The 144,179-nt window shown below is 47.0% G+C and overlaps 1 protein-coding gene and 1 long non-coding RNA gene across 2 annotated transcripts in view; one reads left to right on the forward strand and one right to left on the reverse strand.

Moving 5' to 3' along the window:
• Positions 1 to 40,381: 40,381 nt before the first annotated feature.
• LOC119397422 (uncharacterized) lies at positions 40,382 to 82,347 on the reverse strand. The gene is made up of 8 exons (XM_049416558.1): positions 82,266 to 82,347; positions 80,181 to 80,455; positions 77,716 to 77,948; positions 72,672 to 72,739; positions 60,018 to 60,110; positions 44,211 to 44,242; positions 43,252 to 43,383; positions 40,382 to 42,211 (listed from the first exon to the last, which is right to left on the reverse strand). The coding sequence occupies exons 1-8, from the start codon at positions 82,345 to 82,347 to the stop codon at positions 40,880 to 40,882; spliced, it is 2,247 nt and encodes a 748-aa protein (XP_049272515.1). The 3' UTR covers positions 40,382 to 40,879.
• A 52,833-nt stretch (positions 82,348 to 135,180) lies between these two features.
• The window catches only part of LOC119397973 (uncharacterized), a 12,787-nt gene continuing 3,788 nt past the window's right edge, over positions 135,181 to 144,179 (forward strand). Inside the window, exons 1-2 of the long non-coding RNA XR_005184705.2 lie at positions 135,181 to 135,275; positions 138,316 to 138,360. This is a non-coding gene — a long non-coding RNA (uncharacterized LOC119397973). The remainder of the gene's footprint in view (positions 135,276 to 138,315; positions 138,361 to 144,179) is intronic.

Consider the following 144,179-nt stretch of genomic DNA (forward strand, 5'->3'; position numbering starts at 1 on the left):
CGGCCCGCTTTGTGGTAGCCACTCGCTTCGAACACTCGATGGTGCTTTCGTCGCAGTTGAACACTCGCAAACTGCCGCTGCTCCCGACCGCTAGCAGCGCCGGGAACGTCGTGGTGCAAGCTTCCCTCGCCTCGACCTTCGTTTGACGGCGATTCGGGAGCCAGGGCGCGGTGCTTACGAAGGCTGTAGCGACTCTCACAGGACGCCCACTCTCCCCCGCTCTCGTAACTGAGGCTAGACGGGAAAGACGCGCCGGCCAATGGGGCTTCGTCCATTGTTGCACACTTCGGACGCTGTATATGATGCGGCAGTCTTCAGTTAGGCCTCTGGAATCTGCCGGCGTCTTCAATGGCACCTCTTGAAAGTCTCGCGCCCGCACGCGCGTACGATTGCACGAGGGAAGAGAACGAAGAGCGACAAATGATGATTATGAATGATGCGGCTCAAGGTTACGAGGAGAAAAATTTTGTTGTTGTTCACCTATCAAGTGTGGCTCACACTTTCTTTTTTGCGTTTCATAGGGTTTACATATCCCTATGTAATTGTAAGTGTGGCCCATCCCCCTTGTGGGTATGAGCCAGTCTCCTTTAGGCGACAAACAAACAAACAAACAAACAAACAAACAAACAAACAAACAAACAAACAAACAAACAAACAAACAAACAAACAAACAAACAAACAAACAAACAAACAAACAAACAAACAAACAAACACACACACACACACACACACACACACACAAACAAACAAACCCACATTTGGGGGATTGGCCAACAATCGAATGGTTTTATAAAACGTTATAAAATTTTACAATAAGGCAGTTTACAAAATAGAAACGTTACAAAGTATATAGTCCTGAAATGTTGGTGCTCGATCAAATGTACAAGAAACAGGCTTCTTTTTCATATTAGTAATCGATAATAAAATAAATCGGTACCCTCATTTCCTTCATATATAATATTTACATGTGTGTGTGTTTGCGCGTGTGTGTGTTCACAGAAGAATGAGAATACTGTTTAACTAGTTAACCGATTGGTTTCTTTAAGGTAATTCCGCACAGCCGCGCATACCTTCGCATTGGAGAATCCCAGAAATGGAGGCTCGAAAAGACAAAATGACAGGCACAGATAAATCCATTCCAGTAGCACGTAAAGGTGTCTCTAACAGGTTTTTTTTTGTGTGTGCTGTAGTAAATCGCCTGCAAGTATAAAGAAATTATTTGTCGTTTCTAGCTCACCATAGTATGCGCTTCCACAGGACGCTTGCAGTTTACGAGTTCGACAAAGTGATCTCCGCCAGGGATATAATAGGTGCCGATATTCGGTGGGGATTTCAGTGCTGTGTCTGCAAATACTTCCATAATGGTACCCCTGCGAAATCTAGCAGCCGGCTCATAAGCGGATGATGGAAAGTACGGTAAAATCGGTCCTCTTATTGACTTCGCTGGAGAAACGGAAATATCATTGAGAAACTACGCTGTGTCCACACACCAAAAGTAGTCGAACTTTTCTCAAATACGCGAGTACTAGTGCAAGAAACGCCTTTACTACGTGGATGTCAGCACCAGCAGAAAGTGCAGCAGAGAGAGATAGAGAGTCTGTGGCTGTAACAGCAGATGTAATTGTCGTGTTTAACTTGCGTAAGGCGAGCACTACTGCCAGAAATTGAGCCACAAAAACAGGTATGAAATTGGGGAGTCGAAGGGAAAAAATCCGTCATTTTTATCCCTACTTCTTTGCTTTTCGTAACCTTGCGCCATGTCTTTCAAGTAGCTATGCACCAACTAGCGCAACACAGCGCGATGACGATTTCATGTATCACACGACACGCACTCACAGTGCTGGTTGGACCGCAAATAGGGCTGTTGCATTGTGAATTGGTGTCTTGAAACGGGCGGCAACACTTTCAAAATTTATATATAATAAAAAAAAAGCGGTTGAATGGCGATTTTGTTGCTTTTATTGTGTTTTCAATTATCGTGATTTCAAGTTTTCACTTGCGATTTCTAGGCTTTCTTTTCTTGGTAATGATGAAGACGACATTTCTACAACTATGGCAAGGAGTCACAATGGAGGACTGAGGATGGGTTAATAGCTGAAGTTTCAGCTAATATCATGGAACATTGCTTTCCTTCCCACTTGCATGCTTCCTTGCTTGATCTTTTATTTTGGCTCTTACCCACTACGGGGGATTGGCCATGAACTGGCTGTTAATGTAAGGGGGGAAATTTAGAACTTAGACCAAGGAAAATGAATTAATCGGTGGCCTAGGGTATATAGAAAAATTGCAGAATGATTAGCTTATGTTCCCATAAAAATAAGAATACAACAATATTATGGAATGTAATCAATTAGCGACAAGAAGTCGGAAGTACCAAATTTTGAGGTAGAATAAATGAACAAGGAATTCTTCTTCTGTCACGAAGAAATTCGCAGAAGGCTATGCAGACGTTCCTGTTGCTGTGGCCCAGAGAAGACGCCTCATTGTATAATAGATACACTTCATCCTCTTCAGTACGTAAACATTTGTTATGTTTCCTTTTTATGCGGTTGACAAACCCTAAAAAAATGCTGATATGTTTCTCTTATCTACGCAACTCTAAGAGGCGTGGCCCATAGGTTTCAAAAGTAGTGAGCACTGGAACGGAATATTTTTACAGTGTAAACGCTTTTATTTGCTGATTGCTAAATCCATGAAAGCGACTCATCACGCGGCGAACAGGGGGCGCCTGACACACGTCAGCCATAAAATGTTTCCGGCTCCCAAAATTGAATCCGCGCTGCCAGTACACAAAAGCACAGCCCCTGTGAGTTACGGCTGGTAGCAATGGATAACCGCCACTGGGGCCGAGAATTTGGGCACCACATATTTTCTGGAATGGGCAGATGCCACTGTTGCTATGTGCACAGTCATAATCATCGTCATCGTCATAATCATCGTAATAACATTCACAATCATCACCACCACTCCAACACTACATTTATGATCATGAACATAACTGTCATCTTATTTTAACGATAACGGTCAATTTTGATTGAAATACTTTAAATCGTTTTCGTGTTGTTCAAAACTACCTGGTGGTTCTCGGTCAAACCCTAAGTGTAAGTACGTGTCACTAGTCACTAGCTTCTAGGCTTTTTATCCACGGCTCAGAAGTGCGATGACGACGAACAAGAAGTTTTCCTGTCCAGGGTTGTCATGTCGTTCCCAGCCGCCACCCAGAAAAAACCGAGTCGCAAGCTTCAGTTCTGCGACAGCACGACCTACACCATGAGTTCGAGGCAGCCATCGAAACTCGATCAGCTCCAAGGTCACGCGGAACAAGAGAAGGCTCCCCAAAGCGTGGCTGGCCCGGTGACGAACTGCCGGCAACCAGCAATCGTAACAGAGCGTCCAGCAGCGCGGGAACCTGTGCTTGGCGAAACTCATGGAGCCGTGGAACCGGCGAGAAGTACGCAGAAGGTTCCGAGTGCTGCGCCACCGCGTTCAGGTAATAACAGGCACTGCAGCCAGTTACATAGAGCGTGGCCTCCGCGATCAGCTCTGGCAGCGCGCCGTTGCTCTCTGTCGGAGCCGATCGTGGAGGCCACGCTTAGACGAATCGTCGCAATGATGTCGTGGTATTGAGCACTTTTTCTCAAACGCGATACTATGAATATATAGAAGCAATTGTAATGAAGCCATGAAGTCATGTCGTATTAATTCCACCTGCTCATACTTGCCGTAGTATGTTGGCGGCTAAGTTGTTGCTATGCTAAGCTAGAGGACACATGCGCGATCCCCAGTTGGGCAGCCCCATTTCATTGGGGAGAACGCAAAAACAAGGCACGCTTTTATTTAGGTGCAGGTTGAAGAACGTCTGGCGGCCAAATAACGCCGCATGGTCCGACGATATTGTTGTTCCTAGGGCTAAAATATTCCGGGTAAAAAAAAATTGATACTTCAAGAACAACACCGTCACGTCGCCGAACAATGACTCATCATAATCAAAATAACTTCATTATATTGCATAAATATTCTTCAAAGCACTTCCTATTTCTCGCCAATTAAATGTACAGGTCAATATGCCGAAAATACCGCGGTCCTTTACAACGCTGGCGCCCCAAGCACTTCGTCTTCGTCCTCATATACGGAGATGTCTTGGTCGACAAGCACGCTGAGCAGCGAGTCGACGAGCACCTTCGAGCCGTCGTCCAGCCTCAGGACGAGAAAGGAGATGCACACCACTCTGCAGTGTCACGTTTCAACCGAGGTTGGCGATAGCTTAGACCCGATCGTCGAGCCCACGCTCGCCACCAGCGAGTCTGTCGCTCCACAGGAGGAGTCCCAGGAGGAGCCACCACCGTAAGCTGACTTTATGGCAGCAGAGTACACCAACTCTTAGTTGTAGGTGACTCATGTCATCAGCATTCCGACGACGATGAGGATGACTGTTATGGGCATGCCCTTTAAAACAGTTGGCAACCAGTAGCCACTTAGCCCCTTTCTTCATTAATTATAGTGTTGTCTCGTCTATTGCATTCCAGCGTAGGATCCGTTAATATTTTTTTCTTTCGTGCTAGAAGGTTTTGTTCATATCTTGCTATAGGCGAAACAACTCCTCCAGTTCAAGGTTTTCCCTCCTTTTTTCCAGGCACATTCCAAATGTATTTTGCCTATATCAGCCGATGACCAGTTAATGCTTATATCCACTCTGAAAAGTAGAGCCCCTAAAGGAATGACGCCTTCCACGGGTTATGATGAGCGAATAGCCTGACGTTCCATTACAAAGCATTGAGCAATAGTTTCCGGAGTTCACTTGCCGCGGACACCTGCCTCATCCAGTTATGAGTACTTTCTCTGGCATGTTTCTTTTCCTCTGGAAGCCAGCTCGGGCTTCAAATAGGAAAACTGCCCATCGTGTTGCCATGCAGATTCTCTCTCCCAATTTTATTACTGCCTCTTTTATCAGTCTGAATGGTAATCTTCGTTGTGAATTTGCCCTATGTGCTTTGATAACTTTCTCTTTTGTCGAGACAGGCGCACGCTGCGTATCTCTAGGTGGTGGCAGCTGCACCCGCAGTAAATGAATTGGAAAGAGGCGAAAAAAAAAATCATGCGTGGAGAAGTCAATAAGCTATAGAAACTGACTCGTTATAAGTCACAGACATGTACGGTAACACTCTGGTGAAATTGCATGATTGTACCACAAAGCGTGTAGGTTTCCCAGGACACTCTAACAGTTGACAGGACCGCGCAGAAGCGTCTCAGTAGCGGTATTGTAAGACATTCGAATGTGCCAAGAGCCTTGTGCAGCTTGTGGTGCGCTAGAATGATTCTACCACGATGTTCCGGTGGGCATGCAGCATGGCCCCTTGTCCCTCTACAGGGACAGTGGTTCCGAGGTTTTGAATGAAAGCTGGGTTTCCTTGGCGATAGGATATGGTGTCGTGTCGGAGGACAAGTACAGTGGAACCATCTCTGAGTAACATAACATATAGCGATCTTTAGCTTTGTTGGGAAGGGAACGTGCCCATATTTCGCACCATTGGATTTAACGCGGGACATTGTCATCAGGCTTGAGGAGGGTATATTTCCGCGAGTGAATTCTATCAACTACTTTTGTTCGTTGGATATGACTTTTTTTCTTGAACGTTTTTCGCGGTGGCAGCGCGGCTGCTGTCGATAGATAGCGGAACACGAACTTCTCTCAAAATCCTGATTATGAGAGTGACTTCATAGGTCGTCCAGCACAATGGTACAGTGACAAGTGATTTGTTCTTCGAGCTTTAATTTACAAGATCGCACTTGCAATTCATGCCAGTTATAAACCGTGCATTTGCGTAGGATGCCTCGCTCAGATAAAATTTGATGCACCATAAAGAAGTACACGACGCCCATGCGAAAATGCTCGTAAGCTATGGAAGCATCATTGCGCTGATTTATACGCTTCCGTCATGCTTCTATGTCTACTCGACAGTGATAACTGCGCTGGGTTGCGATACTAAAGAACGAACGTTCTGGTGTACTGAGTAACTCAGTGACAAGTTATTAAGTTGTTACTACTTACTCTGTATAAGTACTGATTAAGTGGCTGCTATAATATGTATAAAACTGTCTATAAAACGCGCCGCGGCCCGTTTGTTACAATGCTAGGAATTTTGAAGATTTTAGTGGCGCAACAATCTGGAAGGTAACGCAGGGGTTCGTGACAAAATGGTACGCTGGAGTCCAAGAGAAGACGGTAGCTTAATATTATCCAGTCTAAGTTAATTAAGATGTATGGTCCATGCCTATGAAGCGCGAAAAACACGGACCCGAAGCTGAAATACACAGAAGACATGCGCTTACCTGTGTGTATAAGCGCTTGCCCTTCGTGTATCTCTGCTTCGTGCCCGTGTCTTTCGCGCTTCATAAGCGTGAATCAATACCAACTAGGCCAGACAGCTGCGTTGCGACAGTGTCATATCGCCTCTTGATCGTCGATCGGGCCTGATCCGGATGGAAATTGGTGATCGTTATTGTCTCCTTTACGGAAGCCGCCAAGGCAGCCAATACGGGTTCAGAAATTTGATCCTGATTGGGCTTATTGCACCGTACGACACCGGTGTATGTTTTGTTCGGCACTGCGTAGCTCCCTGTCACCACAAATTTCGCTTCCGGATAAACGATGCATAAGTTGCTGCTGCACTTGCAGAAACTGGATACCGGTGGTCGGAGCGGTTCTGCTGAGCGCGATTCTGGTGGCGCTGACTGTGACTGCGGCCGACAGGGTGAACAGGAATCGTGCTGGCGTCGTTGGTGACCGAACCTGTTCAGGCGACGCCTCATCTTGCCTTCCCGATTGAGGACGTTGGCGCTGGTCTCGTTGTCACAGATCCGGTGCAAATATTAGGGAAAGAAGGCGTAAGTGCGCATTACCGGGCTGAGATGACGCAGGTTATACGGAGAGAGGGACCCAAAGGAAAGAGAAGTCCTTATGATTCAAAAGACAGTTTTCGTCCGTAGGCCAAGTTAAGTTGTTGTCCCCACCTTTTGCTTGTGCCGTATACTGTACATTACAATGATTTAGGTTACCGTTACGGCAGTAATCCAGTTCAGTATACCTGTATTATAACATTCAGTTATAAGGACACCTACCTTTCAAAGGACCCCAATAGTGCACAGTGCCGTGCTTCGTCAGCTTGTTTTATTTTAAGTTTGTTTATGTCCATTCTCTCTGTAGTGAACTTGTGTAACCTTGCGCTTGGCCACATGCTGTCGCACTCAACTTGTAGATGGAGTCCCAGGTGCTTTCATTCTGCTTCACTGCAGCTTTTCGCCTGCCATGGCATCCCCCTTCTTTAGAATATAGAATAAGGTTTCATTACTTCGTTCATTGCGACTGCACTACCTGATGTGGCATTTAGTACGCCTTATCTGCACAATGCATAGGCATATCTTTTTTTTTTAAATGCATTCTTCTTCTTCTTCTTCTTCTTCTTCTTCTTATTATTATTATTATTATTATTATTATTATTATTGTTGTTGTTGTTGTTATTATTATTCTCGCCGCCATAGGCCGGTAAAAAATGTGGAGCCCGCTCAGACTCACTCATAAGGTATATTTTGGCCTTAGGGCTCACTCGGACTCAAACTCAGCGTAATATTACACACTGGGACTCTCTCAGATTTTGGCTCTCGGCTCGATCTCAGTCAGAATGAGTCTGACTGAGTCCACTGATTAGTCCATTAGCGTATGATTAGCTTTGTCGACCATGGGTGCCAATGCTCTTTAACAACAACATCTCACACAATCGATGCTCTACTTGGCACCTTTTGATCTCGTACCTTTAAACAGTGGTTGCATTCTAGTAAAATGTCCTTACGGCGTCGCCATTGGCGTCGCTTTCGTGTTCCGTTTAAAGTCCACATCGATAACATTCCCTTGCGCATCGGATATTTAACCAGCGGATAAAAGCGCGCAAGCGGTGGCGACTAACGCGGCTGAAGGAAGAGATGAAACTAGCCGGTCCATCTCCGTCGCTCGAAGGGCGCATGCGATAACATCACTCCGTGTACGAGGCCTGCCGCCGAATGCTGCCTAAGCAGAGAGAAAACGCCCCGCCCGTCTCGAAGGAGCATCAAAGGACGCGGGGGGAAGGGGGGTTTCATTCGAGCAGCAGCTGTGAACACTTTGAACAAAAGGGCGTGGTCGAGATCGCTGGCGCGCGCGCTATCTCGGCAGGTATTAGCGGACGACTCGTATACCCTTCTACGTGGTGCGCTCTCCACTGTGCGAAATCCGCTTCTCTCCCTGGAGCGGCCGTATACTGTTACACCAGCGTTTTGTAGAGTTACGCTATACTGGACCTAAAAGAGTTAGCTGCCAGCCTTACTACGTATAACATTGCAATTGGTTGCTATCGCATTCATTGTTTCGCCCTTGCGGTGAAACTGTGATTTTTATTGATCTCTGATCAATAGATATTGAGCTGGCGTATAAACGATAGTGCGTGGAAGTATGTGTGAGTAGACGTGAGTATACACGCGAACCAGTATAAGGCTGATAGTAATGCTGAAGTTGAGTAGTTATCATCATAGGTCGGCACAAAAAATGTGGAGCTCACTCAGACTAACTTCAAGAAATATATTTTGCCCTTAGGGCTCAGTCGGGCTCAGGCTCTTCAAAATTTTCCTCAAGTGGATTCACTCGGACTCATTCATACGCACTATACAAAATTTTTTCTCAACAGTACTTCCTCGGATACAAATTCACCATTGTATTAATCACTCGGACTCACTCAGATTCAGGCTTACGGCTGGATCTGACTCCGAGTGAGTCTATTCATGAATGAGCTCGCCGACCTATGGTTGTAGCCGCTTGCATGGTATACGCTTGCAATGGAACTACCATTTAAGTGGGACCTGCGCGAAAACTAAAGCCTGTAACCTGCAGTCATAAATTAGTTTGTGATTTTGTATTGACGCTAGCGTTAGCTATGCTAATTCGTGCGTGTTGTGAAATTCTCTGAATAACGAAGTGCGTCGTACAGGCTGCGTGCTTGATTACCGCATATGAAACGATGTGGTTATGCCGCAAGAGCGAACAGCTGATAACGCTTGTAAAGTAGTAGACTTTTTTAATTGTTGAGGTTCTTACGGCCTGAAACCGCGATATTATTATGAGACGCCGTAGTGGAGGACTCCGGAAATTTGAACCATCTGGTGTTCTTTAACGTGCACCTAAATCTAACGTGCACCTAAATCTATGTACACGGGCCTCTAGCATTCGCCTCCATCGAAATGCGGCCACCGCGGCCGAAAGTACTAGATAATTGCATTAAATATGCTTCGTGTTTATTCAGGCCTACATCATTTACCCTATGATTGTCAATCCTAATTCATAGAGCTTAAGCACTCTGTCACAAGAGCTGCGCGATATGAAGCGGTGGGAGTGCTGCAATAAACATATTGTTGACGTTGTTTCGTGTTTCGCTCTCGTTAGGCGTTAACGCAACAATGACTCACAATAATGAAATAATTCCTGTTACCTGAAGTGATCATACATTCGCTATTACATTTTCCTTATTGCTTTTTGTATGTCAAAAGAAAGGTCACAGTTTCGCCGCAAGGGCGATAGCAATGAATGCGATAGCAAGAAAAGCGGCCCGTAACGGACGCGCTGCTACGCTGCATAAACATCTGCCTCCCGGCAGTAACTATGCTCACGGACAACTTTTTTTGGCAATGAAGCGAAGGCTACAGAGCCACAATGCACGTATCCTACCGCTAATGAATTTAGTTCCACAATTGCGTCCGTATTTTCTGCGTGAGATATATAAAATACTCCTTCATTTGCTACATGTAGCTTTTTGAGACGGAACGCAGCACACGCAAGAGTGATATTTGCATTTCTTTTACTTTATACGTTGTCACTTTGCCTTTTTGCGTGCGTGAAAAAGTCGCGCCTTTTACCCGTACCTTAGACGCTAAGCAGCGTTTGCGTCGAAATGCAACGCTAGCCATCACTTTCCACGGCGTTACGAGACGCGCGCCAAACCGGACTACTTCGCGTAGCAGTACATGTGCAGACGCTCCGCCCCCGTAGCTTTCCCTTCATTGCCAAGAAAAGTTGTCCGCGAGTATACCGCGCGAGCAGACAGCGGAAGGGCAAGGTTCTCCCTGCGCAAATATTAGAAGAAGCGAGCGAGCTGGCCGACGACTTTTAAATGCGCTCGTTTAGGGAGCCTTTATGTGCGCGCCTCCGTGCCTCCGTCGGAGGCACGGAGGCGCGCACATGAAGGCTCTCCGCGCCCGTTGCGCTCCTCGCGCCATCTTGCTGGTAACGAAGAAATGCTTATAAGCGCCTGCCGTCTCTGAGTCCTGCCAGCGGTAAAGAGTGTGTATATAACGCTCGCCGTTAGCTACCTGAAAGGATCTGCTCTTTGTGGCGTAATGGCTAGCGCCACGCGCTGCGAAGCGAGAAGTTGCTGGTTCGATTCCGCGCTTCGGAAGCATTTTTCTGAATTATTTTTCTTTTGGATATATATATATATATATATATATATATATATATATATATATATATATATATATATATATATATATATATACTTATACATATACGGTGCATGACGGTGGCGGCGGGGACGGCAAAAACCAGCCGAGACTGTCCATGTAATTGCTATCGCAATAAAACAACGCAGCGCAGTGACTCGGCTACCTTATTCATAACTGTGCATCTTCTGGAAACGTATTTAAAATGAGAAGCTTTTCTTTGCGAAGAAAATGATCCTTGACCGCTTCTATATGTAGTACATGTAGTCGCACACGTCTAGGTGCTCTTGTTGTCGCCGTTTTCATTTGGTGTCTATCAACATTGTCATACGAGGGTATGAGTGTATGGCGAACACGAATGGCGGGTCATATCATGAAGAACATGACATGCCTGTTGCGTACGTCATGAAACTTTCCCAGGGTCGAGTGTGGCTCAAATCCGCATACCAACGCCCATTGTATGCGGGTATGCACGACATGTCATTACAATCTATATCAAACCAGGACATGCGAAAATAGGCATTGAAGACTTTACAGGACACTTTGCGTGGACTAAACGAGAGAAAGACATAACATTTCTTAAGCTGGCGATTTTAACACAGCACACAAATGATTACATATGTACTTCTATGACTGACCAAGCTGTATTCTAGCGTTGCTCTCCCCGCAGGCATACGCCAATGAACGGTGCTTACACTTCCTTTCGACTAGCAGTGACGTATGTGCTATAACGTGTGGGCCTGCGTTAAGTCAGAAAATCAGCTACCCTTTAGACACTACTGTCGTCAAGTGCATTGTAATCCCACGATATGTACACACCTCAGTTTCCACAAAGACGTCGATCCACTTCGTAAGACTTGACTCAAAGTGCGGCTTAAGCAGCTCCTCACCGACTGCTTCGCATGAAATCGATTCCCATAATGAGTGGGATCTGCCAAAATTTTTCTGTTCTGTCTTAATTGAGAAGGTGTATTCCCACACATTTACAAACTTTACGGTCGTAAAAATCTGAGAACGATGCTTACTTTAATTTTTCTTTGAATCATTTGTCTTTTCAGGAACCAATTGCAAGTGATGGTTTCGACATAAACGCTGACGGCGTAGATCGCACAGGAAGTGCTACAAACAACGTCTCTCGCACCAATGGACGGGAGTTCAGAGGGACTGCAGGCGCTTACATTGCCTCAGCAACGACGCCTGTTGGTCCTGCGATTGCGGATGACGCGATCGACAAAGATGGAGCTGGTACCGAGACACTGAATGATATTTTGGCATTCCCTTTCAGACTTCCGGTGAGAAATGCAGGATCCTGTCACGCATGCATTCCTTCTTATTTTTTAGGGGGGGGGGTTGGGGGGGGGTTGGATCGTAAAACCAGACATTCACATAGAATGAGAGACACAGGGGAGCGCCCGTCATGTGTCCCTCGTTCTATGCGAATGTCTCGTTTTGCGTTCTAATGTCGCCAAAAGCTATGCACGATCTTGTCGAATTTTGAGTTTTGTTAAACGTACGCGTTTACGTCAGTTATCGCTAAACTGCGTTGAGTGGCTCGGCTATTATGTAACTAATTACTGAGTAATTTAGACTCAAGTTTACAGAGGTGCTGGGTGGAGGGTACCTTTGGGTCTACACCAGGACACTCCGCTCACCGTAGGTGGTACGCGCTCGCCTGTCAGCCATAGTGCAAATAATGATCAAGGAAATAGTAGATGAAAACTACCTGTGCATTCGGAAAATATCATATGAGCACGCAATTAGTAGTTAGAAATGGCCAGATACCGGCTTCCCTTATCACAATCGTGAACCACCGCGAGGAGTAATGCGCGCAGAGAACGCCTGTAGTGCTGCGCTCTAACATTTTAAAGGGACCCTGAAACGGCTTTTGAATTTGTGCGAGCGCTTGGGCTATGACGTCATGCGATGAGGCGCACCATAGTTTAAGGCTTTAAGTGAAACACCTCGCAGTGAAGGGAGCTACCTAAGAAACGTTACCCTCCTTCTTAGCACCTGATCAAAAGGGTACAGCCCCATCCATCCAATTGCCTATCCAGCCTGGCCCCTGATATTTTCTTCTCCAGAAAGTCAACAATCTGCAAACGCTAAGAAGTTTGCGGACCCTCTAAGGCTGGCTGCCAACGACCGTCGGTGTAATCAGTAAATGCGGGAACCACCATGGTAGAGGTAAACCCTAGGCGTGTATGACGGCCGCAAACACGTGGAACCTCTTGCTGATCGGACAGCTAGATAACGATGCTCAGCGTAGCGATACGTTGCTGCAATAAACCTGATAAATCAGCAACGAGGAGCTGTGGGAAACTGCCCTGTTCAGCTATGATCCGACCCTTCAGGACCGAGTGGTGAGACTAGCTGAGGAGGAATTTGAAGCCAACCGCGAGTTGTACACGCACGTCTAGCCGCATAATGTAGCAAATGACGCCTGCTGGGACTGGACAGAAAGAAATTAACAACCGAGTTATTTCATAACTGGCAAATGGTTCTCCGGCATTATCAGCTATGCTTCGCATAATATCGATTCATACAGTGCGTGCAACCTTGCCAGAATTATTCCCCAAACCATCAACCGCTGTCTTTTCTGTGCAGAGGGAGAATACAGTATTTGATCGCAAGTCAGCAGCCGCGTGGGCGCACTTGTAAGTGCTTTCACCACCTCTCGCAGCCACAGCGTCGCTGCAGCGGCGCGCTTTACACGACCTGCCCCAAGACTCGCCGGGAATATCGCTACAGTCGCTCGGTGAGCTCTTGTGTCGAAGCTGGCGCTGGGGACGCGGCGGCGCTGCTTCATGTATGCAACCGCAGTCCCAACCGGTTTTCCTCTGTGCAAGTGTGCAAGAAGCGGTGCGTCCTCAGCGAGAGACCCGACGATGGCTGCCTAGAGCAACCACTCTTCACAGCCTGCGGAAGGTATGTACGCTTAGGCACCAATGTAATGAAGCGGGGTGGATCAAAGGCTGTAGGGTTGTAAATTTCGGGGAGATGCGTAAAGAGAACATCGGCCGCCACGTTGAAATGTTTGCTTACCTTTCTACCTCTTTTGCGCAACGTCACAGTAACAGGACTACTGACAGCGTCTGTCACATCAGACTGAAGCATATAGGTTAGCTTACACGGGGTTTAATGCCCCAATCTGACTCAAGCTACGAAAAACGCCGCAGCAGAGGGCTCAGTGTCATTTCAACCAACTGGGGTTCTTTAACGTTTAATGTCCTCTGGGCAAATGTTTCGACAAATTGGACTTACCCTTAGAAGGCAAGCTTTCTTGATTAAGTGCTGGCTCCAGCGATAGTTCTCGTTGACCGAATTTTGAACCCTGAAAGTCTCCACCTTTCTTTGAACATATGTCGTGTTTGGAAAGTCAGATATTTTGCAATCAAATGATACGAAGATATGTGTCAGTTTTGCTGAAGTGTATATCACCGCAGCGAAAATTTCGAAGGGTGCGTCGCTGCTTCTTAGCTAGTCCCCGAATACGGCCCTGTATCCTCAAAAGTGAGGTATTGGTGAAAGAATTAAGAGCACAAACACTCTCAGTATAAAAGGCAGATGCACCCAAAGTTCAAGTACTAAGACACCACAATGTTGTGGCGTTGCGCTCGAGCTCCTGCGTTGCGTTTTAACAATCGCCGGATAAGACATGGTGTGACGGATTGGTCTTGAAGAACATAAAAGTTGGGCGAGCTTGTAGTTATCCATGAAGTTACTTGGAAGCGCAAAGTGCACAAAATACACAAGAAGAACTATAGACAAGGCGAGCGCTCGCACCAGTGACACTCCACGGTATCATACGTGTGTACTGGTTTTGCCACACTGTCCGTGAGTCGCTAGCGCTAACAATTCGAAGCGAAATGTTGTACAAAAGCTTAAATGCCTATGGATGTTGACAGGAAGGCGGCCTCCACAGTGTCAGCGTATAAATTGCCACACCCGCAAGGCCGATGGTGAGAGTTTGGTTCCCGTCATCTAAGAGTTATGATTGATTTTACATAAACGCAGCCGCTAATTTCTCCTGTGCTTCGTCTAGTTTTACTGTTATCTCTTGCTTCATCAGCCGCAAGAACAAAATACAGGCTCTCGTTGACTCCATCACTTTTCCATATATGCTTGCAAAACTCGGTTTCGAGGTCAAAGGTCGAGCGAAAGTACTACCTGTCTCGATTTCAGATAGCAGCAGCATGCACTAGCCTTCCTTAAAGAGAGAACTAGCATCACTGGAAGACGCCACGAGTCACATCCAGCGCTAAATGTAGTTGAAATCTAGTGCTAATGTCGTGCTTGTGTAGCGACTGCTGTAGTAGTTCTAAATCCTGCGCTAAATGAGCTCCACTGTGAAACGTGAGCAACTGCGTGGCACGGGCACCCAGCGACTCCCGCTGCGCTATCGTTAGTCTCTCTCTATGAATGATCTCTCGCAGGAGTTCGTGGCACTGACGCCGGAGAAGCCCCGGTGGGAGGAGCAATCTCGCGCCTCGCGAGGCGGTGGCGCCCTCTCTTGGGTGATGCGGGTGTGAGCCGCATGTTTCCGAAGCCTTTTTAGCGATTTTAATTTAATTATTCCCATTACTTCTTGGTTATTTCTGCTAATTATATTACTCTAGACCATGTTCGTTTACATTAACAAGGGTTTGAGCATTTGTAGCCTAGTTTTAGGCCTGTATTGACCACTTAAATGTGAGCCTGAGCACGCCACGTGAGATCTATGGATAGACGACAAGACTATATAAGTGCTACGCACTTAAGACATAAGTTTTATCTTCTCGCAGGCAGGACTTGAAGACAGCATGGTGGTTTTTTGATGGCCGGTCTTGCCAGCGTTGGGACTTTCCAAAGGGAGGATGCCCGGCAAACAGTGGTGCCGTCGCCATCTTCTCATCGGAGGCCGAGTGTTCTTGGCGCTGCACAAACCCGCGTTACCCTCCCTGTCGGAGACCCACTTCGGCGCCCTGCGGCGCCAAATTTTTGAAGTTCCCCGCGTTCGCCCACGTCTCAGCGTACGACGGCCGAGTTCGCTGCCTCACGACGCTGGCGTCCCAGCCGTGGGTGTCGCACTGCCTCGCTGGATCGAACCGCTACCGCTCCAAGAGAGCCTGTCAACAGTCTTGTGAAGGGAAGGCTCGGTCTAACACTACGGTGCCGGTGAACAGAATCTGGAGGGGAAAATACTCTTAGAGGGACCTTTAGTTCATTCGTAAAACGAACATCTTTGAATTTTTATCTGATACAACCTTGCATAGTGCCGGTTTTACTTGTAGCCTGAGTTTGGCGGATAACTACGAACACAGTACGGTAATTTCTTTATTTATTTATTTGGCAAAGTTGTGTATAGATTGGTTTTCGTTCCAGATATCACTAAGCCCGTATGGTTGGTTTGTTGTGTATTTAAAATACAACACCACGTCCAGGTCAAGTTGTACTCCACAGTTTTTAGCGCACCGCGCCACACCGGTTCAATCCGGCTACGTCGCGTCGGCGACCGTGACCGGGAAAAGGGATTGGACGCTCTACGCTACAACCGACAGCCGCATCGCAGAAAGCGCGCGTTTCCAAGCAGCCGTCTGGCGCATGCGCAGAGCCGCTGCAAGAAACACGTGCCGCAAACGCGGGCGAGTGAGGAATGCTGGAAAAGTTCGCCGACGCAGTCCGGCGCCTGATCACGATAATTAGAAGAGCTATTCGTTCACCGGCTACGTTGGAGCGCACCCATCGGTGCCAGATACGCCAGTTTCACAGGTTTTCGCCTTGCAGCCGTAGTACAGATGGCGGTTTCGACCGACGTAATGAATGCGCACGCCTGCGTTAAGTCGGATTATACCTTTGCCATTCGAGGTTCTGCACCGCGAAGGTTGTCACTTGGACAAAATAATGACACGCGATCAAGACATGGTTGTCCTTCTATTTGTTTTGTCCTAGTGGCACTGTACACCCTATAAAATATGTCTTAATAACATGCCCCAGTGACGACTCTGTCAACACACGTTTCAGATCGAGGCACGTGAATGGTCTTGGTTATAACGCGCTTGACTCAAACATTTACGTGCACAAATGTTTGGAGCCAGTTTATTTTTCTATTTCGCATATAGTGCCAAAGTCGTCTTGACAGACATGTACAACATCAAATATTCATCCGGTGAGCAGGGTTCATTCTTTTGGAACAAGTATAAACAACGAAGCGACATCATCATGAACAAGATATATTAGAAAACTGGGCACATGCGTATATTGATTCTACAGAAATTATGGCAAACAAGATACCCATGCGATGCTATCCTAGTTAAAGCTAACAACGTTAGGTCGTCGACGGGTAGCACGCCAGCGCATGGCTCTTCCTGCGGCCACGCGCCGCCCTTCACTGAATGTGCGGTTCTCGTGAGGTGTCCTGACAAGAGAGAGCGTGAAACTGATGAAGCGTTTACAATCAACTTTCGAACACGTGCGTCAGTGCGTCATAGATTGCACTTGTTGAAAAGCAGATAATGTACCTGGTGTGCTAGCTGACGTTGCTTTGACATGAGACAGACGTCATGTTGCGGTCTGCTCTTATCATTGTGCTGTTAAGCAGTCATGGCAATTCATTCTTCGCCTTTTCAACTTGCATATTTTGTCGTCTCAATAAGCAGCGCTCAGATGCTCGTCAGCGTTTACTCTAAGAAAAAAGTGTCTATTGACTCTTCTTTGCTACACGTCTGACTCTCCCATGTATAAATTTTTAGAGAGTCACGGTGACTCTCTTTAGGAGAGTCGTGGGACACACGACTCCCCAAAAGAAAGTTAGCGTGCCTTTTGAAAGGGAATCATACATCCGACGACTCTCCTAAAGTGAGCCAGCGTGCATCTCTAAAGAGAGTCAGCATGCCTCTTTAAAGAGCGTTATACATGGGAGAGTCACATGACGCATGCTGCTCGAGTAACTCCTGAATATCGCGAACGAAACGGGAAGCGCATGCGTCAAGCCAGACAAGACGACGTGTGTCGTGGCAAAAAAATCACACCATCTCCGCTAAAGGGGACCATGAGGCGATGCGAAGCAGCGTTTCGGCATGTCGGGCCCGCGTTTCAGAGAGGAAGTGGAGAGGAGAGGGAGAAAGTGGGAGAGGGGGAAGGGAGAGGGGGAAGTGGGAGAGGAGGTGTGTGGAGAGGGTTCGCGCATGCGCAGTAGGGGTGGTCACGCCGCACACCACCGGATTGAACTCTGCCATAAGATGCTTCGCATCAAAAAGAGGCATGCGGCTCAAATAGCAAACATTAAAGGAGCATAGCCCGAGTTCACAAGTGACTTTCTGTACTTTTCTGTACCTTTCATGAAAACTCTGTGCATTTTTGCACCTTTGATCAACATTCTCTGCCACCTCTGTGTCGTGTGCTACACAGCTTCATTAATCTTCCACCTCCAAAGCGTAGAATTGCTCATGGAATTCCTTCGAAGTTACATGTACCAAGTAGCCATTCCGCAAATCCTCTCTTTCCTCGAACGATGGATCTCCGGCAGCCTAGCCCTGGGCACAAGTAACAACCGTTGGAGAAATAAAGTTTATTGAACTCAACTCTTCCGTACATTCTTGATAGAATCTATGTTTCGTGGAAGCTCCTCTTCGTTGCGCGGGTCTCTTGCACTCAAGGAATAAAGAAACAGAACCCTTGGTGCAAACGTACAAAACGGCACTTATTGAGACTTCTGTACAGTAAGTTAGATAGCCAAATAACCTGATCAATGACCACGCCGACGTAACACTGAGCAATGTATTGGTAGGGGGGCCTTTGTCAGACAGTTGCATCTGCCTTCAGCCCCTTCATTCCAGACAATGTCTCTCTTCATTCCAGACAATGTCTCTCTCATTCAAATTCAAATTCAACACGTTGCGGAAACGAAAACGGTCGATTCATCCCCATAGGCATGCTCACGAAGGGCAGGAGCCCCCCCCCCCCCCTCTCCCATGTTACCTAACGGGGACGCCAGGTAGCCCCATGTCTTTAGTCAGATGGACCTCTCCCGACACTTTGTTGTGTAGGGTTATGGCCATGCGGGTTTTTAACGATAATGGCGGCCGAGGAAACCTGATGTCGCTTTCCAAGAACTGTTTACTGTTTGCTCCCCATTTTTATCCTCTGAAATGCAAGGAGAAAAGGCAGGCTGTTTGTTCAGCACGTCATTGCTTCAGTTTCATTTTCGCATTCATTGTGAAGCTTATTCCCGCCCGCCTCACGGAGAACCCTGCGCACACCTTTGCTAATCATGCCCTGATGTCAAGCCAGTAATTTTCACCCTTTCCAGTAACCCACGCTTGTAGTGTTGTTCGGGGATGAAGTCTTGTGAACCGTGGTGAATTCGAGGAAACGGCAAGGCGTCTGCAGACAGACCCGCGGGGTTCTCCGTCGAGCGTGCGAAGTCGCTCGTGCACAGTCGCGACCCCAACACAAAAGGGAGGAAAAAAGATAATGCCTCTTACGACCAAGCAAGCACGTGAGACAGGTTGCCAGAGGATTGAGCAGTGGGGATAAACTATTGAAACTAAGTTGGAGTTTGCTACACTGCAGGAACACTCGCGCCATCTCTTGTACTGCTGTGCCACTACGTCGACCCCGCGCCGGCGCCAATCGGTTGAAGCTGGCATCAGAGCCATGCGGGACAGATTACCTTACGGGACGCGCGGCAGGCCTGCGTCCCACTCGTAGTATATTACTGCCCTGTTTTTTTCGCGTAAGAGATGAACTACAGTTGAAACCCGCAATAACGAAATCGGAGGGGGAAAGCACAAAATTTCGCTCTTGCGAGAATTTCGTTGCTGCGGGAATGCGGCAGACAAGACATGGAATTTACAAAAAAACACATTTTATTTCCAAAAGTCAGTAAGTTTGCTTTGGCGGGCCTTACCATGCAGCAATTTCATGCCTCTCGATCGGGAATCTCGTTTGCTACGGCACAAAGTTCGCCCCATGCACTGGTCAGTGACGGCGGCACTGCGCTGTCAGCAGTACCGTCATCAAGTGCGCCTACAGGCGAACCTTCTTCCGGCTCCGCTGGTCAGCGCGGATCAGCGCAGAATCGTGGACAGCGAGCTGCACGCAAGGCGATGTCTATTTTTTTCCTGCCCTTTTCCACCTCACTGATGATTGCAGGCTTATTTTCCAGCGTGATGAACTTCCGCTTTTTCTTTGGAGACGGCATCTTCGCAGGCAGTGAAAACGGACGAAACAATCGCAGCACACAGTTCACGTTGCACCAAGCGACCAAGGAAACGCTCCAGAAATGGCTCCACACACGCGACCTTGAGCGCGCAAAGCCGACGAAGCCAAGCGCAGAGGCAAGCAAACGAACGAAACTCCATGCCGAATGCGGATTTGGCTAGGTAGTCCGCGATAACGAGCAGGTGTTTCGACAAGGCATCATCATCATCATTGTCGCCAGCTTTATGTTGTTTGTAAACAATGATGGCGGCTGCTTCTCAAGTGCGCTGTAGCGATAGTTTTGCACAATTTAAGTGTAGCATGATTGCATTTCAGCAGTTTTCGAATGTAGTTAATGTTGCGAGAGCAGATTATTTGCGCACTCGTGTTTCAAAAATTTCGTTAATGAGGGACTGCGGTATGAATATCTTTCGTAGTCGCGAGATACGAAATGCATTGACTCCTATGGGCGTTCGCCGGTGCTCCGAAAATATTTCGTTGCGGTGAGAATTTCGTTCCCTCGGGATTTCGTTATCGCGGGTTTCGACTGTACACGGTTGCTGCAGACGCGATACTGCGCCAAGTAATCTGGCAGGGCTTGACTATGCTTTCAGTTTAGTCAAGCAGGTAAGGTATCCGCTCAGCTTCCACGTGCAGTGGTTCGGGATTTGACTAAATAATGACGCGTAAAGCGAGATAATAACTTCGACGTTACAGGCAGATGTTTGTACTCTCAGTTCAGCAATTAACTTTTCGCAAACAAGACTTTAGGGCTGTCTCTGGCTTGTGCGCACTTTGCCTCCAGGCCTTCATCTTCTTGCATAACGTCAATCGCGAATGTGCCACTCGCGGGCTTCGTTCTGGAGCATGTAGACAATGAAATAACCAAGATATACTTGTGCAAAAAAAGACAGTGACATATAGAAATACGGAAGCGCGGATAATTGCGGATACGTTTAGTAAAAGGGGATGCCTTACAAAGGAGTCAGACGTGCTCGTAGGGGCCACAATGACAAGATAACTTTAGGTAAAACGGTTTATTTTCATTTTCATCTACGTCTTAGCGTTTCGGCAAGCGTCTTCGCACGCCTGCGACGTGTTGAATCGGTTGAGCCCGTCCATGCACAGGTGGCCTCGGAGTACGGACGCTGACGCACTCAAGCAACGAATGCCTTCCGGAGAACGGACCGCAAAGTACGGAAATCGTAGCTGCTCGTGCTCGCAGTCGACCGGTCGGGGTAAGGAGCACGCCGTGTACTGTGGGCTTGAACAGCGATTGGTGCAGTCGGAGGCCGTGGTGAACACCAGGCTGTCATTGGACGGGCATCGTCCAGAGGGAAAATCCCACGGAGTGCACCTCTTGCCGTCAAAGTACCACGGGGATGACTTCATGTCGTCACTGGAAAGACGAAGATGCAACGCCTTCATTTAAGTCTCAGCGGTGTGCCCAGTCGGGATTAGGAAATGTCGTTATCAATCAGTGACGTTTCTTGTTTCGCTGCTAGGCAGGCCCGTAGCCAGGGGGGGGGGGGGAGGGGGGGCCTAGGGGCCCCGGTACTCCCCCCCCCCCCGAAATTTTGGTGAAGTACGTGTTTTTACCAAAAATAAATAATAAAATAGGCGTTTTTCTCAAATAGTCAAGGTGTTCAACAAGTGCCCCCCCCCCTTCCCCCGAAAAAAATTCCTGGCTACAGGCCTGTAGCTAGACCAATTCGCCTGTCGGAATAGTCGTTTGACAACGACGGTAGTTTATCCTCGCTTGGCACTATTTTTCCACAGCTGAATTTTCTGCGCCGATGGCCCAGCGCTTGTCGATCCGCTACCGGAGGAAGGGGAACTCCCTCGGTGGTACCGCGGCCTCCGAGATTAGCTCGGGCAACGGCGCGTTGCCGGAACTAATCACAGAGGCCACCGTTGTGTACCGCTGATACCTCCATACTCTTTTCTTCCAGAGTTGCTGCAGAGCGCTGGAGCCGCACGCAACGGCTTCTACTTTTCTTTCTGAATTCGTATGAAACGTTCAGAAGTGGTCGAACCAAAGATGTCTCTAACCAACGTGTCGACAAGAGGACTTGTGCTCAGCTAGTCAAGTGCTTGATGGAAACACGCCGTCAATAATTTGCTTTGTTTTCCGTCACAGTAAATCGTAAATCTATCTCATCCACATTGGCCTAACATAATATGTCGTCTCATAGAGTAGCACCACGAAAGTCGAAATGTTCAAAAACGAGTTGGCTTAGTTTTTGTTGGCGAAGTAAAGTGGAGGGGCATGTGTGCATCCGATTCTGTCAAGTGGTAGCAAAAATAGACGGACATCTTCCCGTCCCATTGAGCAGCGGTTGTAAATAGCGATGGCATATTTAACAAAGAAAAACTAAGATGAGATACGGTCGCGAGCGCCGAAAATCAAGCAATAGAAAAATTAAACATAAAGAAGAAGTAACTCAATTGTACTAACAGACTCATTGCCTTCATGCACTACCACACAAAGCCCGCTCGGTGGCTACATCGTTGAACTCTTCCATATGAGGGCATGGGTTTGACTGTCAATCGCCGGTTGCATTTCGATAGAGACGGCATCCGAACCGCGCCCGTACCGCAAATACGACATCTTACAGTACGAGAAGGTGCAGAAGAAGAGAAGTCGGGACAGTCATGATTCTTGTTCTTCTTTGCTACACCCTTAAGGTTTTTCTTCTTACTTACTCAAGTAGCCCCAGTTTCGGTTTTAAATCGTGTACTATGCTTGGAGTGCGCAGTTGCCGAACCGAAGTGGTCAAAATTGATCCGGAACCCCACGCCACAGCGTTCCTTAAAGTCAACTTTGCAGCTTTAGAAGGTTAGACCAGCGTTATATTATAACCAAGCTATTTTCACAGCACTCGAATAAATGTACATAGAGTAGAGCTATATTTTAAAACACGTGGACATAGGACCGTATACTGGGCGATGTCTGGGCACGTTAAGGAATCCCGGGTGATCAGAATTACTCAGAGATCTCCATTACGACGTGCCTCATAACCACAGACTTGTGAGAAAAGCAATTTCGCAAAGGTGAGCAAATGCGTGCTGTCGTGTATTTTCCGAAAAAAAACAGCCATGTAGTACTTTTCCAAGTAGCACGCCGCTTCCTGCATGTGGCCCAGTTGTTATTGAGCTCTTGACAATTAAATGAATTATTTGTATTTGCCCCCAGTGAAACCGAAATTAAGGGTAGACCCTGCTTCTGAAACATGTTTCTAGTTTTTGAGCGTATCATTATGAAACTTTCACAGCTTATGTATTTTTATGTGCTGATTTCAAACATGCAATTATTATTCTAATACAATATGTAGTTTTGAAACTATTAAATAGTTTTTGTATTGTTAGGAGCAGGCTTTATTTCTAAACTGTGAGAGCTATCAAGCAAATCAGCCTATCGCAATAACCTGGAATCAATGCTGTATGCAATAAGGCGAGAATGGATGTTCTAAGCCCATTTGAACAAAAGTTATGGTATGTTGAACATTCCCAGCTTGATCCCAGTTTGACCGAGCTCGAAATCACTGACTTGCCGAGTGTTCAACGTACTATAACTTTTGTTCAATTGGGCCTAGAACATCCATTCTTGTTTTATTGCAAACAGTATTCATTTCAGCTTATTGTGATATGCTGATGTGCTTTATAACTCTTACAATTTATAAATAAATCTTGCTCCCAACCCTTACAAAAATAGATTTGGACAATCTATAGACTGTCTAAGCCCATTTTTAGACAGTCTATAGACTGTCTACGTACATTTTTGTAAGGGAACAATATACATGAAATATTTGATATTTTGAAAACAGCGTAGTGTACTAGAAAAATAATTGCATCATTGAAATCAGGACATAAAAAATACATAAGCTGCGTAAGTTTCATAAAAAATGTACTCACAAACAAAGAAATATGTCTCTGAAGCAGGGTCCCCCCTTAATGACGGCGACTAAATAGCCTTGCCTTTTGCAAACGGCGAACAGTGGCTTCTCCAGGCAGTTTAGATGGGGCCGTTCAGAGCGCACGCAGCGCATCTCGCATCGGAGTTTCGAGGAGAACTTGTTCCGGCCTCGGTTGCATAACTGGACGAGGTTTTCGGACGCGAGCATGCAGGCGTCCGCGAAACCGCTGTAGAAGTATTCCGGCTTGCCGCCCGTGCAGTAGGTGTGAGATGGCTCCTGGCAGCCGGGTAAAGTCTGGGAATGAAGAGCAAATGGTGACAGCTCGTCACAAAACCTTTAAAGGGTAACAGAACAAAAAAGAAAAATTGGGACAGCTGGCCACTAGTGGTGCGAAGACTGAGGAAAGAGCGGAACTGTTGGCGTTACCCTCCTCCTTTCTCTCCTTCTGAACCTCACTTCCCTTTGCCACCCCTTGCTACAGATTTTCTAAGTATGGCTATGCTATGTCGGTATCGCGTTTCATTAGTTTTGCATATCGATAGGTATTTATTCGTTATCGATCGGTATGAATTAGCCCGATGAAGTCTAAAGTGGCCAAGCAATGCTCATCTGGTTTCGTCGAGGTCGCAATCGGCATCGGCTAGTTATTGATCAGTAGCGATTGGTTATCGATTAGCTATCGATCAGTATTAAACGTGTGTCTAAGCTAAAGCGAGCGTTTCGTGGCATTTCCATAATTTATTGTGTATCGATTGTTATCGATGCGTATTGATTGACTATCGATTACATATCGATCGGTATCAAGTGCGTACCCAAGCTCAAACGAGCATAGCCTTGCGTTTCCCGCGCTTTTGGCGCGGCGACACAAGTAGCTAGGGGTTGCCATGGCGGCGCGCAGCGACGGCATCGCTCGGCGAAGCTTTCCAGTCCACGAATAATACCTTAAGCGCGGCTTCGACAGTTTCCCTATTAAAATTTGCGGGTGGCGTCTTGCGTCAGAACAAGAGCATAAGTGCTGAAAATGCTAAATACAAGCTGTTTTGACAAAAAAAAGAAGGAAAATGAGAAACATCTTTTTCTCTGCGATTTTCGGTTGCGCCCTGACTCCCAGCTGCCGCCAATAGAAGCTGCGAAAGTTAGCTGAGCAACGACTTTTTTTTCCGATGTAATCTCACTGAGAATTCATTTCCAGCGTTTTCGTAAAATCTTAAGATTTAGCTTCACTATCCCTTTAAGTAAAGTTAGCTTGTATTTTACGTGTGGCACAATCGCAAAAGATAATCTAGTGGGTGCGAAAAAACTAAAACGTTGCTTGCCCGGATCTATCTAGTTTTTAAAAGTATCCATAATGAATTCTTTGGCGCCATGGTTTACGCCTTTGTTGAGGCGCTTGGCTATCTCCTATTTGCATGGCCGCTGAGCGATGACAGTTACTTTTATGCCCTTATTCAAATTTTCAATACTCAGAAAATCGATAGAAAGGCGTAAGAATAATTTTTTTCGCCGATGTTTGAGTGTCATTATTTAGGACAATACAATTATGGTGTGTTGCCTTGGCGCTCGGAATAAGGGAAGTAGTATCCTCACTGTGCGTTGGTCTCGTGGGTAGGAAATGGCGTATTGACTAGTGCAGCAATGATTATCAGCCATATTAGGGCCGAAACGTTGCTGTACATAAAGGACACTGCCATATGAACTAACTCAGAAGTGACATCTCAGCACTGAAGAAGTGAACAGCGTGCTTGAATATATGTGGCCATTACACGGGCGCTGGGTGCAAACGCGGCAGTGACCATACGCACATGACACTTCGTCATACTTTAACACGGCATAGATCACTCCAATCGGTGACTGTTGCATGTGGTGAGCAATTCGTTTGATACGCGGATGAACACTGAAACAGCGTTTTCCTCGACATAAATCATCTCGACAGAAGTGAAGAAATAGTCGCGCACTCACGGTCTTAGTGTTGGACGGCGGGGATGTCACGCTCTCCGGCTTTGTTATGCTGGCCCGACGAAGATGATGGCTGCGGCGTTCACCGCGGCGTCTAGCACGAACAACACGCGGGGCTTTGCCGAAGCTCGACTGGCCTGCCCCTACATCACGGCCAGAGTCCCCTTCGAATGTGCCGTGATTGTGAGCACTTCGAAACGTTGCCCTGGGGAGGAGAGGTGGTAGCACAAATGTGCTGATGAGCAATATACATAGAAGAATGGTCTAAAACGCAGTTGTAGGGCTCGGGAGAGGGGTTAATTATTGTATTAGGCATAACGCATTGCAAAGTTCGAATGACAGAAAGCTGAGATTATTGTTAAGGATTCATCATGAAAGAAGGTAAGGTGTGCAAACACGGACACAACAGGACAAGATAACACAAAACAAACCGCGACTGTCAACTGAAATGGCGCACAGCGGCGGAAAAGAAAGAAAGCTTATATGCGCATGCTCAGGCGTGGTAGCGCCAGCTGTGAATCCGGGAGACGCGGGGTTCTGCGTGAGAGGCAGCTGTTTAAGTATTTTTCATTTCTTCTTTATGTAAAAAAATTTAATGCTGGCTCGCGCACGCGTTTACATTATTATCGATAAGTCAGGTCTCACCATTAGGCGCGTTTCTAAATACTTGTGCTTGTATAGCATTGCGCATCTATAGAAATTTGGCGTGAACTTACACTCTCGACAATGTAAAGAGAGATTAGATGTTGAAAATTTGGTTCACTTTTCATTAATCTCTGATTAACACACCGGCCTTCCTGTCATACGTAGAAGCGGCCATATGGTCACGTGTCATATGTTCCTATGTGATATATTCGTATGTTCGACGTTCATATGTCATAGCTATGATTGTGCCTTTCCAGACTCCTTAACTATTTGTTCCTTGAATTTCACTTCGTCTCGCGATGTATCTTGTGCTCTTCGATAAGGCTTTCAGATAACTATACTAACACACTACTTGAACTTTACTATCTTAACTATAACAATATTATATATCCCTATCTATCACTATACTAACTACAGCTGTACAATCAGCTATACTATCTTGAACTCTTCGGCAAGACTTTCAGATAAAAATTATACTAACGTTTCATTACGGTCTTAGATGCGACTGCTTCACAAGTGCAACTCGATACCTTACTATGGGCACCCAAGACATTAATATTCAGCCTTTCCCCTTGTCCGATTGCAGGCTGAAGTTGCTTACCTTGTTCTATTCGTTCATGCGCATCCCGAAATTCTGTATCCGCCATCCAAGACATGTATCCATATCACATCCTTCTCTGGTGGACAGTTTGTATTTGTTTAATTAGTAGTTTATTCTTATCACTGTATAATTTGGCTTTGTTTACTCACTTCTGTTAACGAAACCTTGCCTCTGAGGTTAATGCGCCGTAGTACGCGCAAACATAAGGAATGAATGTGGCCTGACTTGAGAAGCTCTAACCTGGGGCGGACGGCCGCGATCGTCGGCTGCAGAAACAACCTTCGGGGCGTCATCATCCTCTCAACCTCGCTGAGCCCGGCACCATCGTGCGTGGTGTGCGGAGTCGCCTGCGACGCGTCTGCCGGCACCGGCAGTATGTCGTTCATCCGGAGCACAGTCGTGACTGCCGTGCCCAAGAGCAGGGACGTCAGTATCATCAGTCCGACCACGGGCAGGCACGACTGCCAGGCAGAACGCGCCGGAGCTGGCGACTCCTCGGCACCGCCGTCACCGCCGTCACCGCCGTGGCTACCGCTGCGGTCCTCGCGCGTCACAGCCGTGAAACAGCCGGGGTCTTCCAGGGAGTTGGTGGACACAGATTCCGTCCACCAGGCGGGTGCCATGTACATCGAGGGGTGGCTGGCAACGTCGTTGCTGCGTTTTTTTGTGAAGGGGCCAGCTTATTTTTAGCGAAAAAAAAACGAGGTTTCGGTGGAACGATCTCGATAATTGGCACCACTTTATGAAACGGACGGTGATCACTAACCGCGTGTTCTGTTATTTACTTTAAATAAATGTCCGCTTCACATCATTGTAATTACCACTACTCATGTGCACCGGTCTGCACAGTATATAGTCAAGCATTACACGAATATGCCTACGACCGCTACTTATGAAAAGCATATCATCCCACTGCAGCGTGCACTTCACTTCAATAAATCTGACGTCTGTGCTTTAACGTTCGTCCAGACGTTACGTCGGACGATGAGCTACTCTTCAAAGGCCAATGTACTCTGCGTGCATGTACAGAACAATTTACACAAAGAGGTCGATCCATCTCGCAAAGCTTGGATCAAACAAAAAACCCCGGCATAGGCTGCTGTCTGCTTCACAAGAAACTGATTCCCACAGTGCATGGGATTTACTTTGTTGTTTTTTTTATCAAGGTTGCTTGGCCTTTTGCTTCTCAATGTTGCATATTTAAACACCTGCATTTCGCGCCATCGTATGGCGGCGGGCGCACGACCGGCCCTAGCCGATAAAAACAAGCATAAATCATATTTCTGTACAAAACATCTTTTCAAAATTGACTCACGACTATACATGTATCCTCTGTGTCCACAGGGTAAACATAATTGTGCGCGGGTGGTTTTCTCCCATTTCTGTGCAGTAGTGTTCAAAAGCCAAAGTGAAAATTGACTTTCGAGTGAACTGACGAGCCTTGTTACGTAGTGCGACCTGGGTCCACTTTTGAATGTGGTGTCACAATAGGAAAGACACTACCATCTTTGACGGGGTGCTGAACGTGCCGCATTCCAGGAGCAACAGTGCGAGTAAATTGATTCTACGGCACAATGTGTACAAACGTTGATAAGCCGCGCATTCGATTCTTTTTGCGAACAAACGTAGCTTTGTTGACGGCCGAACAAATAAATATTTAATTGGTTTGCATTTCTGATGACCCTAAAGAACATTCACGACGCGTAATCCTACCTGCTTGCGTGACCCTTCATGTAATCTCCAGTGCTTCAGGAGTAAAGTGATAATATTGACACACAGTCATTGACAGTCCATCATAACTCGTAAATGATGGGATATAAAAGATATGCACTGAACCATCCTGGTGAAATTTTAGGAGCGTGAAAATTAAGTACCTAACTTTGGGCATATTAAAATACCATCTATGAGATTCGAATTGGTGGTGCTGCAAAATATTCATAGGTCCTAGGAAGCTATATGTCATGCCGCACAATACGGAAATGTTGCCAGAATATTCTAGTTGATCTCTATTCTGTGGAAATGAGTCAAACTAGTATTTTTTGTGAGATATCAATATTTTCGCCTAGTTTACCTTCATCTAAGCTGCATGGCACCATGAGCCAAGAAATCACATTGAGCGCGCCAGTAGGTGCTGGGGGCAAACATTTCCTTAACTGTCTGAAACATGCTACGTTAACATAAATATTTTGCGTTTGGCGTGTGTGGAGATACGGTCTTCACGGAGTGAATCATATCAGTCACCTTGAACTCGGCGGCACAACAGCAAAGCCACTAAGCTAACATGAGATATATAGTGAACGGTGTTAACGGTATTGCCGGCTTGTTACGCGATGACAATCGGAAAGTAGGCTTTGGGAGGGATACTGACGTTCAAATCTCCGCTGTGACGATGCATACTTTCGCGAGTTGTATGATGCGCACATGTTTGAAAAGGAAACAATGCTGTAGTATGCACTTATACAGCATTTCTTTTGCAGACACAGAGGGTGACAACGTTTGTAAAGTCATATAGGCAGCTGCGTGTGATTTCGTTCCCCAATGGGCGGGATGATACCAGAACGGTCACGTGAGTTGATTTAGTTCGAAGTGGAAATCCGGGAAAGCAATTTGCTTCCTAAGAACCTATGCTCGACAGAGGTGACATCAAAATTGTTGCGAACAGTAATGACCCTACATAACAGATGTTTCATTAAAAATGAGAGGACCCAGTTGTGAATTAGACCCTAATTTCCCACACACATTCATTATGAGGCAAGACGACTTCGTCCACTTCATGATTGCATCCGCTACGCAATAACCCGTACTTTCAAAGTGAATGTTGTTATCAAGCCTCTGAGCTTTTACTGTTGACAATTTGTGAAGCAAACGCGAGAATTTCTGCACAACGCATAACGTCCCGCAGCTCCGGGCAACTATAAAAACAAGACGTTTACTCACAGTATATGTCTGAATTAAGTTTTCATGAGTTAACATTTCCTCCCCCCCCCCTTTTGGTATGGCGCCTTTGGGGTGAAAGAGAAACGGAAGCCAATTATGCAGGCCCTTATTAATTTGTCTTGTGTTTGTCTCAATTACTAATCCCCTCAGTTAAACGTGTGTGATGCGAAAAGCATAAAAAGTCATTGCCCGTCATGACAGTCTAGCGGCTAACGTATTGCTCTGCTAAGCTCGATGACATGGGTTAGATTCCCAGTCTCAGCAGTCGCATTTCAATGGACATTAATTTCGCATTTCAATGGACACTAATTGCGGAAACACCCTTACATATAGGTCCAACTTAAAGATACCCAAGTGGCCAAAATTATAGAAGGACGTGCATTTGGGTGAGTTGGTGATCAGTCATGTTGTGAAGAACAGCGCGGTATTCTAAACGTGAAGAAAACGAATAGGAAAAACACAGGACGAGCGTTGACTATCAACTAAAGGTTCATTGGAAAATGTCGCATCCATACATAGAGATTCGTTGCAACTGCTCATGCGCATATATGATCAAGTGTCCGTAACGCTCACATAATCCAATAAGACACTTACATGTACATATTGTTGTGTATTATGAGTTATGAAGAAACTTAAGCTCTTTACCATGAAGATATACGGCACCTTGAGTGACACATTCCTCTCCTAACATATTAATGCTGCACGCTTCTACTATTTCTAACTCGTTAGCACTCGTCCGATATTTTTCCTGTTCTTTTGTCCACGCTTACAATTCGGCGCTGTTCCTGACAACATGGTCAAAATTATTTCCGAGTACCGCACCACGGCGTGCCTAATAATCATATCGTAGGTTTCGCTTGCAAAACATCAGAACTTACATACAAAGGGTTCATGCGGCGATTAACATACTTGTACGTGGGGTTCCCGTAAGTAGTGTCGGTCATCCTGACCATCGTCGCATCCTCGCTCGAGAACTGGCTCCCCCAGTAAGAGGACGAGCTGTCGATGCACGCGTAGAAATCCTGAGAGCTCGACAGAACCCTTTGCAGTGGGAGTCCCCCTGGTCTTGTCCGCCGGGACGGGACAGGGACATCGTCTACGACTTGACGACGGGCGGGCCGGAGCACTTCCCTGGTCTCGCTGGACCTCGGATCGAAGAAGTGCTGCCGTGGCGTCAATACCGGAGGAGCGACCAGGAAGGACCGTTGGCTGTCAAGCCTGCGCTCCGGTGCCACCTCCAGCCATGATGGTTCGTTGGCGACGTTCGGTCCTTGACGAGGTGGTGATCGCTGGTGGCCGCGTCTGGGCACGACGTATGTCAAGGCGCCGAACGATGGTTTCTTACTGCCTACTCTGCGGGGCATCGTTTTCTTATAATTAGACGTCAAATCAAGCCGAGAGTTACGTGAACCAACCGATCAAGCGGCCGAGCGGGCTCAAACTTCTTTCACGTTCGCTCGTGCAGTTGATGTTGATGTGGCGGGGTGACGGCACATACCCACGGGTCGTTTTCGCCCGAGATCGAGGAACTAATTCTGAAAGGAAGCTTGAGCAGCTAGCCAACAATCCGTAAGACAAATAAATGTATGTTAAAAAGGACAAATTTACAGCGGAAGCATCGCTGATTACATGGCGTACGAAATACTTCAGTGAATTTGCGGCAGACATTGCCGAGTCTGTCTGCCGCAAGTTCACTGAAGTATTTCGTACGCCATGTAATCAGCGATGCTTCCGCTGTAAGTTTGAGCCCGCTCGGCCGCTTGATCGGTTGGTTCACGTAACTCTCGGCTTGATTTTTTGATTTTTTGAGATTACGTGCTAGTTCACGCCCCGACGGACCTAAATAAAGTTTTTCCATACCATACCATTGCCGAGAACTTCTGCCGAGTCCAGACTGAGCAGCTACAAAAAGAGGAAGAATAAATGAGGAACAATCTGCAAAAACATCAGACGAAATCGAAAACTTGTGCAAGAAAAGCAGCGTCACACTCCTACGAGCAATGCAGCTACAGCTTTTTTCGCTTGAATCACCAGACTTATTTCTATGGCAGAATGGCAGGAAAGCTGTGCTTCACTTCGCCGAAGAAAATGGAGATGCAGATAGCTACATGCGAGCAGTTACGTTTAAATGATGGCCCAAACAGAGAGATTTTTTTGCCGGGCGATAAATGTTGTAGTTGCGAAAAATAATTGCTATATGAGGTTATGAACCGGGTTTATGTTGGTCGCATAATATGCATCTTGGAGGGCCCTTGAACCTACTATTGTGGTAATGTGTTGTACAGCGGTTTACTTCCTGTTGATATGTTTACGGTGTAGAAATATTTACGTGAGTGGCGACAATATGTAGTTTTTAAACGGCGAACAGTCGGCAATGACTCATGTTACGTCAGGGGTACCTCAGGGATCAGTTCTAGGACCCCCTTCTTTCCTTACATTATATAAATGACATTAATGAAAACGCACAATCTCATATGAGGCTATTTGCAGACGACTGCATATTATACCGTAAAATTACCTCTGAAGCCGAATGCTCCGTGATCCAAAACTGCTTATGCGCGATACACGCGTGGTGTGAGCGATGGGAAATGAAACTGAACCTTAAGAAAAAGGTGTGCCTGAGGTTCTCCAGAGAAAAAACCGGCAGATCCCACGCACTGTGGGAATCGATGTAATGCGAAGCAGCCGGCAAAAAGCTGCATACATCGCCTTGTTTGTCTTTGAGCCAAATGAAATCGTTCATGCCATGGTATCTAGTTCACCATATATGGCATGTTTGCCATGCACGTATGTATGCACGGTACGGTGTATCACTGCACCTGGGAATGTCCACAACCACCGGGCTGCCGCCCTATTCCTTCACCCTCACAATCCTCCTGGGAGACTGCGCTGACTAGCTCAGAGCCGCAGGAGCAGCGTCGGCTGATCCAGCGGGCACGTGGTGTGGCGCGAGCCAATGGGGCCCTGAACTAAGGGCTCCACCCAACGAGGATAATCCTTGAGGCCTCCACAAATAAAAGTTTTTTCTCTCTCTCTCTGGTATATACCATGCTTATGAAACGTATCTTCTGGTATATACAATGCATGACCTGTCATTTATGTTCATCAAGCACTCGTGTCATGCCATGCACTTTTTTGGTATATATCCAGTTAACAAAACGGCCGGAAGCGCATCATGACAGTGTCATGTAAATCATACCATACATGACATGCATATAAAATGATTCGCATGTTAGGACCGGTCACTTATGTTCGTCATACAGTCACATCGAGCAATACCAATTTTGGTGTGTATGAAACGAGCGAAATGGCCGCGAGTGCACCATGAGTGTGGCATGTAAATCATGCCATACACGACATACATGACATGGTTTTCATGTTACCACCAGTAACTTATGTTCGTAATAAAGTCGGGTCCCGCAATACCACTTTTGGTGTATATCAAGCTAGCGAAACGGCCGCGAATGCACCATGAGCGTGGCATGTTAATCATGACATACATGACATGCATGTCATGGTTTTCATGTTACCACCTGCAATTCATGTTCTTCACGCAATCAAAGCGCGCAAGACTAATTTTGGTGTATATCAATCTAGCGAAACGGCCACGAGTGCGCCATGAGCGTGGCATGTAAATCATGTCATACATGTCATGATTTTCATGTTACCACCTCTCATTTACGTTCGTCATACAGTCGCGTCGCGCAATACCAGTTTCAGTGTATATCAAGCTAGCGAAACGGCCGTGAATGTCCCATGAGCGTGGCATGTAAATCATGACATGCATGTCATGGCTTTCATGTTACCAACTGTTGTTCATGTTCTTCATACAGTCACATCGCGCAATACCAATTTTGGTGTATATAAAACTAGCGAAAGGGGCGCGAATTCACCATGAGCGTGGCATATAAATCATGACATACATGACATGCATGTCATAGTTTTCATGTTACCACCTGTTATTCATGTTCTTCATACAGTCACATAGCGCAATACCAATTTTGGTGTATATCAATCTAGCCAAACGGCCGCGAGCGCACCGTGAGCATGGCATGTAAATCATGCCGTAAATGATCTGTATTTCATGATTTTCAAGTTACCACCTGTCAATTATATTTTTCATACAGTGACGTCGCGCAACACCAATTTTGGTGTATATTAAGCGAGCGAAACGGCCGGGAAAGCACCATGAGCGCGGCATGTAAATCATGACATACATGACATGCATGTCATGGCTTTCATGTTACCACCTCTTATTCATGCTCTTCATACAGTCACATCGCTCAATACCAATCTCGGTTTATATCAAGTTAGCGAAACGGCCGCGAATGCACTATGAGCGTGGCATGTAAATTATGACATACATGACATGCATGTCATGTTTTTCATGTTACCACCTTCTATTTATGTTCTTCATACAGTCACATCACGCAATGACAATTTTGGTGTATATCAATCTAGCGAAAAGGCCGCGAGTGCGCCATGATTGTAGCATGTAAATCATGTCGTACATGATATGAATATCATGATTTTCAAGTTACCACATGTCCGTTATGTTCGTCATACAGAAATGTCTCGTCATACCAGTTTTAGTATATATCCATTCACTTAAACGGCAGATAGCGCCCCGAGACCATGTCATGTAAATCATGCTGCACATGACAGGCCTGTCATGATTTGCACGTTAGGACCTGTCATTATGTTCGTCATGAATTCTTGTCACGCCATACCAATTTTGATATATATGAAATTGACGGAACTGCCGGAGGAGCCCCAAGGCCGTGGAATGTAAATCATGCTGTTCATGACATGCATGTCATGATTTTCATGATATGACTTGTCATTTATGTTCGTAATACGGTCATGTTATGCCATACCAATTTTGGTATACATCCTTTAACGAAACGGCCAGGAGAGTACAAAGTCGTAGGCGGATAGATAGATAGATAGATAGATAGATAGATAGATAGATAGATAGATAGATAGATAGATAGATAGATAGATAGATAGATAGATAGATAGATAGATAGATAGATAGATAGATAGATAGATAGATAGATAGATACGCTCAAAGTCGCAGAAGTTCGCTAAGAAATGGTTTACATTTAAAAAGCCCAGGTGAATTTGAATACGGAATAAACTGCTCTCCGGTAAAAATGGTATACGAATTTTACTTTTGCCCCTCTTTATCATGGAATCAGCATGTGAATTATACCGTATAGGTAAAGCTTGTCGGAGATGGGGATTTTTACGACGAAATGCACGGGCATTTCCACAGGAAACCCGGGAGTTATTATATAGATCATTAATTAGTAAAATAGGTGCTGGAATACGCGTTCTGTGTGTGGGACCCTTCAACAGCATCAAACAAGGAAATATTAGAAAATGATCAGTCCATGGCGGCAAGATATGTGCTTAGTCAACGCCTCCTCTAGAAAGATGCCTGCGGAGTCGCTGGCTATCCCATTGTAGCAGTCCTGCCTTGAGTTGTGGTCGCTTGTCGAGAGATGGCGCCACGTTCTCCCCTATTCTTTTCAATGGACCTGGTGTGGTGTGACGTCGAGGGGGGTAATGTGCGCATGCGCAAATGTGTGTTGCAAGCGGCCACCGCAAGGATCGCCAGCTACTGCCCTCATTAGAAACGGTGAAGGAGGGAAAGGGTAGGGCAGGAGGTTTGTGGCTCGCGCGGCAGGCATCTTTCTAGAGGAGGCGTTGGCTTAGTATACCCATGTATGACAGACAGTTTAGTGCAACGGAATCTAAGGCGATATTAAACTGGAAGTCTCTGCAGCATCGAAGAGCGTCATTTCGACTGAAGCTGTTACAGAGCATATAATATTTTCATACTCGAATTTCCCGTGACATATACATTAACCGGCCTCGCTACATATCAGCAAGGAAAGATCCCGACCACAAGATAAGAGAATATAAATGCGATACATCGACCTTCACCAGCTCTTTCTTTCCAAGAACTATGAGTCAGTGGAATCGACTTCCTTCCACAATTGTAAGGATTTATTCTACTGATATGTTCTTTTCTGCAATAAAAAATGATTTATTCTTTCGACAACTAAGCCTAAAAAATTGTGCGATCCCCTGGCAATCACCGTGATCTTGTACCGTATCTTATTTGTAAACTATGTTGTTTTCTTTAAGTGCTTCCTTTGTACCTTGTACTGTACTATATTGCACTGCCGCGGTTTGTTGTAATTGTCATTAACTGTTATCATTGTCATTAACATTGTCATTAGCCCTTATCATTGTGCTTTGTGCTTCTTTTTTTTTAAGCTCGTTGTCCTAACGCATATGACATTTGTGACATACCTGTGTCCGACGCAGCTGTGTATGTTTGTGTTGGCGTCGAGTAATGTACATTTTTCATTTGCACAAATTTATGTAAACCTACAGTTTCATGTTTGCGATTTTTCTGTATCCCCCCCCCCCCCATTGTAATGCCTGTATGGGCGCTGTGGGTACTACATAAAAATAAAATAAATAAGATGCTGCATTAAGGAAAAAAAGTGAGGTAATAAGTAATGCGTTGGTGCGGGGGAGGGGGGAAAGTACAGGCATTGGAAAATGTTTATGGAAAGAGATATTGTCCTATTGGCCGAAAGAGTTACGACGATGCGCAATGAATAGCGTTCATATTTGGATTTTGGGTACGGTGGCAGCGTAGCTGGTACGAAAAGACAACACCACAAAACATCAAAATGCTGTGTTGAGTACACAGTGGGCTTATGTCTTTCTGCCTCCCTGCAATCTTCTTATTATAACTGACTTATATAGCAGCAGAGCTTAAACTCTCGTCTTGCTCCCATGTAGCGCCGCGCAAAGATTTGCGGGGATAATAGTGCGTCTTGAACGCGTGTGTACATCTTGTGCCAGTCCTACTGTACGGCTGTGAATCTTGTGGGTTGCAGACATGGTATTACGACAACGTAATTATTTAACAAACGTAATTTTGAAGAAAGTTCTGAAAAAACTGAACCAAACATCACTCTTACAACACATGAAACTAGTGTTGCCTCGAAGCAGCTTGTTACAATACAAGCCACAATACCATAAAAACGATAGGTTACCGCTGTTTTCTGACAGCAATGCTCGCCCAGCTTCAGCAGTGTTGCATCAGAATATTGTAACATGATTTAACGGAAAGTATACGAGGGCCTGATTAGGCTAAACACATCTAGCATTGCCCGACTGAAAAGATGCCAAGGAAGTCATAGAACAACAGGGAAAAGGAGTACAGGGAGCTGAGTGTAGCGCAGTTTTGAATGATGAATGAAAGGTAAACGCGCCACTGATACAGCTTGTAATGTTGACGGTAAATCCTTGGGAGCCAATATTTAGCAGGCAAACCTAAAAGAAGTCAAACAGGCTAGCTTAAGATACAGGTTGCAAGTTACGTTACTTTTCTCCCGTGAAGAACACTGCCGAGGAAGTGCATTTTCCTTGTCTTTCATAGTGACCAATAAATTTCGGCATGTGTGGGGTCCGTATACCTTAGAACAACAAGAGCTTAAAGTGCCAGCCTGAATGCAGTCGCTATTCTTATAACCGGTTTGCACGCAGTTACATCGTCGTAACGGTAGAGGAATCGCAGCCATTGTTCTCACAGGAGCCCCGTCGTATAGTCTACGCTGTCCGTTTCGGGTATGGCTTAAGATACGCAGAACCATTAAACGTTTCTTTACACAGTCACTCCCTCTGCATTCCCATTGCTACCACCATACACCACTCTTGAGCCTGGTTTCTTGGAAGTTTGTTGGTATCCGTTTCTGTGCCGACACGTTTGGCGAAGAAAGAATGAGGCGTTTGTCCAATACAATGGAGAGATTTCACAGATGTGCTCGCAAGCCATTTATTTTTTTTCCACGCTCTTTGTTTCAAACTATACTAGGCGTACCGGAAGGCCCTCCCCGACCCCAGCATCGTACACTATCATTGGTTTGCTTGTAGTCGCACGTGCTAAAAGGAGCTTTTTGCGATGACACAGCCTCCAGTTGCACGAACGAAATGTTTAAATGAAAAATAAACAGGAAAGAAATTTTCCTGTATAAAAAATTACTGTTTCACAATACCAAAATAATACATCTTGCCACGAGAGTGCAGTTGACAAGCGAGAGTACATGGAAAAAAATTCACCGGTGATTACGATACTGCGTAATGCGAATTCTAAGCGTAGCTTCGTATTGGGGCAAGGCCAACCATATTTGAAGTTTCGGCTTTCCGCAAGGTATCCACTACGCCATAAATAATAATTTCGTGAAGTAGGACAGCCCCCGCTACGCCATTCGTCTTTCTACTATACGCGATGTACCCGCTGCACATTCGTAAGGTATGTCCACTCTGTTGATGCTGCATGTGGCTGATGGCGATGAAGCACTATGCAGTGGGCGGGCAGCATTAGACCACACACTCATTGGGCAATAAGCGTTGTCTGATGACTGGTTGTTATTTTGCTCTTCTGTCACGCTATATTACGTAGGTTAACGCGATTCCTTGTCCGACATGACAACTGTATAGGGTCTTCTTGCAAATGAGTTTCAAGCACCAGCCTGGCTCATGTGGTAGACTACTGGACTGCCACGCATACGGCCCGGATTAAAATCGCATTCGATCCTGGATATTTTTCTCTAATTTTATTTTTTCATGTCTATCGATTACGCCACCGGCGGCAACGGCGACGGCGACGCCGCTCAACGCAGGAACAGGCACCTATGAGCTGGGCTCTAAAACAGAGCCGAGCGAGATTTACTCGAAGGGTATTTCACCCAAGCACTCTGTACAGACGGCTAGGCAGCGACACTGAACGTGCATCCCCGTTGTATATCACTAGGTTAATCCCGACGCTTCACTAAAGTCTTTCTCAATTATTGGCTACGTCTGTCCAAAAATATTAGTCAGTCTTAGCCGGCCGCGTGTCTCGTTCTTAAATTTTAGTGGATCAGTGGTGAGTAGCGAAGCTCGCCCAAAATGTGTGGGACGCTAGGATTTTGTTGCACGCTGGAAACACATCGAAATTCGTGACGTAACGCTCAAATCAGTGTGCAGAAATGTCAGTGCAGAATTTGGAAATAAAGCTTCAGTCTTCATTTTATCTTCTATAAATGAAACTATGATGCCGAAATTAACAACAAAAGGGTTCTAAAATTTTTATGAATCTAAATTAATTGATCGTTTCACTTTTGTGTCCCTTTAAGAATGAGAAGCGATATGGTTATCCTCTCATGTGGAACAGTTCACGCAAAACCGAGTTCATTATCGGTCTTCCTCCCAGAAGCTGTTGAAACGCACTGGGAAGGTTGCTTCAAGTTTTAGCCTGAACAGGAGAGGCTGGAACTAATTGTCAGCTGTGCTTTGCAGTATCTTCCTGTTTGGAATAGAAAGGCCGTGTAGTATCTATGTGCTTATGATGTTCACACTGTTCCTCATACAGCACCGTACGCTGTCCTCACCTATACCTTAACGTGTATTTCCACAAATACATTCGATACACATGGTCGAAGGAATTTTCAGTTATACCGTCGTCATCGTGTTTTTGCGGCTCCCGTGGCTGGTCTTCTGAAAGAACTGCAAATAGCTGACCAGAAATCAACAGTGGGGCGAGCATCTAAACCATGTTATGTTTCACGCCACTGCATTCGAAGAATTCACGTTGCAGTTAACGTTCTCAAAGGAAGCATCCTTGCTTCTTGATAGCACCTATTCAGCTTATACGGTAGGATATTAGGTAGACAATATACCTGAGGGGCCGAAATAGATTCGTACACGCCGTATAGTCGAAATGTATTCATAGAACCAAACGCAATTGGAGCAGTGGAAGTCTGTTTATTGCTTATAAATATGTACACTGAGGCGCTGATGCGATGAAGACGTCAAGGTCCCACTGGCGTACACCGCTGCCGTGGCTGCGCCGTTGGCGAGAACGCATCCGCTACGTGACACTGTCTGGTTCTAGCTAAGCTGCAAAGTTGCATTGCTATAGCGACGTTTCCGAAATCGCAATGGTGATTGCAGCATTGATTGTTTTGTTGAGTTTGTCACTACCTTCTTTGTCAAAACTATGACTTGGTTCATGAAGTTGCAACGTTTCAGAGTCTTAAATGTTGAACATTGTTGGTCTGTCCATCGCAAAATTCCCTGGAGGCTGAAAATTATTCTTGTTTGGGTTGTAATTTCTGCTGTAATAAGGAGACGCGTACTCGCATTGCGTCTGTGGTGAATGACGTAGGAGCAACAAAGAAGCAACTTATATTACTAGCAGAACTTATATTATTAGCTTCTTCCTGCACGGTGCGGGACATAGTGGATGCGTTCGTCGCCCGCGAGATAATTTGACACTGATCATAGCATATTTGCCGAACGAACTTTGCGGTTGCAAGAAAGCGTTGCAGTTGATTTCTGCATATTGCGATAGCTCGCGTTCCATGAAACGTTCTAGAAATGGCCATAGTTCCTGAAAGAAATACAACAAATTCTTATTAGGCGTGAAGTTTCATCGTTAGTCGCTGGTGGGAGTGTGAGGAGCTTGAGGGGGAAGGGCATTTTGATAGCAGCCTAAAGTTCCATATAGCTCCTGAGGTTCCATGGCACAATGGCACCAGGCGTAAAATGACCAATTTAGGTTTTTACAGAGTCAAAGTGGCAACATTCAAGGGAAGGTGAAGCTACCGTGAAGTCTCGGAGTAATTCGCACCGGCACGTTCTGGTTGGCCCTTAGACGAGCGAGAGTCCAGCGAATTTCGGCATTCGTTGACAATTGCACTGAACCAGGCTCCTGATAAAAACTGCTTGGGCTACGTTTTGGGAACCACGCATAGAAAAAAAGGACGATTTAAACCAAGCATAGGAACAAACCGAAGGAGATTCGCGAGATTGTCCACGATATCATGGTTTCAAGCAAGCGCTTGAAGCAGAACAGTTCTATTTTGCGCCCTGAAGTAGCAACAAGAGCGGCTGTCATTCCCTGGTTATTGATCTTCCCTGACTTCTTCCAGCAGCGATCAAGCCTCGGTTGCCTATAGAACACATTATGTCAATGTGAACGTTCAGCACGATGTGAATGCCCTCTCAATGGGGGCAAGGTGGCGTTTTGTTGGCATCACAGTCACAATGGACGCTAATGGCACGGACAGAAACAAAGGCCTGGCGGTGCCCCTTTTCCCGTTCTGTAATCAACCTCGGACGACTGGTCTAACTTTACAGACAACAGCAGTGGCTTGATGGCATACTCCGGCTCTTTCCTCTCCACCTTGTTTAGCTTGACGGATACCAGGCGAGGCAACCTTGAGAGATCGTTCATCGGTCCGCGCATTCGGCCGAAATAGGACAGAGCGCCGTAGCCGCCGAATGGCTCGCTGGGTTGGAACCTGTAGAAAAGCCGCTTCTTGTCTTGAAGTCCCGGAAAAGCTTCCTTCTTTCCGCGCCAACCACCGTTTGCAGTTTGCCTTCTTGTAGAGGGCAAAGCCTTCGCCAAGCGTACCACATCGTCCGCAGAGGACTTCGACTTTTGGCGCTTCACCTCGGGCTGCGGGGTGGTAGAAGTACCACCTTCGGGAGCTTGCTCCTCTTGGGACCTGCCATCTTCTACCTCACCTCGGAAATCTTCAACACCGGCATCAGGTTCGCGATTGAAGTCATCGTCAAGCCAGCTGGCGGGGTCTACAACGGGTGCCGGCTGTGGCGCCGGCTGCGGTAGAGGAGGGTCGAAGCGCGGTGGGTTCGCCGAAAACGTGTGGAACTGCACCCTGGTGACAGACGGCCTTCCCGAGACGGCACCAATGCTGGTCCACTCCTGGAAGCCTCCTCCATTCTGATGGCGGTCGGCGTCTCCGCTGAACGATGACATCACGTGCTCAGGAACCTCCACCTTTGCGGTCTTGGTCCGAGTCTTGCTCTTTGGTGTCCGGGGCGCCGGTTCCTGGCCGTCCTTTATCTTAGCGAATACCCGCATCTGGGCTCTTCCTCGAGACGAGCGTTCTCGCGTCGTAGCAGCAGTCGTTGTTGTCTGTTTCGTGTGCCTACTGTCGATGTTGGCAAATGGTAGCAGAATCAATGACTCGTGTGTCTTGGGGGATGCTTTGGCTGGCGTCCTCGCAGGAGTCTTGGGCGACGGCGGTTTCGACGATGGCTTACTGTAACGTGAGGTCAAAGAAGAGGAAGGTTTTGTTCGTGCTTCCTTTTCAAGGTAGCGCTTGCTACTGGGCTGCTGCCGAGGCGGTGGCGGCGCCGGCAGCAGCACTTTCGGGGCAGCGGGAAGGGCTCCTTCGGTCGAGGCTGCTTTGGTGCCGTTCTTTTTGTTCCGAAGTAAGTTGAGGTGGTAAAAGCTGGGAGCCTTGCGGCAGTCGAACTTGTACCACCAATCGCACACGAAGTTTCGCTGGTTGAATATTGTGCCGTTGACGCAGAGGAAGCTCGAGTTACGGCCATCTGCTAGGCAGTTATGATAAACCTGAAAGTGAGAAAGACGTCACTATAACATGTGTGAATAAATACGTCAATACGTACACTTCGGAATGTTGGTACAATACAATCGAGAGATTCTTCCTTTGGTCATAAATGACATGATTTGTATGATAAGCTATGAAAAGATAAGTCCATCTGAAGTTCTAAAGCCATTGCATGCGATTGCGGAACTGCAGCAGTGTGCCGTATCAGGGGTTGCGCATCCGTTTTGAAGCTACCCAATAGCTCACGGATGTTATAGGCACTGTTCGTATTGATCTGTTTAGCTATAAGGTCAAATCAACCACTGGATTTATTTAGCTCTACCCGACTTTCAGCGAGACACACAACTACTTCAACACGTTTGAGTAAAACTACGCGTTGGGTTCCGCAGAAGCTACTTTCACTACTCAGCCTCAGGGGCGTAGCCAGAAATCTTTTTTTTGGGGGGGGGGGGGGGGTTCAACCATACTTTATGTATGTTCGTGCGTGCGTTTGTATGTGCGCGTGTACATATACGCAAGCAAAACTGAAAAATTTCGGAGGGGGGGGGGGGGTTGAACCCCCCCTTCTGGCTACGTCCCTGCTCAGCCTAGATTCTTTTCACGGGACTGCAGTGTCTATAAATCCTTGAAATTGCCAGCCTTGGCATCTGTTTCATTCCTGCGTAGATTGACCCAAACCAGTAGATGATTTTAGAAGCTTGACTTTCTAATTGGCATTCCTAATAGCAGTAACAACCTACGAACATATTTACCGAGTTAAAAAAAAAACAGATGGTAGTTCCGCTTAAAAGGGCCACATTAGGGTGTTGATAGGATGTTTACTCTTCCATAAGTGTAACTAACACCCTGGCTCTAGAATATGCAATTTTTTCTAATTTATAATCTTTCTTGTGTCCGTCTTTGCACGCCCTGTCTTTTTAGAAAGAATTATAATCTTTTGTTCGATTTTGATATTTCTGCCGTAACCTATGTGATATGCATGCTGCAACCTTCAATACACCAGTCTACAATATTACTTTTGAAATTCTGTAAGCAGTTTCACCTGGCAGTCCGTCTCTACGTCGGCAAAGTATCCCGGGAACTCTTGATTGCTGCAGCGGAATTCGGTGATGGGTATTTCAGATATGGCAGGTGCTGTGCCGATTGGTCTGATGGTGGGAAGGGCTGATTTCCCCTGCGAAAAAGTATCAGACAATATTAGACTCTCTGCAATTAGAAGCTGTTAGATGAAACACTCAATTGTTTCAACAAACAGCGATGTCCTACGAATAGGATGTCTGAAGAGTTCGCGTGGTGATGTGTCTGCAATCCTGCCTTATGTACGGGCATAGGTAGTCAGCGATTTGAAAGAAACGCTGACAGCGAGTAAAGCATGCATATGAAACATATCCCTGGTTTACATCTTGATAGGGGGCAGGCGAGTACAAGAGGCGCCATAGCTCAGAGCCCCATATGAGTTTGGCCACCTGTAGTTCTGTAGTCTACGCGAAAAGCATCTTACATGAACGTTTTCGCATTAGGCCTTCGTGGGCGTAAGCCTAGCGTCTGGTATCGAACTTCAGACCTTATAGCCAAGGGCAACATCATAGCCGAGCTACCGATATCAGTTTCTTGAAGCATGCGGTGAAAAAAAAAAAAAATCGACCAATGACCATGAAAGTGAGAATCTCACGCAGAAAGTGTGATGAGAACACTTATGACAGCTGATTGATCGAATATGTTCACAGTTAACTATACGGTCTATACCTAGGTAACGGTGCTTCTCAATATTGTTCTGTAAATAATAAACGATGAATTTCCCGACCGCACTGCCCACCCTTAATCTTGGAGGGAATTATGTGATGGCCGTTCATTTTAGGAAGGTGACAATGTTATTTTGTATTGAGGCGAACTCAATGAATTTTATATAGCGCGTTAGGATATTCATCTGAGCCTGATGGGATACCCAGAAATTACAATTACGTTTACAAACGTGTTTCTGGCCTCTACAGGGACGCTTACCTTTCTCTGGCCTGCACAGCAGGTGGAGACACCTGGAAATGATGTGAAAGAATTTGTAAGCTAGGAGAAAGGGAATTCCGGCAACATTTCTTGAAGCAGAAATATCACGCAACTTGACCACACGTTTCAATATGCAATGCAGAAGGGTGCCATTGCGAATGAATGTCCGATTTATAACTTTTATGAGCTCTGGAGCTTCAGTGTTGCCTGCCGAGCTCCAATATGATGAGTCAGAGGTTAAAGTTGCTCTGAAAACTATCGCTGCAAGATAATGGCAGCTTTAAACTTATGGAACCACACGTCAACATAGCAAACTTCAAAATGCCATTCCATGTGAAAAGTCCTCTTTATACCGTCAGGCAACTAACTTGCCCAATAATGGTTAATATGGATAAAATTTTAGCCAATATGCAGATTCTTCTTGCACGTCTATCACGCAGCCATTGAGCTTTGCCGTTGTAGCATGGTTAAAGCCATGTAACTTTTCTGCCCTATGCTTCCTGTCGTAGTTTTGTGAAGATATTGACTTTGTATGAGAATGTATGTAATTAAGGAATGCATGAGCTTCATCACAAATTGTTAAATGATCACATGTCGCGATCAAACCAAATTTCCTCGCAGTTTTAAATAACACGGTATTACATATTCGCAGTTCTTCAGCACGAGCATTAGAGTTTTGCGACGTGTGCGCATATTATTCGAGATATGTGGAAAGACATATCATGACAAGCGACTAAATGCTTCGTTCATGACCGTATTTATGGGCTTAAAATATGAAGGATTGCATGCTCTCTGTGCGCAGCATTTAGAGATAGATAAGATGAATTTCAAAAATGAAAACTAGTAATATTGTTTGAATAAAATTCGGCCATCTTGGTGCTAGCCCCAGTTATCATTAGAACATAATACTGTACTCGCCAGCTACCATTAAAAAGAAATCGGCGTAATGTTACGATTTTGAGAAAGAAACGCGCTGACTTAACGTCGCAACTTTGTCACGCTTAAGTTTACAACTAGCTAGAAGAAAGCCATTAGCGCTCGTCAAGCTAGGCGCCAGTGCTCAAGTTCAGTAGTGGTGATGGTGCGATACCTTTGCAATAATTATTGGTATAGGAGCGATCTGTGCGAAGTAGACATCGAATGCCGAGAAAGACTGCAGAGCTGAAAACTGAAGCGCGAATGAAAAATAGGCGTTCTGAAAACGGAACAATGGTGCTCTAGCCAAACAGTGGTATTTAGCGTCTCTAATGAATCAAACCGAAGCAATCACCTCCCTTTCTGTTGTATTCATAGTAATAAATATACCTATAATGAAATGTTAGCATGCGCCGTCCTTTGCACACACAAGCTTTCGAAGTTTTATGCCACAACATATAAAGCGCCGCATAAGGTCGGGAACACACCGCTTGTGAACGCTCAGTTAAACCTAAAAGTCGCCGGCTTGCTTTACGACTAAGCGGTGTGTTGTTAAAGAAAGAGATAGATTGTACCCCGGAAACACCTGTCAAGGATCTCCGTGTATCTATGCTGTACCGTTCACACACACTAGAGATAAAAGAAAGAACCTCGCATCGGCATCGCTCATCACGTCGAGGATCGCGCAGCACCAACGTGGTTTCGATCGTTCACAAAGCGGTAATCCAGGATTCGGACGGTAACGCCGTCGTCGCTCACCGAAGACGACAAGAAGGATCCATGCAGTCGGCGACAGCTCGCGAGAGCCGCATCATTTTTGCTCTCTCGAAGGGATGGAACTAGCGCGCGCTGTACGTTGGCGGCGCCCCGGGAATCGCCGGCGCGTCTCCTGTCTCGAGCTCGGGATGGACGAAGATGAGAAGAGAGAACACACCGCTGCCAGCGAAGAACTGGTCCACGCGCAAGTCTTTATAGGACGACAGCCTCTCCCGCGGTCCACCCCCTCTCTCGGACTTCATCCTCCTTGCCTCCTTCGTGGAGGCGGAGGGCAACGCGCGGAAGCGTGGCCGGACACTTCCGAGAGACCTCTTACCCCCCTATCTCCCCCCCCCCCTTTCATGGTGGTGGGGGGGGGGGGGGGGACTGACGAGCCACCACGCTGCCGTGTCCCGCGTGACCCGGTGAAAATCGGTTCGTTTGTCGCCCTCTCAAGAACGCCGCGCTTTCGCCCCGCGCACACCTTCTCAGCCTCCGTTTCCTTTCTTTTTGTTTTCTCTTCTTCTCACACTCATTACCGCTTGACCGCTGGGCACCTTCCGCCGAGGCGTTTCATCTCCGTCACTTTCACAGCGATGACGCAGGAGACAAAGATCGAGAGACGACACACACTGCGCCGGCGCACGGAATCGGTCACGCTCGTCAAACCAACCGCGTATACGGTGCAGTCGACGCATTGTAAATGTTCCGATGCCAGATTAGCCGCCTATAGCGTGTCAGTGCGAATTTGCATAAGCGACTTAGAGCAAACGCTAGGCTATAGTGCCGCTATGCATCCGGTATGCAATAACAACTGGGGTAAATTTAGACTTGATGCTTCTGGCGGGTTGCATCCCAGGAATTCTTGATAATGCTTAGTTCTGGAATTGTGAAATAACACTCCCCGTTACAATATAGACGGTTCAAAGGGAGGAGCTTGTGCCAAATGTAGTAGTCAGCGGTGTCACAGAAATCGCTATAGGGCACGCTAGCTAGCAGTCGACTGCGTTGAATTGCAGCGTGAAAGGGTATGACGCTGGGCTAGTTGGTAAAGCATCTTGCGGTGGAAAACCGCACGAAAGATCTGGATTTGGGAAAACATAACAAAAGCCTTGGCTGATAACAGCTGCTCGATTGCACGAGTTGGCTTTTTTTTTGTTCTTCCAATAAACCGCTAATTTGTCAGTGCTCCTATCGTGCTATTCCCAGCCTTCGTCTTTCGTACTATTTTCCACTACACGTACACATTGACGTAGGGATTCCGCTAGCGCTAACCACATCATGAAGAGAGGCGCGAAAAAAGAATGTTTTTGGCTAGTGTTAATAAGTGATTATAATAAACTTGCGCCTTCATAGAAGAACGTGAGATTCTGAACTCAGAAAAAAAATGAATGCATGTGAGGAGTTGTATGCCTGTTCGCTGCGGTTTACTAAAGGCCATATCTTCAACGGTTCAATCGTTTCAGCACTGCGCAGCAAACCCCATCGCGGAGAAACTTTCCTGCGTCGATATCTCCGTTTAGTATTTCAATTAAAATGGGCACCACTTCATGGGGTCGGGAATAGAAGGAACGGCGACTGTCCGAATGTACGACGTCTTGCCTATAGAACAGTAGACCATGTGATTCTGTGCAGTAGTCCTTTTTTCGTGAAACGTTACTGCTACTGATGGTTGTATGCACTCTGCAGGACATGCGAAATGCGACAGTGGCAGTTATTTAAGCCTATGGCAACACGAAATATCTCGAAGAAGATCGCGAGAATTTCATAATATCAACTTTTTTATAGAGGACAGGCTCTGCCATACAGAGCTTCATGTCATACAGGTTGTTTTTTTTTCTCCCAAAAACCCCCAAACCAAGGAATCGCCACCGCTGCAATTCAATCAATTTTTAGCCAAACCGTCAAGGATGTATGAAAAGAAAAATGAACTGAATCCAAGTCCCACAAAAACTTGCCATACTAAGCCTCAACACGCTATAACCATACACAAAGGTAGCACATGATAGTGTGACACAAAGGTAGCACAAGATACCATACACAAAGGTACCATACACATGATACCATACACAGAGGTAGCACATGATAGTGTGACAACTCCATGCATTCAAGGATGCCAAAAAGAACGCTTCATTATTGCGACGCACTCTTGAGTAGCTTACAGAATGTTCGATTTTATTACGCGTGTAATAAGCGTTGCACAACGCAGATGGCTGATTTCAATCACGTTTTTACAAGTGTGTTTTGCTGTACGATATACTAAAATAGGTAACGTTGCACATGTGCTTGAGGGGAAGAAGTCTGTACTTCCTTACAAAATGATGCAAATCGTATAAAATAGGTTACCACTGAGCGATACGTTTTACAAAATTTACCCAGAGCAAATTAAAGTGCGACTAGAAGCATTACAATGCCTTGTACGCATGTTTTGCTAGTCTGCGGCTAGAACTCAGCCTTCAACCGAGCTAATATATGAAATATGAAGACAGTTGAACGAATGTTTTGTGTGTTTGGAAAGTAAAGATTGAAGTGTAGGAACAATTGCTGTTCAAACGACTGTTGCGAATCAGTTATACCTTAGTTGTTTCAAAGCGGCGCGCGAAATAGGAACGTATCTTTTCTGTCCGTGAGGGTTGAATTCAATCAGCAAGGAATTGCATTTATATGAGATGAAGGGAAAATTATGGGGACAACGTGCGTGAAAACTACGCATTGTGCTTCCTAATTAGGTGTTAGTGAAATATTACCTGAGTCCACAGTTCCGTCTTTTTTTTTTGTTTTTAGAGGAGTCGCATAGGAAAGCTGCGCTCACCGTATATACTCGTGTTATGGCCGCACCCATGTAATAGCCGCACCCAGAGCATTGTTAAAGAATCCCCCCCAAAATATATTTAAAAGTTATTCGTGTAATAGCCGCGCCCTTAATATTTTAGAAGGTTAACGGTGTTTACCGCTGTGCGGTGCGAGAATTCCGACGCTTTTTTTTTAATTTATTCGGGGGCAAAAACAAGGATGCCGCGAGAAATTTTTGCGCCACCAGGTAGAAAAAGCACTGTTTTTGTCTAGTGAAGACTTAACGGCTGCCTCCGTGGCGTTGCCATCCACTCAACAAGAACGACGGTACGGCTGAAGCATCCCTTGTGGATGCATGCCACTGGATTTTCGAAGTGTATGGCGGGGTTTCCTTCAGGACGGTGGAGAAAAGCTTCAAGTTCACCGGGAATCTCGAACAAGTTCGATGGAACGGAGGACGACCTCATCTGGAACAGAGGCGAGTTAAAGGACCCGACGAGCAAGGAGGAGGATGATGATGAGGACGAGGAACGACATTCTTTCAACCGTGTGAAAGTGACAAAGTTCGTTTTTCGCTTCTCCCAGTACACTGGAAACATGTACGAAAGAAAAAAAGTATTCTCCTTTTATCCGTGCTATGACTGCACCCGCGATTGTCACCCCAAATCTTGAAAAAAAAAAAAAACCTGCGGGTGTTACACGAGTACATATGGTCTATCACTTCTCGCATTCTGAAGATAAATAAACGCAGCGAGAAAAGACTGTTTTAATGTAAATGAGGTATATGTTGCGTGTAATGAAGGGTGAGAATTTCAACTGCGTGGATTTTGTTAAATGCAACAATTGACTTATAGTAAAAACATCATAGAGGCGTTAAACAAGCCTTATAACAACCTTTTCTATCGTTTTGGGTAGCTGACGCAGCTAATAAAATTAGCGCTGTGTTTGGGCCGACACGAGATAAAAAAATTATTATAGTGTCTAAATTGTGAGCTGCGCAAATAAATGCTGAATTCTCGTTTATTTCTATTTTTTAATTTTATGTGTAACGCGAAGCGAATTGAATGTTTTCCCTGATGTAGTCGGTGGTTGAATGGGATCGGTATAGTTAATATTTAGAAAAAAAAAGAGATATGACTTGTTAGGTGTAACGTGAAGGTAGCGTTTAAATTATGGGGATTAATTACAGCCTTTGCACTACGCTTCTTATCAAGCGCTCGAAAAGAGTCGTACAGCTGTTTTACGTAATGCTTCCGGTGTCCAAGGTAAACAGGCCTGCCATAAATTTCGCTTCTGGTTGAAATAAACAGCTTCTTATATGTGATGCATGTGTGTACAAAGCTTAAAATTTGCACTTGAATAGCAGGCAATGCATATTTCATTCCCTCCTAAGCATCACACGAAGCGTGCACAATTTACTGACGTAGACTTTTCAGCAATGCAGTTTATACTAGTGGGAAAAGAGGCCACGTTTATGAGTGGTGAGTGCACAAACTATTTGTATGAATAATTGCTGGCCGGAAAATTCATGTGTGATTTTATTAGATGTTTTGTTCATTTTTTTTGCTTTTTAAAGCAGTTATTCTTTCTTTCATTGTACAATTATGAAAAAAAAACAATAAAAACGGCCGCGGCAGGCAGAAAGAATATTGTGCGAAAATATTTTATCCAGCGGGAATTCTGACTACTGTTTATTACCAGACAGATGTTTTTTCCCAGTTTATAAAAAAAAAATGTTGCTTTTTTGAAAAATGATGTAGTGCCGAAAAATAGCAGACATTTGATCCACACTTTATGAATACTCAGTGCTACGCTATACAGGGGGATACTTTTACACCCCGAGCGTTGTAGTCCGAGCATATTGACAAAAGGCTTACTTATCTGCGGTTATGAACGCTTTATGACACGGAGTTTTTGAATGGGCAACGCTTGCTACTGTTTCCTTGCACAACAATACGTGCTCTATACCTGCCGTCTTATTGTCCAGTGGTCATGACTGTGCGCTGCTGACTGAGGTGGCAGGCTCGATCTCTATCGCGGCAAGATCATTTGATGACATGAATGCTGGAACTTAGGTAATTGCGTGTAGCTTTGAAGGTCAAGTTAGTCTAATCTAATTCGCGGAGTAGCAGCGGAGCTGTTTAAAGCGGGAGTAATGTGTCTGCTGAATCCGATAACTATCATCATCATGAACCGGCAGGAGCGTTCTTCTTGCAGCACGGTAAGCGTTTCAGAGAAGTTCCTGAGCGCGGTAGGCGTTCCCAAAACTATAGTAAAACCTTAGCAAAACCATCGAATAACAGAAAATACATCTCCGCTGTGCCTTTAGCCTTGCAACAGCGACGCAATGCAAAGCGAGCCGCGGATCTTTTCCCCTTTAGGAACACCTGATGTCGTCATCGCGGTTTCTGAACCTAAATTTGAACATTCGGTGAATTCTCTCGTATAGAAGCTGAACGCACGTTTTCGTTTAAATTCGCCCAGGTGGTCTTTCCATTGGCGGTAATGTTTCCAACTGCGATCTTCTGTCTCAGGTCCTTGAGGAAATGGAGGGCCTAGTACAACACCTTCTGGTCATGCACATCTCGCTCCTACTATTCTGCCGCCCTTATAGTGCATGGCGAGTGCAGAAGAAGCATCATTATTTGCAACAAGGTAAAATATTTGAAGTCGATAAAAGTAAAAGAAAATGTTGTCGGTTCACGAATAAATGAAACGACAATCACGTGAGAGAGCCGATGGCCAGAACAAACAGTTTGCACGGACGGTGGCCGAAACGCCGTCGACCTCATGAACTGTCTCGACTCTCCTTTCTTCTGCCCTCCGAAGAACCAGTTTTCTCGCGCGTGCTACGCTGCGTGCTGCGTCGACAGCTGTCGAGCAGCGGCTGTCAACGGGGACACGCTGATGGATTGATTAATTAAGGCCGACTCATCGAAGGCGAACGCGCACACGACCCTTTCACTGCGGCGGTGTTGCGCGCTGTTGGTTCGGAAGTGAGATGACAACGAAGTTCATTCGTTGCGTGAGATGTCGCTGGGATGCCCTTTCGTTCCTGACAAGTACAGCGCGGCGCGTTGGTGAAGCGTCGATAGCGCGCGCTTCGTTCGACCCCCATAACCTTGCTGCAGTGAATAATTTGCCGGACCAATGCTCGACGCGCCTCAGGCGAGCAATTGATACATTCGGAAGACAATGGCCTCGGTGACCACTTGCACACACTTCCTGCAAAGGGCAATGGTGAAATTTTTGTGATTTTCATTTTTTATTGGAACCATTAAAGGGTGGAATAAGTTGTCTGAAATGCAAGTGTGCTGTAAAAATGAAGAATTGTGCATGTCACTGCTGTAACCCCCCTGCTGTAACGACTTCGGGCAATGCGGGGTAATCCTTGAATAGAGAATAAAAAATAAAGAAATGAGTGGAGAGAGCATTGTTTTCGCTCCCTTCAGTCCTTTTGTACATCAGTTGTTTTTCCGCTGCCCTAACAACCTACCGCCGCTGTACTTATTCCCCTACTGCCAACACTAGTTAATTTGGGCTTGCATTGGGTTATGTTCGCTAAAGGCTATCCTTTATTATACCAGTGACATTGTTTCCTGTTTGCACTGATCAATTAAGTTATCCATTTTTAAAGCATATAGCTTTGTCTTGGAACAAGCTGTGGTTCTATAAGGCCGTATAAACATTTCCGTGAGCCCACACAGAGTGCTTCCTGAGGCAGCGTTTAGCAATAATTTACAAGTCGTTATTTGTGGGCGTTATGCCGCAGTACGTGGTGCAGCATTACCATTAAAGGGTACCATTACCACTAAAGCATTACCATTAAAGCATTACCATTAAAGTGTGATCCGTGGCAGTATGCGGCACTGGCCCTTCCGGGTAGTACTCTCCTGGCTGCAATGCCTAATAAGGAGGTTAACCGGTGCTTGAGCGTCACTTCACCCCAGGACTAGTTATTTGTGTAGCTCCGTTGGGCGGAACTTGGCAGCACCGCAGAATAACAGTCAGTGATCGTACTATTCTCTCGAGGCAGATATAAACATTCGAAACGTTGTTGACACGCTACGCTTGTGGTCGTGGACGCTTAACGGGGTTCTGAAATAACTTCCGAAGCTTATTCCCTACTAAACGCGATAGGAGGCCAATGAAGACCCTAACCATCTGTTCTGTGTTTCGGGGGCGATAAACACCATGCTGCACACAACACCTGCAAAACTATACCATATTCTCGGCTCGAACATGAACGATTGCACCACTGCAAGCACAACACTCTGAGGCACACACTTCTTCGCACGCCTCCTCATAGTACGCGTGCAAACACTTAGGCGAGCCAGTGCACGCGTATTCAAGCGTGCAAACGCGCGTACGCAGCCATCAGCGAATCAGATGACGCGGCCTACTCCGTCACCTGAAATTTCGACACTCGCAGTGGCGAGGGATTCGCGGGTGCCTCGCAACACAATGCCTACCCTCTCGGCGTAGTACATTGCCAGCGTTTGCCGTTCATCCCGATTACGCAACGGAGGCCTCTTGACGCCAATGCCCGCATTGTCCTCAGAGGGCTACTCTTTGTCGCTGCTCGAGCAGCAGTCGACCGTGGCGGTAGCCTTATTCGGGCAACAATTACCCGACCCCGCCGACCACCCCCCGCGCTCTTTTGTTGGGCGCGTGTTCGCATAGCCGAGGTGGCGCGGTCAGATGGTCCGCAGCTGCGTTGCGTAAGAGGCGAGAACGCACTCTCGCCCGAACGTTCTCTTCCTCCTTCTCTGAGTATGCGGTGGTCCGCAATCGCTGAGTGAGTCCTCACGCCTTGCCTTACGAATATCCGTGGCAGTTTAATCTTCCAGAATTTAATACAACGTTCGATCATTTTATCTGTAATTTTCCTGGTCGCGCCGGTCGCGTTTCGATAGGCGTGAAACGCAAAAACGCCCGTGTACTTAGATTTAGGTTGACGTTACAGGTGGTCAAATGAATGAATAGATGAGTAAATAAATAAATAGTATGTAAATAAATAAAATAAAGAAATAAATATCCAAGATGCTTCACTGCCAATTATTTATTTGGCATGAAAGTGTTGTTTATTTTAAAAAAGTCCAGTTTCTAAAAGAAACCGAGGAAGGCACCTAATCTGCGACGGAACCAACACTCGCGCAGCGGCAGCGTTCATGCGTCCGTTAGTTCAGGGGCGTAGCCAAGAGGAGGGGGCGTTCAAACACCCCCCTCCCCCTAAAATTTTCAATTTTGCATGTGTATATATAGACGCACTCATACAAACGCACGCATGAGTTTACATAAAGTATGGTTGAGACCCCCCCCCCCCCCCGCCGAAAAAGTTTCTAGCTACGCCCTTCCTTAGTTCATATGGTTTCTTTGCTTGCGGCTAAACGTAAGATACCGTTTTTGATGCATAAGCATTGCAGGTGTGTGCTTCCCGTGCGAAACAGCGTGTGTTTCGTCCATAACGCAACACAGTGTGTGCCGTTCCCCGAGATGGTGCAATACTGAATGGCAAGGAGCCTGGGAACTGGTGTGCCACGAGCGATTTCATTTATAATCAGTACTTTATCGCTGGAAGAAACTTTGTCACACAGTTGGCTCAAAAAGAAAGCGGGACCGTACAGTCGGCGCATCAACTAACGTCACTATGGGGGAGAACGAAATGAACAACCTCCCCCAACGATCTTGAGAGAGCAATGAATAGCTATGTGGTTTGCTGGCGTACCGTTTGTTCTCACGAGCTACCAGCACCTGCTCTACTGTATTGACGTGAAAGGTAGCCAGGCCAGTGCAGTAGTATTCGGAATGACCATAGACTGTCGCGCCGCCAAGCGGAATTCAGGAGCGTCCTCTCGAGAAGGGTTAGTAGACGATAAAATTGCAGCACTAGGCAGTCTCTCCCTTGTTCGGCTGTGCTAACCTCAGTGTTAACGCATTGGCAAGGAAGGAACACTACGACTTTGCATGTTCCCTGCATCACTGAACAAACCCGGCCCTCTGTGACATGAGAAATCTGATTCGTTCTTGCGTGACGCGAAGCTTTCGTGAAAATACGTGGCAACTCGCGCTTTCAATGCTAGCCCACAGCGTACGCATACTATCAGCTTCGCGAGGCTTTCTGTAGCCACGTAGGTTAGTTAAATGTTATCGTCTGACATATTCAGTTGAATCTCAGCATGAATCTCATAACACTACGCGGGAGGTCGCACGGGCTCGCGATGTGCTCTTGTAAAACTCAGCGATCTCAAGTTGTCGATACATCAAAATAGGCCCTCTATCCTTTGTCAGCAAAGCGCTGTTACTAATCGTGCGAGCGACGTTTCAATCATTCGAGGACGCGTCTGCTCCACGCCTTTCGTGGAGCGAACGCTTTCCACACCGTCCTTCGCCAGTGTGTTGGTGTTGGTTTCATAGCCAGCGTTGCGCCTTTTGTTTTTATACGTTTGTTGATAGGTGGCAGCACACTGCAAGCGATCTGCTCGTTGACCGATCCGAGAGGACAATGTTCTTCGCGCCCAGACGTCTCTCTAATTGTAAACGTGGTGACGCGGAGTGGTCGCAGTCGTTCGGCGGAGGAATTTCTTCGGATTGCTTTCAGCAGTGATGTTGAAAGAAACCATCTTGACGACGAGGATTTTTCACTGGACATTGAAGACTGTGAAAGCATCGATAGTGACAGCTGTGGCAGCGACGATGAACGATCAGCTGAACTCACGAGGAGCGAGTTTCACTTCACGCCCCCTGTTCGTTAATGTTCTTTCACGCTCGTAAGTCACTTTGATTGTATTTAACGTATAATATCCTTGAGCGAGATCAGAATAAAAGCATAGTTCCTCTTATGTATTGCATGTATCACAATTATTGTGGATATTATGGAGCGCCGCATCGCCAACACGCTCGAGCTCGACCAGCGAAGCGAAATGGTTAGAGCGATGGAACGTGCAGTCACGGCCACAATCTACGCCTCTCGGCTAACTTCTTCGACGTTGCGAAAAGCATACGTGTGCATTCTTTTCGATATTCATGTTTGGATCGGGATGATCGAATCTGCAACGTGCGAGTGAAGTGAATTGCACACGGCTAGAGTCTCAGCATGGCTGTGACACAAGCGCTATTGAATGGGATGTTAAATGCTCGTGTTCCGTTGAAGACGTAATACCGCATTCCCGACTGCGCAAGTGATGACGACGGCGTATTATGTTTGCAAACCATAACCACGTTAAACGTGCGGTCCTGTGCTGCAGCGATGACGCTACTCGCTGGCGGCCTACTACTGCGGCAAATCCGTCAGGCAGGCTCGGTACGTACTACCTCGGTGTGCCGTTCAGCTCATACGTCAATTTTAGTTCAAGCAGTTTTATGTAGCACGCACAGGATTTCGCAAAGCATCGTTATGCACGGTAACGGAGCTGAAATATAACCTTTCACACCGCAGCAAATAATTAGGTGGGGGGTACTTTGCACTTTCCAGGGTTTGGGAAAGTATTTTAGTCTCATATAAAATTCAGCGCGGCTCATGACTTCATCCGGTGAAAGTGGCACGGGCCGTACGTCCGCACGTCCTATCTGTTCCTATGCTAACAAACGGGTTGACCCTCCTCCTGGCGCCATCTTGAAAAGCACGGCGCGCCACCTATAGTTCGTGGGCATTGCGAATAGCGGCAGTAATAAGGCTGAGAGTAAAACGTAAGTGCTAACAAATCAAAGCGACTAGATGTGCGTACTCTGAAGAGCTATAGGCGAGTTTCATTCAGTGTAAACCTGCACAATCATAAACAGTGTTATTTTATGGCTTCGTCTATTTGGCAACCTCCCGGATATTCATAGAAACACCTTGACAGTCTTGAGTATACAAACACCCAGTTAACTTAGTGGCCATGGCTTGGATCTGGTGAAGGTGTAATCGAGGTCGTTGGTTCAATCCAGGAGGCGTGCGCCGCATTTCGACGGCTAGTAAACGCAGTGACAATTTTGTGCAATGCACACTGATGAACCACAGGAGTTGAAATCTTTTTTTTTTATTTATTTCGGGATTGCCCATTTCTGCGTGCCTCGCTATAGTCAGGTCGTGGTCTTGGCACGTGAAACGTTACACTCTTTTCTCTGGACCTGTCTGTTCAGTTTCTGTTTCGTTTTCGAATTCTTTATGCAAGCATCTGTCACCTTGACTTCTTCAGCATGTAAAGGTTAGCGGGCGAGTTAGCCGTTCGCATTATTTGGCGTTTCCTGTGTTTCATTTTTGTACGCTACGTTTATAAAGTGCTGACCCACAGGTGTTGTTGAAGGCATACGCGCGCCATCCATTTCCTTGGTGAAACGGCTACACAAAACGAATAATGAGTTAACAAAACCGCGCGAAAACCGAAATACACGTAGTAAAAAAAAAAGAACGCACATAAACGAAGCAACTCGGAATTACAAACGAGTGCAAATCGGGCTGCAGAGCAGATTAAGTAACTCCAGCGGTGCCTCGGCGAATTGGAAGGGTGCGGACACGAGAGTGAACTTTTCAGCCGGGAACTTCGGAAACCGGAAAAAGAAGGCCACTTAGGCTCGTTTCCTTTTTCGTCTCTCTAAAATGGCGCCATCGTGAGCCGCGGTTGTAACGCTTTTCAACGCGCAGTCACGCGAGAAGCTAGCCGCCCACGTGCCGACGTTTCGCGTTCACGACGTCTACAATCTTCAGGCGGACGGTAGCGAAGAAAGCGACAGGAAGTCACACGGAAACAAGGCACCGAGCACGACCTGCGGAACTTGCGCTTTTCCCGCGGAGATATTATAAACACCGCTGCTGCTGCCTGCTAAGGAAGGACCCTTCATGGCCGAATTCGAAGGGACTATTCAGCCATGTATTTCAATGATGAAGTTGCGTAACACAATACTTCTTCTGTGAAAGGACTTTGACTAGCTGGCTGGTGCGCAGTGTTCTAATGCTGGGCTCTGCCGCTGCTGTATTGGCTGTATTGCCACACTTATACATCTGACTGAAATAACGTAACCGACCACGATTATTGCCTGAAAAAGTAATTCACCAAAATTAAATGTTACTGTCCGAAATATAATAGAAAATTACTGAAATGTGATCCATAATTTTTGCGTTACTTACCTGACAGCATTTTTCAACATTGTAAATATACAAGATTTAGAAGAGCTGGCCTGCCGATGTACTACATTCCTTACAAGACTTCGCAATCTATCAAAATTTTTGCCAATCATCTTCTCTTGTTTTTCTGAAACGTCAGCAGCAATGTTGAAAGCTCACTGGAGGTGCACGCTGGATGGAAGGGAGGTGTCGTAACAAATATATTGTCACATGCCGTTCCGGGCTTTGCAATTACAATAGTGTGGCGACAGCTGTTACCGCACTTAGACTTCTTAGAACCTACCGAGATAGGCTTTAAACTTTCCATCAACCCACAGTATCAGGCAGGGCGATATCTTGTGATGAGTATGCACATGTCGTATTTCCGTCGCAACGCATAGTATCTAAGTACACACCTAGTATCTAGTATCTAAATACTAGCAGAACATAGGCTGCGTTCACTTCTCGTTCGTCAGCAGCCGTGCCTCTACACGTCGCTCTAGTTGGGCTAGTTCTTTTGATTGATCATGCGAGGCAAAAACTCGCCTCAACAAAGCTTGTCTGTCGCACGCTCGTGCTAACGCGGGCGACCCCGTGACAACCCATATGAATACAAACATATTGTGAGCAAATTCGTGCGTTCATTGGCGCGATGGTCGCCTGTTGGTTCTATACGAAGCAGTGCTTTGCGTTGTTACGACTGGGATGCTTGAAGAAGGTATTCTATAGTAGGTTACAACCTAATAATAAGTGTGAGTTCCACCCACAGCATTCACTGTCCCAGCCAGATAGAATTTATATATATACCCTATCCAATCGCATTTGCTCATTTCCGTGACGCAAGGCACCTTGCACGTATTTCAGCTAGCTGATTTTACAATACAGACACGTGTTCGTGTCGCTGGTTTTCGGTGGAAAACTAGAACTTCCTGCCAAGTTTCAGCAGATTTCGACATCACAGATCAGCCAAACGTCACATTTTATTCATGGACCTGTTATTCTTAATAAGCGTAATATTTACGTTACCAGCGAAAACGTACACATTGTTGGAACGGAAGACGCCTAGCACGACCCCGTTGCACTGATGAACGGCAGGTGGATCGCAGTGCTCGGGTCGCAGCTTGCATGTATTGTTAGGTTATAACCGACTATAGTTAGGATCAATGATAAGAGGATGTGGCCATCGCTCTCAAACCATGGGTGTTACGGCTCGTTTAGTCGCCCGACATCCAGCTTCGTAATGACACATATGTAATAGAGAACTGAGTCTTCTTTGTTCGAACATGGGGGACTGAGAGTCTGCTTATGGCAAGACAGTCGTACTAGTTTATCTCTCGCAAAACGTAAGGCCTCAAAGTTGATTACCTTTTACGGGGAACAAATGTGACACCCCCCCCCCCCCCACACACGCGCACGCACGCACACACACACACACACACACACACACACACACACACACACACACACACACACACACACACACACACACACACACACACACACACACACACACACACACACACACACACACACACACACACACACACACACACACACGCAGAGAGAGAGGGAAAAAAAGATGCCAATGTACTGCGCTGCCAACATGACCTGCAGTAAGGATCGAGCAAATGTTAGTGCACTGGTAACCTGTTCACATACTAACCAAAGTAGTTATTCATTTGTGCGAGAAGGCGACGGTTCTACAGTCTCAACCTAGTCTTTGTTTTCTTGTTGCGCTACAGCGCAGAGAAACTGAACCTTAACACGTCCCAATAACCCCAGCGGCTCGCAATTGACCTGCGCGCTCCCTTTATGGCGGCGGTCAGCGAAAAAAAAAAAAAAAAAACACTGCGCGGCCGAATGGAATACGTAAGGCACGCCGTACGGCACGAGGCGAGTAAAAAACGTATTTCTCTTGTTACATCATTGCGGAAGTTTCAATTACAATCGTGTTTTCGCTGGTGTCAGAGGCACATCACGTGCGGGTTCTCTCTCACGTGAGCGGATACGCGCGAAGGACGCAGCGAACGACCGGCTTGTAGGCACATCTTTCTTCTCACGAGTCCTGGCAAATGCAGAGACCGCGCGAGTCGTAAAAGAAGCACGCGTTCATCGGGACTTTTCACACGCTTCTCCTGCACTTCCTACTTTCCGGAGAGGCGCGCGGAAACTCGAACAGACATTACAGTCCATTACGGAAAGGGCTTAGCTGGCCTCACGAACCTCCGCTCGCGTCTCGCCTTTCTTTTGTGTTGTACCTGCCTGGCACTGCGGTTGCTGCTGCTGCTCTCGCTGCTTAGAGGGAGCAGATTCTATGCGAGCAGGTGAAGGAGGAGGTGATAAGCTGTCATCTGTTTACAAGAATGAACAGCCGGGCGAAAGTGTACAAAAAGTAAAAAAAAAGTCTTATGATGCACGAGAGGAATACACATAAGATAGAGAAGCGAGCATCGCTCCGAACGGTAAACGGTCGGGTATGCGTGCCCCGCGCGATGGAGAACGCATGAGCGAACAGCGAATTCACGAAGGTTGCGCAACGGAAAGCGAATAAAATAGAAACGCCGAAGGAAAAAAAAAAGATACGAAAGAAACGGGGAAAACGAAAGCGTACTTGAAGAGCCATTGTTTGGCGCTGCTAATGGTATTACGCAAGCGAGGTGCGAATCCGGAGCGTGGAATGTGCGCGCGTGCCGAGTGTCGAAGCGTTAAAAAATAAGAGAAGAGTAAAGAAAGGAAGTTCCACTTTTAAACGCCGTGCACATACTGTGTGTATTTCAATTTCGGTCAGCATAGAAGGATCTCTGTTTTGGCTGTTAAAAACGCATTTCCGCGTCCGACTATATAAGAGGACGAATCGAAAGACGTCGCTGCGAATAGAAACCAGCTCGCGCAAGAACAGATGCGTTTTTTGCCATTTCTCCTGTTATGTGTGCGTGGAGAGGGGGGTGAGGTGTCAAGGTGGATTAATTATGCATTGAATGAGGTACACATGAGAAAAATCTGTCGATACCGCGATCCGATTTCGGAGGTTTGCATAATGCTCATTACATCGGTATACTACATGTCTAGAGCAAAATGCAGCCCCTAGTTAGCGCTGCGAAGGTATACGTGGCACCGCGGGCAAAGGAGACGTCCCCCCCCCCCTTCCCGGACAAATTCGGGAGTAATGGGGAAGTCCAATCTTGCCCCCACACCAGCACCAGGACATATTGTCTCTCTATATTCATGTTTAGGTTACTCAAATCTAAGTGAAAGCATAACATAACTTCCATTCGAGGCATAAGAAGGCATGACTACGTTTTTTTTTGCGTGCATGCGACCTACCCATGGTAAAACTGCTTTAGGCGCAAACAACGCATACACCACGAGAGAAGACGATGGGACAGAGCGCCTAAAGCAGTTCTCTTGTCGTGTTTGTGTTTCTGCGCCTAAAACAGCTGTAACATGGAAAGATGTCAAGTCGCCCATTAAAAAGTTGTGTTAAGCACGTGACCTACCCGTTGGGTTTCTATTTCCAAGCGCCTGCACATGCGTCATTATATTTCAACAGCAAGGTAACCTGCAGATATTCGACGCTTTCCTCGCGAAGGTGTCTGCTATATTGCCGGTTCAGAGAGCTTCGCACTTGTGGTGCCAAGCATGAAGGAACAGCGTAACTGGGCGGCGTTCTTTGTTTCCGTTTACCTTTCTCTTTCTTTCTTTCTCCCTCTTTTTTCAATATCTTTTCTTCTCTTTTTACTTCTATTTCTTTCTCTAACTATTTCTCACTCGCTCTATATATCTTTCTTTTTGTCTTTCTGCCCTATCTTTCTCTCTCTCTCTTTATCTCTTTCTATTTCTCGCTTCCTCTTTCTATCTCTCTCTTTATTTGTTTCTCTCTCTCTTTCTGTCCTCCTTCACTTTCTTTATCTCATTTCTCCGGTTCTTTCAATGATATACTTTGCTCTCTCCACTCCTTCTTTCTTTCCTCCTCATCATCACATCTCCCATCCTCCCCCTTACTTCCCTTTCCAACCCCCTTGCTATACTATACAATGTAGTGTCATTTCCTGCTAGCGTGCCTGTATAGCCGAGTGGTTACGGTGCTCGCCTTCGGATCGTGGGTATGCGGGTTCGAATCCCGCCTCGTGAAGAAATTTTTTCGCCAATAATTTCTCTCTTATCTCTTTCTCTTTCTCTCTCTCTTTATTTCTTTCTCTCTTTCTTTCTGTACTTGTTCTCTCACCCATCACAGTTGTGAGAATCAGTTATCAGTGTTCTGCGAACGAAGTAGAAGATGAAGAAGAGGACGAAAGTAGCGCGTGCTGGTTCATGATGATGATAATTTTTTTTTCGAAACAGATGGCAACCGACGGCTAGCAACAAACAGCTCCTATGTTAAAACAGTATTTAAGGCATTAGTAGACCATGATTTTCGCAATACCAAAAGCACCCCTCTTGCCGCAAGAATACGCTTGGTTGGCGAGAACGTGGCGATGCCACATTGAGGTTCCCGCACTAACTCACCGTGGCATCCTAGATTTTGGTACCATTTTGGGATCAGTAGAATCGACAGAGAAAAAAAATCACAGCATATCCACGGAGTGAATGATGATGAGTGGGCGAAGCTGCGGAGGTTCATCGGTAAACCGTGAATCTTCCGTGAATTCTGCCCAGTACATCATCACCGACGTGAGATCGGGCGCATTTATACTAAAGGCTCGATGAGCTATGACGACTTGCAGCTCACTTTAATTTTACATGTACGCTGTGAATTTTCATTGTTTAGAAAAACCATTGCTTTAGAAAACATCTGGCGTCTTTCGTTAAGCAGCTGGCGTCTTTTCGTTTTGCTTTAGTAACATCTGGCGTTCTTTCGTTTTGCTTTTAGAAAACATCTGGCGTCTTTCGTTGGCTTATTTAATCAATCAACGGCGTTTTGAACAATATTTTATTGTTTAATCACGCAAAGGAGAAATCTCACCAGGCACTACCTTGGAGGTAAACAAAGGCTGCTAATGGGAATGAGAGACAGAAGAAGTCGGCTTTTAGCTAACACTTACACTTCTACTTCTCCTAACGTTTCCTACTGGAACATGCCAATGGCTGCTAATGGGGAATGAGAGACAGAAGAATTCGGCTTTTAGTTAACGCGCACGCTGCGAATTTTTTATTGTTCAACAACGCACAGGAAAAATCTCCCACCGGCACCACCTTGGAGGTCAAAGCGTAAGACTTGTTACGGAATACGACTACTACTACTACTACTACTACTACTACTACTACTACTACTACTACTACTACTACGACGACGACGACGACTACGAGGGACGAACGGGTGCCGCCTTAAGGAGCTTCGCCCCTAAAAGACGATGGCTTTCGCATTCAAGTCGTCTCTAGCGAATGAAAAGGACCGTACGTATGACTTTTTTTGGAAGCCGGAAAGATGGTTGAGGTTCGAGTTTTCGATTAATTTGCCCCCGCATTGAAATATGTACAGCCTTCTGTTCAGCTCATGTTGTGGAGTGACCGCCCCTTGAAAGCGCTGCTCGCTAGTTTTAAATCTAGACGAAAAGAATTTTCTTCCATGCTGACGGAAAGTTTTTGTCAGCAGGGAAGATTTCTGTCTGAAATGTGCGCGCAGATTTTCTTTGTAGTTTCACGCTGCAAACACACAGATGTCAGTTTTAGCTTTCTTGAACCCAACTGTATTTTGCGGAATTTCGTGTAATTCATCAACAAAGACAAGTTGTTTCTTTTCCATCTGTTGCTACTCTATTACTAGGCTCCTTGTATTCAGAAATGTTTCATAAAATTGGGAAAATAATTTATTCTCGCTTTGTATTCGACTATGGGAAAAGGGAAGGGTGCAACACAAAGTGTAATAAGCCTGCTGATAAGTGTAAGTTGCAGGGCTCAATTGTACGCATGCACCTTTCTGTCCTAAATGAACGTTCACAGCCTTCAATCCAGGCTTCGGTTAATTAAAAATTCCAAGAGTGCCTTGATGGTTTGCTCCGATGATATTTTGTCCGGCCAATGACCTTGCTACAGCCCAGGCAGCACGCCGCCATTGGACCGATCTCGGCCCAACGTCGGCAAATGACGGCAGCAATATTGGCCCCACGTCGGCAAATCACGCTCGCGCTACTTCCACCCGCATCGGCCCGACGTCGGCTAGCCGCCTTTGGGCCGATGCGGGCTTGCCGGCTTCGGGCCGACGTGGGCTAGCCAGCGTCGGTCCGAGACGGGCCTGCCGTTATTCAGCCGATGATGGCAAGCCGTCATTGGGCCTATGTATGCTAGCCGATGCTGGCGCGGTGTCGGCCCCGCAGACGTCGGGTAGCCGCCGGCGTGACCGTTTACACCCGTTATTATGTTTTAGCAGTGGTGGCTTACCGTGCGTTAAGTACGGTAGTACTATGGTAGTACTGTACCGTCGTGGTCGGCACGTAGCTAGGTTATATGGAGACACCGGCGGTAGTTGCTCGATGCGTAAAGTAACTTGATCAGGCAGGCTGATACATGTGTTATAATGTGACATGGCTGCGTGCCGACCACGGCAGTTCGGTATTACTGCGGTTACTGTACTGTAAGTGAGCAGCGCTAAAATAGACTATTCGCGGCCCAACGACATTCATCGACTGCCATTGGTGCCATATTCGAAAAATGCTTCCTAATTAGAACGACTGCTCCACTGATGTCTTAGTGTGCGATTAAGACCCACAATTCTGTCGAACCATGCAAGGCCGAGAACGAAAGTCAATATTGTCTCAAACAAAACTAAATTGATGAAAGGCCTGCTGCACCAACTACGCATGCGTCTGAGAAATTAAGGAGCAACACATTTGCAAGGTGATAAACACAAATTTATTCACAGATATGAACACACGCCAGCAGTTCCGGAATAATTATGCCATAAAGGAATATCTAAACATCTATAGATACCGTAGCCAACATCTAAAACAACCCCACAGCCACCGTATTCCTCAAAAAAAGCAGGACAATCCTAATCGAGAATGGGATCAGGCGCAAAATCATAGGCGTGTGCAGGAATCCCCTTCAGAGGGGGTGGGGGGGGGCGAAGGTTCATCGCGGCGCCCCCCTTCCTCCCTATTAAGTCAATGTGTTTGGCAGACCTTGCGCTCACCTCTTCTTAAGTGACTACGGGGGCCGGCCGCCCCCCTGCCCCACTGTGCGCACGCCTATGCGACAATCACTTCAACGTTATGCGCGGCACATTCACTATAAATATTGAAAGAACTAGAACGGGCAAAAATAGGAATAAGGATTAACGAAGAATATCTTAGCTACTTGCGTTTTGCGGACGATATCGCGCTTTTCAGTAACGACGGTGCCGAATCACGAAAAAAATTCTGGAGGTGTAAATGAAGGCAGCATTTAAGTAGAATTAAAGACGGACCCAAAGAAAAGAAAGATAATGTTAGGCGGCTTGCCGAAAAAGAGAGATTAAGAGTGGCAACTAGACTAGAAGATTGTGTATACGCGTGAGCTAATTACGAGCAGAGGAGCACCCTCCCCCCACGTTTATTAAGTTCACCAAGGAACGGTAGGCATTCGCAACACATGACTGGCAATTGAATTAGCGTTATCCTTTAAGCGGGAATTGCAATTTTTTCAGTGATATCTTAAGGGCCAAAAAGATGGATAAACTGCTGCACGCGACGCGAGAAACATTGCGAGCGGTACCACAAGATCCCATGAACTCTACATCTAAACAAGATAGACACGCACGCATTCCTAATCTAAAGGTAAGATTGTAACAGAAAGGAATCGTGCATAAAAACCACTCACGTGTGCCCGTTGGATCGCTAAAAACACGAGCGAATAAAAAATGCAAGCGCACCATATACACAAAACACGATGGTCAATAGAGAATACGCGATAAGAAGAGAACAAAAATCTGATGACACGTAACAGCAGTGAACACGCGGCCTTATATGAGGTGAGCGAGTTCAAAATGGAAGCAGGGGGCCACTGGTTTCTCGCTGCGGTGATCTCTGCCGAAAACAATGCCGGAATCCTGCCGCGTATCCGTCTCGTGCACGATTTTGACTTTCCACCACACATGTCCACACTACGCACTTCTTGAAGAATTCTGCTGGTCGGAGTTAAAAAAACCTGCTGCCGCAGCTACGATTGTCCCTCCGTCTGGACGGCTACCCTACCCTGCCTGGTCAAGCGAGTTTCGCGACAATGACGGTGAACGAGGGGAAGGAAGGGAGGTGGGGGGGGGGCTAGAGGTTGAAGAAGACGAAAAAAAATGCGAATTCTCCCTTCTTGAAAGCATTGCTCAGCCTACCACAATGGTGTGCGATTCCCCCAGCATGTCTATGGGCATGCCGTTTGAGAAAGGCGTTCGTGGAATTTTCAATGCATCACTTGTTGCCACATGTCGCTGCATGAAAACTTTGCGTACACCACGTTGGAGCCGCATTTTTCATCGTATTTCACGTGCCATAATAATAATTTTATGCGACTGTTTCTGAAAGCACGTGGGAAGCAATCGTTGAGCGAGATTTTTACTTGAAAAAGATATGTATGTCACAAAATGGACGGCAACGAAGTGCAAATGCGAACTGACAACGACGTGGCAAACACGTGTTTGTCAGTTCGTTAAAGATGGTCAGCGGGCTAGTTGATTTGTAAAGATTCAAACGACAAAACGCGTCTTCACTTCGCCCGGCCTTTTTTGCACCATACCTATTTTTCTCAAGTAATGAACCAACTAGCTCAGCAACACGCCTTGCTGAGCTTTTACTATTTTCATAAAGTAAAATTATGTGACATCACTGAAGCAAATGCGCTTGTTACGCTTGACCCAAACACGCGCGTGAGTAAATATGTGTAAACACAGAGATCGGAAACTGTCCATGTAGTATATGAGCGCTCGCGCCACACATTCAGCGGCTGAAAGGATATAGCGCTATAAATATGATGACAGGCTCGATTTATGCACAGAATTAGTATTCACATAAAACTTCTTCCGCTAAAAGCATTCGTGCGGGAATGTTTGGGTGAATTTTGATGCTGGATACATTAGCGAAGTCGGCCGACCAGTGGCAAAAACATTTACGAAACAGAAGTACTTCGAATTTGGCCCATGAAGTTAATGGTACGTGTTACAACGTTTCAACATTTTTGATAGCGTTGAACAACTGGTCAACGAAGTGGCCATCTAATTTGAGTCAGTTATTCTTCTAAAGACCACCTTTTTTTGGTAGAAAAGTGACTGTGCTAGTGATAGTTGTTAGTCATTGTCATAGCAGAAACTAATAAGAGAATGCAAGCTATTCAGTCGGCGATACTTCGCGCCCCGAGTCGTACGTGCGGCATTAGCACGGTACAATATTTGAACTTTGTTATTTGTGCTAGTACAGCAATGTATGCAGCGGTATTCTACAGCTTAAGCTACAAATATTCAAGCGCCTAATGCTCTATTGAATTACGATTGTATGCTAGGCGGGCGAGCTGCCGGGCTTCTTCGGCGGGCTAAAGGTAGAGCGGAACGTCCAGGTTATTCTCGTCACTGACGGCCGGCAGCACGGCGTCCAGCGTCGTTGAGGGGCTTCTGTGAACTAGTTTGAACGGCGTCATATGTGCGCCGTTTCTTACACTGCCGCGTTAACTTCAGGTTATGTGCGGAAGATATTATGGCGTCCCATGTCATGTGTTCGACGTACAGTACATTGCCAGCATGTCGGCGAGGGTTTCATTTACCCTATCGGTGAGGCCATTCGCTGCGGGTGATGTCCGTCAGTGACTTGTGTGGCTCTATTGCAAGATGTTTTGCGTTAGCTCTGCCGTAAAAGCCGTACTTCTGTCGGTGACGAGGACTTTTGGAGCGCCGCGACGCAGGAGGACGTTCTCAACAGGGCATGTATAACTGTCTGAAGGGAGACAAGAAAGTTCCAACATCATCGATAAGCCATTGGCTCCGCCGATGTCAGCTGAAGCACGGCAGAATGACGGCATGCTCGGCCCAATGTTGCCGGGGAAAACCATCGGCTCGGCCGATGTCGGCGAAAGTACGGCAAAATGGCGGCTAACTCGGCCCAATGTTGCCGGTGAAGGCCATCGGCTAAGCCGATATCGGCGGTAGAACAGCAAAACGCCGGCAAACTCGGCCCAATGTTGCCGATGAAAGAAGTCGGCTAAGCCGATATCGGCGGGAAGCCGGCAGAAGGCCGGATAACTCGGCCCAATGTTGCCGGTGAAAGACCAACATCGGCTGAAAGGCGGCAAAGTCGGCCCTATTTTGCCGGCAAAAGTCAACGGCTCCGCCGATATCGGCGCCAGGCTGGCAGCGCTGGCCCGAGGTGGGGCCGCGCACAGCCGCCGTAAAACCAATATCGGCCCGACGTTGTGTGCTGCCTGGGAGGTTCTGACGAAACACCTTATGACGGCCTGGAACACCGAAATACAAATTTAGGCGCGCTGCATTAATGAACTGTGCAAAATAATTTCACCACATGAGTCCTACACGTAGTACCACTATGGCGGGTAAGGTCCATAAAATATGGCAAAGAAAGGAATTATTGGGAAAATGACGCTTTGCGAACAGATGGACTTAAGTGGTATTAACTAAGGTAGCCGGTGTAAAAGAACAACTAAGATCAAATAAACAGTCGAATAATAAAGCTCTCGGTCGAGTTTATTTCCGCAAACAAACCTGCGGAAGGAGATCTTGCTGGCAAGAGATGCATGGGCGTGGAGAGCGCGCCGCTCCCGCCTAGCCGGGCGTTCCGCGATGTTGAGCTTACAGTGACCCTGGCGCCCCCTTCTATATGAAAGAGAAGCCTCCACCCACGCTGCATGCGAAACAGTCGCGGGGGCAATTCGAGCGAGCGGCCGTCAGTCTGTCGCCAGTGCGCGTCAATCGGTGCACTCTGAAGACCGGACCTCTCACCTTGGCGACCCGGAGAAGGAAAAGCGTGCAGTCTCCGTTAGTGCGGTTTAAACATGTGCTGCGACTTCACGGTGGTCCTCTTTAAGGAATGCGGATGCGAAGGCGCCCTGAGTATACTGTGTAGGTAGGTGAGCAAAAATGAAACTGCTCTCGCGTGCTCCGTTGGTTGTTGTGTGCAACTGGCATTTCCGGGACGAAAGACCGTGACCCCCTTGTCAGAATTACCAGTTAAAGTGCACCGAGAATACTGTACGCCCGAAGCTGGGCGTTACGGTAGTTCGAATCGTGTCTTTATACATGCGCCTCTGAAGCTGAGTTACCCTCTTGAACTGCGTTCACTAAAACGAGGCCGCCTTGAAGCGTATGTAGCCTGTGTAATTTCTGGTCGTTCCGGTAAAAGAAAAAGGGGGTGACAATGTTAACGCGCGTATTCATAACACTGACACTGTAAAAAACGACATTTCATTCGGCGGAAAGTACGACGTTGTGGCTTTTAAGTTTTATCCTTTCTGGCCAATTCGTTCGGAGTTAGGCACTTAAAAAGTCCACAGTGACCTTTGATGGCACCTATTTCCTTTTGTGCAGCGGAAAGTTTAATGGTCAGAATGCGCAGTTATGGAATGGCAAGGCGGAAATTGCCTCTAAAAATTTTTTAACAGAATTTTTCTATCTGAAGCACCGACAAAACCGGATTCACGACACGTGCTGAAAACGAGGGTAGGTGAGCGCGTTAGCGATTATAGGCTTCCAAAGCAACGTCGTGCAGTGCCACTGCTCTTATCGCAACTGGGGGCATCCACGGACACAACACTGCCGCCCCCACTTACGCACACGCGCAGAGCTCTAGGGTTGCATCTGTGGTGCGTTGCAATGTAACTATTGCTGACTAGCAGTGTACCGGGCCGAATGAGGAGCGCATGCGCGCACGTGCCCTTGTCGCAGGCGCCGCTGGCAAATCCGGCGAAAAACCGCCTTCGCGGGCAGCTTCTGCCCCCAGTAACGCATAGCTCAACCGTGCGAGCGTCGCGCCCAAACTTGAGCTTGGGTTCCCTATTGACCTTTTTTTCGTGGGCGCCGCCATATTGCCTAGCGGGCGGCGCCGTCTCTAGTCTGGCAACCCACTGGCATGTGCGAAGCTCCGCGTTTGTATGGAAGGTATGTGTGCGGCTGCAGTTGCAGTCGGTTTTTTTCGTTCTGGCGCGCTGAATTTCGTATCGAGAGATGCGGTCTACGTAGGAAATGTCTCTGTGAGACGTCCTGAAAAGGTTTCATCCGTTGAGAGTCAATGACGTTAATATACGGCGGCGCGAACGTGTTGCAAGGGGTCGATGTCATATATTTTCGGCGTCGCCGGTGCATGTGACGGCCAGCTGCCGGCCGGGTCACGAAGTCGCAGACACCGCATAGTGTGGGAAAGGTGCCCGGTGAAGAACCTCCGGCGCTCGGCTAATCGTTCAGTGCATCTCGCAGAAGCCTGAATATAGCAAGGCACAAGCGACTGCCTCCTCCGAGCAGCCTGGACTGTAAATGTCATCTTCAGGTCATAAAAGCGTCAAAGTCAGCCAAGCGTGTCCAAGGCGATTGAAGAGGGAACTGCTAGCCTTGAAGGGTTCAGGACACAAGTGCAGCGTTGTCGGCGCATTTGGTGCGTTTCGGGGAACGTTGAGGTCGAAGAAAGCAGGGCTGATGCGGCCCTACCATTCTGACGATCCAGCGGCGCCGTGCCGTGAAGTCCGATCATAACAATAGAGGAATTTCCACCTCCTTAGCCTGAAACTCCTGCGTGAGATTTCTTTAGAGCACATGGCACACGTTATGGCGCAAGGGCCAGTGATAGCGAAAGAGCGCCATTGCCGTGGCGATGACTATTAGGGGCGAAACACCTTAGGGTCTCGGCGTGTCGGCGTGCATCGTGCTGCGTCGTCTGCTGTCGGGACGGTCCATCTGCTTGATCGCAAGAGAGGGCGCCACCGCCTCGGCGCTCGCCGTGGGGCGAGAGAGAGCGAACGGCGCACGTTGACAATGGAAACGCTCTTTCTGCGATGAACGCTGAACTACCAACTGGCAAGGAACGAGAACGCGCCCTCTCCCGCGAGAGACAACGCTGACGTTGTCTCTCGCGGGAGAGGGCGCGTTCACGTTACTAAAAGCGGACTGCGGGTCTCAGTGTCTTATCTCTCTTCTGTCTCTCATTGCCCATTAGCAGTAATTTTGCTGTGGGAAATACCGGCGCACACTGCATGCTTCGCCCCTCCCCAGGTTTCACATTAGTGGAGCTGAAACCCTCTTCGCTACGTGCTTCGCCCCTCCCCAATTTTTTTTTTATTGATGGGATGAAAATGACAGACTAGTGGAAAGTGGCTCTAAAGTTGCCTAAAGCAGTCGCTATAAATATTGTGAAATCAAAATATGAATATCGGAACTATTACACTGACTGATATGGATAAGCTGCGCATTGAGAATTGCGACGACGTTAAATTAAGGGGTAACATGCTAGAACTGCACAAAATGAGCACTGCTGCCTGACCAGCGCCAAATCTGAGAGAGACTGGAAGCAGGCGCTACCACAAAGTATACAATGTAGAAGCAGCAGTCTTTCACAAGAAGCCATGCTAAAATTTGTTGGTCAAATTACGTAAAGAAAAGAAGGAAATAATCGGTTTGCAGAAAGCATAACTATGAATAACAGGCAAAAGTTTTCTTGAAGTAACTTTTCAGTTCCTCTGATACCCTCAGAATCGCGCTTTCGCTAACAGAAAACAATGTAACTATTAAGCATGCTTGCGACCTTATGGCACCGGCCGCGTTCACGTCCTCAGGGAGCGATATCGCACGGAAACAGACCCTTCAGTTTTACGTCTTCAATATAAAGAATATCACCCACGGTGGTCCAGTGGTTATGGTACTCGACTGCTGACACGAAGTTCGCGGGATCGAATCCGGGCCGCGGCGGCCGCATTTTCGATGGAGGCGAAAATGCTTGAGGCCCGTGTACTCAGATTTAGGTGCACGTTAAAGAACCCCAGATGGTCAAAATTTCCGGAGCCCTCCACTTCGGCGTCCCTCATAATGATATCGTGGTTTTGGGACGTTAAACTCCAACAATTATTAATATAAAGAATACCAAACGTTATCAGGGTTTGTTATAACTGTTATAACTGGGTTCGATCGTATATGGTAAAAGTGTTATAGCCTAAATATTTTCAAACTGATTCTGTTTGTATCATACGTTTGTAGCTGTATGGAATGTGTTGAAGGCATCCGTGATCTACACCTATTACGGAGACGGCTGGAAACCAGTTCGCCTTTCTTGGACACATATTAATTAGTATTGTTCTTTTGCAACTTGCAATGCGGCCTGCCAAATAGAACTTTATTAACGCCTGTATGTGGAACGATGTCACGTAGAGTGAGCGAATTCTCGTATTATTTGTGCTTTCTTTAGCAACTTATGAGACGGCACCGTTGACATGTCCCAAGAAACCTCCCGCATCTCGAGAAAACTGCTCGACATTTGCTCACTTCTGCACCTTTGGCAGTGGCCTCGTATGCAAGAAGAAGGAATTAAATTAACATGCGGAACATTTGAGAAGGCAAATGAACTCACACAACAAAGCCCAGCGACGAAGAATAAACAAGTGAGTTCCGCTCCGGTGTTTATGTGTATTTCACGCTTTAATCTAGGCGTTACCCACGCAGGTGCTTCTGCAAGCTGCCTCCGAAAAGAACCTGTTCGATCCTATGAGGCAACGGTGCGCGAACAGCATTGACGCCGAAGAGCGGATGCATCGCAAGCGGCCCTCGCCGCCTGGTGGCTTATGGGCGAAGTAAGGGAACCGCAGCACGCTGGAATCGCACGTGGTCCCGAATTCTGGACTCCTGCAGCGCCTCTTGCGTCCGCCCTGGTCACGATCCAGAAGCCTGGCGTCTCTCAACGAACAGCTTCGCATGCATTCGCGGCGACTACGGAAAACGTCTCTGTCCGCAGGACTCGGGCACAGACCTGCGGGAAAGTTCCACGGCCGACAGTTCCGGCCGTCGAACACCCACCAGCTGGCATTAACGTGGTGCCTGTTGCGTGGAAGACAATAGTTATCATGAATTAGTTTGCGTCGAAGGCACACAATGGATTTACAGGGAAATATACGTATATGTCACTGCACGGCCAGCAATTGCCGATTGCTCAATGGTTTGCACGACTTACATCCTCGCATTACAGCGACGACAAAACAGACCACGTAAGGATTCAGACAGCATGGACTTTGAATTATTCTTCGGCGCACTCAAAGCTTCGTAGAAACAAACAAAACTGCATTGTGCTCAAATTCCGCGTCAGAGAAGTTATGGCAAGTTTTGATCACTCTTAACGAACTCTTTTCTTTTTTTTTTCTTTGTCTCCGTGTGCTTGCGCGAATTCGTTAAGATGAATATGTTCCAACTAGGCCGACTGGCAGTTTTGTTCACTCTAGTTGCTATGCCGCAACTGAGTTGTCTAAAGCAAGTTAGGTTTCCAAGATCCAATATCATCTCTTATCGTGATGGCCTAATAATGACAATAGCGAATGGGACTCCGCGCTTCAGGCCCGCAGCCAGGAATTTTTTCAGGGGGGGGGGACTTGCTGAAAACCTTGACTATTAGACAGATACACCTATTTTCATTATTTACTTTTGCTAAAAATACCTACTTCACCAAAATTCCGAGGCGGGGGGGGGGTGGGGAGGGCAAGCCCCTTTGGCTACGGGCCTGCCGGGCGTACAACAGATGGCTAGGAAGAGTGATAATATAGAGGTGCGCGCGCTCGGCGGTCTTTCACAAATGTTCGGCGAAAGGTGAAGTCGTGTGCTCTCCCTAAGAATACGCTACCGTTCGGAAGTGTCAACGGGAATTGGCGCGTGAACAGCAATGACGGAGTCGTTCTGATCCAGAAGCGCACGCATGATGGGCAAGGTGAAAATGATGAAGAATTTGATGATGTGAAATAAAGAGACTTGAAAGACTGTAACGGTTGCTAGACTTTGCCGTTGAGCTCTAGTTGATGTGCTTTGCAATAGCGGCCGAAAAGCATTGTTCGGCCAGAAAAAAAGAAACCGCTTTACCAGTTTAGTTTGTAAAATCGTTCTACTGGCATTGAAATGGCTCGGAATCCTTGTGAAGTTTCGCGAAGTTGAGCATTGTGACGGTGAATGCTTGATTTTTTTCATCAGCCTTCGCGACGTTAAGCCCATCAAACTCGGATAATTTTTTTTTGCACTTGAGCGCAGCAATCTTAGTAAAGTTCACCATGTGTCACACTTCATTTCTTTCAGCCTGTTGTGACATCCTGTCACCTTGCCTATAGAGCGGAAAACAGGATGCCCTGGAGTTGAATGAAAACATTCTCACAGCCCACATCCTGTGGTCATTAAATCAATGACGTGTAGGTTCGTGCGTTCAATTAATACGGTGGAATGTCAAGGACCTCCTGGGTATGTAGAAAAAAGTCACCGCCCAAGGACTCCGTAAAGGTAGTTAACAGGCGAAGCTGACATGTGCGGCCCCAATTTGTATCACTGGGTTAATGCCGATGGTTAACTAAAGCCTTTCTGAATTACTGGTTACTTCTGGTTAGAAATACTAATGTGTTTGCGACCCGTGTGTTCCCTTCCTCCTTTTTTATCGTGGCGCCTGGTCCAACAACAAGGCGTTGACCGTGTCTCGTTGATCAACGAAGCAGAACGGAAAGACTGGAGGTTAACTGTTACGCCTTTTCCAGCGTTTTACATCATCGTATTAATTGGCTCTTCCTTGATATGACAGGTCTATTACCAGCCTCGTTACACCATCCATCGCAACGCTGATCTCAGTGCAGAAATTGACGTCACGCCTCCACTAATCCTATATTTCGTAAACTGCAATATCGATACCGACAAACCTGAAATGAAGGCTGCGTCGCGCTCACTATTTCGCGGAAAACGAAAAAAATCCACCATCTACCGCTAAAGGGGATCATGAGGCGATGCGAAGCAGCGTTTCGGCATGTCGAGCCCGCGTTTCAGAGGGTAGTCGAGAGGGGGAGAGGGGAAGCGGAGAGGGGGAGACGAGAGAGGGAGACTAGAGAGGGGGATGGGAGAGGGTTAGTGGAGAGGGGAAGAGTGAGAGTGGATAGGGGAAAGGTACATGGGAGTGGAGAGGAGGTGTGCGGGGAGGGTTCGCGCATGCGCAGTAAGGGTGGTCACGCCGCACACCACCCCCACCCCCACCACCGGTTTGAACTACGTCATAAGATGCTTCGCATTTAAAAACGGTGGCGGTTTGTGCTCGACTAGCCTTCTATAACCACGACCAAAATTCCTTTAAATTCTTATCTCTGAAAAATCGTTTTTTTTAAAGATGTAATTATGCTTCTTTTTAGTCCTCAAGACCAATTATCTCGCGCCATGCCACGTGCGTTTGTTTACCAGCGCGAGGGCCGTTTTTCCAGTCACTTCTCTTGCTTCCTACGTCGATTGTCGCGCTGCTAACCAAAGACGCAATCTTGCGCGTTGCGTTTAACCCGTTGCCCGTTAGTCTAACCTTGCGAATTCAGACAATCCGCATTGCCAGAGTTCATGCTCTATTTGTGTCGTAATGAACTATCAATTTGAAAAACAGATTAAGATGCTTTAGTCACCAAGTAAAATGCTTTTATAAACTTATATAAGGTGTTTAAAGAAATCTGCCCGAAAATCTCCCGAAATAAGGAAAATGAGATATTGTCACGCTGCCTTCATATTTACTTTTTTCTGTGGCGGCACGTATCTTAAGCTGAGTAGAGGCATCAATTACGACAAAAAAAAATGAAATTAATTAACATTTTAATTATTGGAAACAGGTGGTTGGGCCAAACGGGAAAATTGCAGCACTTCCCGCAAAATGCCTGTTGCCGCGTTGAGATTTTCAAAAGAGCAGCGGGTGGCAATTATTATCGAGTATAAAACCTAGCAAATTTGGCCAGCGATACCGAAACCGAAACTCGGAAGAGCGCAACTGCCACACTCTTCCGAAACGTCTAGAATGAGTGAGCGTCGTTGTACCAACCACAGATTGACTTCGCTTCGTGGTTGTGCGGGTTTCGTTTGCGATTACAGCACGTATGGCGCACGTACGTTGACAAATTCAGAACATCACTGAAATCACCGTCGAGAACAGTGACGTCATTGTGGTCGTCTGCTAGCTGCGGTCATCGGAGCTTCGCTTTCGGTTTCTCCGGTGAATTTGTGGCGCGATTTTGTACGCGTTCTTAAAACGGTCGGAGGTGGTCCGTTACATCTAGCCGCACGCTAATGGCCAATGGGAAACGTGGCAGTCGTCACGGCCCTGCATTGACCAATCGCGTGCGGCTGGATGTAACGGACCGCCTCCGTTCGTTTTAACAACGCGTACAAAATCGCGCCATTGATTGAATTATAATCCTCCGCAATAATCACCAGAGGCTGATTTCTCAAACTCGCAAAGCGGCAATGTCCCTTTCGCGGAAAGGATAGCAATTCTCCAATTTGACCCGACCGCCTGTCTCCGATAATTAAAGTGCTCATTATTTTATTTTATTTAATTAACGTCGTAATTGCTGTGTGTAGTCATCTTAAGATGCCTCCCGTCACATAAAAAGCAATTATGACGGCAGCGAGCAAATATTCAACTTATTTCTCTTAATTTTGATGATTTTTGGACACATTTCTTGAAACACTCTGTATGTGTAAATATATTAAAGCGAAAGAATTCTTTGAAATCTTTCTGAGAATTGTCATGTAGTTCCTGCGCTAGTGATTGCTTTGAATAGTACCACATTATAGGCGCATGCTCGATGAGAAGTGTGAAAGCTCGTGCTAGTTTTGCAGACATCAACAAAAAACTGATTGTGGGCGGGCCAGTTAGTACATATACTGATCGTGAAAACAGCGCGCCGAGACGGGACAACAAAATTAAGCACACAGAAACAGTGCTGTCTCTGTGTGTTTCAGTTCGTTGACCCATCTTGGTGCGCTGTTTTCACGATCAGCGCAAGGTGGGATGAAAAAACAAAACAATAAGAAAACAAAAACAAGGACTGAATGCTCACTTTGTTTCCTTTTGTTACATTCTCGTTTTTCTGAAGATATTTCCTGATTGCTAGATTACTTGTTCCTGTTGGTTTGGAAGAGGCGGGCATTTTAGAGCAAGTCTAATGATCCGTGACAAGTTTTGAGTTTCTCCGGCTTGGTTTTTGCGAGACAAATTTTCGGTACCATGTGAGGAGTAGATGCTCACATAGTAGTTTGGAAGGAGACCGTTCTTGAAAAAAAAACATTCACAACTGCATAGGTGAATGACATTGCCATCTTTCCGAATAATCTTCAAAAATCCGTTGAGCAGCACCGTACCGTAGTTTTTTAAGGAGCATTGACATAGAAATATTGCACATCTTTTTTTTTTGTTTGTTTTTGCAATGGGTAGCTTATGACCCGCTTATCCCGGCAGTATACCTCGTTTGCCCGAGTGCGCAGAGATTAACCATTTAGAGACGTTTTTAGAGCGCCTAGTCGCAGTTTCGGTTTCAAAGTGCACCGAGCTAGGCAGGAGCAGTTCCGGTTTTCGGGTAAACACAGCTGGCCACGTGACCACACAAAGTCGTGACGTGCCGCCACGCGCGACAGCGCGCGCAAGTGGGCGCTGCACTGACAGTTCGTCTGCTACGCCTGCACGTGCTGTGCTATGTCGTCGCCATCGTCGAAGTGGTCCGAAGACAACGATTTTTTGCTAGCAGGAGTCGCCGCCTTGTTAGACATGGCCATTTTTGCCGGCGAGGACCATCGACGGGAAATCTGTGCATGGTTGCGCTGAAATTTGATCGCGATGGGCAAAAGTCAACTACGCAGTATAACCCCGGCATATTGACACTTATCGTGAAAACAAAATAAAGCACAAAGAAACGGCGCTGTGTCTGGGCGCTTCAGTTCGTTGTGTGTGAAAATAGAAAGGAACGCGAAGGCTTAGGTGCGCAAGGTGCTTGAGGGCCCCGGTGCTAAAACTCTCGAATATCGGAACGCACCTGCCGCACCAGGAGAAGAGCGGCTTCTCCAGGCAGGCGACCGAGGGCATCCGAGTGTGGACGCAGCTGCGCTGGCATTCTCCCAGAGTAGCGAACTTGTTGGGCGAATGGTTGCATACTTGCACGTCGTCCGTGATGGTGAGGACGCAGCTATGCGTCGAGTGTCGGTAGTAGGCCTCGTGACGCAGCTTCGTGCAGTAGGTGTAGAAAGAAAAGCCGCACCTCTGATTCGTCTGCGGTTCAGAAAGACAGCGTTAGGGGAGAATGAAAATTAAAGAAAAAACAGAAAGCTGATAAGTGCTTGATGATCTTGACGCGATAGCGTTGAAGAGCTCGTTTCGCAGAAATATCAGTGTTGGTGTCCTAGGTTGAGAGTGAAAAGTCGGCGTTGTCCTCGACCGCGAATTCGAGATAGATGCAAATAAACCTTCTCATCGAGTGGGAATCGAACCCGGGCCTTGTGCGTGGCAAGAATGTGCTCTACCACAGACCTACGCCATTTCCTGGAACTGTTTCCAAAAAAAAAAAAGTCTATGCGAATGTTATGCAGTGCGAGGGGTCTCCTTAACACATGAAATGTTGCGTGGCAGAAGCGTAGAATTGTGCGAGGCGTCAAAACGACTGAATTGCACGAATGAGTGATTTAAAGGCTCACCCTATACAAAGTGCTGAGACAGTTTAAATGGTCACCATCAGCAAGAACATCAACAAAGTGAGCAGCTGCGTCGGTACGCGTTTTGCCTTACGGATGCTATTACACTGCGCGAAAAGACGAGGACAAAAGTAATGAACAAACAGTACACTACGACTTACTCGTGTCCTCGTCTTTTCGCGCAGTTTAATAGTGACTAAAAGCTATGAACCAACTAGCCCACCATAACGTCTTACTACTACGGACGCGTAGTGGGTAATTCGCTGATTCGCAAAAGGAAAAAAAAAAGCAGGGCGTAGTGGGCACTTCGAAATTCTACATGCAGTAGGCATTCTAGGATAATTTTAAACCGCCAGTGTAACTCGCACAGACTCTTTTGCTGAGGCACGGTTGAGGTATCCGCCGAGACGCAAAGCCAGGTGATGGGAGCGGGGCCCGATTACGCTATCGCGTTGTACTCTTGAGGCGAAACTCAAGCGTCCTCAAACTTTTAGTTTTCGAACAAACAAGACTATTCTGACTGTTTCAGTGACAGAACTGATAAGGATTAGACTTGAGGAGAGAACGACAGGCGAGCGCTGTTATTCTTTCGCTTAGGACTGTGCTTTTATTGACGCTGAGACTTCCCGACAACCATACATATAAACAAGAAATATATGCATCGTAAGTTTCTCTTAAGTGTCTTAAGAAGGACTCATTACATAAGTACTAGTGATGACCTTGTTGCAGCGCCCTATGCATGTGGGATAATGGTGAGCACTAGCAATGAAAAACTGGGACGATACGGATATTGCACTACAAACCTAATTCTAAAGTGAAAGATTAAAGAAAATTATTCCGAATCCTGCGCAACTACAACCCCTGAGCGGATTGCACTTCTAGCACAATCGCCATCTTTACAAAACGGTACACTCCAGCAAGTGGTAGACTGCCTTGATCCTCGCAGGCCACGCGGTGCTGCGGACAGAGGCGAAACGAAACGGAGAGAGCGGCGTCATTTGTCCTATTGCCTGCATTAATTCCTTCTTTCCTGCTCAAAATGCTCGAGAGCGGAGAATAACAGCAGAATATGATTATTTGCAATGTGCATAGCTTAGTTCAGTTGGTTCCGAAGCAATTAAGCTGAGTGCCGCAAGAAGGATTATGCTTCCAAGAATTGTAATTCGGACGAGATTGTAGGATGTTCATACTTGAACAAGGAGCAGAATAAAACAACGACGCAAGAAGGAAAAGAAGATGACACGAACGGCCGTGTCGCCTCCTGTTCCTTTTGGGGCCGTTTTACAGCGATCCTTGTTCAATAGGATTATGTGAAAAGAAGCGTCTGGTATGAGGACCGAGAGCAGGCTACTAAACGGTGTCTTACTCTCTCTTTTCACATATCATCAGTCACCGCAGTATGCAGCAGGTGTGCCTCTTTGCCCCTAGCATTCATGAACATCGCGGTTGCACATAAGAACGTCGGGTGCGCAACTTCTCCGTCGCTATTGACTTACAGGCCTGCGCATTGGTGCCACTGTCACGTTCGGCCGGACCTCCATGTTTCGGTGACGATGCGATGTCGCCGTGCTGCGACGTGCGAACGTATAGCGACGTTTCAGGTACATCTTCCGCCGAAGAAATGACGTCTTCGTCGGCGGTTCTCGCGCGTGCTTTTGCCCGGTCGCATTGCCCGGTGACTGCGTGATCATCATGAACTGGGCGGGCGGCTTTCGTCGTCCTCGACAAAAATGGTAGACTGAGTGTTAGGGTTCAGGAAACTTGTCGTCGCATTCAGCGCTGGCTTTACTCTAGTCAGTGAGTGCCATTTCACCATGGGAGCGTTCTGGTGCAACGCGTCGCCTTCAACAGGTTCAGTGGTCGTTGCACCACCCGCCCCTTCCAGTAGCTGTCTCGCGTTGCCGTGGGACAGGACCGTCCACGTCATGTCGACCATAACAGCCGATACGCAGACGACTGCCGCTGCTGCGAGGAACGCCACCACCTTGTTGCATCGGGACCAGGCTAACCTCTGATCGCGCTGATGGTGGTCTTCGGCCACGGAGCTCATGCGATTTGACAGTGAAGCCTCGTCGAATTCCTCACCACCTGTAGAACGTGAGAAAAGACGGCTAACGCTTCGTTGGCTCCAGCGATCGCCCTCGGATGAAATTACGGGCGACAGCCTGGTCACGTCGCTGAAGTCACCGACGACGCTCTGGAACGTGTCGCTTTCGGAAGGCGGCGTGCTGCACGAAACGGCGGATTTGAAGAACTCCGCTCGGCTCTGTCGTGGGGAAGGCTGTAGTGACGGTGGAGGCGGCGTCTGCAAGAGCCGATATGCTCATCCCGGAAAGAACTAGGCCTTGTTTGAAAGGGTCATCGAAGAAAGGAACAAAACCCTTGCTATTTCCCGAAAATGGTAGCATTTCCCGTGGTCGACTATCATTGAGGGAGCGGCGTTCACTCATTAGAACATGAGAACACCGTGGTCCCAACGCCATAACGCTAGTGTCACCGATAAGTCACCGCAGGGGTTGTCCCGGTTAAGCCTTCTCTTTAGCACACGGTACTGAGTGACTCTGTTGTTGCTGTTGCTGCCGATGATGACTCCTTGAAACATGGCACGTACCCACAACGGGGATTGGGGATGAATTCGGTGGTTGTACCTGCAGACAATATTTGGTTTTGCTGGCATTTTGGAAGATGCTATTTCACTTACACGCGCAAAAGAACTCAATGCTTGTCCCTTCGTACTTGGTAAATCAGCGCGAAAACGATGGAAAGGCAAAAAAAGAAAGACACGCGCACTGTTTTCGCGCTGATTTTTCAAGTATGCGTAGATGACAACTCGCCCCTTTTTTATTGCGATAGCCATTATATGGACAGTCTAGACGGGTATTTACCGTCGTCGTCGCCGTCATGTCCCTCCCGTATGAAGTCGAAATTGATAAGATCCCCCCGCGCATCATATGTTCTACCGCGGGTAAAAGCGCGCGAGCTGGGGCGACGAACGCGGCCGAAGCAGAGATCAAACGAGCCGGCACATTTCATTCGCTCGGAAGGTGCATGCGATAACATCACCCCGCTTGGGAGGCCTACCGTCGAGGAAGACAGGAAAAGCCCTGCCCCTCTTTAACGACCATGAAAAGAGGCATGCACCCTCCATCACCCTGAGGCGGGGGGGGGGGGTTGTTGTCGCGCGAGGAGCAACTTTGAATGTAAGGGCGCGGTCGCGATCGCTGGAGCGCGTGCTATCTCGACAGCCATCAAAGCGGGCGGCTCGTATACCCTTCTACGTGCTGCGCTCTCAGCGCGAAGTGACTATGCGGAGAGCATCCCTGCCTGGAACGGCCGTATTCTCTTACACCCGCGTTTTGTAGTTACGCGAGATCGGATACAAAACAGTTAGCTGGCAACCTCACTTCGTATAACACTACACTTTGTTGCTATCGCATTCATTGCTTCGGCCTTGCGGTGAAACTGTGACTTTTTTTCTAGCTTACTACTTGTCTCTCCCCCTTTGCCTTTCGATTCCGAAAATAGACGAGAAGTCTGGCCTTCCAGTTCCGCGATTACTCATGCTGGCTTAGGTATACACATGTATGAAAAATTAGCAGACTATCTCAAAGCGGTAGGGACGCAATTGCACGTGGCGGCGCCTAAGGCGCTTATGAAGCATTTGTGCCCTTTGTCGTACATCCAGGCCCGTAGCCAGGAAGGAGGGCAGGGTGAGGCTATTGGCCTGAGCCCCCTGCGAAATTTTGATGGAGGAGGTTGTTTTATCGTAAATAAAGAAACAAAGTGTTTTTCTTGAATACTGAAGCCAGCCAGGAAGTGCGTGCTTTGTGCGTGCTGACATGGCCCGTCTATTTATCCCCCTACACTGCTAAAGTCGCAGCCACAGCAGCGAGTTTACAACGGTTCATTTCCTCCTTGTGTTCGTGGTTGCGGCTTTGCTCGTCGATGTAGAGGACTTGCATAAGCATAGGGTTGGCCATGACTCTGATAGGGTGTTCCATCGTACACAATCCTAATACAGCTCACCCTCGCGTTCCCTGTCAGTATCTTGTGTACATTATAACTTACTGCGATGCCCTTCAAGTTGATTGGCTAAAACTTTTATAATTGACTGGGGCACTGCCCTCTACGAAACAGGTAGCAATCAGCTTGTGAGTCGGATGGTATGACAACCTAATTGGTTTGACGCTTGGAGTCCTGAATGGTCGAGGCGATGGCTGTAGCCTCTGCCGCGCAGGCCAAGGAGGTTTTTAAATATACCGTTACATTTTTATTCTGACAAAGTTTCAGAGCCGGTTCGGCTAGTATCCGCGTAGTGCACCCTCGATCTAACGCTGAAGCCTTGGTTAAGGAAGGTGTGTGACCGGGCTAGTTGGTATTCCATAGTGACGTGAACAGCGCGTGAAACACACAACCTGTGTGTTTCACGCGCTGTTCACGTCACCTTGGTTAAGACCTTGCGCTTTGTGTCGTCTGTAAGGTACGTGGCGTTCTCGTCAGAAGAACTGGAGCCACAGCAGTGTGCGATCATGGTACACGGTCGGTTTGTGCCTATTTCCTCGTCGAAATAAAGGCGTCTCAAGGTAAAGCCTTACGTCGTCAATAGTGCGCTGCCATGTGTTGAACAAAGTCGTTATTCCTGATCGCATAACCGCGCGTCCCCGTACCCACCAAAACTAGTGTATAGACTTACACCTTCGTGTCCCTCTGTTCTAGCGCTATCGGGAAGACAAAGGCGGCTATGAAAGCTTTTTTTATTACTGTGTTTGTATCGTTTATGAGAAACATGACATTGGGCTAGTTCGTTAAACATGATCAAGTATTCCGGCGCAAACTTACACAAGGAACTGAACACAGCGAAGAAAAACGTACAAGACACATCAGGCCAAACTATCAACTGTTTAATACGCAGAAGAAAACGATGTATATACAGTCAGCACACGCATGAACGAGGCTAGATGGCGTCGGCAGCTAGGGCATCACTGTACGTGCGTGTGTTGTCCCTGTATGTATATCATGTTCTTCTCCGTATGAAAAAGTTCACAAGTTCGTAGTTGGTGCTTATGTGTATTGTCCGTCTTTCTTCGTTTTGTATGTTTGCGCAAGAAATGTATCACTTATGTATTAGTGAAAGCCTGATACGTAAAGGCGTTTGTGATGCGGCCAATTATGAAGGCGGGCACCAGTGTAGCCCACGGTTAGGACGCACATGTTTTTTGCCATTCTCCGTATCAATTCGGCCACGCTTGCTGCGCCCCCATAGCTTCTATTGTGACAGCGTTAGAGCTCGTTTCGCAGAAATTCCGGTGTCGGCGTCGGTATCGGTGGTTGTGAGCAAAAAACTTGATGGTTTCAAAAAAATCACGCCATATCCACGGAATGAATGATGATAAGTGGGCGAAGCTCGAGAGGGGGAGATCATCGGTAAAACCGTAACCCTCCCGTGAAAGTTCGCCCATTGCATCATTAAAGGGGCCATGACACGGTCGCCCAAAGATTCGTGGTTTTCAGCGAAAACTAGAAGTAGCGGGTCTATTACGCCTATACGAATTTCAAAAGTGGGCCGTAAAGGCTATTTCAGTGCAAAACAAGACATAGAAGCTGCCGGCTGTAAAGCCCACCCACCGCCGGCGACCGCCATTTTGCTATAGCGCGTGTGACGTCACGTGCAGCACGGAACGGAGCCGTCATCTTCTAGCAAAGTTTCAGCCGCTGCAAATCGTTCAATTTCAGTGCCAAGCTGAAGAAAGCTCAAATATCTCGACATCATGTGCAGCTGACCACGGAACAATATCGTTCGCCGCAATGCAGATGCTTGCACAGCTAGCTGCTTGTTACGTCACGGCTCGCGAGTGCACCAGTGTCGCCTGACTCTCGGGCCGCTCGCGTGTTTATAAAAATATTCGATTATACATTAAGTGCTCGACCAAATGCGCTGAAATTTCGCCACCTTATTTGTGAATGCACAAGGATTAATCCACATAACACAGATTATGATGAAAAATTGGGTGTCATGGCCCCTTTAAGACGTGAGACTGTGTGCGTATATACAAATCAACTTTTATTTTGTTTTTTTATTTTGTTCGTCTACTGTCTACAGCCACCTGCTCCATCCGTTGACTCGCCGCGAAAGAGGAAGCGCGTCAATAGCGATTGCCTTTTATTGCGTCAGTCACGTGCGAGTGAGGTCATCATGACGTCACTCATACTAGCGCCACCTGCTGAGTGAGTCATACAACTAGGTGGTTACGAACCGGTCACAGAGGAAGGACAGACCCACGAGGTAGTAAAGAAGAAAGAATGCCACACAGGCGAACACGCACGAGAGTCACTCGTCAACGTCGTCTTCTGCTACTGCATACCAGAACGCGCGCAGTAAAGAAGAAAGAATGCCACACAGGCGAACACGCACGAGAGTCACTCGTGAAGAACTCAACGCGGTTCGCGGAGAGTGCCGAAGGTTCGACTACTACTTAGCGAAGTGGACGCTGTCTGGGCCTGGGTCGGGCGGCAGGATCCTGATAAGTAGAGAGCTTGGATTGTTTTGATTTCATAGTTCCTTTTGGGGGGCGGTATAGATTTTCTCTGAGTGCAAGCGAGTCAGACTATCTCGATGTCTTTTTCTTCGCCTGGCCAAGGGCAATCCCCTTGGCTAGCCTCTATACCGGCCAAGGATTGGCCGATTGATTCCTTTGTATGCAGTGGAGTCAAGAATGTCCCTGTGGCTATGGTACCGACCGATGGAGGTACTATTCCGATGAAAAATCCGAAGGCGATTCAAGTGGAACTTCGGAAAGCCTCTTCTCACTTCCAGAAGATCACTGAGGTCCGTCAATTTGGTCGAGGTGGTATCCTTTGCTGCTCTCCAGATCAGGATTGCGTCCGAGAGTTGCTGAATTGTTCGGAGTTCGCAACGCATCCGGTGAGCCCGTTTATTCCAGCACATCTTGCATGTACGAAATGAATAGTCCGCGGGGTAGATAAAAGCCTGACACCTGCAGAAATTCTGGACTTATTTTCGGTAGCAGGCGCAGTCTCCGTCTATAGGTGCACCCGACTGATTGATAATCGGAAATCACCGACCGAATCGGTGATAGTGACTTTTGCAGGTACAGTAAGACCATCAGAGATTAAAGCCTGGCCCCTTATCTACAAGGTAGAGTCCCTATCCCCGAGACCACTACAATGCTTCAAGTGTTGGCGCTATGGCCACAGTGTAAAAGGGTGTAGGTCAGGTGCTAGATGCCGTCGGTGTGGAGAAAGTCATGACAGCCGCGACTGCAATTCGGAGGAAGAGAAGTGCTGTTTGTGTAATGGAATGCACCCGGCAGACTCTTCAGATTGTGTGGCAAAAGAACGAGAACTGAGTATACTGGAAATTGTGGAGCGCAGGCGCTGCTCCCGGAGGGAAGCAGTTGAGGAACTTAATGAAAGGTCGAAAGGCTATGCAGGCGTAACAGCTCGTCATGTCGCTACTATGGATGCATCATTTGGAAATGTTATCGCAGAGGCCATAGAGAGTGCTACAGAAAAGGCAATGGAACGTCTCGCGAACAATCTTGTTGAAGCCTTAGCACAAATGTTTTCAAATCAGCTGGCACAAATGCTTAGCACAGTGTCTATGAAAAGTCAGGATTCTCAGGATTCCATGGTTTCAAAGAGTACAGAAATAGAAAAACCAACAACTCAGCAGCGATCTGTGTCTTCACAAGCTGAACCTGCCAAGAAGGTAGTGCAGGCTGATCCAGAACCTATAACAGATTACTCTGACGACTTTACAGATATGGACACGGAATCTCAAAAGTCGCTGAAGCGCACCAGATCCCCCCCCTTCAAAAATGTCTCCCCAAAAGTCGAAATCGAAAAAGTACCAGTCAAAAAAGGACTTTTTTGAGAACCTCTCGAAACAAGACTTCTTGAAAAAAGATCTCTTGGATCAAGCAGTTTCTGCTACGGTTCTAGCGTCAAAATAGGTTCACTAAAAACCTTGCAGTGGAATTGCCGATCGATTTGGTCGGCAACCACAGATTTATCGTATATTTCTTCGCAATTTTCCCCAGACATAATTGCTATTCAAGAAACCTGGCTTGCAGACGGTCAAAAATTTTACCTAGGAAATTACCGAGTATTACGTTTGGATCGACCTGGCAGAGGTGGTGGACTGGCCTTCTTAATATCAAATAGGTTTAGTCACAGAGCCAAAATAGCTTATCAGTGTATGGCTAATGATTACGAAATTTTGGTGTTAGACGTAACATTGCCTAACTGCTCTCCTTTTTCTTTTGTTAATGCATACTTCCCGGCAGGCGTACAGGACACGAGATGCCTAGATGTCATGACAGCCTCCTGTAGAAAGGATATACTACTGACTGGTGACTTTAATTCCCACCATGTGTCTTGGGGATTTAGAACAGATATAAGTGGAAGACGCTTGTGGGAATGGACTCTTGACAATAATTTATCTTGTTTGAATACAGGAGTTGTTACATTTGTCAGAGGTCAATCTAAGTCGGCTATAGACTTGACTTTTGCCAGCTCCTCCTTAAGTATATCCTCCTGGAATACTTTAGACTGCGCTTCAAACAGTGACCACCTTCCTATTAGTTTCGAAATTAACTTCCCGAATATATTTCGAACTGGAAAAATTGGTTCATTCGTAAATTGTGTTAAATTACAAAAAGACCTAAAGGCTACTTTCATTCATCGCAAGGACATGCAGGAAGATATTAGGGCAATGAGCGTGTGTGCGGTATTAAAAAGATCATTAAAAAATTCAACTTTTGCATTGAACTCGAACACAGAAGGATCATTTAGCCCATGGTGGAATGCGGAATGTATGAGGGGTTATAGAAAACGAAAAGCTGCGTGGAAACAACTTCTACTCAACCAATCCCCCAAAAATTGGTGTGATTACAAATACATGGCAGCAGATTTTAAGCGCACTGTACGCAAAGCAAAAGATGACTATGATATCAACAAATTTAATTACCTTTCGAAGTCAAAAAACAACAAGGCGCTTTTTAGATTTTTACGCTCTAGAAAAATCATACCACCACCAGCAAATATTGATTCTACAATTCTCTCTCCTCGCGAACTCTCTGAATTATTAGAAAATATCGCTAAAGGATTAGAAGATAGGTTCATGTCAATTATGCCTATGCACATTGTAAATCCAATGGTAGGTGAGGAATTCAGTGAGGTTACAATAACAGAACTGGCGGATGTAGTAAGGCACCTCCTGCAGCACCAGGGCCGGATGGGGTGTCCACTACAATAATAAAAGTGTTGTACGAAATTTCCCCTCATGAAATCCGTAACATGGTTAATTATTCGTTGAAAAATTCTTGGATACCTGCAGACTGGAAGCTTTCCAAAATAATTCCGATACTGAAAAAACAGGGAGTTGGGTTTGCGCTTGACAATATAAGGCCAATTTCTCTCACGTCTAACATGATTAAATTGATAGAAAGAGTTTTGAATGCACCAATAATAAAATATATTGATGATAACTCAATTCTAAACCCGAGTCAAATTGGCTTCCGATCTGGGTGCTCCATATGGTGTGCGCACGTGGACTTGGAGAGTCGCATACAGCTGGCTCGGCGCCGACGAGAATATTGTGCGCTAGTGACCCTAGATTTAGCGAAGGCGTACGATAAGGTGGAGCATACAATTCTAATACAACAGATGATACGTTACCAATTTCCAACCTACATAACGGCATGGGTTGCAGAGTTTTTAAGGGAAAGAGAATTTTATTGCTTCCAAGGGGGTTGTTCTTCTAACAGATATAAGCAGAAACGCGGCGTGCCACAAGGGGCAGTGCTATCGCCTGTTTTGTTCAATATTTTCATGAGCTCCATTCCAACCCATCGCGATATTCAATTATATGTGTATGCGGACGACATTGCATTCTTCGCAACCAATAGTGATTTGCACTCTCTTTACCAGACATTACAAAATTATATAAATATGTTAGAAGCATGGCTTCAAGATATTCATATGTCATTAAACGTCAACAAAAGCGCGCTTCTCGCGTTTTCGTTTAGGGACCCGGTCAACATCTCACTAATGTATGGTCAAGAAATCATTCCCCAAGTTGAGTCCCTTAAATACTTAGGCATCATATATAATGGAACATTAAATTGGAGGAATCACATTGAACAAGTTGGCTCCAAGGCAACACGCGCCATGGGGTGGCTGCGTAAGATTGCAAACAGGAAAACGGGGTTGCGACGAAATACATTGATAATGATTTATAAAATGTATGTGCGGCCTATTATGGAATTCGGTTGTGTATTATTTTCTGGCAGCGCGAATTATAAAATGAGACCCTTAATACTACTAGAAAGGGAAGCTTTGCGCTTGTGCCTTGGTCTTCCCAAGTTTGTGGCAAATAATGTGTTAGATATCGAAGCGCGAATACCATCTTTGATGAACAGATTCAAAATCCTTACAGTTCAAACCTTTTTAAACATCTATAATTCGCCTCAAAATCAGTTATTTTACGTTTTTATGAAAGATCCAAGCCTATTTTTTGAAAAACAGTGGTCGCGGTTACACACCCCACAAATTATATTCGTTCAGGCGCTGCTTGAACCATTGAAATTTAAAATTAAACATATTGGCTCAACACGTACAAGTCATTCAAAACTTGATATAGATTTTGATAATATTTTTCCTCCGAATGCAAAACATATGCCATTGCGGTATTTAAATGATCAGTTGCAAGATTACATTGCGCACCTGACAAATAACAACATAATTGCGACTGATGCATCCGTATCAAACGAAAAGGCTGGGGTAGGCATCTTCTCTCCTTCTCTTGACTGGTCTTTTCCTGTTAGACTTCCAGATTACACACCTATCTTCATTGCAGAATTATTTGCTATTGTTCTGGCTCTACGAAAGCTTCCTCCAAGCGAATCAGAAGCAGTTATAATTACAGATGCTCTTTCAGTATGTTCGGCGCTCTCTTCGGCGACAAACTTACCGCTCATTAACATGTTTAATCATTTAGTACCGGCAAACTTGCGAAAAATTCAGCTGTTATGGGTACCAGGCCACTGCGGAATATATTTAAATGAGATGGCGGACACATTAGCCACAATATCTTTAAGGGGACCCATTACACCGATTATACCCGATACTGCTTACGCGACAGCAATAAGATTTCGAAATGCGTGTCTGCTTAATGAAATAGGCAAATTTTCATGGGATCAATTCAGCGACTTTGCACATCTAAGATTTGGCTGGAATAAGCAGTGGTGTGTATCACGGCAAGTAGAAGTTACTTTCACCAGACTACGCTGCAGAATTCCGAAGTTGAATTATTACTTACACAAAGCTGGACTCAGCGCGTCTCCGTTATGTCAGTTTTGCGGTGAAATAGAGACAATAGAGCATTTCTTTTTATTCTGTCACCGGTATTCTAATCAGCGAAAAAGATGCCTCGTCGCTCCCCTTCAAAAGTTAGAATTACAAATCAATGTTCCGCAAATTCTATCATTTGGTGGTATTACATTAGGTTATAGCCACAGGGAGGTCCACTCTGCAGTGTTTGCTTACATACAGGAAACCAAAAGATTACCATGCTAGTTTATATTGGCTTATTTTCAGTACTAATTCCAACCGTTGTTACATCCGTCAAACATCACACCTGATAGACTGAGTGTGTGCTCTGCAGAATTTTCAAGTATTAGCTCTGTTTTTTTTATCTATTTCAGTAAAAAATTACAACGTTTATCTTTAGCCTCAAGTATTTAGCTCAAAATCCTGCCGCCCGGTTCTTGGCCCATCCCCCTTTGTGGGTAAGCGCCACTAGTGAGAGGGCATCATCATCATCATCATCATCATCATCATCGTCAACGTCGTCTTCTGCTACTGCATACCAGAACTGCATAGTAGCTCGTGAGAAGAGCGCGTTCTGGTATGCAGTAGAAGAAGACGACGTTGACGAGTGGTTACAAACCGGTCACAGAGGAAGGACAGACCCACGGCTTAAGGAGCTTCGCCCCTAAAAATATAAATCATGGGTCTGATTTATATTTTTAGAGGCGATTCCACCTCTCCATGGGTCTGAGGTGGAATCGATCCTTGACCTTCTGCGTGGTAAACGGGTGTTCTATTACAGAGCCACGCCAGTGCACGAAACTGTTTCGAAAATAAACCTTGTAATAATGGTATTTATTGCGAGGATTCGTGCGGCGTGGCAGAACATTGTGCGGCGGAAGCTTTGAATCGCACCAGGCGTCAGACCTCTTAACTGCACAAGGAGTGGGTGGTTTGAAGGTCCACCCATTACAAAGATTTTCGGCATAATTGATCATAAGATCATAATATATGTATTGATGTGTTGTTAAATCCTGTATAATGCATACCGTACAACCTTTTTAAACAGATAATGCCACATGTGTACATCTGTTTGTTGCTTTCCATTTTTCAGTTTTCTTTCATCTAAAAGCGTATTGTTCTTGTATCGTACCATACATGTGTTCTTGCAGTTATGTAAACGTGATTGAGAGATATCGCACTGCTGCAGCTGCTGTCTGGGTGACGTAGTTTAGTCAGGCACCTTTCGGGCCTTTTCCTGCGTCTCCTAAGACAATCGTAAATTGCGTTGAGTAAAGTCTGAATAAAAATATTCAGCAACGGCTTGAACAAAGTGTGCAGCTGCGCAGGCGTCCGTATTGGCTTACGGAGGCGTAGTTGGTGCTTCGCCAATCTGCAAAAGGACGAATTACGGCGTAGTATGCACTTGGCAACACTTCTCGCAGTATATATTCTAGGTTAGCCTCAAGCGGTTACGGTTACGCGCTCAGACGTCCCTTTGCTTGAGAGGCACGCTTGAGGCATGCACCGCGAAGAGAAGCCAGGCTAGCGAATGACAAGTTGATGCGAACGGGGCCCGACTACCATATTGTGTTCTACCCTTGAAGGTGCAGCTCAAGGGTCCTCCCAGATTTTTGATAGGTGCGAAATGTTGCAGCTTTCTGCCGTATCCGGATTTACGATATTCTCAATGTCTCCTCTTCTCGAAGCTACTCGCTGTTCCGAGTCAGGCTGACTGGCACCCAATCCTTGCTTGCGTATTTTGCAGGTATGCTCGAACGAGTTCCGATGGCTCGGATGCGCACGCCATATCCGTTGTCTTCGTGTATTCCACGAATGCTTCTACAGCCTTTTCAAGAGTCTCCGTTTTGTCCCTATGGGACCCCTGGGGAGCCCAGGGCTTAATGTCGCCGAAATATATCGTCCAACCTAGATACGAGTGCTTATATGCCTACAGGGCTAGTTTTAACATGCCCCCACATTAAATTGTACTGGGAAGAGCAGGGCTCCCCGAGGGGTGCCTCTGTTGAGACAGCTGAAGGTGTCGGACATCTTGAAGCCTGTTCGCACTGCGGCCGTGCGGTTACCAGCGAAGGAGCGCGCATAGTTATGTTTGGTGCGCATTTTAGCGCTTCCAGTTCCTCCAAAATAGTGCGGCGGGAGATGATGTCGAAGGCCTGTGTGATATGCGACGGCAATTAAAATTTATCGTCGCAAAAATTGTTGCGGCGCTCTGTTGGGGAGCTGCACCTGGTATCTTAATTCTCGCTATAGTAGTGCAGCCGACGCGTAGCGTTGCACCCGATGACCCACTGTCTAAATTGTGGAACAAGTGGTTGTTATTACGCAGCCCACACATTACAACGCACTATACGATGATTCATCATCACCATCCTCATTAGCTGCGCTATACACACTGGCTTTCGACTTCGCGATCGAGGTGCCACATGCGCAGCTACGTAGGGACACAAATTGTAGCTGCCTATAGCGTCGAAACAGGTGCCACACCACGTTAACTGCGTGACGTGGGGCACATTGAACCCGAAAATCCGCTGCAATAGAGCTCTGCCACAGTTAATTAGCCTCATCATGAATAGCAGCATCAGCAGCTGGCCTCTATTGTGCCAGGCGAGCCGCATACCGACATACGTAATTGCAAACATTGCACGACGTATGCTTGTTCCTTGTGTTGGCTCTTACCCACTACGGGGAATCGGCCATGAAATCGGCGGTTATTAAGATATTCAAAAACATTTTTTTTCCTTTTTTAGCTAAAGATAGTAAACATGACGCTCTTTATTTTCGCCTTTTATTCTCGGTGGTTTGCATCGTCGAATTTTCTTTTAACAGAGCAGGGAGTCCATCATGCTTTCGAAAGTTGCCGGGGCATTGCAAGCCCTATAGGCATGACCTTGAACTGGTAGAGACCATCGGGCGTAACGAAAGCGTTGTTTTCTCAGTCGATGAGATGAACTGAAGCTTGCTAAGAGCCGGACCGAAGGTCGATAGATGGAAATTTATGGGGCGCCATGGAGGAAATTGAGGGCGTCAACGATCCGAGGCAAAGGGTAGACGTCTTTATGAATTACTTTGTATAAATTGCGATAGTCCAGTCTCAACAGAAAAGCTCCAGCTGTCATCCTTCTTTTTACGAGTACGATCGTGGAGGCCCACGGGACGGACGACGGCTCTATCATGTCTTTAGTAATCATTCTGTCGACTTCGCTTCAGGGGCCTAGCCAGAAATTTTTTTCGGGGGGGGGGGGGGGGGTGGCACGTCCTTGATCTGAAGTGGGGTAGGGCAGGCATCGAGTTTCACTTTGAGCTCTATATGCCATGTCAAAAAATTTCGGGGGCGGGGGGGGGCACGGGCCCTGTGTGCCCCCCCCCCCCTGGCTACACCACTGCCCTGAATAACTTGACGTTTTTGGACGCCGGTGTTTAGGACTGGCGTCACCAGTGATGATCCGGTTAGTAAGGAAACATGTTTGGCCCAGAAGGCGGTCGTACAAGTCGAAAGTGTCACGATCGGAAGCAAGCAGGGGACGGAGGTCTGCAGCTTGCGCTGGGGTGAGATCAGGAGCGATCAGGTCGTCAAGAGGCACAGTGAAATTAACATCATGACAAGGTGATGGAACATCAGTGTCCAAAGCGGCAATCTTGCAATTGTCAAGCGGAGAGGTGGTGGCCAATGACATGTCTTCCGGATTAACTTGAGTCAACAGAGTGGCACTGAGAAGGGAAATGACCACTGTGTTATCAACCACGGCAACGGTAGTGCGAGCAGGGGGCGACGTCTTGGGCCATCGGTACGTCAATCGACACGAGGTAGTCACCATCGGGCACATCGCGTGAAGACGTCAAAGTTACGTACTTGGCAGCTTGTGATGACAAGTGGGCGCAATGGCAAGATCGTAAGACGTGAAGATAGGCCGGTTGAAAATCGGGAAGCTGCGACAACCGAAGCTGAAAAGCACCAGTCGCACAATCAATGAGCGCAGAATAACTTATCAGAAAATCCAAGCCAAGGATTAGGTCGTGGGGACACTTCTCAATGACGGCAAATTGAACTGATATAGGATGATCGGCAATAAAAAAATCACAGCATATCTACGGAGTGAATGATGATGCGTGGGCGAAGCTGTGGAGGTTCATCGGTAAACCGTGAATCTTCCGTGAATTCTGCCCAGTACATCATCACCGACGTGAGATCGGGCGCGTTTATACTAAAGGTTCGATGAGAGTTATGACGACTTGCAGCTCACTTTAATTTTACATCTACGCTGTGAATTTTCACTGTTTAGAAAACCATTGCTTTAGAAAACATCTGGCGTCTTTCGTTAAGCAGCTGGCGTCTTTTCGCTTTGCTTTAAAAACATCTGGCGTTCTTTCGTTTTGCTTTTAGAAAACATCTGGCGTCTTTCGTTGGTTTATTTCATCAATCAACGGCGTTTTGAACAAAATTTTTATTGTTTAAACACGCACAGGAGAAATCTCACCAGGCACTACCTTGGAGGTAAACAATGGCTGCTAATGGGAATGAGAAGAAGTCGGCTTTAGCTAACACTTACACTTCTACTTCTACTAACGTTTCCTACTGGAACATGCCAATGGCTGCTAATGGGGAATGAGAGACAGAAGAATTCGGCTTTTAGTTAACGCGCACGCTGAGAATTTTTTATTGTTCAACAACGCACAGGAAAAATCTCCCACCGGCACCACCTTGGAGGTCAAGATCTGGTACTAGCGTTACGACTGGTTACGCACTACGACTACTAGGGACGAACGGATGCCGCTTTAAGGAGCTTCGCCCCTAAAATATGGGCGGTGCTCATCCATCGAATGGCAGAAGGTCCTCCATCAGTGAGTCGGAGTATGCGGCAAGCGGCAGGCGTGAGTATTTTATGCAGGCGGCGGCGAAGGTTAGCGCTCATTTCAGAAATCTGTGCTCCGGTCTCGATAAGCGCACAATTGTAACACCGTCAACAACAAGGTCTAACAAACTTCGGCTCGTCGAAGACGTCAAGAGAGGATATCTGGAAGGCAGGGGCGTAGCCAGAAATTTTTTTCGGGGGGGGGGGGGGTTCAACCGTACTTTATGTATATTTGTGCGTGCGTTTGTATGTGCGCGTGTATATATACGCAAGCAAAACTGAAAAACTTCGGGGGGGGGGGGGGTTTGACCCCCTCCACCCCCCCCCCTGGCTACGCCCCTGGTGGAAGAACTCGACAATGCATCGTGCCCTCCGTGTGCTGCACTGCTTAGTTTTCCAGATAAGCAGGAGCCAGGTTAAATGGGGAGGATGGCCGGCGAGTCTGCGGCGAGCGAGACGACTGGACTCGTCCTGGAGGCAAACGCGACTGATGACCACACGGCGATGGCGAGCGGCTGTCGAACCTTGTGTAGAAGTAGGGGGAAGAAAACTGGGTCGAGGGTGCGAAGTGGGTGCTATCCTGTCGGTGGTAAAGGGCAGACGACGTCCGAGGTAGAAACGACCAGCGGGTATCGCAGTAACGGGCTCCATGACCAATACGATGACAGTGAAAACAAAGTGGTCGATTCTCGACGTTTCTTCAAGGAGCAGGGTCGCGAGATCAGGTCACACACCGCTGCTCGTGACAGGACGAGGGTGGACGGCATGAAGTTTGCTGTGGGCCGGTGACAATGCCCACAGAGTGAATGCCTATGCTGGCAATGTCCTAACGGACAATGGCTTGAACCGTGGGAGTTGTGAATGGGGTGGTATCACCTGCACTGGTGTGAACTGGAGCAGGGGACATGGCTTCAAATTCGCGGCGTATCACTCGATTACCTGATTTGGTTAAACTGGAGCTAGCAGTTGTGTTCTTGTGCGGGCTTCGCAAGACGACGTTGCAGCCGTATTAAGAAGTCGGGAAATGCGCTGTCAGTGCGCCGGCTCTTAGCTTGCTCAAAGCGCCGGCACTCCTTTATAAAGGCGTCCACTGTCGAATAATTGTTATATATTAGGAGATTGAAGGCGTCGTCACCAATCCCCCTAAAAATATGTCCAACCTTCTCGGCCTCCGGCATATCGGCATTGGCTTTGCGACACATTGCTATCACATCTACGTACGAGACATACGATTCTGTGGATGTCTACGCCCGAAACGCGAGCATTTTGCTCGCAGCTATCTTTCGTCCAACGGGCTTCCGAAACAAGTCTAAGATTTTTCCTTTGCACGTCGCCCTACTTCCGAGTTCAGTTTCGTCATTCTCAAACCACACTTTGGCAGTTCCCTTCAGGTAAAACGTCAGATAAACCGGGGTCCGGTGCCGTACATCTGTATCATAACCGAGCAAGCTGCTTGATAAAGCGGTGTTTTTTTTTAATTCCAACTCTCTGTAGTACCTGGTGGCGCAGGTGCAAACGTAGTTATACTTTTTTTATTGCGTGTATCCGCAGTTTCTACCCATGTAAAGCTAGCGTTTCACGCGAACTGGCGCATTTACGAACACGAACGGAGCTTGATCAGCACGTGCTATTCTTTAGGCTACTCGCGGCTCCATCGCCTAGGTCATCGTAGCAGCAAGCACGATGGAGTGCGCAACGTCAAGGAAATCGAAAGAATATTGGAGCCATGCTTGGAAACAAGGGCGACCCATATGGTACCAGGAAGGAGTGACCGAGTGAGTGATGTCGTCACGTTCTCTTATCCATCAACTTCAGAGTGACGTAGTAGTAAAGGATGATTTTAAGCATTCCTTACACGAAATAAAGCTTTATTCATATCCAGCTTTTGTGGACACATCACAGCCAGCGCCCCTGGCGGCCCCAGCGCGAAGCTAGCGCGTTTTCAATGGAACTGGCGAGTTTTTCCCGAATAATTAAGTGTAGAGGGTGAATGTTGAAAAACGCAGACCACAGAGCGCTTCTGGGTACCTAAACGCACGAGAGGACTGCAGCGATCATGTTGCAGTAAGCTTCAATTTTGTTCCTAGAGCAGTTAAAGATTGCACAATGGGAGTCTATGGAAACGGCGAAAAATGTGGCCTGTTTTTCGAGACAAAAACGGTCACTGTCGTAAAACTAAGCAAGTTATGTTAATTGTCAGGAAATCACATGTAGTCCTGACACTCAGCTTTCGTTTGAAGCCATTCTCAACTTGCCGCAATTGGCATAACATTGTTCGCTAACGCGTTTTTTGAAGCGCGGGCGTTCAAATGTTTGTGGTAAATTGATAAACCCTTGCTTACCACAGGCGACAAGGCGTCCACCGTGGCCGAGCGAGCTAATCGCTCAAGTTCAGGGCGCGCGGCTTCACCGCGCCGTCATCGGTTCGATGGATCAACATTTTTTTTTCAGCCCGTGAATTAGTTCCACAGCTTCGCACACGATGTCGCCACCGAAACAAATAAGAGCTTTCGTTTCAGTTTCGGTTCTTGACTGTAATCTTGAGCTGCCGTTTCTTTTTTCTATTTAATATATAAGTATTTTAGTGTATGTTTAAACACTCCACGCGTATCATCGTTCCGATCTACATTTGTAATTCTTACTTTATTCTTTTATAAACGTCCTAAGGAAGAGAACGCCCGATCAAGTTATGGTGAACAAAGCTCTTTCGAACTTTCGTACGCGTATTGTGGTGGAAACTTATTTCTCCCTTCTCAATGATGTCGTTACGATCTTCTCAGGTACCTACAATTCAGCAACGTAAAGGAAGCGAACTAAGCTTAGACAAGCGAGGCATAGTAATTAAACGACAAAGTTAGACTTTATTGCAGGCGCCTTTTACTTTAGGGCTAACGCAAGTGTCTGTCGTAATCTTAACGAATGAAGGGGAATTTTTCGAGGGGTTCTTTTTTTTTTGTTAGACGTTACTAATGAAACCAACAGATAATTAAGCCAATCAAAGAATAGGAAAAATTATTTGTTCTTTTTGAAACAGCACTGCAATGATTTCGCCCTAACTTTAAAATCGCTATCTCGACAAGCATCAGCGGACGGCTCATATACCCTTCTACATGCTGCGCTCTCAACTCGAAGAGACTGTGCGAAATCCCCTTTCCTACCTGGAGTAGCTGTGTTCTCTTACAGCACCATTTTGTAGAGTTACGCGAGGCTGGATCTAGAAGAGTTAGCTGCCAGCTTTACTTCACTTGTTGCTATCGCACTCATTGCATCGTCCTTGTGGTGAAACTGGGACTTTTATTCATCTCTTGTCATATCTATCGCCCTACGTGAACAGAAAAAAACCAGCATGCCTTATCCTTTAGCATCACAAAGCACTGTTCGCTGCATCGGATAGGTCCGTGTGATATGACGTGTGTGGATCAAAGCTTTCGGGAAGTCCAGGGACTGGTGCTCACAATTACAAAACGAAAATTCTGTGATTCAGGAGTTTTACGCACGCACTCGCAGCCCACCTCAACGTACCGCAATAAGATGCCATTTTAAACATCTGTAAATGAAAATGTGCGCAGCATGTACTGGTTGCGCAAGGCTGGAACCGAAAGCGGAGCTAGCGTTCGACCTAGATTCTTCTAAGGTTTTGCTAGTAATACCAAGCTATTGCTAGAGGTGCAAAGTTTTTGATAGTATAGTATTATAGGATATGGCTAGGCTTGGATAATCTATTCTTCTCAGGTTTCGGTCGGTTACCCAGACTACGCACTTGTTGCGTGGTTCTGAAGGGGAAATGTCGCGTCACTATTAGTTACGTGATGGGATTTTAGTCACGTGAGAGAGAAAGTACATCTTTATTAGAGTCCAGTGCAGACGCTGAGGTTGCCCCGCGCACCCGGTTGTTCCGAAGTTTTTGGCGCCAACACGTCACGTCAATAGTTACGTGACGTTGCGGGAATTTAATGGCGAGACTAATTACGTGATTTTACGTGATTTTTAGTCACGTGGCTAGTTGTTACGTGATTGTAGTCACATAAGTAGATGTGCGATGTTGCGTGATTTTGGTCACGCGACAATTGCAGGCCTGGTGTACAAAAAATTGCAGTCGCAGGAAACAACCCAACATCGATATCACATATATTTTACGATCACGAGAAACTCACTTTCGTTGCTCGAAAGAGCAAGCGAAGCTGCACTCGTGCACTTTTTATCACGTTTCAAAATTGTTTGGGCTTCTACGATTTTTTCGGTAATTTTTTTTTTTGTATGCTTCATTTGCTCTATTCTTTTTTATTTCCTGGTGAAGAGCGCATATATATTGCTGTAAGTTTGAAAATATAGTCAGTTGTAAGTTCAGCGCTGTGTGTGTTTTCCACTGTCGTCCTTGCGCTGTGAAACATCTAATTATTGTGTACAGCACATTTTTGCAAACAGAAAGCAGCTGTTTTCACTTTTGCATTCCGTTCCTGCTCTTTGGAAGGTGGGGACAGTTGCAAGGAGCGTTGCAAGGAGAGTTTGACCGTAGTATCTTTATAATAGCTATCGTATCACGGGCTAGCCGCCACGCGCTGTGGCTGAATGGGTTGATCATCCGTGCTGGCTGTTTGCGCGCAATCGCTGGGGCCTGGGTTTCAATCCCAATGCGGTTTTTTCTTCTTTTTTTGTCTCTCTCGGAATTGCTTATGTTTGCCGCGGTGGTACAGCGGTTACGGTACTCGGCTGCTGACCCAAAGGGCACAGGTTTGACGGCGGCTCCAGCATTTTTGAACAAGCCGAAAATGCTAGAGGCTCGTGTAGTTGGTTTACGATGCACGTTACGAACCTGAAGTGGTCGAAATTTCCGCAGCCCTCCTCTACGGCACGCCTCATAAACATATGGTTTGGGCACGTAGAACTCCTGCAATTATTATTACTAGTACAACGCTGCTGAAGATTTAGTTGCTTGTTTTTTCGCTGGAGCATTGCACCCATGATATTTGCTGCAGTTTCGGTTTCGCTTTTGGAAATTGAGCCAGTAAACTTCTAATGTTTTATTTTTTATTACCACGCAACCCATTACTTAATAACGAAGAAAAGGAACCCAGATTTTAGTTAACCTCAACCATAAGAAGGCAATACAAAACGAAACCGAGGCAAGCATGAGGGCAGCCATTTGTAATATAATGAAGCGTTTTAAAGAAGTACTCTACTATTAGAGACGACGCAGAAACGTAACCAGTAATAGTAGAACCAACGCAAAGCTTGTATTGTTGTATCGTCGCCTTTTTTCTACAGGAGCAGCATTCTCTGCTTCTGCAAGTAGTACTGCTCTTTTGCATTACATTTACTTCCTCTCCGAAAAAGAGCCATCCTGGCTAATTATGGACAGCTGCACAGTGACAGTGAGGCTTTAGCAGGTCCATATGCACAATCGCATGCCTCGACATTGCTTGATTACAATAAGTCTCAAGCGACTTGACGGCGTTTATGAAGAGGCTTCCTAGACCACACGGTACGGGCCGTGGTACTTCGGAAGAAGTTTCGTAGACCGACCGGGGCCACCTAGGAGTCCAGAGGCCAGGCCCGTAGCTAGGGGGTATGCCCCAAGGGCCCGCCTCCCCTCCCAAAAGTTTGACGGAGGCGGTATTTTACCGACAAGAATAATGAGAATAGGTGTTTCTCTCAAACTGTCAAGGCCTTCAGCAAGTGCCCCCTCCCTTTACCCTACCCCCCCCCCCCCCTTCGCTGACTGGCGGAGGCCGGCGGCGGGGACCGGTGTGCACGGAACAGACGGCGAAACGGTAGGCAAGCAGACTCGGAAGCGAGCGCGGCCGCGCGCGCCGTTGCCATAGCAACGACGGAGAGATCTTCAACCGGCTGCTTTGCTGCTGGCTTGCGTTTCCTTTTTTGAATTCTCGGCACTCGCCACTTTCCTACGAAGAATGTTGTCTCACGCTCATAACGTGTATGCAGTTTGTGACCTGGAAGTGCCGGGCGCGCGGCGATAATGCAATCGAGAGGCATGCACGAGATCAGGACTGTTTTTGTGATGCGAAACGACACCCTTTCAACACGTTCTTTAGTGTACGCTGCTTTCCTGAAAAGCATAGGTAATTTCATAGGGAATATTAGCCGATTACACACTGCCTTTGTTGCCGCAACGCCACTTCAGGCCGTTGAAAGAGTAATAAGAGGGAGTAACTAAGAGGGAAGTCCAGGCATGGACACATGCATGTTGTCTTTACTGATGACTTTCCCTTAAGAGGTACCCATGTTAGCAGCAATGTACAACAGAGTGAATGAAAAGAGCGAGGAAGAAGACTTCAAAACTAACAAGCGCTTTTCGCCTTACAGTTCTGCTTACCGATGCAATGAGTGGAGTATTCGACGCTCACTAGATTGCCCTCCGCAGTGTGTTCCCGAGCCAAGCCTAATTACGGTTCATCAAACTAATGAACAGATCAAGCTCGCCTTGCTTGTTCGCTTCAGGTTTATGACTAACGTGTCGGTAATGCACTATATATATATATATATATATATATATATATATATATATATATAATATATATATATATATCTGTGTGTGTGTGCGTGCGTGCGTGCGTGTGTGTGTGTGTGTGTGTGTGTGTGTGTGTGTGTGTGTGTGTGTGTGTGTGTGTGTGTGTGTGTGTGTGTGTGTGTGTAGAGAGAATGCCTTGCGGGTAGCACTCACTAAAAAAAGAAAAGATGCCTTTACTAACGTTTCAGCAGTGACACCGCCTACGTAGGTCAGTGTCTTGCGAAGCCCATGCCACAGCCCAAACGTTACGGAATGCATTTTTTCCGGTTTTTGATGTGTGCTACCTGGAAGTTCATTCAATGTAGAAAGCGCCGCGCGCATGCGCCGTTGCTCGACATGCGTTCACTAGTAGTCGCGAAGGCAACGCCACCTCTCAACGTCAACTCCTTTTACTCTTTTATAAGCACAGAATAAATCGAGAATGCCTAATAACGTGCGGATTAATTTTAAACGCATTTTTTCTTTAGTAAATAGCAGCAGACTGCGTGCAGCATTCTGCACATCTCATACGTGCACTATGAAGGCTTGCCCGTTAGGCAACGCGACATGCCGTTGTGACTTTCAAAGTGCAATTCAACAATACAAATCCTAATCATATAGCGAAAAAAAAAAGCTCGTTTATGTCACTGTAATTCACAGCCAGGGTCTTGTGACACATTTCGATCGGTTGTCAGTCCCTTTAAGAAAGCACATCGCGAATATATATAGTGATAGACTAAGTATTTACTCTAAAATGGCGTGACCTCACTCATTCTCACCTCATGTTCCACGATCCCAAATATTTGTCCATAAGCAAATATTGAGAAGGTTATTGTGTATACATATTTGAACTTTCTCACTATCAAGCAGGTAATTTCCGCGTCACTACAAAATATGCCCTAAATGGTGGCTCTGCGCTGTATAGCACACGTGTGTTTAAAAACCTAATCTAAGAAAAAAAAATAACATGTTATCAGATTGACAGGAATTCAATTCTTTGAGCTATTTACACTCAGACAAAGCTGAGAGGGAACACCATGTCTAGAGGGTGTTTTCTAAAACGCGTGCATCTATGATAGCACTGTGCTATCGATGCGCATTAACTAGACTTCACACATGTGTGCAGATATCCCTATTATTAAAGTCGAGGCTACATGCCAGTTATCGTGTCTTCTGAAATATTATTAATATTTCTTCGTCGCTTTTGCGCGTATTTCTATTGCAACTTTTATGTTGCAGTAAAATTCAATATTGAATGATATATTTCTTACTATCTATTTTACTATGATTTCCTTATCTACAATAGAGACAAAACTACCCGATGCAGCGGAAGGGACTTTCAAGGTGGGCCTACACGTTTGAGCCAAAAAAAGAATCCCAACCAGGAATGTCTTCGCAGCTTTGACATTCCTATCAAGCCAGAAGATTCCAGGATTCAATACGCGGCTGATATTTTGCATCATGAAGTACAAAAAAAAGCTCCGGTTTTGAAGACCCTCGAGCGGAGCTCTAATCATTCTATTCGACATGGGTCACTTTCCGTTGGGCTTTCAGAGGAAGAAGACTACTGCTTGAAAAGCAGTAGATATTAAGGAAAAAAAGTTGGCCGCGTATCTGCGTGCTTCGCTGCAAATGTCGTCTAAAGACGATAAAAGAGGCGCTGCGTGAGATATGGACGCCATCTGGCAATACGTCGGGAAACATGAGTGCTGTGTTGCGGGCTGGTAGTCCCGGCGCAGCAGCAGGCGAAGACCGGCGGTGACCAACGCGACCGGCGGGGACGTCAGCCAGCCCGAACACGCGGTTTGGCGCGAAGCGCCGAAGCAGACGAAACGTCCGCACTCAACGAGTACTCTCCACTCACTCTTTTATTTACACGTCGCCTGCGTGAAACAGGAATGCCAGAGCGGCGCCTCATGGCATTCGTACAGTGCAATACAGAACCGAAACCGAAACACAACAATGAGCTCGTGCAGAGGGCACGGAGGAAGGCAAGTTTCAGCGCAGTCGCATTTTTAGCGCAGCTTAAGAAACTAGGGTCTTTAGAATTACGTATGTATGCATTTTCTATTAAAGGAACACACCACCTAATACTTACCTAGTGATGTTGCGCCTCAGATATGCGTGATATTTACTTTTTGATCGACAAGGTTCACAAGTATGAACAGCCATACCAGTTCAAGATGGCTGGCCCTTGGGCAAGTGGTTCAAGTTTGGCCGAGTGGCTGAATCGAGTGACGTGCCGACAAACAAAAAGACAGACCAAAATTTCTCCGTTGAAGTATCCCAAGAAAGACTATCGTCTTTAAAAGCAGATTTCGCTAGGCTTTATCTGGCTGAAGACTGGTATTTTTGAGTCATTGCTACGAGCGAATAACTACTAATCAAAATTCCTGTGCGCGTAAACACCATTGTTCTCTTAAGGGAACCTCCTGGAAAGAAAGGCTTAAGATTTCCTTTGGAACGCCTGCACATCTTCATGGCAACAGAAGGAGCTCCACTCACAACTGAAGAAATTATCATATGCTGAGTGAACCAAAGAAGGGGGAATTAAAGGGTTCGCTTTTCTCTGATGTGTCTTGTGACCCGTTGTTGAGCAAGTCAAATGCATTTTGTATTCTACATGATTAGTGATACAGAATAAAGAAGTGATTTTGAGAGATTGTAGGAATAGTTACTAGATTATGTTGCATTAACAATCGTTGTTTGTCAGCGCAAAAACGCCAAACTTCGCTCTTCTGAATTTCTTTGTGCTGATCAAAGTGGACGATTAGGCCAGTAGGTGATTCATGATCTACTTTGTGCTTGCTGTAGTGCCAAGTTGAAAGAGACTGCGCCTACAGAACATGAAAGGAGAGATCATTATGCCTATAAGGTTAGGTAGCGCACTTTCGACGGGGACAAAAGAAACAGAAAGGCGAGTGTCGTGTCCTTTCTGTTTCTTTTGTCCCCGTCGAAAGTGCGCTACCTAACCTTATAGGCATAATGATCAGTCACCAACTAGCCCAGCTCTCAACCTTAATGAAAGGAGAGCTTCAGGAGAACTTCCAGACCATTAGAGTAACCTGTTGGTCTATCTGCGCCAACAGGATTCAAGACAATCACCTCCAGCATATGAGTCAGTCGACTGTGAGGAAAAAAAAAGAAAGAAAGAAAAAGAAGAGATGCAATAGGTTAGATAGGTGCCTCTTTTGCTCGGGATAGACGGCAGATCTAGAGGTTATTGCACAACGCGTGTCGTATGTGTTCTACTATACGTTCATTGCTAACAAAAAAAAAAAAGAACTAACCAAGTGCCCATTTTCCGGTGTACAATGTCATCTCCAACGGCGGTATCATTTTTGCACACCCGCTTCGACGGCGCCAAGCTTGCGGTGGCAGCCACATTTCGATAAGAACTAAATTAAAACAAATAAACACTATCTGTAACTTCGTTTTTTTACTGTCATTCCTAGCGTTCCCGAACTTATCCGGTTTTAATTTGAGGTAACGCAACGAGCAAACAAGCAACACCTAAGTGGTACACAAAAGGAATTTCTATTATTATGCAACCACAATATCCTGTTCGTACCCAAACATAATGGTTCCCGCTAGCTCAAAAAGAAGCTCGGAAAGCAGCATGCTGCTCCAAAAGTTCACTGCAAGAAAAGCTCAGCGCAAGAAACTAAACAAACAAATAAAAACACAATTATCTTGATGCATCGCGGGTGCGTCTATAACGGCCAGACATTTGGCACGGTACGTCTAAAAAAACTGCCAATTCATTGCCAGTCGTCGCCGTCGAGATAACGCCGGCACACAGCGCTCTCTTTTCTGCGCACTGAGGTGAAGCGACAGTCTCGGGGCGTGCGTACCGTTTCTTTTGATTCTCTTTTATTTAGTGCCGCGTCACTGCATACGTCATGGCGGGACTTTTGAATTCTTTAAGGATCGATACGTCACATGGTGTCGTTCACGCGAACTAGACCGCTGGTGTCCAGAAAAGCTGCATATGTATACGATTACAGAACACTTGTTTTGCTGAAATCGCTGTCTAAGCGTTTATTTTATCACTGCTGCCGCAATTCAAGCCAATTCGAGTCGTCAAAAAGATACGATAAATGCACGTCTTCACAGCGCAGCTCATGTGAGACATCCGAACAACAATACAGCGACACAGTACAACCAGCGCGGAAGGGCCGCATGGTATAGCGCATGAGTTGAAGCAGGCGAAATTGAAGACGGCGCCGCAAGCAGCTCCACCCGGGCGCCTTTTGGATGCGCGAGAAAAAAAAAGCGAAAAATTACTCTCTGACGCAACCGAAACCTTCCTCAAGTGCGTAAAATACAATTTCAAGTTATACATGTTTGTTGTTAAGCAAACTGAGTCTACCTGCGAGGATTTCTTGTCCTACCAGTAGATTGACCACATCGCTGTTGGGTGACGGTAGCGGTCATTCTTTCATGAGTTACAACATCCAATTAAAAATATAATTCCCTTTTTTTATGGGGCGAAGTAATGCTCGTTGCGCCGATGTGACAAACGATCTTCTCATTTTTACCACAATCAGAAAAAAGAATCCGTGCGATAGACAGTCACATTAAGAAGTCCACCCGTAATTTCTAGCCCTGATCATAGCAATGATTCTCGGTGCCAAATTGGCGATATCATTATGAGGCACGCCGTAGTGGAGGGCTCCGGAAACGGAGGGCGCCGTAGCGGAGGGCTCCGTACTACCTGGGGTGCTTTAACGTGCACCTAAATCTCAGTGCACGAGAGGCGCCTCTCACATTTCGCCTCCATCGAAATGCGGCAGCCGCCGCCGCGATTCCATTCAATGGCCTTCGGTTCAGCAGTAGAGCACCATAACCACTAGATCACCGCGGCGGGCGATACGACACGAGAAAACATTAAAAACCAACCACCTCAAAGTAAAGTGTAAAGTCCAATATTATGCAGACAAAGCTGTAATTTCGTCAGAATATCCGGAGGGCAGTCCTCTATGTGTGTATCACACATACCGGGTGTTAAAAGTTAAAGCATTACTGATTTAGTTCAAAATTCAACGCTGGGTACAATGTGAGAACCACCTTTGCAGATTAGTTATGTAGCCAGGGAGTACACAAAGTGAGGCTCTAGTTATCGCTGTCAGTCACCCAATTAGAACTGAGATCGAAAAATCAACTTTATAAAGAGTGCAGCAAGCAGGCATGCTTGTATTAAACAGTTGGAGGCACTCGCGGTTCTACACAGTTCCATTTTGAAGGAATTCTTCTAGCATGTCTGTGCCCCGAGATATCCCGCTGCAAAGTGTAATTGCGGTTTGCATGATTACGCATGCAAGGCGGTGAGGATTGGCGCAGTGTTCCTCCCTATTTTAACGAGCAGTCACTGCTTCCTATCCGTAGCCGGTAGCAAAAGGGTAACCATTATCATCTTTGCCTTCGCCTTCGACCCGTGGTCAGAATAAACGGCGCACGCAACTGGCGCAGCACATCGGAGAGGAGCTTTGAGCCAGTGCTCACTGTCTTGCATGCGTAATCATGCAAACGGCAATTAAACTTTGCAGCGGGATATCTCGAAGCACAGACAAGTGGGCAAAATTCTTCCAAGTGTAACTGTCTAGAAAGTCGACTGCCTCCAACTTTTTAATACAACCATGCCCGCTTGCTGCACTTATTAAAAAGTTCAGTATTCAATTTTAGTTAATTGGGGGGTGTCACAAACTAGCGCTTAATAAAGCACTCGCGCGCCGCTTTCAAACGGCTACGAGACAGAACGGCGCGAGCCGCGCGCCCAAGAAGCGCGAACGACGAAAAAACAAGCATCAAAAGACGCCGGCGCGCCGCATCCTCCTCACCCACTCGAGCCAGACGCAGACAACGCGATCAAACGCCTAGCAATGCCTGGAAACACCTGGAGGAGAAAGGTGACGCATCGCCGATGACGCCGCCGCGATTCGAACCTACGAGAAAGCTCTCGCCCTTTCTCTAGCCTTAGCTGTACTGCACGCCGAAGAACCCTCCCGGCGCTTCTAGAAACTGGGGGAGAAGAGATAAAAGCGTGCGACGACGACCAGTCGTCAGTCAGTGAAGGAGTGAGCGAGTCAGTCGGCCCGTTGATGGTGAAGTTACGCTAAGTGTGGCTCCGTTAGCCAAAGAAGACGTGTTTGTGATGGTGTGCGGTCAGTCGATCGTCGATCTGGAAGAATCCGATGACGACAGCGTGTGAGCCGTGACAAGTCACGACGACGATTGAGCTACGACGATCAACGCTGGAGCTGGCGTGAGTGAAGCATTCGATTACCGTCCAAGTAGTGGACTGGATACGCCATTGTTTATTCAGGACTTTAACTGTCGTTGAATAGTTGTAATGCATGCGATTGCATTCGTAGCGTGTGATCTGTTTGTTTAGCTCCCGTTGTGTAAACACCATCTGAATTATATTGTGAAGTTGTAACTGGTACCAGCCGAGTGTGCATGTGTTCGTGATATTTGTATTGCCTTACTGAGAATATATTTCGTTTTCGTTTGTGTTATCGACTCTCGGCTCTGACTCGGTCTTTGGACCACAACCGACGTTCGCTGGCGCACCAAAGGATCAACTCTAAATTGTCCGCGCTTTTCGTGGTGCGTTTTCGGAGGGCCGTGACGCCAGCCCTTGGAATCCGCCCGGCGATTGCCGACCCGATTAACGGGATTACTGACAGCGGGCTGACAGCGATAACTATAGTCTCACTTTGTGTCCCCCTGGATAAAAAACTTATCGGCAAAGGTAGTTTTCACGTACCTCCCAGGGCTGAATTTTTAGAAAACCATCAATCTTAATTTTGAACAGCTTGTACTAACTATACATGGAATAGATTTCAGCGCAAGAAGGGGGGACGCAAGAAGATAAAACGTCTGAACGAGCGCCCACTACCAACAGGCTTTATTCGGAAACACACCAAACTATAAAGCCCAGTACACCACAGGCGTACCTGCGCACACATCATGTGATCAACATGGTAAACCCCCATATCACTCCTCCTCAGCCTCACTTCCATTAGCCACTTGCTGTAGTGTACTGCGCATGGCTATGCCACGTCCTCTCGATAAAAAAAAAAAAAGATGCGGCCTTTTGCGTCGCGCTGGAACACACGGACACGAGCGGGAACGCTGTGTCGACAGTTCCATCCGCTTTGACGTACACGCACGCGCTTTTAGTAGAAAAAAAGAGACAAAAAAGTCAGAAGTTCAGGGGAAGATGGAAACTAAAAGATGAAAAATTCCTGAACACGAGCTGTCGCTGGAACTTAAACTTCGACAATCAGACTTGTCTTCTTCAAGGCTGGAAATTCGTACCTTAGGGGCTATTTGTGCATGTTTCGTATCCTGTCCTCCAACCCGAATAAGATTGGGGAGGGGCGAAACATGTAGGAAAGGGTGTTTCAGCTCCACTATATATATAAACTGAAACCTGTGGAGGGGCGAAGCATGCAGTGTGCGCCTGTGTTTCGCACCTTAAGATCACTGCTAACGGGCAATGAGAGACGGAAGGAAGATTAGACAGAAAGACTCGCACTCCACTTTTAGCTAACGTGCACGCCGCGAATCTTAGTTGTTCAACTACGCACAGGAGAAATCTCCCACCGGCACTACATTGTAGGTCAAGATCCAGTGCTATATATACAGGGTGGCCGCTGAACGGTTGTGCAGCGCGAGCAGTCGTTTTTGCAGTCAAGAAACTCGGAGATGCTGCCTGGCTTGGTGTTGCTTCTCGCGAGCGAGGGCGCGTTCTCGTTCCTTGCGAGCTGGTAGTTCAGCGTAGAGGTGTGCACGTGCTGCAGGTAGCCCGAAAGCCCGAGCCCGACCCGGCCCGCGGGCCGGGCTCGTGCGGGCCGACGTATTTTCACCTCGCGCCCGGGCCGGGCTCGGGCTACTTGGAGCTTTATCGGGCCGGGCTTGGGCCCGGCGCAAAGCCCGACTCAAGCCCGAAACATAGAGAATGAGCGGGAATTGTTTTCCAGCACGCATACAGCGCCTTTTCCGCGACCGCCCTTTACCGCTTTTCCTTTCCATTCGCTACTTTAAACAAAAGGGGAGCAGGTAAAGCACTGCCTCTGTTGCACTCCGTCAAACAGAGAAGTAACACCACCTGAGCTAGTGACGGCGCAACGCGACTGTTCGCGTTAGATTTAAGGCCAAATCCCATATGAGTGAAAATGTACGCGACAGCGACGAGCGACCCGACGTAGATCGCCTACGTCGTGCAAGCTGACGCTTGCATGGGCATACCCCATACACGTGACGGCTTTAGCGAGCGAACTCCATTGTTGCTGGCATGAGGCCGTCTACTTGCTTGCTGTTCTTGCACGACAATTTGTAATCTGTGTAATAGATGCTGTTCCTCGTGTGTCGTTTCATCACATTTGCTGTGCTCAATGAAAAGCCAAATTACCGGAAGACGATGTTTTGTTTTCACAGCGAACCTTCAAAAAGCCGGGCCGGGCCGGGCCCGGGATTGTGTTTTCGTACGTCGGGCCGGGTCGGCCGGGCTCGCAGCCCTTTGCAGTCGGGCTCGGGCGGGACTTCGACAAAGTCAGCGGGCCCGGGCCGGGCTCGGGCTCGGGCTCGGAAATACGGCCCGTGCACAGCTCTAGTTCAGCGTTCATCCCAGAGAGAGCGTTTCCATAGTCAACACGCGCCGTTCGCTCTCTCTCGCCACACGGCGAGCGCTGAGGCGGTGGTGCCCTCTGTTGCGCTCAAGCAAATAGACCGTCACGACAGCAGACAACGATCCATGCCGACAAGCCGAGACCCTAGGGTGCTTCGCCCCTAAATGTTGGGTTGTGGCGTGCGCGAGACGTTGTATCCCGCGATATATGGTCATGCCGAGCAGCCGCTCCGTTCTATGGTGTCTTTGAACCACAATACAGGGTGTAAACACCGGGTACCACGATTTTCCGTGTGAAACTGAATGACGTTAGAAGTTCATTCTGTGGCGAAGCAATTGGTACTGTTTAACGGTTGCGCTCTCCAGCGGCTCCTAGTGGGTCGTCCTCTTCTAAACGCCGGTCGCACTCGGAGCCCGTGCTTTTGCCTCGACTGTCGCCATAGCTCATTGTCGCCGAGTGCTGTCCAATAAACAGCTTAACAAATTGGTGGAGAGTGCTGTGCTCCCATTCGATGCCACTGGAGCTTCGTTCCCGTACTCTGCCGCCTACCATGCCTCAAGACGCCGCTCAGCAAACGCCGCCTCCCACACCGACCACATGTCCCGGTGTCCCACGCATCCGCGATCCACCTATCTTCACTGGCGCCGATGGCACCGACGTGGAGGACTGGCTCGTAATTTACGAGCGCGTGAGCGTCCCCAACAAATGGGACAAAGCAGGCAAGTTGAGCAACTTGGTCTTCTACCTCGCGGGAGTATCAAGCTTGTGGTACAACAACCACGCGTCCGATTTTGCGACTTGGTCGGATTTCAAGACCGCCGCCATCAACGTTTTTGGCCGCCCTGCAGCTCGTAAGCTGCAAGCAGAACAGCGCTTACGCGAACGAGCTCAGCAGGCCGGTGAATCTTTCACCAGTTATATCGAAGACGTCCTGGACTTGTGTAAGAAAGCCAACGGCACCATGTCCGAGTCTGACAAGATCCGGAACATTATGAAGGGCATTGACGACGATGCCTTCACCATGTTGCTCGCCAAAAACCCTTCCACCGTGGCCGAGGTCATAACACTGTGCCAGAGCTACGAGGAGCTCCGCCGGCAACGTTCGATGACCTGTCGCTCTCCATCACGCGACGAAGAGCTTGCTGGCTTGGCGGTCATACCTGACCAGGCCACGCTGCTGGCAGAAGTGAAGGCATTCGTTCGCGAGGAAATCGCACGCCAGTTCTCTCTCCTGGCCTTCGCCCACCCGCCGCACGTTCAACAGTCGTCGACGACCCTTCTTCCTCCCCTTCGACGAGCAATTGAGCAGGAAATTGCCGAGGTGATGCCTGAGTACCACCAGCAACCTCCGACTCCTGCGCCACAGAGTTACGCTCAAGTTGTCGCCAGGACGCACCAGGCAATCCCTGCGGCTGCTCCATCGAGTTACGCCGAAGCCGCCGCTAGACCTCCGTGCTTCGAAGCGGGCGTGCCGGCTCCGTATGCTGCCGTCATCCCTAGGCCCCGACTGCAACCCACCATGCAGTCGTTTCAGCAGCCGCCCCGTCAATCGCATCCTGCGACATGGGCGGGACCTGCCCCGGCGAACCGATGGCGCACACCCGACAATCGGCCCATCTGCTTTTCATGCGGTTATGCCGGTCACGTGGCGCGTTACTGTCATCGCGTGCAGCCGCCTCGAGTCGCGTCACCCACCACCAGCCAGTCCAGCCGTGCATTCTACGACCCGCCTATGTCACCGACGTCACGCCCAGCTCCATCCACTCGCCGCTCTCCGTCTCCACGACGTCGCTCACTGTCACCCATGCGGCCACGTTCTGTCGCACGAGAGCAGGAAAACTAGTCGTCGCAGTCCACGAGGCAAGGGCTGCGACGCTATCGAACTGTAAAAGCCCTCAGCGAAGTCCATCGAATGTCATAGACGTGTTTGTGGACGGTGTTCGCGCATCTGCCCTTATCGACACTGGAGCCGCCGTATCCGTTATGGACGCAAAACTTAGCCGCTTACTCCGAAAAGTGACGACGCCACTTTCTGGGATGTCCCTCCGTACCGCCAGCTCCCAGAGTATTAGGCCTACAGCAGTATGCACTTCTCGCGTCGTCATTCAGGACGTTCTGTACGACGTCGAGTTCATCATAATTGCTGCATGCTCCCACGACGTCATCCTGGGATGGGATTTTCTTTCCCGCCACGACGCCATAATTCACTGCGCACCAGCCGCCCTCGAACTCTCACCGTTCTCACATTTGACGCCGGCAGACAGTCCATCGGCATTCACCAAGATCCTCGTCAAAGACGATACCAAAGTTCCCCCAAACTCGTCGACGGCCGTGCCAGTTTACTGCGCCGGTCTCTGCGACACCATTGCACTCCTTTCGCCATCTGACCGCGTTTGCACTAGGAAAGGGTTGCTGGTACCTTTCGCGACCGTGCAAGTCACTCAGGGTAGCACCGCTATTTTTGTTACGAACCCATCCCCGCACATTGTTACGTTGGTGCGAGGGGAATGTCTCGGCAGAGTGGAGCCCCTCGAAGACGCACAAGTTCTGGACGCACCCGATGACTCGCACTGCACCAGTTCCCGCACCATCAGTGCCGTTTCCACGTCTGATTCATCACCCGCGGATGTATTTGGTCCCGCCATTGCTGACAACCTTACGTCGGTCCAGCGTTCCCAGCTTCTGTGCCTGTTGGAAGAATTTCGTTCTTCTTTCGATGTCGGGCAAACTTCTCTCGGCCGCACGTCCGCTGTTACGCATCGCATCGACACTGGCGCCCAACCACCACTGCGGCAACGTCCATATCGCGTGTCTCCCACAGAACGTCGGGTAATTAATGAGCAAGTCGACGATATGCTTCGACGCGACGTTATTCGACCCTCGGACAGCCCATGGGCGTCTCCTGTTGTTCTGGTTGCCAAGAAGGACGGTTCTGTGCGGTTCTGTGTGGACTACCGAAGGCTCAACAAGATCACTCGGAAGGATGTTTATCCGCTGCCGCGAATCGACGACGCGATTGACAGCCTCCAAGGAGCAGAATACTTTTCATCTCTCGATTTGCGCTCGGGGTACTGGCAAGTACCCATGGCTGATGATGCTCGACCGAAGACTGCCTTTGTCACGCCCGACGGCTTGTACGAGTTCAACGTCATGCCGTTTGGTCTGTGCAATGCGCCCGCGACCTTCGAGCGCATGATGGACACCGTTCTGCGCAACTTGAAATGGCACACGTGCTTGTGTTACCTGGACGACGTCGTCGTTTTCGCTCCGGACTTCTCCACGCATCTTCAACGTCTGCGGCATGTTCTGACGCGTTTGAGCAACGCCGGCCTCCAACTGAATCTGAAGAAGTGCCGATTTGCAGCACGGCAGCTGACAATCCTAGGCTACGTCGTGTCCAAGGACGGAATCCTTCCCGATCCGGCCAAGCTTCGGGCCGTGGCCGAATTTCCCAAACCTACGTCCGTCAAAGAACTGCGCAGTTTCGTCGGACTGTGCTCATATTTTCGACGTTTCATACGCAACTTTGCCACCATCATATCACCGCTGACGAAGCTCCTTGGGAGTAACAGGGTCCCTGCATTCGTGGTCGTCCGAATGCGACGACGCGTTCGCCAAGCTCCGTCGTTTATTGACGTCTCCTCCCATACTACGTCACTACGACCCTGCGGCCCCAACGGAGGTACACACGGACGCGAGCGGTGTAGGCCTCGGCGCTGTTCTTGCGCAGCGCAAACCAGGGTTCCCCGAATATGTCGTAGCATACGCAAGTCGTACGCTTACTAGAGCCGAGACCAATTACACCGTCACGGAAAAAGAGTGCCTGGCGATCATCTGGGCTCTTACAAAATTTCGACCTTATTTGTATGGTCGCCCATTTGATGTCGTCACCGATCATCATGCACTATGCTGGCTGTCGTCATTGAAGGATCCCTCAGGCCGTCTCGCCCGCTGGGCACTTCGCCTGCAAGACTACGACATCCGCGTGCTGTACCGCAACGGACGCCAGCATGCTGACGCCGACGCCCTCTCGCGCTCCCCCTTGCCTGACGACAATGCCTCCTGCTCAGTATCTCACATTGCTGTTTCTTCTATCGATGTTCACACCATCACTACCGAGCAGCGCAAGGATAAATGGATAGCCTCGCTGATCGACTTGCTCACTGATCCGTCGGCAACACCAACCACTCGCGCGTTGCGTCGTCAAGCCCACCATTTCGCCGTTCGTGACGACCTACTGCACCGACGCAATTACAACGCCGACGGCCGCCAGTGGCTACTTGTAATACCCCGAAGTCTGCGTGCTGAAATATGCGAGTCCTTCCACTCTGATCCGCAATGCGCGCACTCTGGGGTATCCAAAACTTACCAGCGCATTCGACAACGATACTTCTGGCGAGGGATGTACCGCTACGTGCAGAAATTCGTCCGCTCCTGCCTCGATTGCCAACGCCGAAAACCTTCAACGCACGTGTCACAAGTCGGTCTACAACCATTACCTTGCCCTAACCGTCCGTTTGGGCGCGTGGGCATCGATTTGTATGGACCACTTCCTCTGACGTCGGCTGGTAACCGTTGGGCCATTGTCGCTGTCGACCATCTAACGCGATACGCCGAAACCGCAGCCCTCCCAGCGGCTACAGCGCGCGATGTTGCCTCCTTCCTGCTACACCGATTCATGCTGCGTCACGGTCCACCCCAGGAGCTTCTCAGCGATCGAGGCCGCGTCTTCTTGTCGGAGGTCGTCGAAGCCATTCTCAAAGAGTGCCATGCTGTTCACCGCAAAACTACTGCTTACCACCCGCAGACGAATGGCCTAACCGAACGCTTTAACCGCACGCTCGGCGACATGCTCTCAATGTACGTCGCCGCCGATCACACAAATTGGGATGCCATTCTGCCCTTCGTCACCTATGCTTATAATACCGCCCCTCAGAAGCACTACTGGTTTTTCACCCTTCTTCCTGTTGTACGGAAGGCACCCGTCGCACACTATTGACACGATACTACCCTACAAGCCGGATTCATCTGATTGTGCGCCAATTTCTGACACAGCCAGGCTTGCTGAAGAGTGTCGCGAGCTTGCAAAGTCCTTTACAACGCACGAACAAGAGCGGCAGAAGAGCCTTCGCGGTGCCACCACCACTTCTGAGTCCACGTTCCTTCCCGGAGCGCTCGTATGGCTCTCGGTCCCTACCACTGCAACTGGTCTCTCGTCAAAACTACTGCCAAAATACGAAGGCCCCTACCGGGTCGTCGAGCGAACATCCCCGGTCAACTACCTGATCGAACCCATCGAACCAGCTTCGGACATGCGCCGTCGAGGGCGCGACATAGTCAACGTGGAGCGCCTCAAGGCCTACTATGACCCACTCATAGTGACGAGCTGTTAGGTCGCCGGACGGCTCCCCTTTTCGTACCCGGGGTAATTGTGGCGAAGCAATTGGTACTGTTTAACGGTTGCGCTCTCCAGCGGCTCCTAGTGGGTCGTCCTCTTCTAAACGCCGCTCGCGCTCGGAGCCCGTGCTTTTGCCTTGACTGTCGCCATAGCTCATTGTCGCCGAGTGCTGTCCAATAAACAGCTTAACAATACGATAAAATAAGATACCTTAATTTCTGAAGAATATAGTGTATCGAGAGGAGTGTTGGGGACGTGATCGGCAATAATATTTGCCAAGAGTTCGAGGTTCCTCGAGAAAACCTGCAAAACAAAGACACTCGTGCGTTCTGTAAACCACCTTGGCGCGACCTGTCTTGCGGCGCCATTGCGGCAAATGGTAAGCAGCTCCCGCTCTTCTTTGGGCTTGCAACGGGCCGCACCTCTTTTAGGGGCGTAGCTCCTCTTAGTCTAACCTTGTCACGTCTCCGTTGTCCGGCGTATCTCCCGGCAGCCGGCAGTAAACAGCAGTATCTGTCCGGTGGTGGTGGTGTGCGGCGTGACCACCCTTACTGCGCATGCGCATACCCTCTCCACACACCTCCTCTCCACTCCCCCTCACCATTCCCCATGTCCTCTACCCCTCTCCTCTTGCCCTCTCCCCTTGATTGAAAAAACCGACCGCTCGCGCTGCACAACCGTTCACTGACCACCCCGTATATATAGGCACTGGATTTTGACCTCCAAGGTAGTGCGTGTGTGCGATTTCTCCTGTGCGTGATTAAACAATGAAAATTCACAGCGTACATGTAAAATTAAAGTGAGCTGCAAGTCGTCATAACTCTCATCGAACCTTTACTATAAACGCGCCCGATCTCACGTCGGTCATGATGTACTGGGCAGAATTCACGGAAGATTCACGGTTTACCGATGAACCTCCGCAGCTTCGCCCACTCATCATCATTCACTCCGTGGATATGCTGTGATCTTTTTTTGTCGAGCGGTCGTGGCTATGGTATGCTAAGAGGTTCTTGGTACATACTCGTGGTGAATAACCGCCTAGTTTTGTGCGGACGATATCGAAGTTTTTCGCAGGCTTACACAGCTGCGCTGTTAAAAGAAGAGCGCCCTGTGGCTCGAGGGGCGCGAGACGGGCGACTGCAGGGCGAGGGCCAACGAAGGACGACGCTCAGCAGAGGAATGGGCGCACAACAGGTGCCCCTAAAAATAAAATGTTAACTACCTGATGATTCCTTTGTCGGTGACTATGCTCACAGCAGTCATGGAGGATTAAATATCTGCCTATATTAGCAATTTTTTATAGAGTATAACGCTGTCGGGCCGTTTCCGCACTGATATCCAGATCATCCTGTTGAGGGGAAGCGTACTGAGTGAAACTTCACGGCGGCATTGGCCTCAGACGCGTGCGTTCACGGTGTTTGTGCCTGTTTTATCACCTCGATCATTCGCACCGTTTACTGTGGTACTACGCGCTCACCATCGTGTTTAACTAGTTGGCGCCAGCACAGTTTACTAGAATAGCAGCATTGGCTCGTTAGTAACTTATGAGAACATATGAAGAATCGCGAACTGGGCACAGCGCCAGTTCGTGTGTTTCGTTTTTAATAACGGAGCTGTTTAGGGGCTCGCTTTGTCCGCTGTTCATGAGGTTTCGCTCGCCAGCTGGAATCTAAACGTAATTCCCCGCAGGCTCCCCGCTGGGTCAAAGAGAGGGAGCCACCACCTCACAAAAGCGAGCGCCGGCGCAGGGGGCGCGGCTTGGAGTGAGCCAATAAGAATGCGCCAGGCGGTGAGTAAGGAGAACGTAAGGAGAAAAGAGAGAGAGAGAAAACGTTTATCAGCAATTCCTATCAGCAACTAAAGGGGGGGGGGGTCCCTCGGAGGATTTCATGCAAGACGGTCGCGTCGCCCGCGATGCCCCGCTCGCCCGTTCAGGACGTACTCGTGCGTCTCGCCGTCGACGACCCGTGACGGTTGCCTCGTCCGCCATGCCGTGCGCCTCTCACCGACGGGGCTTTCGCCGCCTCGTCACCGACGTGCATCGTGCCTCTAGCCGATCGTGTTCCCGTCCCTGAAATCTTGTGACCGGCTCCCCCATCTTTCCTATCTTCTTCTCACTTCGTCGCGCTTGCCGACCTCCTATCACTTCCTTTCCTATTTCTTTCTACTTTTTTTTTATCCCCTTACCAACACCCCTATAAGGCACTTTGCCGTGTCGCCTATAGGCAGACAGAAATTAGGTGCCTTTCTCCTTTCCTTAAGAACCACTTCATAATCAGCTAAAGTGGGTAGAGCCCTTCGTCCAGTGCTCCACTGGCAATAACATCTCGCCGGGCCTGGTTCAGGTTTGCCATTTGGCTTTCCAAAGCCTGATCCGAGAGTCGCACATCTCACGATCAGTGTGGTAATGTGTTTCGCGATCTTCAGGTGGTCTTTCTCGCCATGAATGCCGCTCGGGTAGTAGGTATGAGTGCGCCCACCGGTGCCGCCCAGGCCGCACCGGCCCCGAAGTCATCTGATACTTAACTTCTAGAACGGAAGCTCGCTATGGTCAACGCCGGCGAAAAGCCAATAATCCTTTCGTCCTTGCAAAGCAAGCATCCGCCCTACGCCAACGAAGACAAGCTGATCCTGAGCTTAGGGCGAGAGAGGCGGAGACTCAACGCAAGCGTTCAGCAGCAGCTAAGAGTCGAGAAGCGGAAGAGCAATGAAATAGATAATGCATGCATACACAGGAGAACGTAGCACAATCACTGTTGCTCTTTAAATTTCACATGCATGGAACTCTGAATTTTTGTTATGTCCGTGTTCACTTTGTAGGTGTTATCCTTAGTGCTCGTTAGCTACTTCTGCGTTGCACCTTATATAGATGGCGCCTCCATTACGTTAAAGGTATATAGCGCTAGGAGCCAGATTCCCACACTATCTGTAAACGTAAATATGTTGCCTCGAACTCAGCAAGTAGCCTTGCTTTAAAAATACGGTAATTCTTTTAAAGAAAGAGAGTGCTTCACTTGCCTGTTGATGAAGAATTTGAGCTTTCCTTCCCAAGACCACGACTGCGTCAGCGGGTACATTCGATGCCAGAGAGATTTTATTGCAATCGAAATGAAATAGCTTTATTTTTACGCTGTAGACCGTTCACTTTGAACCTACAGTGCGGTTTAAAGCACCCAAAAATCTCTTTCGTCAAACAAGAATTTGCGAAAATCGGGGCGTAAGGCTATTCGCTTCCGCAAGGGTTCAAGCTAGGGGTTAATTACGTAAACACCCTGTGGCGGCCAATTGTGTTATGGGTTGTCGAGACGCCTGTGGCCCATATTGCAGAGTACCTGGTGATAACTGGCATTCGCTAGTTAAAATAGCTTTCAACACTAGCCGAATTTGGATTAAGAGGTCTGCCACTTTTAAGGCTAATTAGAAGCCTACCATAAACATGTACGCATTCAGCGCCAGTTTATTGTTTAATAATGCGCAATGAAAATATTTTCAGCAAGCACTGAATTGCATGTCAAAATATCGTGACTATGTATATACACCAGGTCTACCAAATGATCACCAAATGCCAGATGCACTAAATGTGCTGGGAAAGGTTGGTGGCGCCTGTTAAAAATGGCGCAACGTGTCCTGCGCAGCAACTAGCCCCACAGGCGGCCCCCTTGTGTGTTTCCGCTTCCCGGATTCTCTGTGCGCCGCAGTCAAGTTCAGCCATGGATGCTGGCGCGTGAAGACGTGTAACAACGTGTAGACACAACTAAGACTCATAACAGTTTTCTAACTATGCGAGTCTCTCTATGTCCAGGCTAAGCCTCAAAACATAATGCCTTACACAGGTGCAGCGGGAACCTCGCTTCTCAACAGAATGACGAATATGGCGTAGAAGGTACTTCCCTACTTCACAAGAAATTATCACGATATATGGCGTAGTGGGTACCTTGCAAGTGTACTTGTATTAGTTGCCCTCAAGAGAACTTACAACGGGCTCTAGAAAGGCCGCTCTTCCAGCTTTCGCTGTGACTGTGCTGCGTGTTCGGTGCAGGCCTGGCGTCTTTTCTCACAAGAGGAGATTTGCTAGGACGCTGTCGTCGCTTGCGCTCTTGCGTTACTTCATCGCGATATGCGAGAACATTGGCTACCCGCCTGCGGAATTTGTGGTGGTCTGTTGTCTTTTCATCTCCTTTGTCCTATTACCACAGAACCCATGCGTTCACAAAAATTACAATGAGGGGTGATAAAACATCCCGAGGAAGGATGTTCTGATCGTCCTTCCTGTATCGGGTAGTGATCGAGTCCACGAAGTCCACTACGTTCATGTGCTTATAAATATTTATGGAATAAGGCCTCGGCATCTCAATGACGCTTCCGTATTTGCAGGTCCAGGGGCGTAGCCAGAAATTTTTTTTCGGGGGGGGGGGTTCAACCATACTTTATGTATGTTCGTGCGTGCGTTTGTATGTGCGCGTGTATATATACGCAAGCAAAACTGAAAAATTTCGGGGGGGGGGTTGAACCCCCCGAACCCCCTCCCCCCTGGCTACGCCCCTGTTGCGGTCGTACTATCTAGTGGCCGCCGCTTCAAACTCTCGGCCAGCATAGCTAGACACGACATGAACAAGGGAGTCAGCCAGCCATCTCGCTGCTGTTTTGTATCACTCGAAGCATACACGAAGGTGTTTTTCATCCTTCACACTTCAGGTCTTTTAGGGGCTTCAGTTTAGCGTCAGAAATGTTTTTCAAGTCTTGCTTCAGAAGGAAATCTTCTTAAAACTTGGAGCACTGCCACTGTGCAGCGGAATGCCCGCCGCACACTGTCCTCAAAAGAGAACAGCTGCACTTGTGCGTTTTCATGCCATAAAACTTCATTAGAAACGGCCGAAGACAAGATTGTGCTCTTGAAATAATACTAAACAACATGAAAACAATTAAATATACAACGCTAGACAGCCTGTCTGCTGGTCGCAATTTCTTTTTTTACAGCGAAAGCTGTTATGAGATCACAACAAGGGCCGTTTTTGGCGCCGTAGTTGTCCGCCGCCGCCGCCGGTGTCCGTAACCACTATCGCGCAAAATAACAATAAAATAGATAAAAAGCCAGCCCGGATGGAACGAGGTTCGAACCGGAGCCTTCTGAGTGGGAGCCCAGTATTCTACCTCATATCCATGCCAGCGCTTGTAACTGCTGCACAGAAAGACCCTATACAGGCTTCATTTCGGGAAGGAACCACATTAAAATATGTAATGTAGTGTGGTAGACGAGTAAAATAACAACCAGGCGTCACACAACGTGAATTCTGTAAGCAGGCGTCACAAAATGCGAATTACACAACGAGTGGTTGTTGAATGCTTCCAACCCGTTACAATGGCCTCTGCCGTAATTCTTCATCGTCATCTGCCACAGGATCAACAAAGTGCACATAATGTATTGCAGGTATTTAGCGGGTACCACGGTTCTCCGAAGAATGACGAAAAATTGCAGTGGCTGCTTCCCAACTTCACAAAAATTATGATGATTTATAGCGTAGTGGTTTCCTCGCAAGTGCACTTCTATTGGTTGCCAAGGAAGCCCATAAGGCTCCCATGATCCATTTCCTCAGGGTCTCAATAAAGTTAATTTCCTCTCTCTCTCTCTCTCTTTCTCACGTTAATGTTGTTATAAAGCGTAGTGGGAGAGTTAAATAACGACCGGGCGTCACACAATGCGAATTACGTAACTAGTGGGTCGTTCAAAGCTTCCAACCCATTACAAAGGGCCCAGCCATAATTCTTTAACGTCATCAACCGTCGTATCAACAAAGTGCATATGCCTTAAATATGGCACCTCGCTTCTCCGAAGAATAACGAATAATGCCGTGGTGGGCGCTTCCCAACTTCGCAAAAATTGTGATTTGTGGCATAGTGAATACGTTGCTAGTGAAGTTGTATTAGTAGCCACAACAGAGTTTACAACGGGCTCTTAAAATGCGCTCTTCCAGCTTTCGCTGCGACTGTGCTGCGCTTTCCGCGCAGGCCTGGCGTTTTTTTTAACGAAAACTGCTTCTGAGATACCTCCCAACATTCCACACGGATAATTTAAGCAAATCATAACATAAGCACTCAGTGCCATCTATATATATTACTTTTTGTAAAGTTTGCGCAAAAATCATCGATAATGTTTAACCAACTAGCCCACTGCCAACTCCTTCAGTACTCACTTGAATACATCATACAGGAATAGAAGTAATAGTCGCAATCCAATACCGCTCATTCATTTTTATTTAGGCGCCCTCATATGAAGCCGCTATGCATGAGCGCGTTCATTCGGGAAAGTTCCTCTCTTTATAGGGTTTAACAGTGTTATAGACACGGTGAAACACCTGCAAGGATGTGAAGAAATTTATTGTGTCAGATGTCAGCTGTTTCACGTTGATGCAAACGCCATAATTGGACCATAGATACAATTTTAAGCAGAACCTAAGCATTTTTAGTGGGCTCAATATATCCTCTTCAGACCCCGCGCGCATTAAAAGGCACATTTGTTCTTTTTCCGGTTTTCGAAATTCGCGCCACTATTAGAGCCAACAATCTTGGTGCAATCGCATTCTCTGTCATGTGGTGCCATCTGGTCAGCAATACAGGAAGCATACTACAGTGAAAGCCCGTTTTCCCTCTTTGAAACATGGCGTCATTCTCGTCTTCGACGTTCTCCTCACGGCGTCCAAGTAATTCACAAATCGCTCAATAATCATCGTGCGACATTTCTGAATTGTTGTTTAAATCTACTTAGGAAGGGTTTAGGGATAATTTCCGCACGTCATGTTACCCTAAGGGCGAGTATTTTTGTTAGCACAAGCTGTTATCTTCAAATGTGCATTATAATGCACACTTGGTTTCAATGGGTGCTTTTTCCTGCGTATGTTTGCCAATCTCATGTGGTTCGTTACTCTTTGGCATTAAGCTTTGGCGTTTGTTTCACCTAGGAATCAGTGATAAAGAAACGTGTCCTTGAGTCAATAACCAGCAACGACACTTCAGACCAAGAATTCTCATACGATGAGGCTGTGCCTTCCTCATTACCTGTTGTCCGGAAGACAGGTGTGGTGCAGAATTTGACTATAGGCAGTTTTCGAATAGCGTTCGCTTAGTTAGGAATTAGCGATTTGCGGCCCGCTATTTCCGTCACTTAACGGGAGCCCGCAAGCGGAAGCGTACGACGCATGCGCGGTTGCGCTAAAAACCAATGCAAAGCTTTGTGTACGCTACTCGAAAGCTCCCTAATGAGTCACCACAGAAGCTGCTGAAAGCCAAGGTCGGGCCCATGCCTTCTGAGCCAAGAACTGTGCAAGCAGCCACATTTCAGAGCTTGGGAACTAGGGATCCTGCTCGAGGCGCCGAAACCCAGGATATTCTCAGTGCAGTAGGCGTGCGCACGGGGGGGGGGGGTGCAGGGGGTCGGCCGCCTCCTGTTGTCACCTAAGAGGGAGGGGGGGGGCGCAAAATCTGCCTCGTACACTGACTTAGTTGGGGGGACACTGCGACGAACCTTCACCCCCCCCCCTCTGATGGGGAACCCTGCGCACGCCTATGCTCAGCGCACAAAGTTACGGCGTATCACGTGCAACATCGTTCTTTGCATCACATCTGCGCGAAACTTCTCCAGGAAGTTTCACAACAAATAAGCGTGCTTTCCGCGAGCAAACATAAAATTTCGTTATAGGCGAGTGTCGTTCGTTTTCCGTGCATTGGGACCCAGTGTGCATTATAATGCACACTCTGCTGTGCAAAAACTGTTTGCCGTACAGACGCAATTTTTTTCTGGTTTAATAAAGCATGTGTGTGCAATCCAAAAATGTGTTCTGATTTCACCTGTATGGCCACAAATTCGCTCAGGTCTCAGGAGGATATATATTTTTTGCTGGTTTTGCCATACCTTATGCTTTATTTATTTTTAGATTTTTGATTGACAACAAAGAAGTTGTCCTCTGCGGGAAAAACACAAGCTCGTGTCTTCATACCACTTTGCGGGCAAGCACATGAACTGAAGTGGTGAGTAAACCATGACGTAATATTCGTCTCCGCAGATACTGATTCGCAGTATGAAAATGTTTTCTCTCTGAAAATGTCGATTGTCTAAACAGCTCAGTGCGATTTGTTGCTGGGCGAGCGGGTTGAAATCAAAGGGCTAGATTTTAGCGTAAACAAGAAACAAACAAAAAAAAAGATTTGAGGAAGAAAACAACTTTAATTTTGCGCTTAATGCAGCGCTAGTTCTACTCTTCCGCAGCGCTAATTCTGTAGTTAATGTAGCACTAATGTCGTTCTTGCGTAGGCCTTGGTGTAGTTGTAAATCCTACACTTAACGCCACTCCACCGCCATGTAACCTGTGGAAGTGCGTAGCTTGGGCAACCCAGCGATTTCCTTGGCAATGGCGCGCTTGCCATCGCATCGGCAATCGCGAGCTTCCCGAGGCGGTGGAGCCCTCTCTTGCGCGGCGTGGGTACCAGCCGCATGTTTCAGTAGCGTTTTGCGATTTTAGATTAGCTCTCAATTCTTTCTTGGTTATTTCTGTAATTTATATTATTTTAGACGTTGTTAGTTTATTTTGCACTGCTTTTGAACATTCTTGGCCTTTTTTTAGGCCTGCATTGACCACTTCGTGACGATGCGACATGAGACAGTGGATGGAAGACAAGCCGGGTCCCTAAAGTGCTGTGAACTTAAAAGAACGATGCAGCACGTCGGGCGCTATACTTCAACGTTGAAGTCTAGCGCCTGACCTATTGCATTCTGCATTAAAATGTAGTAGCATGTTGAAAATGGAATGTTAGGCTACTCAATCTTTCCTCAAGCTTTAAATTTCATGCTTTTCTTTGATGCCATCTTGTGTTTTTTTTTTTCAGGTTTTATGATCTGGGACACAGCGTGATCGGTGTGGAATTTGTCGAGGAATGCGTGCGAAACTACTTCACTGAGAGTGGTCTTCAAATGGAAGAGGCCATTTGTCCCTTTGTTAACTGCAAGATACTCAGGGTACGCAAAGCTTCGCAACACCACACAAAAATTATGCAACTCTTTTAAGGGGACATAATCTGCAGCGAACTGAAGCAAACAGTTTGCTGCCTCAAAACGTTTAACAGCGGAGCCGTTTAAGCTGGACAAAACCCCGGTTCGCCTCGACATACATCAGCATCATGAACGGCTTCTGCCTTATATGGCGTCTCGCGTCGCCCAGCACCTGGCATAGTTGCGCCTAACGCGTGCATCACAATAACTTGGCCGGTGCTCGATCTCTTCACCCTTTTCTTCGTCTTCTGATTTGCTCCCCGACCACCTGTGCCCGGCGCGCGCTCTCCCTCAGCGCCGATTTGTCCAACGTGGGATGCAATAGCTCGGATGAGCGAAAGGACGAGTACACAGAGAGAAAGAAAGACAAAGGCAGAAATAGAGGAAAAGAAAGGGAAGAAAGAGAGAAAAGATACAAAGTAAGAGAAAGGAATAAACAGATAGAAAGAGATAGAGAGACACAGAAAAGAGATATAATAAAGAGAGAGCAAGACAGGAAGAAAAAGAAAGAGAAAGAAAGCGAGAGAAAGGAACGGAGAGAAAGAAATAGAGAGATATAGATAGAAAGAAAGAGAAAGCGAGACCTGCAGAGTGAGAGAGAGAGAAAGAAAGAGAAAGCTAGAATGAGCGAGAAAAAAGAAAAAAATTGCGGCCAGTGTACACTGAGTCGCGCAAAGCTTGGCACAGCGAAGCACGGGCCCGTCGCCGCTCGTACTCCCTGTAGACCGACACGTCTAGCTTCGAGATGCGTGGCTTACCTGCTGGGGAGTATGTAGCGAGGCTATGCACTATAGAGGGGAGGTTGTACGCGGTGACTCCATCGGTGGGCGTGGCTTAGCTACTGCGCATGCACGGCTTGGCAAGTTGGGGCGGTATTTGGCCGCCAGGCGACGCGACGGTTGCTTCCGCTTTATTTCTATCTTTAGTTCTATCTCCCTACATTTTTCTCTTTCATTGTTGTTCTCTGTTTCTCTTTCCTTTTCTTGCTACATTTCTTTCTATTTCTCTTTCGCGTTCTTTTTGTGCTACTCCTTACTCTATCTCGCCTCCTTCTTTCCCTCCGCCTCACCATCACATCGCTCCTCCTCACGCTCAGTTCCTTTTTCCACTCACTTGCTATACCATACTATACAAGGCTATGCTCTGCTAGCGTGCCTGGATAGCCGAGTCGTTAGGACGCTAAACTTCGGATCGAGGATACGCGGGTTCGAATCTCTCCTAGTGAACAATATTTTTTCGGCAACAACTTTTCTCTTTATATGTTTCTTTCCGTCTATCTGTTTGTTTCTCTCTCTCTCTCTCTCTGTACTCGTTGTCAGGGTTGGTACAGGCGACGCCGTAGCGTTGAGTAGTGGTGCATGCCCAAATTCTGTGGCACATACTTCATGATGATGATAGTCTTCGGGCACGGTCATGCACTTTATGCCGAACTAGAAGAGCTTCGCTGTTAAAAAAGATAGAGATAGAGAAAAATAAAAAGAGAAAAACAGATACATAAAACCTAAATGAAGAGTGAAAGAAAAAATAACGAGAAACAAGGAAAGCTGGCCAGCTCCGCAGTTGGTTCCAGTGAGGGGTGTGCGAATAGTGGATTTTGGAACCGAATCGAATACGAATTACTAATCGAATACTGTTCAAACAACCATTTTCAAAACAGTCTTGAAACTCAAGAAAGGGAAATTGACAACCACCCGTTTGTAGCACGAAGGCACAACGAAATGGAAATCCGCACGGATTTCTCAGAAAGAAAGCTTCTTAGTTCGTGGTGGAAGGGTTCTTACACCTTCCGCCACCTTGTGGGATTCAATAGAAGTATTCTGTATTAATAAGTTTTAGAAATCAACAACATTTCATTTGATCGAAATATTCACAAAAGTTCACCAGGGAATATTACGGTTACTTTTAACCGACTCAATATTATACACAACTATGAAAAGAGAGAAAAATGGACAACCACCCAACTCTGGAGTAGGGTCTGCGTTCCACTGCTGGCATGAGAGTGTATAGTAATGGGTGGTTGTCTATTTTCCTTCTCTTAACCCTTCCGCCACCTTGCGCGATTCCGCAGAACTGATTTTCAACAATTATGAAAACTCAGGTAAGCTCGTATACAGCAGCGGTCAAGGCCTTCGAAATATTTTGTACCTGTAGGTTGAAATACAGCGGTGACTACAACAATCAAGTTGATGCTTGGTCACCTGCATTTAAATAAAATCGAGATATAACGAGTAAACAATATTGAAGCGAACACCGCGAATACAGCAAACAGTGTAATGAAACGAATGAACCTGCCATCACAACACCGCAGCGAAAGAATGTAAACAGTGTTTCAATTTACCCAAAGACAACAATCTCGCCTTTTGTTCATGAAGCTGAATGCAGCCGTAGTCCCCACATTCAGTTAATACTACTTGAAGACAGGAACTGAATAATGTGATGCAGCTGCAGCACAGTGAAAACTGAGTAAGAGTGGAGCTTTAAGAAAAATCGCCTTCATCTGTTAATAAATATACAGTCGGTAGTCCCGTAAAAGCTTGAGCTGCATGCAATCTGGTAATTTAGTGAATAACAGAACAATAGTTACCTCTATAGTCGGGTACAACTTTAGAAGGCAGGCATTCTCCCCTCAAAGGCGGATGCACACGAGCCTTCACCAATAGGCGCGCACTTCAGGTGACGTCATGAGCGGGATGACCAGTGACCCCGCCGACGGAGAAGATGCCTAACATGGAGGAGGACTATTTCTTTAGTCGCGGAGGCAATTGGCTGCTGCGCTTCGGTCATCTGGGCGGGGCCTCTCCTGTCTTCTAAAGTTGTACCCGACTATAGCTGTTTCAAATTTTCGTTCTTTTGGGGTTCTCCCTTTCGGTGCTGATTGTTTGAAAACTATTCTAGAAATATTCGGCATTTCGAATATGTACTATTCGATTCGAGTACCGAATAGAATCGAATACTATTGGATTCGCTATTCGAAATTTTCGAATATTCGTACACGCCTAGTTCTAGCCTTGCGCCACTAGTGAAAGCTGCGCAATATTTAACAGCGGAGCTGTTAAAGGGGTACTGACATAAAAATTTTGGCCTCGCGTCTTTTTTTTTTTTTTGCTGCACTGTGTTGCTGGGGGCCTGTCAGTCATAACACGGCACATCGCTTGCTGCAGCGCGCGACAGATAATTATTCACAGGCTCCTCATTACCGACCAATGTCACTTTCGGTTTCAAAAACGACAAGCCTCCGGGTACAACTATCACCACCTAGCTGGTGCAGCGCTCGATCACGCCAGCACACAGAACTGTGACGCACTTACGTGCGGTTCGCGAGCAGCTGCCGAGAAGTAGGCTACTGGAGCGAACGCGGCAAAAAAACATGGCGGCTATGACGTCACCATAACTTGTTGCAGCGTGGTCACGTGACGGAAGCAGCGGGTCCCCAGGGTCCCTTTTGAGAGTTTCAATAGAGCTTTTTTTGTCAACTGAGATATTTTGCAGATGATATACGCATGTTCACGGGAATCGATCCCGCAGGCTATCTCGGCCGCCTAATTTTGTGTAAGTGCCCATTTAAAGCTTTTCGTTGCGCCGGGTATTGCGAAGAGAAATGAATCGGCACGCGCCACTTCGTCCTCTTCTTCATCTTCTGCTTTGCTCCCACAACACATGCGCCGATTTGTCTGACCGTGGAATGCAAGTAACTATGACGGACGATTTGGTTACGTGACTAAGAATCACATAACATTACGTAACTAGTCACGTGACTAACTAACGTAACATCACGCAGCAACTAGTCAAGTGTAAAAATAACGTAGCATTACGTAACGTCTACTCACCTGTTTGAATCGCGTAATATTACGTAATAACGTTTAGTCGCGTGACTAAAATCATGTATCATTACGTAACTAGTCAGGTGACTAAAAATCACGAAACATCACCAAACAACTACCCAGGTGAATAAAAATCACTTAACATCGCGTAACCACTAGTCACATGACTAAAACCACGTAACATCACGTAGCAGCTAGTCACGTGGCATGTTCCTGACATAGACAACGTCACAACTTCTCAGAGGTCTAAAATCAGGTAACAGATATTCACGTCACATGTTCCTGCCAAAAACACCTAATGGCTAGTCATGTGAATAAAATCACGCCACCTCACGTAACAACTGGTCACGTGACTAAAATTACGTAACTTAACGCAACTAGTACGTGACGAATATCACGCAACGTCACGTAACAGCTAGTCACGTGTCATGTACCCGCCATAAAGCATGTAAAAGTCACGTAACTCAAAATCACGCAACGCCACGTAAGAGCTTGTCAAAAAAGCTGCGCTTTTTGTACTTTGTACACGATGTGCATTTCGATGAGAGAAAACAGAACATTCACGTAAATGCCACATCAGGTTTCACTCACTAGCCTGTTAATTGACTCAGAACTGGGGTCTGCGTTCAAGTGCTGGCATGAGAGTGTATAGTAATGTGTATAGGAATGCACAAGTCTATAAGTAATGCGACCGCTTTGCACTCCATTGTGCTTTTGTATAGTGAACAAATGAGCATGCGGCATTGCTTCAATAATCGTTAATAAGAGCAATTCTGTGGTGTTAGTCGTATTGCTTTCATATTTGAACAGGTGTAGTGGAAAAAAGAAGAAACAAGAACAAGGCGAAAACAACGCACATTTAACGAGGACGGACAGAGGGGAACCGGGCACAGGCGCTGCTCCCTGTGTTCAGCGCCTGTGCCCTGTGTTCCCTCTGTCCGTCTTCTTCAAATGTGCGCTATTTCCGCCTCGTTATGATCAACCGAATAGTTCGATATGTGTAATACCAAGAAAGAACAAGCATTCAAGAATACGTCTCGACATTCTTGTTTTGTTTATGTTTCGATTTTCCGGTAAGTGGTCGCCTACAATCTTGCGTGGGGTCTAGAAGTGATGCGCGCTCATGAAACACACGGACGCAGTCACGCGGTCGAGCAAACGAGCACGCGTACACTTGTTATTTGCTTTTGCATAACGGTGAGCTCGCCAGCCGAACCTTATAAATAACTAGTAACATGGCAAATAATCCACTATAATGCCAATAGAACACGCAAACAAAATAACACGTACAATGTACCGCGATTGCGGCGTCGCCGACGTTCGACTCAACGCATGACCGAGCCGCGGAATCGCCCCCACGGACCTTGCACAAGAGACGTCCGTCCACGAACGCTGCCTAACTGCAAACGAGAATAGGAACACTTAGAGCTCATCCTCATACGCTCGCGTATCCTCGCTTCCCACCAGGCGGCGCCACCGCGCGACCACAAAGCTATCTCTCGCTCGGCAGCGAAGCTAACTGCGCTAACTACGACGCGCGGGCGCCATGAGGCGAAAACGAGTTTACAGGGGGTGATAGCAACCCCACACTTGTGTCACGAAAATATATCTTTTCCAGTATCCATGCACTACATCTGTGCAATTAACTTACTCGCAGTAAACGCTTTTCTTCGCCACGTGTGCCTTGCGTCATTTTGCATTACACCTGCCCTCAAGTATGAAACACCGAATAGCCCAAGCCGTAACCCTGCTATGTCTTCATAGAGTGCAAACGGTATCTTTGTGCTTTTGAGTCACCAAGGTGTATTCACAGTCGAGATGGGAGCCGGCAGATGGAAACACGGAGTGCGATAGGTTGAACGAACAGGAGAAAGTGCCTCAGACATGGCTGGGCACTTTCTCCTATTTGTTCAACTTATCCTACAAGGTGTATTCATGGAAGTTTGATTCGACGCAGCGCGGTTATGGCCTATGATAAAGAAGTTGTAAGAGCTTTCTTTTATTTCTTCTTTGCGTAGACGCCAGACCACCGACTACAAGTGTTCATATGCAACATTTTCGACTTTAAAAAGGTAAGTTACAACTTGAGCTTTGTCAACAGCACTTTTTTTATTATTCCATGGCATTACTGACGCATACACATAACGATGAAAACACAACGAACAAACAAGCAAACAAACTACCTTGATTCTATAGAGCGAGTGTCCTGTAGTTGATGATACCTAGAAAATCATCATTTTGTCGAGAACGTTTGCAAATTACTCGTAAGTGTGGGAATAATGTTTCAACAAAGCCAGTTCACTTTTGTGGACATTTGGGAAGGAATAATATAAAAATAATTGTTGAGGTTTCACGTCCCAAAACCACAATATTCTTATCAGGAAAAATATTAACTACCTGGAGTTCTTAAACGCGCATTTAATCTAAGTACATGGTCCTCTAGCATTTGGCCTCCATCGAAACGCGACCGCGGTGGCCGGGATTTAATCCCACGACCTACAATTTGGAAAGAATGACCACGTGTAATGCGCGTAATAAACTAAACATGCAAGCACTTCGTACTGATTAGACATGGTTTGATAGTTTGTACTCCATAGTATCGTTGTTTCGTTTTCCCCTTAAATACTACATAAAACAATGTCAACTGCGTGGTGGCCAAGTGAACCTATATGTTCATTTGTGGAAACACAAAACGTCCAACAAGGTATAGCTGAATGGCTTCATCAAGCAGAAAGCCTCCGACAGATGAAGCAATTTTAAGAAGCTTGCCAAGTGTGATACTTGTGTAGTGTTTATTTTTCTTTGTTTGGTATATATTTGCTTGTCACTGATACGTCTGTACGAACATAGGCAATGAAGAACAAAATAATACTGGTGGCCAAGTGACTAAACGCATCGCGCCACGGAACGAGGGGTCGCATGTTCGCATCCCCTGTCCCACTCAAACCGCATTTTTTTGTTATTTCTTTAATCGAATGTACGTCGAATTTGCGCTCACGGACAACGCTGATTATCCACTCACAACCAACGATGCCAACGCCGCCGCCGACACCAATGCTTGCGAAAGGAACGCTTTAACGGTATCGCGTTAAAACGATTGTGCTACAGGCCGCCCGTTTACACTGAGTGAAGGGCAAGCGGTTGCTAAGGAATATATCATGTTGCCTTAAAAAATAAGTGCTCTGAACAGAACTATGTTTTATAGTTCGCCGAGCACTGATTGTACAGGGGTCAGGGCCTCAGTCAGGCGCATGCTCGCGCCTTTAGCCCTCACCCTTTTGGTTTTCTGTAAGAAAACTATGAAATGTGTGGATAGACCCTAACACTAAATTATGTATGCGTGCAAAATTAAGCTAAATGTAAGCTTTGTTACATTGTTGCTCCGTCTACAGCGGTGAACCGAATATACAGGCCGCGTTTTACAGACTTCACTTTTTGAGGCAGATCCACAGTTAGCTTGAGGTCGTGATAAATTTTTAAAACAGCTGCTTGAATGCCCGCAATGCGGCGAGGATAAAGCTTAAAGCCGACTTTTTTTTCTCAGACCATTGATATTTCAGCGTAAAAGAAGAATACACGGTGACAAAGGAAGGTTGTCAGTGCACTTAGTTGGGCCAGTTGGTTCTGCATGTCGATGAAGTGGATGCGCTTGAAGTACTTAGATTTAGGTGCACGTTAAAGAACCCCAGGTGGTCTAAATTTCCGGAGCCCTCCACTACGGCGTCTCTCATAATCATATGGTGGTTTTGGGACGTTAAACCCCAGATATTATTATTATGGATGCGCTTGAAAGACGAGGACGAAGAAGAGACGGGACACACAGTGCGCAACTTACAACTTGTTTATTGGAAAAAGGGGGTAGCGTCACTTATATACACTTAAGCACGTGACACAGGGGCTGCGCGTTACACGTTATTGAGCACTCAAAAATGCTATCTCTTTCTTAGATAATGTCAATGAAGCTATGCTGACACACGATTCTGCGTATTCTAAAATATATTTTGCTTCAACTACGAGCCTCGCCGATTGATTACGGTTGCGAGATAGGACTGTGCACTGCTCAAATTTCGGGGTGCAGGAGCACTTTTAGCAGTGAGTTGCGAGATGACCGTTGTTACCGTTCCTGACATTATTGCTGTGTTCTCTTAGACGCTGTGTTCTCTTAGACGCCTTTAGGCAGACGTTAGCGCCTTTACAAGTGACGAATGAACTTCCGTTAAACGGGTCCATTAAGTTTTTAGACCTGCATATCACCTTTCGCAGTAACCATGCATGCTGGGGTTATCAGCCAAGGAGTAACAAACCAATTTTACCCTATGGATCGGCTCATTCTAAACTCGTGAAACGAAGCATCGCCAACATGTGTCTAAATAATGCACTTAAGAAATCATGCCCTCATCGTGTGCAGCAATCTTTGTTAGAACAAGTAAATCGTCTAAAGGCGTCAAGCTACCCTGACCACGTGTTAGTGTCGGTATCCGAGGTGCTAGTGAAAAGATTAGTTAAGCAATCTGGTTGTGAACAGAATAGTGGTAAGTCTAACAGGAACAGAAAAGTAGCGGTCATCCCATACATTCATCGCATATCACACAATCTCAAGAAAGCTGCTCAGAAGGCGGGTGTTGAGGTAGCATTTTCCGCTCCGCAGAAATTATCAAGACTGTGCAGATTGACAGAGCCCTGTTCCAGTGCGCCTCTCATCTGCGACGTTAAACACAGGGTTAAATTCGTTCAGTGCCAGAAGGGTGTTGTGTACAACATTCCACTTTCATGTGGAAAGGTATATATAGGACAAACTGGGCGTTGCCTAAACGAGCGTCTAAGAGAACACAGCAATAATGTCAGGAACGGTAACAACGGTCATCTCGCAACTCACTGCCAAAAGTGCTCCTGCACCCCGAAATTTGAGCAGTGCACAGTCCTATCTCGCAACCGTAATCAATCGGCGAGGCTCGTAGTTGAAGCAAAATATATTTTAGAATACGCAGAATCGTGTGTCAGCATAGCTTCATTGACATTATCTAAGAAAGAGATAGCATTTTTGAGTGCTCAATAACGTGTAACGCGCAGGCCCTGTGTCACGTGCTTAAGTGTATATAAGTGACGCTACCCCCTTTTTCCAATAAACAAGTTGTAAGTTGCGCACTGTGTGTCCCGTCTCTTCTTCGTCCTCGTCTTTCAAGCGCATCCACTTCATCGACAAAGGAAGGGTTCCATCACTTTACGACGCGAGCACATGATGAGAAACGCGTCGTAACGTGCTGGAACTATTGACTTTGTCGTTATGTAATATCTGGCCCAGAAAACCACACTGCTAACGAATACTTGGAATATAGTAGACAATAGAACCCAAAAAAGATTGAAAAGCCACTCCACTTTTTGAAGGTGGTGACCGGTGGAGCTCATTAGCACACGGCATCGAGGTGGCAGAGAATCACACACCCTACAGCTAAATCTGAAGTGTCTGTCTAGAAAGTCACCTTCGAATTTATCGTATGCTCCTCTAAATTTTTACATTTAGGCAGCATGCGTCTTTTTTGTCGCATTCTCAGCTTCGCGGCGTGCGTCCTTATGTCTGGCTTGCCGCATGCGCTTGGCGTTTCGTGCACGATGTTAATTGATATTTGCCGCCTGCGTGTTCCCTTCTTCATTTTCAGTGGACGAGTGGTGTTTTTTGCCCAATTTCTGAGGAACATGCGCTTTTGCTCACACTCAGACGGTTTGCCCTAGCCAAATACAGTGTTGCTGTCAAAAGAAGACTTGCGGAGACTTGCACAATCTTTGTTGATCAGATACGTGCACTAGATACAGTGGACTTAAGGGCCGGGTTTCAGAGCCAGTTGCCAGGTGGAGCTCTGAGAGTTGACACGAACACAGAGCAGAAAGCAACACGACCTTTATCGTCATACTGCCAGACTGCAATTTCTGGAACAGTAGGAGGCCGTGTTGGCAAGATCAGACCCAGTCGTCCAGAAAGGGGTCGTGGAGTGGGCCATCCAGGTCGCCGCCAACCTTGGATTGATGACCATTTAATACGGCACCCTCCGCACCTGCCTTCTGACAAAATAAAGTGTTTTACATCCATCGGCAATATGAGGCCGTGGGCCCTACACAACACTCATTTAAAGGATGATAATACAAGGCATAAGCAGCGTCTCACAACCAAGCGTTTCTGGCGTCATTATTAATTTTTTTCATCCCATACTACGGTACCCGAGAAATGGCTCAGGTCAACATAAAATATTTTAATGCTTAGCTCATGTGTTCTGTTGCGTAGGCATATGTAGCACACGAGAGCTGGTTTTCAGACTGTTTGTACAGTTCGCGTTATTAACCTAGCTATGCAAGTCCACTAAGTGTATTCACACATTCGATTCGGCAAATCTTTTGAACTCACTCCTGCGCTTTTCTGGCGTTCCAATTATTTTACCTTTTCATGATACGTGTGCCACGAGAAGTGTAGTAGCCGGTGCCATGGAGTACACACAGCAATGTCTCCTATAGGTTTTTACAGTGGCAGGAAAATAATATCATCAGTACAATAAAGAGATGCTGAGGGGAGACAACATGCCAAAAACATTTCTGTGAAGAAGCGCTATGCACATATCTTAATGAACGGCCTGCATTTACCTTCCGACCACAGGGAGTGCGCTGGAACGGTGGATATTGTCTGGGATAGGTCTGGATTTACAGCCGTCAATGTCGAGGACCGCGGTAGGTAAGTAACAGTATTTATGTTTGTATGATGCATCACTAAGCACAAAACGGGAGCGCTAATCTGGTTAAATAGAAGCGTTTTGAACACCTTCACCAGCTACTACTCATATCTGTGCAGAAAACAAATATGTAATGCGAATATGTAATGAGTATATTACAGAATATGTAATATGAGTGTATAATAATCACAGGTTATTTAAGTCCTGGTCGGGAAATTGATGATCCGACGGAAATGCTATAACGTTCAGCATTCGCGAACATGAAGTAATCAACGAGAAGTCTATACACGCACTTTTGTTTCGAGTATAATTGTTATGCGGCTTTCCTGATTATTTCAGCTGCAGACATTTCACGTTTTCCAATTCTTGCTCTACACTTGAGGAGATTCCCTAGTTCCATTAACACTGGGGTATCGCCGCCTGTGTTGACAAGTTCACTGTTGTACGTTATGCACAATGAATACAATAATTAAATACTACTTTGTCCATCAGATATGCTGCAGTGATCAAGAATTTGCTGGCTCCAGACTTCTCGTATGGAATGTGGACGGTGGTTTATGACGCGCCGATAGATCCTGACTCGTGTGAGTGGCTACTGTCTGATATACCTTCACTTTGAAGTGGCTACGGCATCATTAAACGTATGGACTCAGTGGCTTAATGTCCCACATAAGTACTGTTTCATTAAGACAAAAAAAAAAAACAACGGTGCGTTAGAGAATGCTATAACACCATAAATATGGTGTTAAATTGGCAAACAAGCATAGGCGTGCGCAGGGTTACCCATCAAGGGGGGGGGGGGGGGGGGCGAAGGTTCATCGCAGCGCCCCCCCCACTCTACAAAGTCAATGTATGAGGCAGATTTTGCCCCCCCCCTCTTAGGTGACTAGAAGGGTAAATGTAAGGGGCAGATTTTGCGCCCCCCTCTTAGGTGATTTGGGGGCGCGGCCGCCCCCCCTGCCCCCCCCCCCCTCTGCGCACGCCTATTCAATCAAGGATGAAAAGGAACAGAAGAAAATATAAAAATCGACTCCCGAAAAAATAACAGAATGTATTACAAACGCACATACCAAATTGGATGGCTATAAAGCGAGCAACGTTCAGAAAAAAAAGCGCGGTACCAGGAACTGAGTCGAATACATGAGATGGCGGCTGTAAACTTGTAGGGAAGGAAATAAGCCCTTGTGTTTTTATTTTATCGACTATAGCAAAGCACTGAATTCACTCGACGTCTCCAACCTCTTAGCGAAATGATTGTTCAACCCCAGAATTTCACTGGAACTCTCCCCAGACAAGATACGTGCAAGCTATTCTTAAAAGAAATGTTTGTAGCACGAGATGGGGCTAAAGTTCGGAAATTCTTAAGGCGATTTGGCACTCGTCCGCCGATGTAGTATAGCGGTTACGGTACTCGGCTGCTGACCCGAAGGTCGCGGGTTCGATCCCGGCCGCGGCGGTCGCATTTCGATGGAGGCGAAATGGTAGAGGCCCGTGTACTTAGATTTAGGTGCACGTTAAAGAACACCAGATGGTCGAAATTTCCGGAGCCCTCCACTACGGCGTCTCTCATAATAATATCGTGGTTTTGGGACGTAAAACCCCAGATATTATTATTGGCACTCGTGCTCCACATCCTGAAGTTATTGGGATGTTGGAGACTTCAGTAACGAAAGCGTTAAATGAAGGGTTATCACCTTATTCGGTAGAATTGTCGCAGTCGTGGGTTATCGCGATAAGATGCGCGGATTCAACGCGTATGCTATTTGGACACGAGTCCCGGCACATTCTAGCACAATCGCTGGTGCTCGCGAACACTGCAGCATGTACCCTACGGTGGACTTCGCGCACGCACTTTAGTTAAACAATCGAAACATTCGAGAATATTCCTATACATTCACGCACGGACAGCGCAGAGACTGCGCACGAACTTATGACAGTTTTAGTCGGCAAAACCGTAACACTAATAAAAAGGGACAGCGAAAAAAAAAAATCGGCAGATCCCACGCAATGTGGGAATCGATGTAATGCGAAGCAGCCAGCAAAGAGCTGCACACATCGTCTTGTTTGTCATTGAGGCTAATGAAGTCACATGCAATGATGTCGTGACATCTAGTTCGCTATATATCGCGAGATTGTCATGCATGCATGCGTGTACAATCTGATATATGCCATGCTAATGAAACATATTTATTCTGCTACATATATACGATGCGTGACCTGCTATTTATTTCCGTAACGAACTCCTGTCAACCCATACCGATTTAGGTATACATCCAGTTAACAAAACGGCCGCGAGTGCACCATGAGCGTGGAGTCTAAATGATACGCTACATGACATGCATGCCATGATCTTCATGTTAACTCCTATTATTTCTGTTCGTCACATAGTCATGTCGCGCAATACCAATTTTGGTGTATATCAAGCTAGCGAAACGGCCGCCAGCGCACCATGAGCGTGGCACGTATCTCATGCTTTACATGCCATGCGCGTCACGATTTTCATGTTAACTCCTGTTATTTGTGTTCGTCACATATTCATGTCGCGCAATACCAATTTTGGTGTCGATGAAGCTAGCGAAACGGCCGCCAGCGTACCATGAGCGTGGCACGTAAGTCATGCTTTACATGACATGCATGTCATGATTTTCATTTTTACCTATGGATTTGTGTTCGTCACATAGTCATATCGCGCAATACCAATTTTGGTGTCGATGAAGCTAGCGAAACGGCCGCCAGCGCACCATGAGCGTGGCACGTAAGTCATGCTTTGCATGACATCCGTGTCATGAGTTTCACATGAACTGCTGTTATTCATGTTTGTCACGCAGTCACGTCGCGAGATACCAATTTTATTGCATATCAAGCAAGCGACACGGCCGCGAGCGCACCATGAGCGTGGAATGTAAACCACGCTGTACATGGCATGCGTGTCATGATTTGCACGTTAGGACCTGTACCTTATGTTCGTCATGCACTCTTGTCACGCCATACCAATTTTGGTACATATCAAATTAACGAAACGGCTGCAAGAGCACCAAGACAGTGGCATGTAAATCATGTCGTTCATGACATGCATATCATGATTTTCATGTTATGACCTGTCATTTACGCCATACCAAAGTCATGTTACGCCATACCAATTTTGGTGTAGGTCCTATTAACGAAACGGCCAGGAGAGCACAAAGTCGTAGGCGGCTAGATAGATAGATAGATAGATAGATAGATAGATAGATAGATAGATAGATAGATAGATAGATAGATAGATAGATAGATAGATAGATAGATAGATAGATAGATAGATACTCTCAAAGTCGCAGAAGTTCGCCAAGAAATGTTTCGCATTTAAAAATACGCTTGGCAATGGTTATTTACCTATTTTTAGGCCCTAAATGTTTCCTAGTAAACTGTGACTTAGGAGACACTTATATAGGAGGGAACATTTAAGAATTAGAGGTAACAAATAAAATCTCAACAGTTGTCCAAACTGATTTCAGTTTTCAGAACCTCAACCGAAATACCTGAATACTGGTTATTCACTGAATTTAGCTGATAAAGCCCATGCAGGACTGCCGACACTACCTTCTTGTGGAACCACTCGTAATATGACTTACTTCTACATTGCAGTGGCACCCCGAAGCGCCGGGGAGTCTGCCCTCCGGGAACACTTTGGTAAGGACTTCTGACTATATCGGCCAGGCTTATTGGGTTAATATTAACAAGTGCCCCATGAATATTCTTAGCTCTTCTGTTCAGCAAAGCTGAAACGTATAGAAAACAAAGAAACTTGGAAGACGCTTCAGGTCAGTATTCCAGAGTAGAATGCGATAGCACAATCGAGCCCCATTCGCATCGCCTTCTCAATCTCAAGCCCGGATTCACTTCTCGGGGACACCTCAATCACCCCGCGAAGAAAGGAACGCCTATGCCCTTAATAATGGCCGTTCCAAACTATCCTAGAATGCCTACTGCCAGTAGAATTGCGAAGTGGCCACTACGCCATTATTTGAGCTTTTGCGAATTAGCGAAGCACCTACTACGCATCTGCAGGGCAGCACGTCCGCCTGCGCAGCTGCAGACTATGCTGATGCTGTTGCTGCTGACGATGATCAATTATGATAGAAACCTTTTTATTGGGTGGGCCTTCAAACCACCCACCCGTTGCGCATTTAACACTGTGCGACGCCTCGTGAGATTTTACGCTTCTGTCACGCAATATTGTGCCACGCAACGAGACTAGATTCTCGCACTACATGCCCTTAGCATTGGGCTTTTTGCACGAAAGTATCGTGCACTGGCGTAGGTTTGTGGTAGAGCAGCTGCTTGCACAGGCCTTGGTTCGATTCCGCCTCAGACAAATGATTTTTAATCTTGGCACTCGTCGCGATGTTTCGCTCAATAATAACGCCGATTTTTCGTTCACAACCAATGGCGCCGACCCCAATGGCAACACCAACGCCAATTCAAACGAGGAAGTTCTCTAAATCGAGCTATTTAACGCTATAGCGTTAATAGGGAGCTTCATAACTTCGTAACATATCGTTCATCGACAAATGGCGGCATTTGCGCAGTGACCTTGTTATTGCACTGTGGTTATGTTCAATTGATCCTTATCCGTCGTATCTACACTGTGAACCATATTACGCCCATATAGGTGTTTTTTGTTGTCTATAACTCACAGCCATACACCCCATGGAAAGGGTGTAACAAGAAGGATTACACCCTCCTCATGGGCATACTTCACGGACTTACACCCTTTTGCATCAATTTCCAAGGGTGTAATATGAAAACTACACCCTTATGGCAAATGTGGAATGAGGTGTTTAAGCAAACATACACCCTAACACCCTTTCAAAAATATAGAATAATAATAATTGTTGGGGCTTAACGTCCCGAAACCACGACATGATTATGAGAGACGCTGTAGTGGAGGGCTCCGAAAATTTCGACCACCTGGGGTTCTTTAACCTGCACATAAATCTAAGTACATGGGCCTCAAGCATTCTCGCCTCCATCGAAAATGCGGCCTCCCGCGGCCAGGATTCGATCCCGCGACCTGCGGGTCAGCAGTCGAGCACCATAACCACAAGACCACCGCAGTGGGTTGCTTTCCGAGATATAAATAAAGCCCCCCCCCCCCCATTTCCACCCTTGCTTCTGAATCACTATAAAGCAAATACCATAACTAGTCCTTCTAGAAGAGAAATAGAGCTATAATTCACGCTTTCAAATAAATGGTTTTACCCTCGCTTCATTAGGGGGAAAGGGCATTAAGGGAGAAACTGCGACACCGGAAGGCTGATGCACAGCATTTACACACATTTTATTAGCAGAGCACGTTTACTAAGTATGTGAGACAAAGTACACACACTCACTGAATTCAATACACAATTCATTCATATTGTAGAGAAGCATTAGAACGCTGTAATGGGCCGTCCTCTTGAGCGCCTTCTAGTAGGTCGCCCGCTTCGCCTCTTCTCGTAGAGCACGCACCTCGTGCTATTGCTCGTGAGAGTCTGCGAATCTGCGCTCTGTCGTTACTGTCGTCGCTGCGCATCGTCACCGTCGATCCCGCCGTCAATAAACGCCTTTACAATATGCATACAGCCCATAACATGAACGAGTCACTACATCCACGCATGTACAAACCTATTAACACATACCTTAATACAAAGCGCAGGGGCTTATGTAGTCCCTGAATTACGAATGACCCTGGTGGGTCAAGCGATGCGTCATATTTCTTCAACTCTTTACATTTCATGGCTGCCTAATAAGGTGCGCAACCATCATATTGTAGCTATCGCTTGGCCAAGCACAATTCTTAATCTAAAGTTGCATAACAATCAACGTTATAATTACAGAGTTCGTTAAGTTCATGTGAAAACGACCACACCAGAACCGTTCATGCCATTCCGGCGACATTTTGAAAGTAGCGCCATCTCTCAACAGCGGCCAGAGATGAAATTTCCCTATCTGATTTCTTTATTTTTTATTGTTACTGTGTCAGGGCGCCGCATGCAGGCCAGATTATGGTTCTGGCCAGAGTCTGTCGCCTTCGTCGCGTCTACTGCGTTGAGTGGTACGGCGTTAACATCTGTTAACATTATATTTAAGCGTTGACCACAATATGATGATGAGCCATGGATTCGTTCAACTGCTAGCCCTTAAATGAAAACGCTTCTGTTGCGGTAACGACCGTCTCAGTTGTCTATACGTACGTTACAACGCAGGACGTGCGAAGAAACAAGACAAGATGGCCTCGCACCGGACGGTGTTCTTTAGCCGAGTGATAAAAAGAACGATACAGACGTTACTGTACCAAATAAGCCAAAACAATAAACGTCACTCGTGCATTGCTAGCATCGATCCTAAGCATAAGTAATCGCACGCGACTGGTCGAGTTAGGGTAGTGATGGATAGTCTGAGCAGTGGCGTAGCCAGGGGGGTGACACTCCGGGCCCGTGCCCCCCCCCCCCCCCAATTTTTTTTTGCCATACATAGAGAGCGCATACTGACACTCGACCACATAAACGTGCCCGGCACCACTTCAGATCAAGGGGGTGCCCCTCCTCCCCCTGAAAAAAATTTCTGCCTACGCCCCTGAATCTGACACTGCCGACAGAGCGCAAAAGCACGAAAGCATGCGAAATGTAATATCCGTAGCGCAGAGGGCGGCAGCTCTCCGCAGCCCGAAATCACGACGTAACTCGGCGTGCGCATGCGCGCACCCGCGAGACCACGTGGTTAAGGAGAAACGTTTCTCCTCTGGCGCTCGCCGCAAGAGGGCGCGACGGGTAAAGCGTCCGTAGAGTCACTGGAAAATCAGAGTACCGCAAAGGTAGGCTGCACGCGGGCAACATTGGGTGGCGGCGGCCATGTCCCTTCCAGACCGTCCGGCGCGTTGCTAGCGTGTGTTGAGAAGTGACCGATCTTTTAGCCTCCGTGCCGTGTTACGCTCGGCAGAACGGCATTATGTGTGTGTGTTTCTTCAAGAGGATATTAGAAGTGATTTCAAGTCATCGACAGGTATGGATCGACTGCGCGGTTAGCGGTGTAACTAATGAAACGTACGGCGAATGTTGCCATGTGCTCGCGAACTCTTTTCATGGCTTCATCGGTCTCGTTTCGTGTCACGCCCGGGCGTGTTCGCTAGGTCTGGGGCTGTAAACATAGTTGCATTAGCGCAGTGGCATCGTGGGAGATGCCATTTACTTCGACATTTGGTGAATCTTGACTCTTTGCGCTAGCTTTGCAGTCGGTGTTCAGGTTCACTGCACTCGAGAACGTTATCGAACAACATCGAGAACATTCAACATTGCGTCCTTCGACTGATCGCTGATGCATAGCTTGCTTGCGCACCGTGCTTGCTGTTCAACTGGTTGATATGTGTAATAGAAGTTGTGTGTGTGTGCGGTAATTGGAAGTTGTGCGCGACGTCTTGATTCGGAATGCCAGCAGCCGAACGCACGGGCGATTCGGCGTGCGGTAGGTAAGGTGCATCTTACGATACGTAGAAAATAGGCCATCGAAAGTTATTGACATCACTACTTAATTGTTTCATTTCCTATTTCTTTTCTTCTTATATTCCCAACGTTGCAATGAATTTGCAAATATTTCGCTGTGTTCCGACAAAGAGTTCTTTTTTTGGCGTTGCCAGCGCGTAAACAGCTGGGGTTCGGTTTCTGCACTGCTGCACTTTTTTTTTCATAATGCACTCTTACTAAAACTTCCTCGGCACGATGCTTTATGTTCTTTTGATCAGAAATAGCACATCCCGGAATTATTAAAGCGCATGCTGCTGCAAGACAGTATGTATATAGACCTAGGGCTCGCATAAAATCGACTCCCTCAATGGGTAGGATCTGCTTTTTTTTATTGGCTGTGACCATTTCTCACCAACTATACAGTATTTTAAAGGTACGCTCGGTGCAATGCAGCATTAGCAGCATTTTTTTTTGCAACAAATGTAAAAATACGCTTGATAACATTGCCTTATACCAAGTTTATCAATAGAGTTCCACGCTTCTGTTTTGTGCAATGTCAAAGATCATGCCACAATTGCCTTCAAGGTATACCGATTAAACAGTTATTATTTTAATAAATCTTCGATTTCGCTCTCATGCGTGGCACGCTTATAACTCGGATAGCATGCGTAATCTGATCAACAGATCGATATATAAACAGCCGAGCAAATAGAAAGGTATGTAGTTTTCAATATCGCTGACCATAGCGAACCGAAAAGGTGAAGTATCCTGTCGCATAAGATCTTTTCCAGCAAAGTTAGTGTAGTTCACTGCAGGAAGGAGTGTTATTCGAGGGGGGCGAATTCGTTCAGGCCAACTATGCAGCCACGTAGAACGGCGCTCTTTGACATTAATTTTCCCACACGGTAAACAAGATTCCCAAAGTAGCTCACCAGTAACGTTCGATTGATGGTGAGCTACTGTCTTCTGGCATCTGCATGCAGTGGCGTAGCCAGGGAGTGGCACACCGGGCGCGGGCCCGTGCACCCCCCCCTCCCCCGAAAAAAAAAAATGTCTGCTTACGCCCCTGACTGCATGACGCGTTTAAAAAAGCGACGAATTACTTCTGGGGACCGTGGTACTCCTAAATGTCCGGCCACGCTCTGCATTGAACGCGCCTGCACCCAAAGCGCTTGGAAGGGATATGTCGGCGAGAGGTCACGTGATGCGAGTAAGCCAATCGCGTCGGCGGCGGCGCGCGGAAAACAGATGCGATACTCTGAAATTTTTCCAGTGACTCTACGGACGCTTAGAGTAAGCGTCCGCAAAGAAAAAAGTCGCAGCTCTGAAGGAGCAACGCAGCCCGTTGCTCCATTGTATGCATGCACTTCGTACTGTATAAACATTGTTTAATATATAATACTCGATGATATTGTTGTTTCGGTTTCCCCTTAAATACTACATAAAACAATCTCAGCTGCAATAGTCATCGTGGCGGTAATAAACAGTTATCTTGCAGAAAGTCAGAACATTAAACCTTATTATAACGAAGTTCAAGAAGAAGCCAAGGTACTTGTCCATATAATTGCAATAGCAATTATATGGACAGTCTCGACTGGTTTTTCCCGTCACCGTCGCTGCCGTCATGAACCGCGTACGTATAAGTGTGTGCATATATATAAAAGTCCCAAAGAAAAAGTAATTCCGAAAAATGCTTCCGAAGCGCGGAATCGAACCAGCGACCTCCCGCGCCTCAGCGCGTCGCGCTAACCACTACGCTCCAAAACGCAGATCCTCCACGTAGCTAACGGCGAGCGTTATATACACACCCTTTACCGCTGTCAGTACTCCGAGACGGCAGGCGCTTATATGCGTTTCTTCATTACCAGCGAGAGGGCGCGAGGAGCGCGACGGGCGCATTTAAAAGTCGTCGGCGAGCTCGCTCGCTGCTTCTAATATTTGCGCAGGGAGAAGCTTGCCCTTCTGCTGTCTGCTCGCGCGGTTTTCTTGTGCTGAGGGGAAGAGGGA

Source organism: Rhipicephalus sanguineus, chromosome 6 (assembly GCF_013339695.2).
Source record: "Rhipicephalus sanguineus isolate Rsan-2018 chromosome 6, BIME_Rsan_1.4, whole genome shotgun sequence".
In the NCBI taxonomy this organism is placed as follows: Eukaryota; Metazoa; Arthropoda; class Arachnida; order Ixodida; family Ixodidae; genus Rhipicephalus; species Rhipicephalus sanguineus.

Excerpts from the sequence above, each read along its gene's own strand:
- LOC119397422 (XM_049416558.1), bottom strand. The coding sequence starts at position 82,347 with ATGGCCAACCCTATGCTTATGCAAGTCCTCTACATCGACGAGCAAAGC. Across the intron at positions 72,740-77,715 it reads CTCTTCTCCTGGTGCGGCAG|GCACCACGTTAATGCCAGCT; the intron begins GTGCGTTCCGAT and ends TCCACGCAACAG. Across the intron at positions 42,212-43,251 it reads ACGTAGAGACGGACTGCCAG|GTTTATCATAACTGCCTAGC; the intron begins GTGAAACTGCTT and ends TCTCACTTTCAG.